This window comes from Malus domestica, chromosome 12 (assembly GCF_042453785.1).
Source record: "Malus domestica chromosome 12, GDT2T_hap1".
Taxonomy (NCBI): domain Eukaryota; kingdom Viridiplantae; phylum Streptophyta; class Magnoliopsida; order Rosales; family Rosaceae; genus Malus; species Malus domestica.
This window is the reverse complement of record NC_091672.1, coordinates 18,101,236-18,245,055: the sequence shown is the minus strand read 5'-3', so window position 1 is coordinate 18,245,055 and position 143,820 is coordinate 18,101,236. Positions and strand designations below refer to the sequence as shown.

The following is a 143,820-nucleotide window of genomic DNA, read 5'->3' as shown; positions in this document are numbered from 1 at the left end:
AAGTAGATTTGATGTCAGTAAGTCGTATTACGAGTGGCTTACATTGTTCAGTAATTTTTTTTCCTTCCTGGTGTATTATGCAGGACCTAACGACGAGGACGGTGATTGGTTTGGGTAAGCAAAGAGGCGGGCTATACTACTTGGTGGCCTTGGCTCCTGATCAGTCTAAGTTTCCTCGACGGTTCTGCAACCTTGTGCTTTCACCAACGGAGCTCTGGCATCGGCGTTTGGGTCACTTGTCATCCTCTCGTCTAGATTTCATGTCCAAACAGTTGTTACATTTCCCTTTTGCATCTAATAATGCTTGTGATATTTGCCCTTTAGCCAAGCAACATCGATTACCTTTTACCGTTAGTTCAATTTCATCTAATCAACCCTTTGTTTTGATTCATTGTGACATCTGGGGACCTTTTAAAGTTGCATCTACTTCTCGAGCCAAATATTTTTTAACCATTGTCGACGATTATTCTCGCTTTACATGGATTTTTCTTATGCAACACAAACATGACACACAATCTCTTCTCAAGGATTTTTTTTCTTTTGTTAAAACCCAATTTAATACTTCTATTCGTAATATCCGTGTTGACAATGGTGGGGAATTTCTTTCCCTTCGTGATTTCTTTAAAGATCATGGAGTGATTTACCAACACTCTTGCGTTTATACGCCTCAACAAAATGGGGTCGTCGAACGCAAGCATCGTCATATACTTGAAACTGCTCGTGCCTTACGTTTTCAAGCTAATCTTCCCCTCCATTTTTGGGGTGAATGTGTGCTCACAGCCGTTCATCTCATTAACCGTCTTCCTACACCCATTCTTTCCAAGCAAACACCGTTTGAACGTTTGTATTCTAAACCTCCTACCTTTTCACACCTTAGGGTCTTTGGTTGCCTCGCTTATGCCACTGATGTCAATGTCACTCACAAATTTTCTCCTCGTGCCCACAAATGTATTTTTTTGGGATATCCCAGTGGTCAGAAAGCCTACAAATTATATAACCTCACCACTCGCCAAATTTTTACCAGTCGTGATGTTGTCTTCCATGAAAATATTTTTCCTTTTCACACATCCCCTTCTTCATCTTCCCCTCAACCTATGTCTTTCTCCAACCCACTTCTTGAACCTTCTTCACCTGATCCCGTGTTACCCTCGGTCATCCACCCCTCTGACCCTATGCTCTTTGTTGAGCCGACCTCTTTCACTGATGCCGAGTCTCCCGCGCCTCCTTCTCCTGCCTCGCTACCTGCATCTGCTGTTCCTGACCTCACGCTGTCCGTGTCTGAGCCTGCACCTGCTCCGGCCCCGGTGCTCCGTCGTTCCAGCCGCCATTCTTCTCCGCCACCCAAGTTACGAGATTATGATTGTCCTACTCTCAAGCTTACCCAACCCCATCCTCCATTGTCTTCGTCGTCTGGTCGCACTCCAGGTACACGGTATCCACTCGCTAATTACCTTACTTACCATCGTTTCTCACCCACACAACAATCTTTCCTTGCACATATTACTCGACAGGTTGAACCTCGGAGTTATGAGGAAGCAGCTCGTTTTCCTCATTGGCAAGCTGCCATGGCTTCCGAATTAGCGGCATTGGAAGCCAACTGCACTTGGTCTCTTACTCCCCTTCCCCGTGGCAAAACTCCCATTGGTTGTCGTTGGGTTTACAAGATTAAGCATCGTTCTGATGGCTCCATTGAGCGTTATAAGGCACGTTTAGTTGCCAAGGGCTATACCCAGCTTGAGGGTGTTGATTTCCATGACACGTTTTCTCCCACTGCCAAAATGGTCACTGTTCGCTGTTTGTTGGCTCTTGCTGCTTCTCGGCAGTGGTCTCTTCATCAGTTAGACGTTCACAACGCTTTTCTTCATGGTGACCTTCATGAAGAAATTTATATGACTCTTCCTCCCGGTCTTCGGCGACAGGGGGAGAACTTGGTTTGTCGCCTTAGTAAGTCTTTATATGGTTTGAAACAAGCCTCTCGACAATGGTTTGCGAAGTTTTCTGAGGCTATTCAATCCGCTGGTTATGTGCAATCCAAGTCCGACTACTCTTTATTTACTCGGAAACAAGGCAAGTCCTTTACAGCTCTCTTGATTTATGTTGATGACATTTTGATTACGGGAAATGATTCGAGTACTATTGATGCCCTTAAACAATTCCTTAATGGTCGTTTTAAAATCAAGGATCTTGGTGATTTGAAGTACTTTCTTGGGATTGAAGTATCACGTTCTAAGAAAGGGATCTTTATTTCCCAACGGAAATATGCTTTAGAAATATTGAAAGATGGAGGTCTTTTGGGAGCTCGCCCCGTCGACTTTCCCATGGAACAGAATCTTAAATTATCAGACAATGGTGCAATCCTTAAAGACCCGGCAAAATATAGAAGATTAGTGGGGCGTCTGATATACCTAACAATCACTAGGCCGGATATAACCTATTCCGTGCATGTGTTGAGTAGGTTTATGCATGAGCCTCGCACACCACACATGGAAGCCGCTCTTCGGATTTTGAAATATATCAAAAATACACCTGGACAAGGTTTGTTCTTCTCTGCGGAAAATGATTTAGTCTTAAATGCATATTGTGACTCGGACTGGGCAGGTTGTCCAACAACATGAAGATCAACTACGGGGTATTGTATTTTTCTGGGCGCTTCATTGGTTTCTTGGAAGTCAAAGAGACAAAAGACTGTGTCTTTGTCATCAGCAGAGGCCGAGTATCGAGCCATGGCTGGAGCTTGTTGTGAATTATCATGGCTACGATGTTTGCTAAAGGACCTAGGTATACTACATCAAAGACCGGCTCTGCTCCATTGCGACAATAAAGCAGCTCTTCACATTGCTGCTAACCCAGTTTTTCATGAGCGAACCAGGCATATAGAAATGGACTGTCACTTCATCCGGGACAAGATACAAGATGGTTCAGTTGTCACGAGATTTGTTCCTTCCTCCAATCAACTTGCAGATGTACTCACGAAGCCATTAGGAAAGGATACTTTCTCAAGGATCATTCACAAGTTGGGAGTTCTCAATATCCACTCTCCAACTTGAGGGGGAGTGTTGAGAAGTCAATGATATCATCCCTGATATCTTGGCTTAGTTTTAGGAAACTATTTTGTAAATTGTTTATAATTGATTTGAGAATATCTGTAAAACCTAGAATGTAGGATAGGTTACCTATTTGGTTAGATCTCTCTTTGTATAAAGACTCTAAGAAGCAATAGAAGAAATTAATCTTCTGCAAAATATTTGTGGTACGATTTTACATTTACTGCATATCATATTGCTTGGTGTGAAAAAACTCTTGTACTCAATTCTTTTGGTGAGAATGTGAAGGTAAAAGATTCACACATCGATGAATGGAGAAACCTTTGCAAGGACTTATAAGAGATTGAGCTACTCCCCATATTGCCAATTGGTTTATGGTGGAACCTCAATTTTTCATGGTATCAGAGCAAGTTGGCCCACATGTGAAGCTCAACGGCCATGGCTTGAAATTCGCCACATGTGAGTGAGGAGGCGTGTGAGGATGTGAAGGTAAAAAGAGTCACACATTGGTGAAAGAATAAACCTTGCAATGGTTTATAAGAGGTTAGACTACTCTTCATATTGCTAATTGGTTTTATGGTGGAACCTCAATTTCTTCACCTTGTAGGTTTTCTATTCAAAGGGTTAATAAACTATAAGGGAAGAAACTAAAAGCTGCTCGTTGGTTTTGTTTGAATTATTCTCGTGAATTGAAGTATTGCAAATTTTCGTGTTTCCAATGTTGGAAATATTGGCGATGTGGATGCTACTTCTACAACAAATCACATTAGATAAATATTAGTATATGATAACTTTCATTGCCACAATTTATTAATTACATAAAAATGAACAAAATAAGATAAAATATTTATCTTTGGTAGGTAGAGAACGCTCTTCGTCGATTCTTGATTAGAACAATATTTTAGGTTGAGTCGTGTAATTTCACTATCCTTAAGAGTAGATTTCGTCTCTCTAAGACAATGTCTCATTATAGTAGGTTATGACACCCTACTCTCCAGGATACAACAATCTATGATCATTGTAAGCGTACACTCGCAATACTTGGATCGAATGAACAACTCGATTCTTCCATTGGTATGAATACAGGAAATAAATATAACACTTGAAGAACGATGGATTAAGAGAGAACTGAGTTTTAAAAATCGATATAAAAAAAAGGGTAGTCAAGGGAAAAATAATAGCGATACATATAAGCAATTGTTAGTCTTATTTTTTCCATGTACCTCACGGATTGAAGAGTGTTTATAAAGGTCATGAAAAAGGTACAAAATGACGATTTGCAGATTAAGGACGATATAAAAAACGTCAGTCTCTATAATAGCCCAATTAATGGGTTAATCAAGATGACATATTCAAAGTGAAAAATGTAATTCAAAGAGTATTATTGCACAATCAAATGCCAACATTATGAACCCCTTTAATGCGTCAGTTTTGGTTTGCAAAATAAAACTAGAATTAAGATTAAAAGAAATCATTAAGAATGATATTAATATGATCAATGAGGAGTTGTATTTGGAAAATACCCAATAAAATTTTCAACAATCCCCCATGACACGCCCCGATCCCGATGTCCAAGGGACAGCAGGATGGCCACGTGCTGGCCGACACCTAAGGGTGACGCAAGTCATGTAATGAATGCATATGCCAAGAACATATGAAACATGCATATAAATTTCACGCGAACTACACAATATAATATTCAAATACAAACCTTACCAAAATAATATAATAATATTCGGCCGTCAATAAAATGATAGTGATAATGCATGATATGTTCAGAGCATACATCTAATTCAGAATACAAGCGGAAGGTGTGACAGAAAGTGCTATTACAAGTGATGTAAAAAACAGAGAGGATGGCACAATATCACTGGTAGTGGAATGGCTCGTAACTCGGATCGTATGCCTTGTTCCTATGTCCTAAGGCGGTGCAAAACAAACATGAGTGGACCAAGTTGATATATAAATAGTACTAAAATAATTATTCAACAACGTGGTAACCCCCAAGGCTTAGGAAAACTTGTATAGCATAATAAGTAGTAGGTTTTCCGAAAACCCTAGCATGCCATAAAACCTTTCAAAAACATATATCATATATAGTGTGCTAAATAGTGGTATCAGTATCACCCAAAGGCATATAGAACTCTTCCTTCGCCCGAAGGCATATAGAACACTTCATTTGCCCGAAGGCCTTCATTCACCCGTAGGCTCCTACAACACCCACTCGAAGGCATATAAGTATCGATTGCCCGTAGGCTCCTACAACACCCACCCGAAGGCATATATAGATATCAATCGCTTGTAGGCTCCTACAACACCCACCCTACAACACCCACCCGAAGACATATAGTGACCACTAGATAAGCACAAAAACATTGAATATAATCTTTCCAACATAAGTACATATAACTCAACGGAGCTCACTAGCTCAAACATCATATCTCAAAACATCTTCATAATATATAGTCATCCATCATATATACTACAAAGAACATGAAATCGATAAAGCATGGTATTCCAAAATATTCTCAGTAAAGCATGATATCTCATAAAAAGTAAAATCTAATTTTCTCATAAAACGTAATCATTAAATCATGCTTTTTATGTATGCATTTCTAATAGTAAAATATGCATTTTAGAAGGGGTCCACTCACAAATACTCAGTTGTCGAAGAGTCGTGTGAAATAGGAGGGACGAAAACTCCACTAATACTTGCACCTAAGCACATAAAGGGTCTAATTAATAAAACTCTACCATAACAATTGAATTTCAGAAAACGGATGTCGTAAACGGATTCAGGATGTTGAAAAACATAAGGGGGGACCTCGAGTACCCCTACCCGCCGCCACACGTGCCGAGATGGGTCGTTGGAAAGTTGGTCGAAAAAGTTGTCGACACCACTGTGCACGGCGGAGGTGCATGTGCTTCACATGTCGGCACAGGTGATCCTTCACGCACGCCCACGCACAACCCTACGTGCCATTCACCTACGGCCTAGGTTCTGGGGTCCAATTGGGCCTGGGTCGGATCCTGGACTTGGGCTCTCTAAGGTTTGGGCTTGGGGTTCATTGGGCCAAAGGCCCGAGTTGTATGGCCTAAAGGCTTGGTTTGGGTCTCATGTTTAATGGGTTCAAAAAGGGTCTTGGGCTTGGGCTTTGAGTTTTGGGCTTAAGGCTGGGCCAAAAGGTTTCAGGTTTGAGCTTGACAATTGGGATGGGTTCCATGACCCAAATCTTTGGGCCAACTAAGATTGTGGGTTTAGGTTTAACCTGTTTTAAGGCCAAGGTTTGGTCGGTTTCTGGGCACACCTTCAAACGCCTATAACTTCTCCGATATTTAACCAAATCGAGTGATTCAAAAATCAAAGTTGTAGTACTTAATGAGATGAGGAGAATTGTACCTTGCACGACTGCTAACTCACTGTGGTTTGGTCGAAAAAAGCATTGAAAGTGGCAGTGCTCGCCGGAAAACTAGGAAAAGCTATTGCGAGCTATTTTCTGCATTTAACACGTATGTACAACTTAAAACAAGCTTTGATCTACTCTTAAAACACATTCCCAAGGGTTTTTAGAGGCTTACCAATGTCGGGAAATTTACGAAACACGTTAGAGTCCGTTGGGGGAGTAAGCATCGTGACTGTCACGGTGGAGTTCCAAGTTTGCTTGTGGTTTCGAGGTCCAACGTCCAGTGTGTGGTGCTTTGGGATGGTTGATGTGTCTGATTTTCAAAGAGGGGAGGGGGTTCTTGCAGAGAGCATTCGAGAGAGAGAGGAGAAAGTTGGAGAAAAGAGAGAGAAAATGAGAAGTGAGGGGGGAGAGAGAGATGTAAAGAAAATATCCAAAAAGTATGGGGCAATCCAGATGGGGTAAGGGATAGGGGACAAAAATCTCCATGTGGGTCCCCTTGGTTCGTAATTTAAGAACGTAATAAACGAAGCTCAATTTATCCAAAAACGTTCGACGTTCGAACATAGAATCTTTGTTATAAATTTGAATTCGAATCCATTCACGCCTACATGTTCATGGCGATAAGTATATTAAGAATCATTCAATAAAATTAAAACTACGCGTTTCGACGAGATGGTCAAACAAGGTCAACTCAAGGGTAATTTCATAAGTCCGTTAATATGAAAATACACTAAATTTGGGACGGGGTTTCACACCCACATATTTCAAAATACAATTCGAATCTCCAAAAGTGAATTTGAGTAACACAAGTTTAAAGAGGACAAGGAAGTACCAACGGAAAGTGAGAATCCAATGCATCAAAACTGTTGTCTTTTGGACTATAAACTAGCCTTAGAACGAGTTAGCCGTAACTCACAAAAATTTGGTAAAAATTAAATTTTCTATGAACCAATATTTCTTTGTGTGAATCATAGGACTAACCATCCACATTGAATCCTTGAAATCGAGCTTGTTCGAGTGGGTTAGTGCAAATAGGCCATGTGCCCACCTAGATATTCATGCTCTAGAGAACTTGCCTAAGCTCTCATAGGAAGTAACCCCACTCCTACACTCAAATAGGTGAATCCATCAAGTGTGCACTACTGATGTAGAACGGAAGCAAAAAACTAGAAGTATATCTTCGTATTCTACTAGGAAGCCTTGAATCCACAAGGAAAATAGTACTCTTCAATGAAAGAACTTAAGATGGTATGTAAATTGATTATTGGAATACCAATAAGTTAAGGGAACAAGCTTCCCTTATATGGCTAGGTGCTAGGTGATGCATAAATGCAAAATAAAGACTACATAATTGTAATGCATGAACCTAAGATAAATGTACTAGCGGTTACAATAGGGATGATTAATGAGATGAATGAATGATGACATTTAATCATCAAAGTGATCATAAACCCTTTCATTAATGTGTTGCATCAACTGCAATCAAGCACACCACCCATATACAAGATATGGTATTCATTAAGAACATAAGTTCAACCTTGTACGCTGCAGCAGTTGCACTATTCACACCATAGGGATAAACTCACAACAACAACAAAGCCTTTTCCCACTAAGTGGGGTTGGCTATATGAATCCTAGAACGCCATTGTGCTCGGTTCTGTGTCATGTCCTCCGTTAGATTCAAGTACTCTAAGTCTTTTCTTAGGGTCTCTTCCAAAGTTTTCTTAGGTCTTCCTTTACCCCTTCGGCCCTAAACCTCTGTCCCATAGTCACATCTTTGAACCAGAGCGTCAGTAGGCCTTCTTTGCACATGTCCAAACCATCGTAACCAATTTTCTCTCATCTTTCCTTCAATTTCAGCTACTCCTACTTTACCTCGGATATCCTCATTCCTAATCTTATCATTTCTCGTGTGCCCATACATCCAACGAAGCATCTTCATCTGTTACACTCATTTTATGTACGTGTTGATGCTTCATCGCCTAACATTCTGTGCCATACAGCATCGCCGACCTTATTGTCATCCTATAAAATTTTCCCTTGAGCTTCAGTGGCATACGACGGTCGCACAACATGCTGGATACACTCTTCCACTTCATCCATCCAGCTTGTATTCTATGGTTGAGGTCTCTATCTAATTCTCTGTTCTTTTGCAAGATAGATCCTAGGTAGCGAAAACGGTCGCTCTTTGATATTTCCTGATCTCCAATTCTCACCCCTAACTCATTTTGGCCTCCATTTGCACTGAACTTGCACTCCATATATTCTGTCTTTGATCGGCTTAGGCGAAGACCTTTAGATTCTCACACTTCTCTCCAAGGGTTAAGCTTCGCATTTACCCCTTTCCGAGTTTCATCTATCAACATTGTATCGTCTACGAAAAGCATACACCAAGGAATGTCATCTTGAATATGTCTTGTTAACTCATCTATTACCAATGCAAAAAGGTAAGGACTTAAGGATGAGCCTTGATGTAACCTTACAGTTATGGGGAAGCTTTTGGTTTGTCCTTCATAAGTTCTTACGGCAGTCCTTGCTCTATCATACATATCCCTTATAGCTTGGATATATGCTACTCGTACTCTTTTCTTCTCTAAAATCCTCCAAAGAATGTCCATAGGGATAAACTCACAATATCATAAATTTGATAGTGCATGCCCAATCAACAAGTGACTTGTTTTTACCCATATAAACCTACTTCATGGGATCTCCATGCACATAGGTTGGGTTACCATCATTCTTGATCGATGTTATAGGCATACGTCTCATCCCCCTCGATGTAATAATCATCACTAGCATTTAGTTTTGTGGATTTATCAGAAGATTAGCTAGATCCATTTCTGACCTCAAACATATTATGTCAAATGCATATATGCAAGATAAACTTATATTTAGCTCAAGCTCTCATAGTTAGGCTATCACCACACATATACACAGATAAATCTGGTCTTTTCCATAAAGGGATGTTTGAATAATAGACAAATTTAAGAATGGTCTCTTCCATAAATAGTGGGATATCTCAGGACATACATAATCATAATTAGTCTCTTCAACGAACCTCCGCAAATCTATTTTGTAACTACTTGCTCTTCGACTGGGGTCTTCTCTAAGACTTACTAACCGGAGTTTCGTTCTGTACTTGCATATCTAGTTAAAATATCTCTAGAACATCGCATCTCGACATATCATGGTAAGTATAAAAGTTAAAATAAGCATCGCTATACCTTTCATGTATAACGGAACACTCACTACTCATCAGTTATCAATTAAGAAGTATCTTTCAAAAGTTTTAGCACTTACAACATGACTTCTTCAGTCCATGAAACTTTTAAGTGTATCTGCTCAAGATCTCAACTGCAAGCTACTGCGAGCTATTTTCTGCGTTTAACACGTATGTACAACTTAAAACAAGCTTTGATCTACTCTTAAAACACATTCCTAAGGGTTTTTAGAGGCTTTCCAATGTCGGGAAATTTACGAAACACGTCGAAGTTCGTTGGGGGAGTGAGCATCGTGACTATCAAGGTGGAGTTCCAAGTTTGCTTGTGGTTTCGAGGTCCAACGTCTAATGTGTGGTGTTTTGGGATGGTTGATGTGTGTGATTTTCAGAGAGGGGAGGGGGTTCTTGCAGAGAGCATTCAGGGGAGAGAGGAGAAAGTTGGAGAAAAGAGAGAGAGAAAGTGAGAAGTGAGGGGGGGGAGAGATGTAAAGAAAATATCCAAAAAGTAAGGGGGAATCCGGATGGGGTAAGGGATAGGGGACAAAAATCTCCATGTAGGTCCCCTTGGTTCATAATTTAAGAACGTAATAAACGAAGCACAATGTATCTGAAAACGTTGACGTTCGAATGTAGAATCTTCGTTATAAATTTTAATTCGAATTTGTTCGCGCCTACGCCTTTGTGGCGATAAGTATATTAAGAATCATTCAATAAAATTAAAACTACGTGTTTCGATGAGATGGTCAAACAAGGTCAACTCAAGGGCAAAATGGTAATTTCATAAGCTCGTTAATACGAAAATACACTAAATTTGGGAAGGGGTTTCACACCCCACATATTTCAAAATACAATTTGAATCTCCAAAAGTGAATTTGAGTAACACAAGTTTAAGGAGGACAAGGAAGTACCAACGGAAAGTGAGAATCCAATGCATCAAAACTGTTGTCTTTTGGACTATAAACTAGCCTTAGAACGAGTTAGCCGTAACTCACAAAAATTTGGTAAAAATTAAATTTTCTATGAACCAATATTTCTTTGCGTGAATCATAGGACTAACCATCCACATTGAATCCTCGAAATCGAGCTTGTTCGAGCGGGTTAGTGCAAATAGGCCATGCGCCCACCTAGATATTCATGCTCTAGAGAACCTGCCTAAGCTCTCATAGGAAGTGACCTCACTCCTACACTCAAGTAGGTGAATCCATCAAGTGTGCACTACTAATGTAGAACGGAAGCAAAAAACTAGAAGAATATCTTCGTATTCTACTAGGAAGCCTTGAATCCACAAGGAAATTAGTGCTCTTCAATGAAAGAACTTAAGATGGTAGGTAAATTGATTATTGGAATACCAATAAGTTAAGGGAACAAGCTTCCCTTATATGGCTAGGTGCTAGGTGATGCATAAATGCAAAATAAAGACTACATAATTGTAATGCATGAACCTAAGATAAATGTACTAGCGGTTACAATAGGGATGATTAATGAGATGAATGAACAATGACATTTAATCATCAAAGTGATATAAACCCTTTCATTAATGTGCTACATCAACTGCAGTCAAGCACACCACCCATGTACACATATAAATCATCACTAGCATACGTCTCATCCCCCTCGATGTAATAATCATCTCTAGCATTTAGTTTTGTGGATTTGTCAGAAGATTAACTAGATCCATTTTTGACCTCAAACATATTATGTCAAATGCATATATGCAAGATAAACTTATATTTAGCTCAAGCTCTCATAGCAAGGCTATCACCACACATATACACAAATAAATATGGTCTCTTCCATAAAGGGATGTTTGAATAATAGACACATTTGAGAATGGTCTCTTCCATAAATAGTGGGATATCTTAGGACATACATAATCATAATTAGTCTCTTCAACGAACCTCCGCAAATCTATTTTGTAACCACTTGCTCTCCGACTGGGGTCTTCTTTAAGACTTACTAACTGGAGTTTCGTTCTGTACTTGCATATCTAGTTAAAATATCTCTAGAACATCGCATCTCAACATATCATGGTAAGTATAAAAGTTAAAATAAGCATCGTTGTACCTTTCATGTATAACGGAACACTCACTACTCATCAGTTATCAATTAAGAAGTATCTTTCAAAAGTTTTAGCACTTACAACATGACTTCTTCAGTCCATGAAACTTTTGAGCGTATCTGCTCAAGATCTCAACTGCATAATAAGTTAGATAAATTAATGTAATACATACATGATGAATTTATACTCTTACTTCCAGATGAACCCATGATATACATGCAGTGGTTTTAGTATACTCCACAAAGGTGTTTCATCACATATGAAATGACGACCACGTATCGTTGTTGTCTAGGTATCTTTTTAGCTTTACCCCTGCATTTCCATGTAAGTCCTTATCTGCAAAAAGACTTTTCCATACAAGGGATCTTCACCCCCACAATTTGAAATGATATTCTGAAAATTGTTAACTGTTACCAATCTCACCCAGCTTTGCATCCAAACTACTGACAAGATAGAATATTAGCCTCAAAGACTAATTCAAGAAAAGCGTTTAGTACAAACAAATTTTGTTCTTATGCTAAATCATTATATGAAGATAAGAACCCCCACAATTTCAACTAAGTGATACTACTTTTCAACCATGCTCAAAATGCATGAGTAGTTAAGCAATATTGTTAATTACAATTACCTGGAGTATACCGCAACCAGACCTGCAAGTATTGTATTAAAATTGTCCCACCGCACTGATAATAAGTTAAATATATTATGCTTTAAAATATACGACTATAAATGAAATACTAAAATATGTTTTTGTAAGACAATTTCTTCCATAGGAATTAAGAATCTAAGCCCTTAGCCGGAATTAGTGACTTTAACTCCATATGCAATGGCACTCCTCGATCTGTAAGATGGATTAGAAACTTCTTTAACTCTAGTTTCATCACAACAATTGTACCACCGTTCCTTTGTAATAGCTCTGATTATAGTATCATTATAGCTCAACCACAAAAACATTAGATCCATACGAATTTGAGATCAAAAATTAGTTTAAGTATCAAATAATACATGATGTAGCTATAGTTAGAAAAGAAAAGAAAGTAACTCCATGAATAAAGTTAAAGGTTGAAAAACGTTTGTATAAATAGATTATTAACAATAATGTCACTTAATAAATTGAATGGCTTAACAAAAACAAACTGAAAACTCCATTAATGGACAAACTTTTTCCCGAAGCGTAAATCCAATCGAGAGCAGTTTTCCTTTTGTTATCAATCGTGATTAGAAATTAAAATCATCAACAAATGAAATATATATGATAGTTTTGTACATAAACAACAATATCAACATGGAAAATGACATTAGAAGTTAATTACAAAGGTGGAAGAGAGAAACGATGAATATCGTTAGACAAACATAGGGTTCAGATATTATGTATTGACACCAATCCTCATGCTAGCCTCTTCTCTCAATAGCTAGCAATGACTAATATTGTTAGACAAATATTTACGGTCATTAATATTTCGTTTTAATTTTTGTGTTACAAATTGAGGGAAAATACATGGGATAAATGAGAGATATATAAGAGTAGAGGAAGGATGATGTGAAAAATATATATAAGAAATGCGTAATAAAAAGAACACAAAATATAAATAAAATAAAAAAGTGTTGCAGTCCTATTAGATTAGGAATGTGATTGTGTAAATCCAAGTATATCTTAGAATATCTCTTATATTCCTATTAGGAGTTGATTACCTATTAAATGTTGTAATCCTAAAGGGAAAGGTTTTTACTTATCCTCCTACTATAAATAAAGGCACAATGGGGTGGAATAACACACACCCACAATCACATATTTCTCTTCTTCTCTCTTTATGCTGCACTTTCTCCCTCTCTATGGCATCCATAATCGTTCAGTAAATTATGCCTACAATACGTTATTAGCATGCTCTTGACGTTGCGCTAAAGAGAGTTTATTCTTCAATCAGGGGAGTATTACGTTTTAATCATTCTTTTTATGATTAATTTATTAATTTATTGAATTGATCTACATTCTATTGATTTAATTAATTTTTTTTTGTGTTGAACGTGATACAACGCATTGGAGATGCAATTCCGGTTTTCCGAGAAAGATCTTCTACAAATTCAAAGGCTTTTGCTATTTTCTGCCAATCAGATACGCTTAAAATAAAGTAAGATATTTGAAACAACCTTGAAGCATGAAAACATTCCTCATGATGCATGAACCCCCCTATGCTTATATTTTCCTTCCGATATATATATTGTATAAGTTCATATATTTGTCAATATATATATATATATATATATATATATATATATATTTGTTTCATGCATCGCACAATTAAATTGTTATGTGGAATATGTGAGTCAAAATATCAAATTAAATTAGAAGCAATTCTAGGGTTTCTTAAACCCTACCTATGTCGAAAAATTTTAGGAATTTGGATATGGTATGGCACCACCCCTTGCGGCACAAACTAGGTAGCAGCCCTCAGGGCTTTGCTGCATTCACATGGACCTTGACAGCAGCCTTGCTGCGAGCAGTGGTCACCCCAGGCATTCGGCTTGGTTGGGATGACTCGGGCCTGTAGCCCATATTCACCTAGGAAGCCTACAGCTTTCCTTTTTGGACCTTCATATGCTCTCGGCCCATGGCAGCAAGCTGTCATGCTTGCTGGACCCTTATCCCGCTCGCCACTAGACTGCCAGCAGCAAGTCCATGCTGCTTACCAAGTCATTCCTATGACCCAATTTGATGCCAGCCATTCGGTTGGGCTTCCCGTGCATTATCAAGCCAACAAACTTGCTAGGCCTTGCTCTCGTGCCTACCCCCTTGGTCCAAAACGCTAGCCTTAATGGATGGATCTATACCCCTTGACTTGTGGCATGCAGCTCACATCTGAGGCCCTTTTTGGGCTATGCCTTTTACTCAAGGCACCCAACCCGTGCCCATTTTTTTTTTTTTTTTGGCAATTTTTCGACCCAATGCTATTATTTTAGCATTCTAAATAATTTTAACCCGTCTGTTAATATTATTTTGCTTCTACAATCGACCATTTATGGCCCGATTTATTGAATTAATTAAAAGTGACCTACAATCTATTAATCTGATAATGAATCCAAAATTATTGACCTGAAGATCACTTTGGGACATTAACGATTCAATAATTTATTTTTATACTTTGAACCGTTGACATACTTTCGTAGTCCCGAAGCACTCACACTCGAGTTCCTAAAGCAACCTAAATCCACTACACTTAGTTGTGTATTGCATTATGTGTTCTTGCAGGAACCTCTCTTTTATGAACTAAACGTTTATAAACTAAATTGAACATGTAGTTTCAAATTTAGTGCCTTTGAAACCTAAAGTTTTCATAAAACAATACACCTATGAAAACCCGATGTTTTTCATGGAAACCATGTCTTAGAACTCGAATGTTCTAACTTTGATGCTTATGGATGATTCATTCCCATAGCACCAATCACAATCTTGTTCCATCCAATTCAGTGGATTGGTGAACTGCCACAAATTTGATTTCCCTGATTTGGACATTTCAAATAGAAACCACTTTATGTGGGGTACAAGACGTGAATCTCCACTTGACTATCAAGAAGTTAAAAAACCATTGAAGCCAACAATGGCATGAAAGAGCTGAATAAGCCTCCGCCATGATCTTCATTCGAAGACTTATGCTCAAAGCATTACAAATAGAAATACCTCCCGATCGAGAATTCCATGGCTCTTTGGCTCGCTCCTACAGATTGTCTAATCATGAAAGACATTGCCTGAAGCACACCATGATTACGTCCATGAATAAGTACAATTCTGAAGTTTATAAATTTGATTGAATTTTGACTGGAGAATACTTTTCTCGTCCTTCCTTGTTTCTAACTCGCCCCTGAAGTAGCAATGTAGATAGTGGAAGTTTACCAAATTCTCGGATCCGATTACTACCACAAATATATGGTAGAATCAAGGTTTGCCAAGGTGTGGCATCATGCCCGAAGCATGATCCTTGGTACCTAAGACCTAAAACTTCAAGAATAAGGGAAAGTATTCCGAAACCTTAACCCTACAAAATCTACTTTTGTCTCGATGGAATAGATCATTGGTTATGCACCTGTTCGTGCCCATACTAATGTTGTTGAGGAGTACTATTATAGTAGTCAATATGTGAGACTAATTTTGCCTCACCAAACATCGTTGGAAAAGCAGAATTTTGACATGGATGACTTTGTTGGCCGAATCCCCTTAGTAAACCATTTACTTTGTGAACATTTTTCCATGTTCTTGGATTCAAGTTGGGTGTATGTTTTACTTATGGATAATCTTATTGATATTGCCCTCGAATATAAGTTAATTGAATCATATTTCTTAATACATGTGACTGATTCAATTAAACACGTGATTAGGCAGTAATGCGGGAAAGTTAGTTGTCTGGATGAATGCGTACTACGCACACTAACTTTACACCTAAATCACATCTCTAACAACGACTTCAGGTCTATCCAACTTGATTAAGAGTATTGGCACGATCCTCGTTGTATGAATGGTACCGAATCACCATTTAAGGGACTTTAAATTCTCCCTAACGTTGAGTTTTTAAGGATATTCAAGATGACAATGATAAAAAATGAAACTACTGAAGAAAATAGAGTGAAATATCTTTGCACCAACTCCAAAAATGAGCTTGAAGCTTTGATTTGGGGCCAATGGGTTGTTTCCCAACTGGAAACACACCACATGTGGCCGGCCTGAAGCTGGATGATTGAGCAGTTTACTTGTTTTGGCATGACCATTTGGGACACTTAGGTCGAACAATAATACTACAACGTATCTCCTTATCTGAAGTAAGGATATTATGCTTACAAGCATACTTTGCCAAGCATGCTCATTAGGGAAATTGATTTTATCATTCCTTGCAAAGATACGAAATGACTCTCTTTTCATCGTGGATTCAAGGGAATATATGTGGACTAATCCAACCAAAATGCGGACCATATAAATACTTATGGTTTTGGTTGATAAATCGACAAATTGGTCACATGTTTGTCCACAAACATTACTGCTAAACCTCATGGCCGATTAAGGGCTGACCACCCTACTTATCCCTCAAGGTCCGGGAGACTGAATGATGCCGGAGAGTTTATATTGACGATTTTCGATAAAGTATTGCATGTATTTTGGGTTTATAATTGAACATTGAATTCCATGTTCACCCCAAAAAGCCTCGCCTAGTGATCATAAAGCGCAATTAAATGATCGCTTTTGGTAAACGTACCAAGTTTTCGGTTTCTGCCTAGGGCTATGCAATCCTTGTACGCAGTTATATTGGTCCACCTTGAGGCCCATTGCCACTCAACCTATATGACGTTACAGTTGGTTACTAGGTACAAACCTAACGATTTTCATATTTACGCATTTGGGTATGCATTCCATACACCAAGTTACGTCGCCGCAATGTACCAACATGGGTCCTCAAAGAAGGATGGGAATCTTTGTCGATTATAATTTTCCTTCACACTAGCTTTCTTAGAACCCTTGCACGCGATCTATTTACTGATCATTTGCGGGTTATCACTTTAATGAGACAGTATTCCCGTCGTTAGGAGGAGATAAAAATGTCAACGTTCCTGGAGAACGACACAAATTTGCATGGACGTTGCCCACTATGTCTCAACTCGATCCCTATACCGCACAAGTGTGATAAACAAGTGCGATGAATTCTAGTTTTCAGAATGTTGCTCCAGAGGCATTCCTCTGATCTAGCTAAAGTGACAAGATCATATACCAATTGCAAACATGCTTACAAGGATAGACGTACTTAAAAGACGTTGAGTCAACATCCCTGGAGGATGTGCCGCCTCTGTTGGATGGTCTGGTAGACCGGCGAATAGCCAATCAATCTATCTTGGCCTAGAGCACGACAGATCACTCGGTTCGTAAGATTCACTTCCTTAGAAGAAGAAGGTAAGGCACAAAATGAATCTACACTTGATCACTGTCTCAAATCATTTCCATCTCATGAGATTAATCCAGATTTCTCCCGAGACTTAAAGTTCTTGGTCCAGTATACTAGTTTGGGTGAGCTAAATGGAATTGAAATGAGATTACCATCGATGATGTTTTCACTTATATGGTAGCTACTGACATAAATGAAAAGCGACGATATCAAATCTTGCTCTGTTGATTAAGTGACAACGTAGAACTGATTAGACAACTGAAATTACAATCCAGGTCAAATTCCTTACCAAAGTGTGTATTAAACTTGTCGTTCTTACACTACCCAAGGTAACCTTGTTGTGTTACAAGTGGGAAATGAAGCGTTATGAGATGAATGAAATAGTGTGATATGATGCATACCTTACGGCGTAAAGTTTCTCTCAAAACGTCATGTGATTGATAACAGCATTATGAAATGTGGTTAGTGTTTCTCTATAGGGATATAGATACGGAGAGTTACATGTAAGTTCTCGAAGAATTACATGGACTATTTCAAATAGTTCCAAAACCACGAAACACCCTTTTAACTCATTTTGAGGTGTTCACTTATGGATTGAAAAATCTGACTGATGTGGTATACCCATCTAAGTGATTGTTTGATCAGTTAGGGATATGAATTATGCCCTTACGTGTTAAACTATGAAGTCATATTCCAAATTGTTAGAGTTATAGTTTATGTCGTTGACACAAATCTCACTAAGACTCCGGAAGAGCTTGAGAAAACTGCCTCGCACCTGAAGATGGAATTTGAGATAAAGGATCTTAGGAAAACTCATTTATGCCTTGATTCGAAGTTGAAGCATTGTTCTGATGGTATTTTGGTCTACCAGTCGAACTACACCCCGAATGTGTTATCTTTAAGTATACCTATGATTGTCCATACATTATATGTAAATGAAACCCTTGAAGAGGTTATGAAATCCGAAATTCCATATCTAAAGTTCAACTTTGTGCTTCGTTGTACTTAGCTCATTGTATTTAGATAGGATATCTCATTCGCTATTGATCTTGGTAAAGATGCAATACCACACTTACACGTAACCACTGAATTGGTATTAAAGACGTACCCTAAAGGTACTACGAGGGAAAATCCCAATGCATCTCACGGATACAACCCCCTTGATCCTCAAAATGATGCTTGCCTTATTTGTTATGCTGACGCAAGTCACTTATCAAACCCGCACAAGGCGAAATCCCAAAATGGTTATGTCTTTACCGTTAGGGATATCGCAATATCCTGGAGGTCAATGATACGACCTTAGTTGCGAAATCTTCAAATCATTCCAAGACTCACCTTACTTCATTATGCCACAAGTGAGACATGGTTAGGAGTTCTTGTTGAGCATATTCGAAGTACTTGTTGTGTTTTCATCCATCGTTGAGTCCTAACGACGATCCATGAAGATTATGTTGCATGTATCAACCGACCAAGCCATGATACATCAACGAAGTCAACACCAAGACATATTGCGTCCACATCTACATCAGCAAAGCATCAGGAGATTGAAGTCATGCAAGCCGATCCCATACAACCTTGCCAACCTATACATGATGTCACTACCGAAGTCAACCTTCTAGAAGCTTGTCCGAGGAATTGGTATGCCTAACTATTCATATGCAATGCTTGTAGTTCTCATTTGGAAGTTATGTCAAACTCAGGGGGAGTATCCAAAAGTATACTCACTTGATCTTAATGTACTCTTTTTCCCTACGATTAGGAGTATTTTTCCCACTGGATCTTTGCTACCTAACTAGGTTTTAACAAGGCACCCATCCTGGGCTGATCATATCCTTGTGAGCTATTCTACTTACGTCCAAAAGACGTATAGTTTTGACTTAATGGAACTTCTCACTTTTCTCCTTAGTCTATGGGTGTTTCTCTCGCCTTGGGTTTTACCATAGTGAAGTTTTCTGAGTTTTACTTTTTATGCATTCTTCCGTTGATCTGAGACTCGCATTCGCTCATTGTGCCGACGACTTCATCAACTATACTTGCTTCATCATTGAAGACCTGATGCGCCATTTACTTAAGTATTTACACACTCAAGGGGGAGTGTTGCAGTCCTATTAGATTAGGAATGTGATTGTGTAAATCCTAGTATATCTTCGAATATCTCTTATATTCCTATTAGGGGTTGATTACCTATTAAATGTTGTAATCCTAAAGGGAAAGGTTTTTACCTATCCTACTACTAAATAAAGGCACAATGGGGTGGAATAACACACACCCACAATCACACATGTCTCTTCTTCTCTCTCTATGCCGCACTTTCTCCCTCTCTCTATGGCTTCTATAATTGTTCAGTAAATTATGCCTACAACAAAAAGAACTATTTTAGTTGTTTTCTTTTGAAGATTTGGTTTTCATTTATTATTCTTTATCTCTTTCCTTCTCTTCCATCACCCTTCTTCATCCCTCCTTTCTCCATATGTTTTTCTCATATTTCAAGTACAACAAATAAAAACTATAAACTAAAACAAAATAGTTATCAAATGGACCCATATATTGTTAGATTCTTAATTAAGATTTGATAATGATTCAAATTTACAGTATGAAAACATAAGCATTTTATATTGTCTTAGAAGATTTTCCATTCTTTTAATCCAACTGTTATATACAGACATAGAGAGAGAGAGAGAGAGAGAGTTTTATGATATATTATGCAAATGAGAATGAGGAGTGTGACATTCAATTAAGAAAAATAAGGCTTCGATAAAAAATAAAAAAAAAATTAAGGAAAATATAGATCAACCACATATACTTAACTTCGCAATATCTCTGTTTTAAGTCTTGTGTTGAGACTTCTTTTATGTGTACATGTAGACTATAATAAAGTTATCAATTGTGATTTTTGTTTCATAGTGATACATTAATCGCCAAAAACCCCCCTCAAAGGAGGTGACTTAATTGTACATATAGTCAAGGTATACACTCATATTTACACCAGAAACTGAAGTTTCATGACAAAACTCCAAGAAATAGAACACAATTATAGAAAAAAAGGAGAGACAGAATAAGGCCAACTTGATCTCCAAGATTCGATTGCATGTCTTTTCCTCTTTGGAATCACTTAGTCACCATTTTTCTCTGTCCACATTTTGGAGTCTCTTTCAATACTTCTCATCCTGTCTTTTATTTTTCTTTGAAATTTCAGAGATTGCATGCGCAATTATTTCTCCATTGAATTTTCATGCAATTGAATAATGAGACTACCTTCTACATATAGCCGTACCTGTACTACATGACAACACAAACCCTAACCCCTAGTCCAAAACTAATCATATATACATCCATAACAATTTAAAGTACTTGCGCAATTGAAGGACAAGAAATTAACATTCTTTTCAAATTATCAGTCTAATTACTGAACCGAGGTTTCTAGTTCGTCGTTTATTTTGATCAGCTTTCAGAACGTTAACTTTGAGGTGCTTATTGGTTTTCAGGCTTCAAACCATTCCTGCTGGCCAAATATTTCCAAAAATAATTAATGGAGAAAAACATGGCCAACATCACTCTCAGAGGACAAAGATTGTAGAATTATCAAATAGACGGGCCATATGATCCACTTCCAACAACATCAATATTGTCCCCAACTTAGTAATTACCACCTGCACAATCCGTCAGGTGTGAGGTTTTATTACAAAAGGCCTCAGTAATAGTTGGAGTGGGGTTAGGATATTTAAACTCTTATTTTCTTATTGATACGGTCGATGTGGGACATATCAACACACCCCCTCACGTGGGACCTAATTAGTGGGTCACACGTGAAAGATCCACATATCAACAATCACAACCACGTAGAGCCAAGAGGACTCACCCCACACGCAGGGCCAAGGGACCCACCATCATCGTGCAGGACCAAGGGGACCCACTCATCATCGTGAGTGTACAATACAAGCCCGCTCCCTGGCTCTGATAACATGTAGAATTATCAGAGAAACGGGTCATACGGCCCACTTCCAACAACACCGATATTGTCCCCAACTTAGTAATTACCACCTGCACAATCCGTCATGTGTGAGGTTTTATTACAAAAGACCTCGGTAATAGTTGGAATAGAGTTAGGATATTTAAACTCTTATTTTCTCATTAATACGATCGAGGGACATATTAACAAAGATCTCAATTACTTGCACTCAACTGTCACTCCATTCAATCCATGTGTGCAACAAATATATATTAAGTTAATTAATTTACTGTCACTATGCATATTAGAGTCACATCTTGAAAGCAGGTCACTTTAATTGAGAAGGTAGATTGAGAGAGATTGAGAACGCATATACATCTTAAACTATGGTTTGTTCTCATGTTAAGAGATTCAGATAACTATATTAAATGATGATCAAGGTGTGAACTTGACTTACTAGAATCGTTTTCACAGGGTTCGGATGATGGTTCCTGTACAGAGATTAAACTATGGCTTCCATTCATTATTCTTGTTTGGCATGTCGACCTTACTCTCCTATTTCTTTTCTCGTTGTCTGATATATATGCTGTTTTTTTTTTTTTTTTTGGGTAGAAGAGAAAAGATTTGGAGTTCTCATCGGTAGTTTTTGCTTAGGTTCAAGTTATGGATTCTTCTTTTCTCGATTGTCTTCATAGTTACATGTTTCGATGGAGTTCTCAAGCTCTTGCTGTAAAAGAAGAAAAGAAAAATAACAGGTTGATGCTAGAGAGATCATTATTTTAGACCATATTTTATGGGCAACATGAGTTTATGATTGAATTTCTTCTTTAAATCATTAAAAATTGAATATCCAACTATCAACATTCAACCACCACATCATGTGCGTTATAGGGCTGGTTTGGTATTGTTGTGCTTTGAAAAAAAGGTGTTTCTGCTGTGTTGTGAGAATAAACGGTTATGAAATAAAGCTGTAGAGTGTTTGGTAAACTTTTTTGTAAAAATGCTTTTGAAAAAAAAAAACAGTATTATAGTGTTTGGTAAACTTTTATGTAAAACAGATGTGAAAAAAAAAGCCGGTTTTTCAAAGCTGGGTTTTGCAGCTTTTTGTTTTTGGCTTTTTTTTCACCCAAAACTGTGAAAAAAAACTGAAGCAAAATGTTTATCAAACACAAAAAAATTCTTAGTTTTTTTTCAGAATCACCTCAATACCAAACCAGGCCATAGAATATAGAATAAAAAGATAGTCTCCCCAGTATTTTTTTCAAATAATATTGGTCTAGACAAATATTGGTAGCCCATGCTTGGTCTTTGATGGTTGTTGTTGGTGTAACTGAAGATGGTGCTTATTTAGAACAAACATTGACCACTTATGCTTGATCTAGGATAAATTTCGACATTGGTATTAGCATTGGCTTATTGGAATTTGAATTGAAATTGGTATTGAAATTGACGTTAGAATTTTGCTTTGGCATTGACATCGACATAAATTTTTTATCCGCATCAGTAACGACGTAAATACTGGTTTTCTTACAAACTTATGAAATTCAACAACAAATTAATAGAATAGCAGTTAACTTGTCGGTTTAATGGACACATGGTTCAATTGTGTAACAGTTTGTAACTATTTAAGGGTTGTTTTACCACTTTTCATATAATTGAGACATAAATGTTATCAGATGTCCTGAACCACAAAAGTGCAAATTATAATGACTCAAAGTTACAATTCAAATTTTTAAAGGGTTAGTCACTATGTTCTACAAATTGTCAAGGCTAAATTGGATTAATGGTCCCCGTGGTGATAGATTAGTAGGAAGAGAACCCCGTGATGAAAAAATTCGGATTTAAACCCTCGTGGTGAAGTTCCGTTAGGATTTAAGCCCAAAATTAACATTTCCGTTAGAATTTTCAATTTTGAGAGCTACTTTTCCTCTCTCTGTTTTTTTTTTCCAAGATATTTTTGTTAGAAGAAGGAATGCGGGTAAAATTCTAACACTAGTCACCACCATCACCAACTCTTGTTAGAAACCAATCAAATGTCTAGTATATAATATATAATAATTTGCACAGTTTATTTTTCAAATGAAAAAATTAAACAACAAATACAATATATCAAAGTATAATGACTTGCTTATAGAATCACAAATCACTGACTTGTTCGTTGAGGATAGAGGCTTGCAGAAGCAATCTCCTAAGACAGAAATTCGTCTCTACACCAGTGCAGGAGTTCAGTGGACGTCTATCTTGCAGGATACAACTATCTAATCCAAGTTCTTGCACACGAACTTGGATTCTTGGCGAATTGGTTGTGATGTTTCTCTGTGAAAATATGAAAAAAAAATAGAAGTGATGGAATTGTTTCTTGTTTCTACTGCCATATTTATAATGGCGTTTTTTGAAACATATGTAACTGTTCATCCTTATCATTGTAAACGGACGTAACTGTTTTAATCAGTCTCATCCCTTCGGAAAAAACTGAATCAAAAAATTCAAAAACGTAACTTGTGTATTTCGTCAATCCAAGCCCAAGAGCCCCAAGGCCCAAGCCAATCTTTGACATTTAATATATGCACCCAAACCCCCATTAGTAAGGCCCAAGGTCCATAGCTTTGGCCCAATTTGTTTTAAACCAGAAGTGTGTGAACACACTTATAAAGTGGACATGTCAAAAAAGTATGGGCGATGTGGGACTTGAAAAGTCCCTTTACAGTCACAAGTTCCAACAATACCCCACATTTTCTATTCAAACTCGAGTAATACCCCACATTTGAATAGAAAATAAGATACTAACTAAATTAGTAACGTCTTTCCAGAGAACCTAGAGATGATATGCATCGAGATAGGTGTCTTTTGGACTTGAACCTTCTCTGGTGATTACATATCAAATTGACCTAATGAAGCAGTGAATTTAATATCTTGAACTGATCATTCTTAGTAGTAAATCGAAACAATAAGTATCACACATATCACATCTTAACACTATGTTTGGATGAGAGAAATAAACTTAGAATTTTGACAAAAGTCAGAATTTATAAATTGACTTGCACTAATTCCTTTGTTTTGATTTATAAACATAGAAATTTAGAATTTCCATCAGGAAAAAAAACTTGGAATTTGGGACCTCCAATTCCCAAGTTTAAATTCTATGTAAATATGTGTCACTTCCAAATTTTTATGAGTGAAAGTTTAAAAATAACAAATTTTGTATTCAAATTCCATTGTTCTTTTAGGTTAACCAAACAATAAAAATCACAAATTCTAGAAAATAAAGTTCCGTCATTTTAAAATTCCTTTGTAATATTAAATTTCTTCATCCAAACATAGTGTAAAAGATCTTTCTCATCAAACTCTATATTCTTGGGAACCAAATTTTTCTCTTGTGTACGTTTACAATAAATATAAACACTAGACATTATAAATAGAGAAATTTTATATGGACCCAGTTAACTTATCTTTACACTCATTATTTTTTTTAATTTTATATTCCAATTATGCCCTAATGAAAAATGGGTGTAGAAAGATATTATCAACTAGCGAATGGGTGGGTCGAAGTGGCCCTGAAAGCCCCAGTTGGTGTTTGGGTGGGTTGCCGGAAATCGAAAAGAGGGATTAACGGAAGGTGGAGAAGAACGGTAAAATGATAGTGGATGAGGGTTGTGGCCTTCAACGAAATTGGGAGATTGTGTTGCCTGAGCTAAGTTTGGTACGTTAGAGAAATATAGGGCTCCTGATGTTGATATCGATCACTCTCTCTTTCTCTCTCTCTCTCTCTCTCTCTCTCTCTCTCTCTCTCTCTCTCTCTCTCTCTCTCTCTCTCTCTCTCTCTCTCTCTCTCTCTCTCTCTCTCTCAAATTTTGGTCTCTCATCAATTCCCTCTTCACGCAATTTCAAATGACTACCAGCTTTTTCATCCTGGAAAGCATATATAGCTTTTTAACTTGTCCACGTTTTTGCATCCTTATTCCACAAATTTCAAGATTACACCGGTCTTTTGAGCTGCAATTTGCTAGTTTTTTTATTTATTTTTTAATTGGTTCATTAAGTTTTAAGGAAACTACAAAAAATGTGTGGAGGTCTCGTGTTTGAAACCCGCTGCTGGTGTGGAAGCCAGACTTGTGGTTAAGGGGGGCTGAAATGCCTTTATGAGTCTTCCCGACCTCCAGAAGAGGTGAACAACCGTGACTTGCCACTCGTTCTCCTCCTTTTTAAAATTTAAAAAAAAAAAGTTTTAAGGAAATAGTAGTTGGACCAAAATCTAGCCCCATAGAGATGAGCACGAAGAATTGAACAATGACGAGATAAAGAGTAGGTCGGTGACGACAATTTTTGTAATGACAATCAGAATCAAGTCCGATTACTACCATAGTAGGTGGTTGGACGGGGTTACGTGTTTGTGTTCTTTTTTTTTTTTTTTTCAAGTTTGTCAATTTTGTATTTGAAGGTAAAAAGGTAAGTTTGAGGGACAAAATTTTCAAATTAGGTGTGAAAAGAAAATTATTGAGTGTAAATAAAATTACCCTTATAAATATCATAATTTTTCAAGCCCTTCTCCTTCTCTCTCGCGATTTCCCTCCCCACTTTATCTCTCTTAATTTTAGGTCTAGAACATATCTATTTTTATGGGAATATATTTAATTATCTCGGTGGCCCTCTGCCCTCTTCCACGTTTAATTTAAATCTGGAGGAACACAAGTGGGTCAGGTGGGGAATACCCTAATTTTTTTTTCTTAAAAAACCCTGGAACTGATTTTCAAGAGTTATTAATTTCGCTCTACAACCTGAACCTTTTTATTTCAATATAGACCTAATGGACCACTTAGTACTATGGTTTAGTGATATTCTTCTTCCTTTGCAAGTAAGAGGTCTTATATTCGATTCTCGCCAAATATGAGTTTGAACCATATTATTGCTAGTTCATTGTGAGGCTACGTCCGCTCATTCCCCTTAATGTAGATAATATATATTTTTTGTTAAAAAAAAATGTAAACCGAAGTGTACTGCATGATTATTACCTAGCCCTAAAAAATAATTGAAATATTATCTTCTGTTTTCTAGAGACAACCCCATGTGTTGCTGGCTACTCCCAAAGAAGGGAGGGTTGTCTTCGATGAGATGTTTTGCCATGGGTAGTAAGCAAATACACATTAATTGTCTAACTTTTTGGTTCAGAGGAATGGGAATTAGCAAAAAACACACATCTTGATGTTGGATTAATTTGTTTAAATTGACTTGGAAGGAAAAGTAAACAACTAATTATTCAGTCTTGCTTTGTGGTTACTGTGTTTTTTTTCACAATTGTGGTTATAGGGTATATGGTATAGGTTGGAGATCATACTCGAGGCATCAATGTTTAATGTTACTCCAAGACAGATTTTTATCTCATTTTTGTATACAACATGTGTATATATATGATATCATCAAATTAAGGGTGCATATCCATCGATAACATCTATAAAAAGTTATTTCATACTAAGGGTACCCACATGCATATATAAGGTGTTGATATGGCCCATATGGATATCATAAACTTCTTTTTTTCTTTCTTTCTTTTGAATATATACATGATCGAAGAAGAAGACTCTAATCACCAAGATATTTCACCACTTGCCTTATAAAGATCTTTTCAAAAATAAAATTTAAATACTTGAATTCTGAATATAGAGTTTCATAGTTTTAATAAATATTTTATAAATTAATTTAACAACATAACATATCATATACATCAACGAATAATAGGTGTAAAGGTTAAGGATGTCAGAAGACATATACATATATATGTGTGATAACCTCGTCCTCTTCGTCACCTCATCTACCACAGTTCATCCTCCCTTAAAATAATTCCTATCTCTCCCTCCGGAAATTTAGGGTATTGATCTGTTAGAAATAACACATTGGGTTTTGCGTATTTGTTTATTTATATGCGTGTGCATGCAGTATTTGAAAGAGATCGAGAAAATTAAAACATTGGGTACCGAATGGGGATGAATCATGAGATAGCATCAAATGTCTGGGAGGAAGCTCCAAATGCTTGGAGCCAAAAGCAGTTGTGTATTTTATTTATTTCTTATGTATTTTTGTGATTTCCTATAACTATATTTACCTTTAGTTTCATGTGCATATTAGTTTAATTAATCAAGAAAAAACCGTGTTAAGCATTGAGCTAATCTGAGTTTAGTAAAATAAGCCTTGTATTTAGTCATGTATCCACTTTGATTATTTTCACCAAGTGTAGGGCTCATATTGTAATTTTGTCTAAGTGACATGTGGAAGGATCCTTGAACTTAGCTATATGTGTGGCTGAGATCATTTCCTGATGTAATGGTGAGATTCTAGATGCATAACTAACCATTATGCAGTGCAATGCAAGACCGTTAATCAGCATACTCTTGATCAAACTTTAACATGGCCTTAGAGCCAGGTTCGATCAATTGAGATTTTGACGTGAACTGTGAAGCTGACGTTAGCGACGTTGAAGCAATCGAGCTACATTCAAGCTCACTCTGGTTCAGGTGAAGTTGCCGGAACTTCATAGAAATCGAATTCGATTTGTTTTCGTATCATCTAAGCTAAGAGATGGCTAGATCTAAAAGTTCTGAGGTGAGAACTCTGATCTTCTCCAGTAAGAACTGCGAGTTCTAGAGAATCACGATGGTGAGGATCTTCAAATCTCATGGGTTATGGAAATTAGTTGAAAAAGGGGTCATGACCTCAGATTCAAAGAAGAAGAAAAAGGTTGAAGAGAGCTCAGAAGATGAAGACGATGAGAAAACAGTGGTTGTGTATATGCAAGATGCAAAAGCTTTGGGTATTATACAGAGTGCAATCTCTAATCAAATATTTCCTCGAATTGCCAATGCCAATTCAGCAAAAATGGCATGGGATCTGCTACATGAAGAATACCATGGTGGTAATCAAGTACAGTCGGTTAAACTCCAAAATCTTCAATGTGAATTTGAGTATACTAGAATGTGTGATGATGAATCATTATATGGGTATCTTACACATTTGAATGAACAGATTAACCAAATGAAGACGTTTGGTGAAATGTTATCGAATGAAAGACTTGTGCAAAAGGTTTTAATTAGTCTTAGCAAACCCTATGATCCCATTTGTCTTGTGATTGAGAACACAAAATGTATAGAGACTGTTGAATTGCATGAGGTTCTGGCAATTCTAAAAAACCAGGAGCAACGTTTTGATATGCACAATGTTGATGCTATTGAAAAGGCATTTGCTCTTTCTCTGTGATTTCAAAAGGGCAATAGAATAGGGGTAACTCTCAATCCAGTGGATTTAAGTCTCAGAAGAACTGGAATGCAAAGGGTAAGAAGTGAGACTGAAAGCCTAAGTTTTAGCAAAAATCATTTATAGGTCCTACACAGAATGCAAATTCTTCATCCTCCATGAATCAAGAAGTGACAAAACCTCAGTGCAAAGTATGCTCGAAGTTTCACTTTGGTAAGTGCAGAAATAAGGAAAAATCCAAATGTCACAACTGTGATAAATTTGGACATTGGGCTAGGGAGTGCATTGTGGGTAAGGCTATTCAAAAGGCTAACTAAGCAAATCAAATGGAGGTGTTTGGTAATCTATTCTATGCTAACTGTGCAACTACTAAAGCAAAGATGAATGGAAATTGGTATATTAATAGTGGATGTAGCAACCACATGATAGGAAATGTCAATCTTCTTGTTGATGTAAAGACCAATGTGGCAGGAAAAGTGCAAACGCCAACTGGTGAACTAGTTAATGTGGCAGGAATGGGATCTTTTGTGATTGATACAACCAAAGAAAGGAAATATATCAGAAAAGTGATGTATTTACCAGGGTTGAAAGAGAACTGGCTAAGTGTTGGCCAGATGGATGAGCATGGATATTACTTGCTATTTGGGGGGAAAATGTGCAATGTTTTTTTATAGACCATCACTTGATAGTTTGGTTATAAAAGTAAGAATGAAAGAGAACAGATGCTACCCTCTGTCCTTGATGCACAATGATCATATTGTGTTAAGGACAAGTATCATTCCTTGTACCTGGACTTGGCATAAGAGGCTAGGTCATCTTAATCTCTAGAGTCTCAAGCAGCTTAGGGAAAATGATATGGTGCATGGTCTTCCACATCTAGAAGATATTGATGGTGTATGTGAAGGATGTCTTGGGAAAACAACATCGAGATTGGTTCCCAAAAAAGCAAGCTTGGAGAGCAAGTAGTCTACTAGAGCTAATTCACACTAACTTGTGTGGTCCCATGCAAAATGAATCAATTGCTAGGAACAAATACTTTATGCTTCTTATTAATGATCACACAGGGATGTCATGGGTTTATTTCCTAAGACACAAATCTGAGGCCCTAAATTGCTTCAGAAAGTTCAAGGCAATGGTGGAATTACAATGTAGTTTCAAAGTGAAGTGTCTAAGGAGTGACAGAGAGGGTGAGTTTGTGTCAACTGAGTTCGACGGGTTCTTAGAGAATGAAGGAATTCAAAGGTAGCTATATATGGCATATACTCCATAGCAAAATAGAGTAGTGGAGAGGAAAAATAGAACAATTATAGAGATGGCTAAGGCAATGCTTCATGATAAAAGCATGCCATATTTCTTATAGGCAGAAGCTGTACATATAGCTATTTACATTCTAAACAAGTCACCTACAAAAGCTCTTGGCAATCTAACTCCATTTGAGGCCTACAGTGGTAGAAAACCAGGTATTGGTCATCTAAAAATGTTTGGATCGCTCTATTATGTGCATGTACAAACTGAGATTAGACAAAAGCTTGATGTAAAGAGTGTCTATTTGTGGGATATGCAACATGTGAGAAAGGGTACAGGGTATTTGATCCATATACTAAGAAGTTGATTTTGTCAAAAGATGTAGTTTTTTATGAAACTATGTCCTAGAATTGGAAGGAAAACTCAAAGAATTCTATTGCTGTGACTTATATTCAAAATCAACATGAGAATGTGATTGGTGTGAGTTCATATAGACTGAGTGAGGTTGAAGAGAGTGCCTCTAGTTCTAGTATCCTTCCAAGCATTGAGGAACAAGAAAGGGTCATTCATGAATCTGAAAAGATTGCTCAACCCTATGATCATACCGTAGTGAAGTGGAGAAATATAAATGATATACTAGCTCAGTGCAATCTCTGCATTGTGAAGCCTGAGAAATATGAAGAAGCTGCACAAGATAAGTCCTAGATAAAAGCAATGGAACTTGGGAAGAATAGAACTTGGGAGCTTGTAGATAGACTAATTGATAAACAAGTCATTAGAGTTAAATGGGTGTTCACAACCAAGCTGAATTTGGATGGTTCAGTGCAAAAGAACAAGGCAATATTAGCTGTTAAAGGGTATGTGCAGAAACCAAGAACAAGGCAATATTGGCTGCTAACTGGATACAATTAGAACCTTAATTTCCCTTGCTGCACAAAGAACCTGGAAGTTGTATAACTAGATGTTAAATCTGCATTTTTGAATGGAAATTTGTAGGAAGAGGTGTATGTTGACCAACCTGAGGGATTTGTGATTAATGAAAACAAGGTATATAGATTGCACAAGGCTCTTTATGGATTCAAATAAGCACCTAGAGCCTAGTATGGGGAGATTGACAACTATTTTGCTCAGTGTGGACTTGAGAAAAGCTTAAGTGAAGCAACTCTCTATACTAAGACAAAGGGAGAGAAAGATATATTAATTATGTCTATCTATGTGGATGACATAGTATATACATGAAGCAATGCAGAGATGTCGGATGAATTCAAAGAAGACATGAAGGTGAAATATGAAATGACAGATTTAGGACTTCTCCATCATTTCCTGGGAATGGGAGTAATTCAAATTGATTCGAGCATTTTCATTCATCAAATGAAGTATGCTTCTTCTTTGTTGAATAAATTTGGCTTAAGTGAGTGCAAATCTGTCTCTATCCCACTTGTTGCTACTAAAAAATTAAGCAAGGATGATGGAAATGGTGCATCAAATGACAAGCAATATAGGAAGATTGTGGGAAGTTTGTTATATCTCACTGCTACAAGGCCAGATGTGATGTATGCAGCTAGCTTATTAGCTAGATATATGCAGTCCCTCAAATAAGCACTATGTGATAGCCAAGGGAGTTCTCAGAAATGTCAAAAGGACACTGGATTATGGACTGAAGTATGAAAAAGGAAGGAATGCAATGCTAATTGGATACTGTGACAGTGACTGGGGAGGTTCCATTGATGACAGTAAAAGCACATCAGGCTATGCATTCTCTTTTAGAAGTGGAGTCTTTTCATGGGCATTTGTTAAGAAAAATTGTGTTGCACTCTCAACTGCAGAGGCAGAGTATATCAGTGCATCAAAAGACATAGCTCATGCTATGTGGCTCAGATTTGTTCTGGAGGATTTTGGGGAGCTGCAAACTGAAGCAACTCCTTCACAATGTGACAACACATCTGCAATTTCAATAACTAAGAATCTAGTGTTTCATCAACAAACAAAACACATTGACAAAAGGTATCACTTTATCAAAGATGCCTTGCAGCAAGGAATTATCGATTTAGTCTATTGTCCTACCAAAGAGCAAGTAGCAGACATTTTTACCAAAGCTTTACCAAGGGAAGGTTCAACTATCTCAGAGATAAACTTGGAGTCATATCAGCTCAAAACTTAAAGGGAAGTGTTAGTGTTTAAGCATTGATCTAATATGAGTTTAGTAAAATAAGCCCTGTATTTAATTGTGTATCCTGTTTGGTTATTTTCACCAAGTGTAGGTAGGCCTGGCAAACGGGTCGTGTCTGTCGTGTTCGTGTCGTTTTTTTGTAACACCTGTTATCTTAACGGGTCATGTCGTGTCACACCCGTTATCTTAACGGGTCCTTAACAGGACCCAACGGGTAAAGTGACCCGACCCATTATGACCCGTTAAGAAAAATATATATTTTTTCTTAAATTTGCACATACCAGACATTGCCACATAAATATTACTTCAAAATATTAAAACACATTTGTCATTTAAGTACTACATCTACACTAAAAAATAAGAGCCTAATAAACAAACATTCATACATTACTAGTTTATCACAAAATATTAAATGTGCAAGGATATGCAAAATGAAGGAATTTTTGTTTTCAAGGTTGTGAAGCCTTTCTCAAAAGTTTAAACCTTGCCAATGGAACGCAAAGCTTGAATGTTATTCCTTTTACAAAATCCTTAATTTTCATCGATCATCATGACATAAGATTTTGTGGTATCCACTAGTGTAAATATTTAAATTGAAGATCGAATTCATTCATTGTATTCATATAGGGTCAAGGAGTGTAACTGTAAAAAATCATCAAAATCGAACTTAAAATAGCCGTTAAATCGTGATTTTTCGTTGATAACCGTCAAAAAGTTTTGTCTCGTTACTTAATCTCTGAATGTTTGTTTTTTGCAATTTTTGGCATATGCGATCTTGAAGTATATACAAATATGTTTGACGGTTGGATCGTTGAAACTAGTTTCTTAGAATGCGTATCGCATCAAAACAATGGATTTACTAACACTTAAGAGTTTATTCATACTTTCATTAAGTATAACATAAGATTTTGTGGTATCCACTAGTGTAAATATTTTAAATTGAAGATCGAATTCGTTCATTGTATTCATATAGGGTCAAAGAGTATAGCTGTAAAAAATCATCAAAATCAAAGTTAAAATAACCGTTAAATCATGATTTTTCGTTTATAACCGTCAAATTTTTTTGTCTTGTTACTTGATCTCTGAATGTTTGTTTTCTGCAATTTTTGGCGTATGCGATTTTGAAGCATATACAAACAAGTTTGATTGTTGGATCACTGAAATTAGTTTCGTAGAATGCGTATCACATCAAAACGATAGATTCACTAACTGAGTTTATTTATACTTTCATTAAGTATAACATAAGATTTTATAGTATCCACTAGTGTAAATATTTTAAATTGAAGATCGAATTCATTCATTGTATTCATATAGGGTCAAAAAGTATAGCTATAAAAAAATCATCAAAATCGGAGTTAAAATAACCATTAAATCGTGATTTTTCGTTGATAACCGTCAAAAAGTTTTGTCTCGTTACTTGATCTCTGAATATTTGTTTTTTACAATTTTTAGTGTATGCAATCTCGAAGCATATGAAACATGTTTGACGGTTGGATCGTTGAAACTAGTTTCATAGAATGCGTATCCTATCAAAACAATAGATTCACTAACACTTAAGAGTTTATTCATACTTTTATCAAGTATAAAATAAGATTTTGTGGTATCCACTAGTGTAAATATTTTAAATTGAAAATTGAGTTCATTCATTGTATTCATATAGGGTCAATGAGTGTAGCTGTAAAAAATCATCAAAATCGGAGTTAAAATAACCGTTAAATCGTGATTTTTCGTTGATAACCGTCTAAAAGTTTTGTCCCGTTACTTGATCTCTAAATGTTTGATTTTTGCGATTTTTAGCATATGCGATCTCGAAGCATATACAAACAAGTTTGACGGTTGGATCGTTGAAGTTAGCTTCGTAGAATGTGTATCCCATCAAAATGATAGATTCATTAACACTTAAGAGTTTATTCATACTTTCATTAATAATAACATAAGATTTTGTGGTATCCACTAATGTAAATATTTTAAATTGAAGATCAAGTTCATTCATTGTATTCATATAGTGTCAAGGAGTGTAGCTATAAAAAATCATCAAAATCGAAGTTAAAATAACCGTTAAATCGTGATTTTTCGTTTATAACCATCGAAACGTTTTATCCCATTACTTGATCTCTAAATGTTTGTTTTTTGCAATATTTGGCGTATGCGATCTTGAAGTATATACAAATATGTTTGACGGTTGAATCGTTGAAACTAGTTTCATAGAATGCGTATCGCATCAAAATAATGGATTCACTAACACTTACGAGTTTATTCATACTTTTATTAAGTATAACATAATATTTTGTGGTATGCACTAGTGTAAATATTTTAAATTGAAGATCGAGTTCATTCATTGTATTCATATAGGGTCAAGGAGTGTAGCTATAAAAAATCATCAAAATCGGAGTTAAAATAACCGTTAAATCATGATTTTTCGTTTATAACCGTCGAAAAATTTTGTCATGTTACTTGATCTCTGAATGTTTGTTTTCTGCAATTTTTTGGCGTAAGCAATCTTGAAGTATATACAAACATGTTTGATGGTTGGATCGTTGAAACTAGTTTTGTAGAATGCGTATTGCATCAAAACAATAGATTCACTAAGTCTTAAGAGTTTATTCATACTTTCATCAAGTATAACATAAGATTTTGTAGTATCCACTAGTGTAAATATTTTAAATTGAAGATTGAGTTCATTCATTGTATTCATATAGGGTCAATGAGTGTAGCTGTAAAAAATCATTAAAATCGAAGTTAAAATAACCGTTAAATCATGATTTTTCGTTGATAACTGTAAAAAAGTTTTGTCCCGTTACTTGATATCTGAATGTTTGTTTTTTGCAATTTTTGGCGTATGCGATCTTGAAGTATATACAAACATGTTTGACGGTTGGATCGTTGAAACTAGTTTCGTAGAATGCATATCCCATCAAAACAATAGATTCACTAACACTTAAGAGTTTATGCATATTTTCATTAAGTATAACATAAGATTTTTTGGTATCCACTAGTGTAAATATTTTAAATTGAAGATCGAGTTTATTCATTGTATTCATATAGGGTCAAGGAGTGTAACTGTAAAAAATCATCAAAATCGGAGTTAAAATAACCGTTAAATTGTGATTTTTCGTTGATAACTGTTGAAAAGTTTTGTCTCATTACTTAATCTCTGAATGTTTTTTTTTTTTATGATTTTTTGCTAATGCGATCTTGAAGCGTATACAAACAAGTTTGATGGTTGGATTGTTGAAATTAGTTTCGTAGAATTCGTATCTCATCAAGTTCAATGGTGTGTGTATATATATATATTTATTAAGTAGATTTAAATTTATTTATTTTGTATGTATAACACTTAGAAATTGAATGATGTGTATACTTAAGCCAATCCAATGGTCACCAATTTTTAATATTTAATTTAATATATATATAATTATTATAGTTTTTGTTAAATTAATATATATAATTATTATAGTATTTTTTTAGGGTTATAAAATTATAAAATTAATATTTTGCTTATCGTGTATCGTGTTACCCACGTGTATACCCGAACCAACCCGTTATCTTAACAGGTGCTTATCGGGTTACCCGATAACGACCCGATTCGTTATCGTGTCGACCCAAACACTTGTTAATTTCGTGTCATGTTGTGTCGGGTTATCGGGTCGTGTTAGGAATTGCCAGGCTAAGTGTAGGGCTCATGTTGTAATTTTGTCTAAGTGACATGTGGAAGGATTCTTGAACTTAGCTAGATGTGTGGTTGAGATCATTTCTTGATGTAATGGTGAGATTCCAGATGCATATATAACTAACCGTTATGCAATGCAATGTGAGTAAAAATGAGAATATAGAAAGAAGAACATTCTCTATGATTTTGCAGAGAGAGAAGCACTCATATTCATCTCCATTTTCTGTGATTTCCTTTCTTCTCTTGAATCAGCATACTCTAAATCAAACTTTAACAAACCGTTGCTCTGCTCAAAGTCAGTTCAGACGACGTCAACATAAACTTGTTTAGCTCCTCTGACGCATTCAGGATGTATTTGCCTGTTTTGTGATGTTCCAAACTACTATTTAGGTTATGTAGAAATGTTCTCAAGACCCAGCTGGTCGGTTTATGTACTATAGAGCAAGAAATTCGTGGTACTCTAAAGCTATAACTAAATAACTGTATATATTATCATAGGTGACAATTGAAAAGTCATACCATAAAGCATGGATCTAGAGTATCAAAGCTTTGTAGTGAAAGAAATTGGAGTTCTCTGCAAACTGCTGAAGTCAACTTTGCCCACTAACTAGGGTGTAACTTGGGCGGCTTAAAGGAAACTTGATCGTGTAATTAAGTAGGCCTATCTCAAAATTTGAGTGATACTACTAACATGGTCCTAGAGGGTTGCATGCAATCTAATTAATTAACTCCTTAATTACACACACACACACAAAGAATCGTCAAGTGTTAACTAGTTATTAACTTAATACAATGCTAATTACTTACCTAGAGATATCCTACAAAGTAATTTCATGATGCAAATAGTATTGTTTAGGTCACCACTCATAGATTATCTCATAATTGTGAGCATTTCATATTGATTATACACTATGTTCATCTATTTGTCAAACCATAGTTCAAAAACTACAAATAACTTTTGATTTCAGTGAATTTTAGAAATTTGTAATAACGTAGAAAATGATCGGTTAAAATTATTAGAAATTTGTGAAATGTATTCAAAGTCTCAAACGAGTGGCTAACACCATTTTAGGTGACTAATTAACTAGTTAGCCCTTGAGTGTTCTGAATATACACATGAAATGATTGGATCATTAAGAAGGTACATAATATTGGACTACAGTTGCTATATTTCGTACAAATACTAAGATTTAATTACATTAATCAGAACCTCAAGAGCTTAATTAAATTGACAATGACTGCATTATCATATGTCTCACCCGCTATGCGGTTCCGATCTGATCTTGTGATTCGAATGGTTTATTTTTTCACTCATGCATCTTTCAAAGTTATTATTTTAAAATTGATACTCTTACCACATATTTGTATCATTTCTCTTATAGAGACTGGACTCACATGTGTTGGTGAGTCTTACCTCTAGTAAAGAGATTGTACAATATGTGGTAAGTGTAGTATTACTCTTATTTATTTAACATTTTGAAATTTAAAAACTACATTAATGAAGGAGTGTCTGGTGTGTTCAAGTTAAGACCAATTGTAATTCATTGATCCTCTCTCCCGATCTCTATACATATGAAAGAAACCTTCTATTTATTGAACATTAGGTGGGAATCATATATCATATATAACATTACTATCTAATAGCTTAAGTATTAGATTATTTACCAAGCATGTGAGGAAACTAATTTATGTGAGGAAAGTAATTTAGTGAGTTCATTACTATTTGTGTCCATAATCAATTAGATATAACAAAAGAATTTAATTTAAAAATAGACAAATATTTAGTTAGTGAGTTACAATCATAAGATATTAAGAGAAGAATTTGGAGAAGTAGTAGGATTAATCGCGGCCACACCCACATGCTCGTGGGATGATCCCAGCATTTCCCAAGATTTTCTAATTCATTTAAATAGATGGCCTGCACTCTCCAGTAGTGACCTGGTACCATACCTAAAAATACAGTAAGTCTGGAAGATGATCAGTAATATCAGCATGACAGCTTATACGATCGTATATGTGTAAGAAATATCATGATGATGATGATGATGGACAGTGCAGCATGCATGCATCGATCATGCATCACAGTCCTCAGCTTTCTGAGTCCCCTCTTTTTCCCACAGAGAAAACTCATCGAGAGACACAGAGATATCACGGACGGTCCTTTCAAACGCCTCGGGAACCACATGCATATTCACGCACAAATTTACACACTCATGTCTGATATATCTCTGCTTAAGTATTAATTTATTTGAGCCCAACTTTAATTATGGCAATAATCATTTTAAGCCGATCAAATTCGAAAGGCTGGTAAAAAGGCAAGTAACATTCTGAGAATTACCTTTTTGATTTGATCGCTAGCTTCAAAAACCTTTAACCTTTTTTAACTAATTATATATATGTAAACATAATTGGGGTTTGAGCTCAGAAAACAACAAAATGCACACTACCCTACACATTCTGCTTTCGCTTGCAGCCCCTAGCTAAAGCTAGCTCATGACTCTGCCTCTCACACACTTCCACTTTTGCGTACGTGTGTGTAGAGAAGGACTGGCTGAGTTTATCGTTATCACATTCTAGGATAATAATACATTGTTAAGTTTTTCAGTTTACAACAAAGTATTATCAAACTAAAACAATATAATAATAGCGAAGTCATTTCATATAATTTGCTCTCATGTGTGTGACTCTACTGTCTGATGAGATAGCGAGGGTGGTGGTCCATCAAAATATACGGCTGACCGACTTTGAGGATAAAGGAGAGAGAGACTTAAACGCGTGAGACTATATGACTGCAGAGAAGAAAAATAGAGAAAGAGAGAGAGCTTAGCCAGAAAAATATACAAGATGATATATTCTCTTTTAGGCGTCATGGTTTTTGGTTTTTTTCTCTTAGAAAATCAAACAGACAGAGGCGAAAACCAGATCATCATCAACCTCTAGCGTCCTATATTTTTGTGAAAGGGTTTTTGTAATTTAAAGTACTACTCAATGAAACAACACTTGACTTGGGTTTTGGCAGAATCGATTGGAGTGCAAGTCTAAACACAAAACACTTGTTTTTTTTTTTCTTCTTTTAGTCTCCTTAAAGCCTTTCTTTTATCTTTTATCTTTTTGTGAGCGACTAAACTACAAGGAGAGAGATGCAAATGATGTCCGGTGATGGGTTTTCCATTAATATGCCATCCGCCATTGATGGGTTTGCTCAAGAGCATCAACTAAATGCAAACCCTAGCGTCCTTAAACCCAATCCTCCTAACCCCGTCGCGAAGAAGAAGAGAAATCTCCCAGGAACACCAGGCAAGCAACCTACCGCTACTTCATTTATAATATTATACTTTAATTTCCAACTTATGCTTTTCATTCTCAGGCGGGCACAGAAGCCACGCTAATCTTCTCTGAATCTCCTCGAACATACAATACATATATTCAATTTACTAGTACATATTTTGGTGGGTTTGTTCTCTATTTGTTGTTTCATACTTTGGCTCAACAGATCCAGATGCTGAGGTTCTGGCCCTATCTCCGACGACCCTAATGGCAAAAAACCGTTTCGTCTGCGAAATATGCAACAAGGGTTTCCAGAGAGATCAGAATTTGCAACTTCACCGAAGGGGTCACAACCTTCCTTGGAAGCTCAAGTCGAGACTGAACAAAGAGGTGAAGAAGAAGGTTTATATTTGCCCCGAGAAGACCTGCGTCCACCACGACCCATCGAGAGCTCTCGGAGACCTCACCGGAATAAAGAAGCATTTCAGCAGAAAACATGGAGAGAAGAAGTGGAAGTGCGAAAAGTGTTCGAAGAAATACGCAGTCCAATCGGATTGGAAAGCTCACTCCAAGACCTGTGGGACTAGAGAGTATAAGTGTGACTGTGGAACCCTTTTTTCCAGGTAACATATCTTCATAAATACAGAGGTTTTTTTTTCTTCTATTTTTGAGTAATTTTAATGTTTGCTTACTTGAAGAAGAATTGAATGCTCATAATGTGTATAGAGTTTGATGAGTTTTAGGGTTTTTAAATTAATGCAACCATATATATATATATATGATTGGGTAATAAATGGGGTTTCATTTTTTACTTATTATTTTGTTTTTTTACATGAAATTTCCCTTAATTACAGGAAAGATAGCTTCATAACACATAGAGCATTTTGTGACGCCCTAACTGAAGAGAGCGCTAGGCTCGCTACTTCATCAGTTGCTGGAGCTCCTACAAATCTCAATTTTGGAAATGATGCAATGTTAAACAATCCAATGATGAACAATAGTCAAACAGTAGTTCAAGATGTGTCTCAAATTTCCATGCAGTATGAGCAAGGTTTGATGAGGCAAGATTTTAACGTCTTAGATCAGCTTCATCAACATGAGAAGTCAAGATTGTCACTTTGGTTGAATCAGCAGGCAAATAGTAATTCTAATCAGATTAATCTGATGGATGATATGCAAGCAAATCCTAATCATCCGCTTTATGTAACATCATCAAGCTCTAATACTTTTCCTGAAATGGTGCAAATGCCATCATCTTCCAACAATGTCAATCTTTTTGGCTCATCTGATTCCATGTCAACTTTTGGAGCTTCAACAAGGGGTACGAATCTGTCATTGTCACCAGTTCAAGAAAGCGGGACTAAGAAACTCATCGGAAACAATAGTAATCTGGTCGGCAGCAGCGTTTCTAAGCCACCGGCAGCCCCAATGTCCGCCACAGCACTTTTACAAAAAGCAGCTCAATCGGGTTCGACTAGAAGCAGCAACAATCAAGGCAGCAGCTTGGGTGTAAATGTAATGTCCTCGTCATCTTTTTCCAACACTTTGATGGGCTTCTCGAATTTGAACCAGGATCGATCGAACGAGCTTCATGAATTTGTTCAAAATGCACATCAATTAGGTGGTTATAGTGCAAATTTGAGTTCATTAACAAGTTCATCATCACATACCAGTTCTACTACACTTGAGCAGCTGATGAATACTATTCAAAGGGGTTCAAAGAATATCGGAACTATCGATCGTCAAAACAGTCCAACTAGAGACTTTTTGGGCATGGGAGGAGGAGCAGTAGATCATGCTGATCAGTTATCCCATAACAATAGGCAAATGTTTTTTCCACAAGATCTAGCCAAGTTTGCATCTTCAATGAGCCAATTCACTAGCAATCACTAGAGCCCTAATCAGAACACTCGGGGAAGTACTAACATATACAACTCCTAGACAACACAGTAGTTCCCGTGACGAATAATATAATGTTGTATGTAAGTCTTTCTCCATATTTCGTAGTGTTATTAGTTTGGAATACTGGATACGCCATGTAGTAAGTAAGTCATTCTCGAAAACTCGAGGTTAATGTTGACATATATTTAAACTCAGTCTGAGTCAGGATACCGAGTTGACAAATTCAAACAGCTGGGGACCGCGTACTTGCTGAAGGATCAATCAAAGAGAGAGAGAGGGAGATAGAGAGGGAGAGGGAGAGGGGGGGAGAATGTCTCTGTGGCTCTGTCTCTGGATGCAGCAGGCAAATGTGGTCACAACTAGCTTAGCTAGAGAGTTATGTATATTTGCATCTTTTCGTTGCTGTTTCGGTTGTTTTATCCTGTGTGCGTTTTTTCATTTTTTTTTTTTTTTTTTTTTTGGTAAATGAATGAATATATTAAAAGAGAACCAACAGAAGCAACAAATTACAGCACAATAACAGCAACAAAGACCGAGATAAAAACAAAAAATGCAGGAAGCCTGTAAACAGCGGCAACAACCCAACCTAACAACCAGCATCAAAGGAAGAACAACTAAATAGTGATTCTCCATTCTTGAGAAATAGGCATACTTTGTGAAATCCCGTCCCCGGATTTAATTATTAATTACGCATTTCGTATTTAGACGATTTCATTTTTTATTTTATTTTCGTTAATTGAGTGTTAATTATTTAGTTACAAAAACTTGAATTTTCGTGAATAGTCATTTAAAATGCGGGGTCACACTTAGTGTTGCACATACCCAATAATACTGAAAGTGAGAGGCGCTTTGGCATCTTTAAGAAGAAATGGCATCTTTAAGAAGAAATATGAGGCCGTCGATAATTTCAACAGTCAGGAAGAAGGGAGAAACTCGTTGAGGAAGGGCATAAACAAGTTTTCTGATATGACAGGCAGAGAATTCTCTGCAATGTATTTTGAAGGTTAGACTTACGCACCTTCAGTCTCTACCTCGTCATCACTAGGAAATTCTATGCCTTGGGAGCATCTTGTTGTGCATGTTCCTGACAACATTGACTGGAGGCTTGATGGATTATCACTCCAGTGAGAGATTAAAGTCTTTAAGGTAAGATTTATTTACTTTTAGTTAGTTCAATTTTCTTCACCTCGACGATTGTGTGAGAGCGCATTGAGGGAACCACCAAAACGGCCTGGTCAACAGCTTGTCATCCTTTCTCAGGTCCTAATGGACGATATCAATGCAGGATATGAACGTCTTGCAGAGTTACAGGTTAAGAAGGTTAACGGAGTTGAAGTTGACAATTTGAAACATTTATGCCTACTTGTCGAAAACTGCAGCGAAGAGAGCGTGCGCTTTGATTTGGATGATGATAGGGTTATTGTGTTGAATCGTCGCTTAGCAAAAGTTGCAACTTCAAAGATTTTGAAGTGCCACCGAATACCCTCAGTAATGTCTGATGATCTTACCATCTCTTAGCAAGAGTTGACTTTCTGAAGGTGCGACTTGCCTAGTACATTTTTGAGAAATAGAATGACATGAAGATTAAGCTGTTATGCTCAAGCCAAATCGTCACTTATGGTAGCTTGTTAACAAAGTGTGGGAAATGGGTCAATTTTTGTCATTCTTTTTGTTATCCATTAATGTATATTTTGAGGTAAAAGAATGTGTTTATTGGTTTTTGTATTCATTCAACACTCTTTTGGCAATGTAATTTGTAGTTAAAAAAAAAAAAAAAAAAAAAAAAAATTATTCTTTATTTTGTACTTGTATCTTTTTATTTTGGCTTTTATACATGGTTGGTCCTTGCGTTTAATAAACAACACACACACACACATATAGTTTCTTCTTGTTGAGAAGTAAGCTTGTTTCAGATCAAACCAAGCTCAAGCTTCTGCAATCTGTTCTTCATTTTCTTCTTTTTTATTTTTAAAGGTTTAGTTCTAGTTGCGATATACGGCTAGGATTAGAAAATCTCAATGGCTTGCATTATGCCAGTTGTCATATTAGATGTGTGTGTTTAAGTGAAAGCGTGTTGTGCATGTGAGATCACTTCGGATGCTTGACTCGTGTGGGGCATGTGTAGCTCCAATGGTTATGTTATTCCTTTCCTTTTGTTTTGGATCTCAGTGTGAATGCTTAAAGTGTGTGAATGAATAAATAGGAGCTACGAACTCCATCTACTTCTTCCTTAAGCACAAATAGCAACTTCAATTTTCTTTCATTTAATTTGCACAAAACATAGAGATACAATTCAATTTAGTTAACAAACACTAACATGGCCTCAAAGCTTGGTTCGATTTGAATCAAGGGGTGTGAACTGTGAATAAATCCTTTGGGTTTTCAACGAAGAACTCAATTGAATCAAAGAACGAGATGGTTGGATCTGGAGCTGAGCTTCGAGCTCCGATCTTCAGTGGAGTTAACTATGACTTCTGGTGTAATAGAATGAGGGCGATTTTCAAGTCTCAAAACTTCTAAAAGTTCATGGATTAAGGTTATGAACTTCCATCAAATTTAGAGGATGAACTCTTTGTTGAGTTGCCACTTGATTGGTATCAGAGCACTGGTTGCTCTTGGGTACTGTCTAGTTGCCAAAGATGTCAGACGGATAAGATGAGAATCCTTTTGGAAGCAGCTCCGGGTTTGCAAGAACTACGGTGCAAAATGCAAAGTTCGAAGTGGAAAAATTTGATGGCACAAACAACTTCGGGATGTGGCAATGTGAGGTCAAAGATGTGTTGGCTCAACAAGATCTACTTGCCGCTTTGGGAGAGAAGCCGGAAGCTATGTCGAAGCCGGAATGGGAGAAATTAAATTTGTGGGCTTGCTCTTCAATTCGGTTATGCCTTGCAAAAACTCAGAAATATTTTGTGATGCAGGAGACAGTAGCAAGTGTGTTGTGGCAAAAATTGGAAGACAAGTATATGACGAAGAGTGCAGAGAACCGGCTACACTTGAAGAAAAAGCTCTACCGCTTCCAATACAAAGAAGGTACAAAAATGATTAGACACCTTGATGCTTTTAATAAGTTGATTGTCGACTTGTTAAATTTAGATTATGATATTAAGGATGAAGATAAGGCCTTAATATTGTTGAATTCCTTGCCAGACTCTTATGAGCATTTTGTTACCACTATTATGCATAGTAAAGAAACTGTGAAATTTGAAGATGTGTCAAATGCCTTGATGAATTATGAAATGAGGCATAGAGAAAAATCATGATAGTACATCTGAAGCTTTATTTGTTAGAGGTAGATCATCAGAGAGAATATCATCTTCTAGTAGGAAAAAATCACAGTCTCGACCTAGAGGAAACTCTAAAGGTAGAAAACCTTTGGAAAGGGATGAATGTGCCTTTTGTCGTAATAAGAGCCATTGGAAGAAAGATTGTCCTAGATTGAAGACCAAAGGAAAAGAAAGTTCTGAAGCTAATGTTGTTGAGGTTGAAACAGATTTTTCTGATTTTGCTTTAACCACTTCTTCATCATTTGATTGTGCTACTAAGTGGGTGTTGGATATGGGTTGTACTCATCATATGACTCCTCACAAGGATTGGTTTTCAAGCTTGAAAGAGTTTGATGGTGGCGTTGTGTTCATGGGAGATGACAATCCTTGCACAACAAAAGGGATTGGTACAGTTCGTTTGAAGTTGCATGATGGCATGGTTAAAGAGTTGACAGGTGTTCGGTATGTACCGAATTTGAAGAAAAATCTTATTTCTTTAGGTACTTTGGAATCCAAGGGCTTTAAGTTTCATTCAGATAGACAGACATTGAAAGTTACTTATGGTGCACTTGTTGTGATGAAAGCTCCTCGATGTGACCATTTGTATTTATTGCAGGGAAGCACTGTGACAGGTGAAGCATTTGTAGTCTCTGAAAATATGGGCACATCTGATTCAGATACTACTAGACTGTGGCATATGAGATTAGGACATGCCGGTGAGAAAGCTCTACAAGGGCTTGTGAAACAAGGTCTTCTAAAAGGTGCCACGACTTGCAAGCTTGATTTCTGCGAGCATTGTGTCTTGGGAAAGAAAACTATAGTGAAGTTTGGTACTGCAGTACATCAGACGAAGGGCATTCTTGATTATGTGCATTCGGATGTTTGGGGTCCTACAAAGACTCCCTCTTTGAGTGGTAAACATTGGTTTGTGACATTTGTTAATGATTATTCAAGAAGGTCTTGGGTCTACACTATGAAGAACAAGAGTGAGGTGTTAAGCATTTTCTTGGGTTGGAAGAAAATAGTTGAGAACCAGACTGGAAGAAAGATTAAGATTTTGAGATCGGATAATGGTGGTGAATACACATCCGACCCTTTCTTTAAAGTTTGCAAATAGGAAGGGATTGTGAGACATTTTAGTGTCCGGGGAACTCCACAACAAAATGGAGTTGCAGAAAGATTGAATCGAACCTTGCTTGAAAAGGTTAGATGTATGTTGTCTCAGTCGGGTTTAAGCAAGTCATTTTGGGCAGAGGCAGTTAATTATGCATGTCACATCATCAACCGGTTACCCTCAGCTGCTGTTCAGGGTAAGACACCGATGGAGGTATGGACTGGGAAACCTTCTACTGATTATGATTATATTCGTATTTTTGGTTCACCTGCTTATTTTCATGTGACTGAAAATAAACTTGATCCTAGAGCCAAAAAGGCTATCTTTCTTGGTTTTAGTAGCGGTGTCAAAGGTTACAGGTTGTGGTGCCCAGAGATGAAAAAACTTGTAATCAGCAGAGATGTGACATTTAATGAAGAAAGTATGTTCAAAGACTCTGAGAAGAATGTGAAGGATGTCCAACAGGTGGAGCTTGAGAAAGTTGCCTCTGGTACTTCAAATCTTATTTCCGCTGATGTCGAAGCCACTACAAGTGAAGAAGTTGGAGACCATGAGGATGTTGAAGAAGTTGAACTTGAAGATTCTATTCAAGTTGAAGAGCAAGTTTCACCTCAAGAGTCTATTGCCAAGAACAGAGGAAAAAGACAAATTACCAAGCCAGCTCAGTATAGTGACTATGTTTCTTTTGCTCTTCCTATTATCACTGATGAGATTCCATCCAATTTTGAGGAAGCTATTGAGAGTGAAGAAAATGAGAGGTGGTGCAATGTCATGGGTGATGAGATGAATTCTCTCTTGAAGAACAAGACTTGGGAGTTAGCTAAATTGCCTAAGGGCAAGAAAGCTATCGGTTGCAAATGGGTGTATGCCAAGAAGGAAAATGCTGATGAGAAAAGCAATGTGAGATTCAAAGCAAGATTAGTTGCTAAAGGGTATGCACAAAATGAGGGCATTGACTACAATGAAATCTTTTCTCCGGTTGTGAAGCACTCCTCAATTCGCATTATGTTAGCTCTTGTTGCACAGTATGATCTTGAACTTGTGCAACTTGATGTGAAGACAGCTTTCCTACATGGTGATTTGAATGAAGAGATCTATATGTGTCAACCGGATGGGTATATAGTGAAAGGGAAGGAAAATTTGTTTTGCAAATTGAAGAAATCACTTTATGGCTTGAAGCAATCTCCAAGGCGATGGTATTTGAGGTTTGATAAATTTATGAGAGACCAAAATTATTATAGAAGTCAATATGATCATTGTGTGTACTTTAAGAAGTTGCAAGATGGGTCTTTCATTTATTTATTGATATATGTTGATGACATGTTGATTGCCTCAAAGAATGTTGAAGAGATTGAGAAATTGAAGAAACAAATGAAGAACGAGTTCGAGATGAAGGATCTTGGTGAAGCGAAGAAGATCCTTGGCATGGAGATCACTAGAGATAGAGCAAAGGGTTTCGTCAGTTTGAATCAAAGACAATGCCTTGAGAAGTTGATTCGGAAGTTTGGAGTTCATGATTCAACCAAACCGGTTAGTACCCCTTTGGCTCCTCATTTTAAATTGAGTTCTCTACAGTGTCCTAAAACTGATAAAGAGAACCTGCAAATGAAAAATATACCATATGCAAATTTGGTTGGTAGTTTGATGTATGCAATGGTATGCTCTAGACCGGATATTGCTCATGCAGTTGGCATGGTGAGTCGATATATGCATAATCCAGGTAAAAAGCATTGGCAAGCAGCTAAGTGGATATTGAGGTATCTCCATGGTACTCGAGACGTTGGTTTATGCTTTGAGAGAGATGACTCTGGTATTGGTCATTTTGCAGTTGGTTATGTTGATTCAGATTATGCAGGTGATCTGGATGGAAGGAAGTCTACTACAGGCTATGTGTTTACTATGGCTAAAGGACCAGTTTGTTGGAGGTCCATTTTGCAGTCGTCTGTTGCCTTGTCTACTACAGAGGCTGAATATATGGCAGTTGCTGAAGCTATAAAGGAGGCCATTTGGATACATGGGCTGATTAAAGATTTGGGGGTTGATCAGAAGCAGGTGGAGGTACATTGTGATAGTCAAAGTGCCATTTATTTGGCTAAGTATCAGGTTCATCATGCGAGGACCAAGCACATAGATGTGCGTTATCACTTTGTTCGTGAAATTGTTGGTGAAGGGGAAATCATTCTCTAGAAGATTCCAACTAAAGACAACCCCGCTGATATGTTGACTAAGGTTGTTAGTGTAGCCAAGTTTGTTCATTGCTTGAACTTGGCTCACATTTTGCCTATATAAAGAAGGCGTTGAGCAGTAGGAGTTTTGGAGCATTTGGCTCAGCATGAGTTGTTCTCTTGCTAGTGTTTGAGAGTGATGTTGTGTGTTAATTGTGTTGGTTGGCTTATCATGGCGTTTTTCGGAACTTGGCCAAGGTGGTGATTGTTGAATTGTGGCCAAGTGGCAACTCAACATCACCTTTTAGCTAATAAACAAATCAAAAGAAAAAAAAAGAACAACATGATTATGTTTCTTCCTTGTTTTGGGGAAAAGAAAATGATGATGTCTCTTTGGTTTTTTTTTTAAAGAAAAGAATAAGGGGGTTTCGGTTGGAGCACTAAGTGTGAGAAATAAAGCTCATTTGTTTTAGAGAAGAGAGAGAAGAGAGCTGCTGAGAAAAAGAGTGCAAGCTGCAGAGCATCAGAAAAATTGAAAGGGTGCAACAACCCTTCGTTGAAGAGAAGAAGAAAGTGCTCTTCTTTTTTGTTAGCAATCATCCATCATAATTGTTGTTGTAATAGCTTTGAGCTATATGTATAGAGAAGAAATTATACATTATATTTCTTTCTCTATTTGTTTCTGTGGTGTGTGAGAGCTATTGGGTGTATTGGGTTATTTGGGTTGTGAGATTGCCAACACTTTGTAAACTCCCATTTGGTTGATAGTGGATTATTGGGTGAGCTCCTACTGCTCCGAGGATGTACTCCAGTTACACTGACTGTTGAGGAACCTCGTTAAAATCTTGGTGTCTTTAATATTTTGTTCTTGCATTTCATTTGATATATTTCATGTGGGTTAAAAAGAGTTGGTTCTAAAAGGTTTGGTGCTATCCTAGCACAACACTCTTTGAGAAGCAACAAATCGTTACTTAGGATCTGATTGCTCGCAATGCAAGGGCTTTGGAGGCAGTTTCCGACAAGATCTTCCCTCAAATTACAAATTAAGAGACGACCAAAGTAGCTTGGGGTGTCTTGAAGCAATAGTATATGGGTGACTTACAAGTTATGACAGTGAAACTTCAAGGTATTCATCGTGAATTTGAATATGCTAGAATGAGAAATTGTGAAGCATTGTCTGATCACTTGACTTTTAGATTATTTAGATTGATTAATCAAATAAAAATGTACAGTGAAAATTTTCCAAACAAGAGAATTTAGAAATTATTGATTAGTCTTACTCCAACATACGATTGCATCGTATATGTGAATGAGGGAACTAAGAAGTTAGGTGAGATTAGTCCAATTAGGTGGTTGCTACACTCAAGGGATGTGAACAAAAACTTATTAGGCATGTTGAGGATGAAGATGTGACTGAGAAAGTAGTATGCAACCTAGAAATAGTTCACATGTTAGTAATTTCAAGAATAAGAAGTTTTGAAAGCATGAGAGAAATTTGGGACAATTTTGAAATGTAATGGCAACAAGGAAATACAAAGGAATGTTGTAAAACTTGTGGAAACTTAAACTATGATGAATGCTGGTTCAACGGAAAACAAAAGTGCCACCAGTGAGACAAATTTGGTCACATTGCCACAGATTGCAGACGTAAAATGGTTCAACAAGTTCATTATGCCAAGCAAGTTGAGGAGGAAACTTCAATGTTCTTTGCATGCAATTCTGCAACTATGGTTAAGAATGAGCATGTATGTTTCATTGATAGTGGCTGTAGTAACCACTTGATTTCACATTAGTCATTACTCATAAATGTGAACATAACTATGAATACTATGATCAAAATGGGTAATGGTCAGATTGTACAAGCCACATGGAAATGTACTTTACTAATTAAGACTAAGAATGGAATAAGATACATAAAGGAAGTGATGTTGGTTCCTAATTTATATGAAAATTTACCTAGTGTGGGTCAAATGATCCTAACAGATATTTATTGTTGTTTGGAGATAAGATGGTGGCAATCTTTGAAGATAGGCAATTTGAATATCATGTGACAACTATGGAAATGATAGAGAATAGATGTTTTCTTTTACTCATGGAAGACATGAATTCAGTGGTTAGAAAAGATGTGATAGAATAAAATGTATGGGATTGGCACATGCAAATGGGACATTTGAAATTTCAACATCTGCAACTACTTAAATAGAAAGAAATAGTGAATAGGCTACCAAGACTAAAAGGAAATGGTGGAGTGTGTGCAGGATATGCTGCAGGAAAACGGCACAGAGAGGCTTTCAGTAAAGAACAACACTACTACAATACTAGCTTTAGGTGTCGGACGATCCTGACGGTTAATAAGTCATTCTGACGAATAAAAGATATCCGACACATAATTTATTTACTGTCGGATTAAAGTTACTTTCTGTCAAATATATCCGACATAAATTCCTGGCGGATTTAACCGCCATAAAATTATTATAACCCTCAGTATTTTTGAATTCTTTTTTTTTAATATTTTTAACATATTCTAGCGGTTTCTAAGTTAGTGGTGGTGGTTATAACCAACATAAATTGACTATTTTATTATTTTAAAATGTTACAATGATTATAAATAAATAAACAAATGGTTTAATTTTTTTTTCACTCACGGTCCTGTTACCTAATCTCTAAATGTTTTTTTTTTTTTTTTGCGATTTTTTACACATGCTATCTCGGAGGATATACAAACATATTTGACGGTTGGATCGTTGAAACTAATTTCGTAGAATGCATATCCTATCAAATTGATAGATTTAACAAACACTTAAGAGTTAATGTTATACTTCCATTAAGTATAAAAAATTATCCACTAGTGTAAATATTTTAAATTGAACATCGAATTCGTTCAATGCATTCGTATAGGGTCGAGGAGTGTAGCTGTAAAAAATCATCAAAATTGGAGCTAAAATAACCGTTAAATTGTGATTTTTTGTTTATAACCATCGAAAATTTTGTTTCGTTATCTAATCTCTGAATGTTTGTTTTTTACGATTTTTTACGTATACAATCTCGGAGTGTGTAAAAATAAGTTTGACGATTGGATTGTTGAAAAACGTTTAATAGAATGCATATTGCATCAAAACTATAGATTAAACAAACACTTCGAGTTAATATTATACTTCTATTAAGTATAAAATAAGATTTTGTGGTATCCACTAGTGTAAATATTTTAAATTGAAGATCAAATTTATTCATTACATTCTTATAGGGTTGAGGAATGTAGCTGTAAAAAAAATCATCGAAATCGGAGCTGAAATAACCGTTAAATTGTGATTTTTCTTTTATAACCGTCGAAAACTTTTGTTCCGTTACCTAATCTCTGAATGTTTGTTTTTTACGATCTTTTACGTATTCAATCTCGGAGTGTGTACAAATAATTTTGATGGTTGGATCGTTGAAAAAAGTTTCGTAGAATGCATATTGCGTCAAAACGGTAGATTAAACAAACACTTAAGAGTTAATATTGTATTTCTATTAAGTATAAAATCAGATTTTGTGGTATCCACTAATGTAAATATTTTAAATTAAAGATCAAATTTATTCATTACATTCTTATAGAGTCGAGGAGTGTAGCTGTAAAAAATCATCAAAATCGGAGCTAAAATAACCGTTAAATTGTGATTTTTCGTTTATAATCGTCGAAAACTTTGTTCCATTACGTAATATCTGAATGTTTATTTTTTACGTATGCAATCTCAAAGTGTATACAACTAATTTTGATGGTTGGATCATTGAAAAAAGTTTCGTAGAATGCATGTTGCGTCAAAACGGTAGATTAAACAGACACTTGAGTTAATATTATGCTTCAATTAAGTATAAAATAAAATTTTGTGGTATCCACTAGTGTAAATATTTTAAATTGAAAATCAAATTTATTCATTACATTCTTATAGGGTTGAGGAGTGTAGCTGTAAAAAATCATCAAAATCGGAGCTGAAATAACCGTTAAATTGTGATTTTTCTTTTATAACTGTCGAAATTTTTTGTTCCGTTACTTAATCTTTGAATGTTTGTTTTTTATGATTTTTTACATATGCAATCTCGGAGTGTGTACAAATAATTTTGACGGTTGGATCGTTGAAAAAAGTTTCGTAGAATGCATATTGTGTCAAAATGGTAGATTAAATAAACACTTAAGAGTTAATATTATACTTCTATTAAGTATAAAATAATATTTTGTGGTATCCACTAGTGTAAATATTTTAAATTAAAGATTGAATTTATTCATTACATTCTTATAGGGTCGAGGAGTGTAACTGTAAAAAACCATCAAAATCAGAGCTAAAATAACCGTTAAATTGTGATTTTTCGTTTACAATCGTCGAAAACTTGTGTTCCGTTACGTAATATCTGAATGTTTATGTTTTACGATTTTTTACATATGCAATCTCGGAGTGTGTACAATAATTTTGACAGTTGGATCGTTGAAAAAAGTTTCGTAGAATGCATGTTGCGTCAAAACGGGAGATTAAACAAACACTTGAGTTAATATTATGCTTCAATTAAGTATAAAATAAGATTTTGTGGTATCCACTAGTGTAAATATTTTAAATTGAAGATCAAATTTATTCATTACATTCTTATAGGGTTGAGGAGTGTAGCTGTAAAAAATCATCAAATCGAAGCTAAAATAATCGTTAAATTGTGATTTTTCTTTTATAACCGTCGAAAACTTTTGTTCCATTACCTAATCTCTGAATGTTTGTTTTTTACGATTTTTTACGTATGCAATCTCGGAGTGTGTACAAATAAGTTTGACGGTTTGATCGTTGAAAAAAGTTTCGTAGAATGCATATTGCGTCAAAACAGTAGATTAAACAAACACTTAGAATTAATATTATACTTCTATTAAGTATAAAATAAGATTTTGTGGTATCCACTAATATAAAAATTTTAAAATAGTTTCGTAGAATGCATAAATTTGCCAAAATTTTGAAGTGGGTAAAGTAATTTGTGCTAAAGTTTTATTTATGTTTTTCAAGTATTGATTAGACAATATTTAGTTTGTGTGAAGACATTTTCATTGTACAATTCTCTTTTTGTTTCTTTATCGCATATTTTACATGAATTATTATCTATTAAACCAAAAATGTAAAAATTATCTATTAAACCATACAATTATTTATTTAATTTTTAGACCATACAATTATCTATTAAACCATACAATTATTTATTTAATTTTTAAAAACACATTCTATTTAAATACATATTATTTATTAAACCAAACAATTATTATTTTATTTTTTTAAATCGTAACAAAATTTTTGGGGGGGGGGAATTTTAAAATTTGGGGGAAAGTTTAAAATTTTCAGAGGGAATTTTGGGGGGATTTTTGCCGCCATTTTGTTTATGTCGGTTATAACCGACATTAATGAGAAGTTTCTGTTGGTTTTTATTTTTAAAAAATATTTCTATCGTTTTAACCGACAGTAATAAAACATTTCCACAATATCAACCCTCCATCTCTTCCTTGCGCCGATGCTTCTCCCTTCCCCCTTTTCTCCTCTCTTCATTTCCTTCTCCTTCTCTTCTCTCCTCATTTCCTTCTCCTTCTCTTCTCTCCTCATTTACCTCAAATACGGGGCAGTCGGTGTACGTGCCCAAGACGAAAAACCTCATCACGCTCGTGGGTATGGCTTTGGAGCTCATTGTGCTCACCTGGAACAACACCGCCACCAAAGCAGGTTTCATAACTACCCAAAGTAGGAAATCTTCCCAGGAGACAACATGATATGTATTCTTAAGGTATGTTAGTTCACTAACCTTTCACCCATCTTGGTTGAAGTTGCTTGTGGTTTACACAAGCAATTGATTTGTAACTATGTTTTGTTATATCTTTGCTTGGAGAAGTAACTATCTCATAAAACGAAAACAGCGAGGAAATGAAAGAATAATGATACTTATGCTATAATATTTGAATGAACTCTTGCGGTGATACTCTCTTGACTCTTTAGACTTTCCGGTTTCCCTGTGTCTTTCTGATACAAGTTAGAATTCCATACTTTCTAAGACAACATTTTATAACTTATCTGGTTGACTCAAGATAGGATGATTGTGAATGATTAGAGGAGTTTGTCTAGGTTTTGCTTTTCCATTGATTAATTTTCTAGAAGTCACTTGGTTTTGTTTTCGTGTACTTCATTGATGATCAATTGGTGAATTGTTTTCTTTTAATTAAAAAACCAATCATGTTTTCTTGAATTGTTGCAGATGTGTAATCACTGGAAATAGAATGACTTCATATGCATATGTGGGATGACCGTGGGGACCTTTTGGAAGAGTCGTTTTTGCGTATACATTTATGGATGGATGCATCAGACATGTAGGATGGAATAATTGGGGTAAAATAGAGAATGAACGAACTACTTGCTTTTATGAATACAGGTATACATATTTAGTCCATCTGCATTGTACTTCAATTCTACAGTGCCTCCGTTCGGCAAATTTGTAATTGTTGTTGAATACCCAAATATGCGATAGAAAATTTAGGTAACTAAAGAAAGTGTGGACTTCATTATGGAAAACAATATCTCAAAGATTGTTATGTTGAAGGAAGTGTGGACTTTATTTTTGGCAATAGCACGGCGCTTTTGGAGCATTGTCATATCCACTGCAAGTCAGCAAGTTTCATATATAACTGCCCAAAGCAGGAAATCTCCCCAGGAGACAATAGGATATGGAAAATGCAGAAATTTTTTTTTATTATTATTATATTTGCTTTCGGTTTTATCCGACAAGAATGATTTTATTTATTTTTATAATAAATTATCTGTCAGCTATAACCGACAGAAATCCTGGCGGTTTTAGTATTTTATGTCGGGTTTATCCGACAGAAATTCTCTTATTTATTTATTATAAATATATATCCTGTCGGATATAACCGACAGTATTTCTGTCAGTTTTAGAGTATTTTCTATCGGAAAATTCATTTCCTGACGCAGGTAATTCTGTCTCTTATTATATCCGTCACTGCGTCCATTTTCTGTCGGATTGTGCTTAAAATTTGACAGTAATATACTTTTTTTGTCGGTTTTTGAACCACCAGTTATAGATAATTTTGTAGTAGTGCAAGTATGAAGGGTTTCATAACCAATGGAATTGATATACTTTGATGTGTGTGGACCAATGCATGTGACTATAATGGAGGCAATAGATATTTTCTCGCATTCATAGATGATTCTACTAGAATAAGTTGGTTCTTAACCTTTAAGTCAGAATTGTTTGGAGTATTCAAGAGGTTCAAAAGTATGGTAGAATGACAGTCTGGTTATCCAATCAAGAAAGTGAGAAGTGATAGAGAAAGAGAGTACACTTCAACTAAATTTCTCACTTTCTGTGAAAACACTAGTCTTGTACTATTGTCTACTCTCTACATCAAAATGGGGTTGCAGAGAGGAACAACATAACTATGGTTGAGATGACAAATAACATGTAACATGAGTAGAAGTTGCCCTTCTACCTTTGGGGTAAAGTTGTCAACACAACAATTTGTTTGCTTAATAAATGTTCTGCCAAGGTAATGAAAGATAAAACTCAGTTTGAAGCATTCAATGGAATGAAGCATGAAGTCCCAAAGTCTTTGGATATGTGTGTTACAGTCACATTTCTATTTTTGGACAATTGAGATACAAGTTAGATGAAGCTTCAATCAAGGGGATTTTTATTGGATATGGAAAGACAAAAAATGGCTATAGGGTGTTCATTCCTGGGACAAAGAAGATTATACTTTCTAGAAGTGTATTATTTGATGAAAATGCAATATGAAGCTGGATAGCTGAGAATGAAGTGTCAAGGGAACTTACAGTTAAATGAGAATTTCAATGAATTTGAAAATATTAAGGTGAATGTGATTGCAGGATCTGCACAGTTAGAAGATAGTAACTCTTAGAGAATAATGTTTCAAGTTTCTATGACTGAGATTAGAGAATCAAGTTCTGCAAGTACCATTCTTGTGAAGTTAAAATCACAGAGTGATGTGTACGCTGAATGCATCTCAGCATCTAAGAGATATGAAAAAGTTACTGCTGACGAAGATTGGAAAAAAGTCATGAATGCAGAAATTGAAATGATTGAGAACAATCAGATATAGGAGTTTGTTGATAGACCAACAGGTAAACCAATTGTTGGGGTCAAATGGGTGTTGAAGACAAAATTAAGCTTAGATGGCACTATACAAAATCACACAACTAAATTGGTTGCTAATGAATATCCTCAGAAGCCTGAAGTAGACTACAATGAGACATTTGCTCTAATTGCAAGACTGGACACTATAAGGACTCTCATTGCACTTATAGCCTAAAAAAAGTTGGAAATTATATCAACTTGATGTAAAATCAGATTTCTTGAATAGAGTGCTAAATAAAAAAGCATATGTGGATCAAAGTATATAAGCTCATAAGGGTCTTTATGTACTGAAACAAGCTCCAAGAGTTTGGTATGAGGAAATTAACTCTTATCTACTTGAATGTGGCTTTCAGAGAAGTCATTGTGAAGATACTTTGTATATCAAGAACAAATAAGGAGGATAATTACTTATTGTCTTCGTTTATGTTGATGACATAGTGTACACTGGTAGCAGTATGAAGTTGATCATTGAATTTAAATATGACATGATGGTGAAATATGAAATAATAGACCTTGGACTTCTATATCTACTTTATGGGACTTGGATACTATAATCTAAGAATAAGATTTTCATTAATCAGAAGAAATATGCTCCAGCTCTACTAAAGAAGTTTGGCTTGAAAGATTGTGAGCATGTGAGCATTCCTCTTGTGGTGAATGACAAGCTAAAGAATGATGATGGTAGTGAGCCTGCATATAAAGTTATTTATAGCCAAATTGTGGGAAACTGACTATATTTGACAACAGCAAGGCATGATATTATATTTGTTACCAGGTTATTATCAAGATTCATGCACAATCCAATCAAGAAGCACTTTGAAACTGCAAAGAGAGTACTCAAATACATCCAATGAACTCTTGATTTTGAAATTGAGTATGTGAATGGAAAATCTACAATTTTTTTAGTTGGCTATTGTGATAGTGATTGGGAGGTGATTAAAATGACGTGATAGTGACATCTTTTCATGGGCATCAATGAAGCAACACATTGTTGCATTGTCAACTGCTGAAGTTGAGTATGTCAATGCTTCAGAGGCTACAAGTTATGTAGTTTAGCTTAGATTTGTGCTTGAAGATTTTGGTCAAATACAAATTGATGCATGATAAAATCTCTGCAATCACGATGACAAGAAATCTAGTCTTTCACTAAAGATCAAAACATATCAACCACATATATCACTACATCAAAAATGCATTGCATGAGACCATAATTGAGTTGATTTACTACAAATCAGATGAGCAATTAGCTGATATTTTTACCAAGGTTTGTTGCCTAAAGATAATTTTTATTACTTGAGAAGCTTATTGGGGGGGGGGGGGAATCTATAGCAAACTTAGAATGGAGTGTTGAAATGTAAGCTTGTTTCAGATTAACCAAGCTCAAGTTTCTGCAATATGCTCTTCATTTTCTTTTCTTTTCTTTTTTGTTTTAAAGATTTAGTTCTAATTGCATTGTAAGACTAAGATAATGGCTTGTATTTTTTTCAATTATCATATTAACTGTGTTTGTTTAAGTGAAAGTGTGATGTGCACATGAGATCACTTTGGATGCTTGACTCGTGTGGAGCCTGTGTAGCTCCAACGGTCATGTTATTCCTTTTGTTTTGTTTCAGATCTCAGTATCTCAGTATGAATGCTTAAAGTTGTGAACGAATAGAATATGAGCTATAAACTCCATCTTCTTCTTCCTCAAGCACATATAGCAAACTCAATTTTCTTTCATTTAATTTGCACAAAACACAGAGTAATACAGTTCAATTCAGTTAACAAATACTAACAATTCTTGGGCATTTGCTGTTGTGGACGCAATAAAAGCGTTTCATAGTAGTCGAACAGACTTCCACTACAACCTGTCCGAGCAACAAGTTTTAGACTACAGCAAAAATCCTACTAGGTGCAAAGGTGGTTCGATAGGCAATGTCTAGGATGGATAACTGGCTAGAAGTAGTTGCCTCACGATGAAATGTGTATGACCATGGTTGTGGCCCAAAACCCCATCGTAGTTGTTCTTTCAATTGGCAATGGATCATCAATGATTACAAGGATGGCATAATTAAAGGTGGTTGTGAGTTTGATAAGCCAATATATAAGGACCAGCATACTGCTTAAGTGGTTGGTTATGGGATAGATGAGTTTTCATGAGGATTATTGGGTATTAAAGAATTCATGGGTGGAAAATTGGGGGGATGACAGCTATTCCAAAATTTACAGAGATGTGAATTGGAAGGGATGAGTTTTCCTCATACACCTATGTATTTGTGTAGATGTTTGAATAAATACATATGTATTATAGAGTTTTTTAGTGAATGTTAATCTAAATAGTTTTTTGAATTTTTAGCCGTTGGATTTAATTTTGGGTCATTAGATCTTTTTTTTTTATCGTTAGATTTGATCATATTCAAGTCCAACTGTTGGATTTAATGTATTTTTAAATTAAAATTTAAAAAATAAGTTTGAATATGGACCTTTGAATCAACCAACAATCCAATCATGTGGGCCGTCGGATGAAAAACTAGTCATTGGGCTCAGTTTGGTGGCCAACAAAACTATTAGCTTTGGTTCCAACTCGCTGCAGTATTGTCACGTGCATGAATGTGAGGCGCGTTAGTGTGCTGACTTGATTTTTTTCCTAGCGCATGCAAGCGCAATGGTGGGCCAGGTTCTTAATACGATATGGTATATTTTTTTAGCCCAATGATTGAAAAAACTTTGAGAGGGTTTTAAAACTCAATTTAACCCAACCATTGCAAATAGTCAAAGGTGGATTCTGTTCAAATTCAAAGTTTTTCCATTGGAAGAAGAGTTCAAATCTTTTGCAGTCATTTTGTATGTGGATCGAGCTTGCAATTCTTTAGAGCATTCCCAATGAGAGGCTCTATATAGGGCAGTGGATATAGCCTAGTTTAGAGCTCTGAGGAATCTTTGGAGCTCTAAAAAAAAAATTCTCACAATGATGGGCTATATACCTTTTGGGCTCTATGTAGGGCTATATATTTATTTATGTAGTAATTTGATTACACGGTAGATTTATTTTTGTCTTAACTTTCCTTAAATTGATTTTTAGACGTGTTATCTTAAATTTTTCTTATGAATTTTTAAACTTAAAAAATTTTGAATTCTGACAAAGTTATCACTTATGAATCGTTGGATTAGGTTCTCTTACCTCAATCTTATGCACGGAGAGGCTAAGTCTTATGTTTGTAGTATTTAAGTAACTACATAGTAATGATTTTATAATTGAGGTTCATTTGCTTGTAAGCTTTCAAATAACAAAATTGTAATGCCCCTACAATTAGGTATGTTTTTTGCTTATGTTTTCGTTTTAGGTCTCTAGACTACCTATGTTAAATTTCATCACATTTTTTTATGAACTTTTCAATCAAAAAAATTAAACACAAAGTACAACATTTTTTTCTTAATCATAACACACAAAAGATAACAAATTTTTTTCTTAATCATTAATACACAAAAGATAACCGTTGTTTGTTTATGTTTTCTTAATCAAACAAACGACTGAAAGATAAATCCTTAAAACAATCAACGTTTGAAAAAGAAACCCTTAGTATTATGCTTTGGAATTAGAAATGAGGCCCACTCATTTTTAAACTAAAAAACGGAAGGGAAAAGAAAAACAAAAAACAAGCTTGGGCCCTCAATTTGGTGTGGATTCCACTGTTTTTTTGGACTAAATATAGTCTAATTTTTTGCTATCAAGAAATGAAATTGCTAACCCATATAGTGGATATAGCATCACTTTTTGGCCTATTAGGAATGAAATTTTTCCCTAGAGCTATAAATTTAGTAGCCCTATTTACGCTTATGACTTGGCAGTCAGGTATTGGTGCCAACAAAACTCTAGGCCAACGTCTGTTCAAAATACACGTGGAGCTATCTGATAGGTCATCGTAACGTGGAACGAATACACCCGTCTTCCTCTAGCTTCCTATTAAACGCAAAGTTCTGCAATTTCTATGTTTTTGTATTAAGCATTTTTTTCACAAAAAATACGCTTAGCAGACATTTACGCTCAAAACTCTGCTCGAGAATTGAGCGATAGAAATTTTAGTGAGAGAAAGGGAGGGGAAAGAGAGAGGGTGATGGTTTGGAGTTGCTCATCCGCCATGGATATAGTGGCTTGGAGAGGGCTGATATATGCTGGGTTCTTACTGCATTTCGTGTTCGTCTGCCAGCTCCTCCTTCTTCAACCTCTGGTTTCAGCTCTGGGTATGTTGTTTCTCTCACTCTTTGATCTATTTCTTCGTGCGTTGATCTATTGATTTTTGTTGAATTTCATGTTTTTCTTCTCAGTTGGGTTGTCTTAACTTTTGCGCCAAATTTGAAAGATTCTTGCTTTTGGGCTGTTTTTAAGTTATTGGTGTTCTGGGCTTTAGCGGACATCAAACTATTCTGCTGTATTTATTGTGTTTGGATTCTTCAACGGCTCTGTCGGTTGTCACTTTCCATTGTACTAGGAAAAGTGCGAGGCGGCTTTGTGTTTGACAATGTTGTATTCTGGGCTTTAATTAGATTGCAGCACTCATAGGACTATGTCAATCAAAGAATCATCTTAATACATGGGATGGGACCTAACCTTGTACTATTTGCATTAATTAAGTGTATAAAGGTTGAAACTTGAACGAGTGATACAGCTACATGTTCAACATTAGGAATGTTTAGGTTTTAGATGAATTCTTTTTGGCATTTTGAAGATTGTAATCATATTGGTGGAAAAAGGCAATAACTTTACGATTCTACTCATGAATTTTACATCCATTCGACTCTTGTATAATGGGAAAGTTGACTGAATGCTCTATAGTTTTAGTATGAAACTGGGAGATGGAGATTCTAGAGTAAACTCTTGTCTTTATACATACACAATGTTGAGTCGTATGGAGTTGGCATGGTAGTTTGGATTTACTGTAGTGACAGAGATGTTATGCCTGTTAGCCTGCTGTGTTGTGAATTTGTTGAGTTCTACCTGTGGCTTGTTGAGGTGTGTTAATAATGGCTTACAGAACATGAACCTTGAATGTACAGATGGAAAACCGGGTAATGCAGCTGAGTTGTTTGAGAGGGTTTCACAGAGTATAAAGGTGAAGCGTTATAGCGAGGCACTTAATGATCTTAATGCTGCTATAGAGGCGGACCCAGCACTTTCAGAAGCATATTATCATCGGGCATCCATTCTTCGTCAGATATGCAGGTACTTTTTATATAATCACCATTCTAACAGAATAATTTTGGTTTCGATGAAGACTGTTTCAGCATGTGTCATTTTCTATTTAAAGTTTTAGAGAAAATTAGAACGTTACTGAGCAGCTATCTTTTGACTGTGTCAAATACATTGATGCATGAATATTTTTGGTTCCCCTACTATGTGTTCCTGTCGGACCTCCCTTCTTGGCATTGTCAATTACTATTTGTGGTACTAGTTTGTTCATAACAAATCCTCCACCTTTTCCCTAACTGCTATTATTCCTTCTTATTACGGAAACCCCTTTTCTTTGATGGTTGCTGTGATCACACACTCTAGCAGCTATCATTTTGTGATCTACTTTGCATAATTAGTTGTCCCAAGGTCCGTTGTCTCAAAGCTTCTAGAATGCAGCACATCAGCTGTGTCTGTGTGTGCTCAAAAGCCAAAAGCAACTGAACCATTGATTATTGTCGATATCCATTCATGCACCATCCAACTGGGCTACCAAGCCTACCACTAGTCAGCCGCTATGATACTGCTGATTAGACCAAAATTGTTGTTTGGCCTTTACTCGGTGGTTTATTCAATAAGTACCCCCTTATTCTTTCAGTAGGTGTATGTTGAGACAGACATTGTGATAAAAGAGAACTTATCATAACTTATATAGCTTGTATTCTTAAGTTTTCTAAAGGTCTCTAGAAATCCCCATCTCCCTTGTCTTTCCAATTAATGATTGGAAACTTATATGATTCAGGCGCTTTTTGGCTGATGTAGATATGAGGAATCTGAGAAGAGCTACAAAAAGTTTTTGGAGCTAAAACCACAAGATTCAGTTGTAGAAAAGGAGCTTTCTCAATTGATTCAGGCTCAGAACGCTCTAGATACGGCTGTGACTCTCTTTGAAACAGGCGACTATGCAAAATCTTTGGAATATGTTGAAAAAGTTGTATTGGTTTTCTCTCCAGCATGCCCAAAGGTAATCACATCCATTTCTTTTTTATATTGGTTGTTAATTATTTAATTGCAATTTCATGTATTTATTGTCATATAACCAAACAGCTCTTTGGTTGATCTTAGAGAGTTAGGATTGAGGATTTTATAAATTCAGTATTCTTGTGACCTCATAATTCTGAGTGCATTGTTTGTTGCAGGCCAAATTATTGAAGGTGAGATTGTTGCTAGCAACTAAAGATTATTCTAGTGTCATTTCTGAGGCTGGTTACATTCTGAAAGATGAGGATAATCTGGATGCATTTTTACTTCGCGGCCGTGCCTACTACTATTTGGCTGATCATGATGTTGCCCAAAGGTTTGATTGGCACCTTTTTATTTTGAGTAATGTCTTTATAATTTGGCTACAGTTGTATAAACAAATATATAATATTTTTTTTAGGCATTACCAAAAGGGTCTCCGTCTAGATCCAGAGCATGGTGAACTGAAGAAAGCGTATTTTGGACTGAAAAACTTACTCAAGAAGACTAAAAGTGTAAGTCCTAACGAACTTCGTCTGAATGATTGTTTGTGCTAACTTTCTTCTTCCTCTTCCCTGAGGGGTGTGGAATGGTGAGAAGTTCAGCAATAATAGCGAATCTATTTTCTTACTCAACCTCTTTTTAGAGTTTATGTGAACCATCACCATATGATGCATTGTGTGGTATTCTCTCTCAGACAATTTTTCTTTATGCAGGCCGAAGATAATGTAAATAAGGGCAAGCTGCGTGTTGCAGTAGAGGACTTTAAGGCAGCCTTAGCGTTGGACCCTAATCATCTTGCACATAATGTACATCTTCATCTTGGCTTGTGTAAAGTTTTGGTCAAGCTTGGCAGGGGAAAGGATGCTTTAAGCAGTTGCAATGAAGCACTTACAATTGATGAGGAACTTCTAGAAGCTTTGGTTCAGGTTAGCTAGTGCTTCTATTGTCCTTTGTTTTCCTCAGTTCCATAGTATTTTTTGTTACTGTATTGTTTAAAAATTACTCGTTTGTTTAGTATTTTGTGAACTGTGATGTATTGAGTATGACTGTGCTCAAGTTTGTTTACTATTTTGTGTTTACAGAGGGGGGAAGCTAAACTTCTGACAGAGGATTGGGAGGGAGCTGTGGAAGATCTCAAATCAGCAGCTCAACAATCGCCTCAGGTTAGCCATTATGTTTTACGTCTATAATATGAAATTTATGTAATATGCCCCTCTCACACTGTTGCAGCTACTGTTTTAATGAGTAATTTCTTGGATTAATTGCTTGCTTATTATGCAGGATATGAATATTCGAGAAGCATTGATGAGAGCCGAGAAAGCCTTAAAGATGAGCAAACGCAAAGACTGGTACAAGATTTTGGGAGTTTCAAAGACCACATCTATATCTGAGATTAAACGTGCCTACAAGAAGCTCGCTTTGCAGTGGCATCCGGATAAAAATGTCGAGAACAGACAAGAAGCAGAGGACAAGTTCAGAGAAATTGCTGCTGCATACGAGGTCTGTAGATCCCACTGAAGCTCATTTTAACCTTCCCTTTCTATTGACTCTCTGCTGTAAAAAAAAAATAATAATAATAATAATCCAAAATGTTGGACTACTCGTACCCATCTGACTCTTGTATAAATCCTTTTTCAGGTTCTTGGTGATGAAGACAAACGTACGAGATATGATAGAGGTGAAGATATTGAAGAAATGGGAATGGGTGGTGGTGGCAGCGGTTTTAACCCTTTTGGTGGTGGTGGTGGTGGTGGTGGACAGCAATTTACTTTCACTTTCGAAGGGGGCTTTCCTGGCGGTGGCGGTGGTGGATTTGACTTCCAGTTTTGATTGCCCCTCAAAAACGCGCTCCTTCTCTTCTCATGCTTGCACAAGAGATAAACGGCTGTGCCATTCCAAAGGAGCCCCCAGAGCAGTTTTACTAATCGCTGACAGCTTTTCAGTGAGATATTTTACGGCCACCCCAAAAGGTTTGATAGGTTTTACATGGATTTTTCGTCCATTGAGCGTTGCTACTCCGAAACATCAGGAGTTTAGAACTTATATTAGTTGATGAAACGAAATTTGATGAGACCATTTCTGTATATTTTGCCATGTACCCTTTCGATAATGGTTTCTCATCAGACTCTGCATGGTTCTTTTTAGGAGGTGAATCCTTCTAGTGATTTTTTTTTAATAACAACAGAAATATGTTCGTTCATTAAACTGTATTATCAGATATGATTAGTAAATTTTTTTAATTATTCTTTTATTTTTGGTCGATTGCAAATCATTTTACTGTATCAATTTTAGCACTTGTATTTTTTATGATATAAAATTACGTTAGTAAATGTATTGTTGCGTGTGTGAAAATTAGCTCCTACGGTAAGACAAATTCTTAGTGTAATTGGCGTCATAAGGATTGATGTGGCATGGATAAATTACAATAAAAATGAGTGAATGATAACGCACGTGACTATTTGATGGTGACGTAAAAATTATTAGAGCAATTTTTGGGAATTAAGTGGCATATATTTCAGTTTTACGCGTTAAGCAAGACTGAGTTTAAGTTTTAAGAAGTGTTACCGTAAATAAGCCTTCTAGTTAAAACAGTTTTACTGCGTAAGTTATACCAGTGTTGAGAGGAAGAGGTTATTCCAAAGAACATTGTCCAATTAATTTCAAATCATAACAAATTACAAAATTTCTTGGCACAGAAGGCATAAAACAAAAACAAAACAAAAGGTACAGATGATCACAGCAGTTCAACTCGAAAATCACAAAAAGAATGCTGCAAGAATTGCTACCACCCCCACTGATGCAGCTGCTGCGATCCCATGTTGTTCTACCCCCATTGCAGATGATGCTTCAGCAGTGCTGCCGCTATCCGAGGATCCCGAAGGCGAATCAGCACCTTTAATTTTTGTTTCGGGCTTCGATGGAGCAGGAGCGGGTGCTGGAGTGCCAAAAATGCTCAAAGGAAGGAGCACCTGGTCGACCTGATACACCGCCAACTGACTATCAGTAAAAATGGTATTAGCCACGGCTGCATTCACCACCCCTGTTGTTATGTTCACTTGGTTCCCAGATGTGGTCACATTTAACGGGAACTGCCCATCATCGGTGTTCCCGGCCTGCGTATGCAGAGGGTTGGACACGGTTTGGAATTGCGCAGCAGAATAGAAAGATGGTAGCACATGGAACTGCACAAGCTGCAGCTTTTGCTGCTCGGAGATGGAGTTTAGCGTGCCGGCCTTGAGGCTGGAGAAGGCGTTGTCAGTTGGTGCAAAGAGGGTCATGCCTTGGTTTGAGGTGCTGAGCTGGGTGTTGATTTGGTCAGCCATCTTGGTGGATTTGAGGAGCTTGATCAAGGTGGTGAATTGGCCTGCCTTCTCGAGGACGGCAGTCACGTTGGTGGCTGATGGCGTGGGGGCTGCTGCCGGAGACTGAGCTGAAATAGTGGATGAGAACGAATGGAGAAACAAGACTAGCAAAATGAAGAAAGATTGGGGTGCCATCTTTTTTCTTCCTCTTTTTTTTTTCCTTGGTGATTTTTTTTTTTTATATATGTTGTGACTTGGTTTTGGTGTATAAGTTAGGGAGATAAGAGGGTATATATTTTGAGGGTGTGATCAAATGAGAGTGGAGAATTAGGTGAAAGGAGGTGGTTTGACAATGCCATCTGAACAGAATGTGCATCTTTTTCTTGGCAACTAAGAGGAATAGTGAAATATGGAGAGAGAGAGAGAGAGAGAGAGAGAGATTTTGCTTGGCAGGGGAGGAAAAATAGCTGGAAATGTGAATGAAGGGAGTGGGGTTACGTATAAGTGAGGGAGAATGATGGGGTTTTTTTTGCTTCTGTTTTGGTCCAACTTCAAAGAAGAAAGCTTGCAGTTAAAGTATTTTCATTGCAAGCAGTTAGGATGGGACCAATTTCTGGCGTTCTTTGATTCTTGGTCACCCTTGAAATTGATATGGCATTCAAAGAAGGAAGGGGAAGTGTCACTACCACAAACAAATCAATGCTAAGACTAACAATAACCCTCGGAAACTATTATTAACGCTTTAAAATAGTCAACAGCCATTTTATTTTTCTTTTTTATTGAGAAAAAATGTATATGATGACTATTTTGAAGTGTCGATAACAACCCCTGAAATCTAGCATTTGATTATGAAATTTTCATGGTAGCATTACATGTGAAACTTTAATTAACAAACTAAAAAAGTGCAAATCTAGAATTTGGAACTCCAACCATGCCTTTTTGAGATTAGTCTTAGCACATCATTATAATTACTACTTTTCATGTTTAACATGGCCCTTTGGAAATTTTAGTGTTCTTCGTTAAGCAAACAAATGAAAAACAGTTGAGCGGGCAATTTCAACCATTTATAATGATTTACATCTTTTTAATTCCAAATTACAGATCCAATAACCACCAATGGGTTATTAATTTTATAAAATAAAAAATTTCTCAAATCCAAATGCAACGTTGTGTAATATGGTATCCACAAGTGGGCTAGAAATCCAACCTTCTTCAAATTTTAGAATAAATTGGGCCAACCTTGTTAATCTTTCATGTGAGCTTGATATATCAAGGCAATGCCCAATATTATCAATCCAAAAAGCCTATCAATCTTCTCTTTGTTGTTTTTTAGGTAATGAAAACTTGCTCTCCCCCGCCCCCCCCTCCCTCCCTCCCTCCCTCCCTCCCTCCCTCCCTCTCTCCCCCCCCCCCCCTCCCTCCCTCCCTCCCTCCCTCCCTCCCTCTCTTGTTAAGCTTCTTGTTTCTTTTGGAAATTGACCCAGATAGACCACAAGATCCATGTGAAGTCTTTTGTTAAAAAGTAGACTAATTCTATTTCGAGGAAAAATTCTTGTGTGCAACATTCGGATCGCATTGGCTGTTTAACTTATCACAAAGTCACAAAGTGCCAAGTCTTTGTATTTAGATGCCACATTAGTCTCATACAAGTACTCTTACTTTTGTGAGTGAATTAGACAATCCACTTGATCTGATTATTGTACACTAAAATCTCTCTACTTGGAGATGGTAGCAAATCTGACGTCCCCATATTTGTGTCTCTTTTCTAGTTATTGACATGTGTCTCTCAACTTAACTCTATATCTAACAGTGTTAAACGTTATATAAAATTAATAAAAAAATTAAAGTTAAAGGAAACAAGCATCAAACAGCCATCCAATAGTTGAATATCAGATAATCGAACATACGAAGAATAACAAACTAATAAATCATTAACTGAAAGAAGATAGTCATAACAGCTACATAACTCAAGAGAGTACATTATGAATAACTTGTTCTTCATACTAAACCATAAGCTATATTTATAGAGAGAAAAAAATCTAGAAACCCTAACTCGGATGGAAAGGAGTTGAGCTTTTACATGACGGTGTGAGTTTGAACCGCACCAGTTACTAATCTAACAAGATCTATCGTTTAACAAAAAAAAAAAAAAACTAAAAACTAAGAGGCGCGTGTCAAAAAATTACAAAAACATAAAGAAGACATAAAAATGACATCAGATCCACAATGTGAACCTCAACTTTGATCTTTATTTATTTCCAAAACCCAAGAGAGACATACCATCCAAGCATGATGCAGGTGCACTTGCATCCACTTCTGCAGCGGTCCTAATACATCCATTTCTTCTGACAATAATTCTAGACTTTAATATTTTCCAAAGTTTTAATCATACAATAATACTAGAATTATCGAAAAAAAATCATCCATAGTTTCCAAAAAATAGATGCAAGTGACGTAAACCTAAAATATATTTTAAAATAGAATGAAAAATATTACACTCTCTTCAAATAATGTGACACTTGCATTTCATGTTTGATATCCTTACTTATTAAAAAGGAATTGTTTTTTACTTCTTTTCATTTTTTGTCAATAATTCCCTCTTCTCATTGAATTCTTTATTAAGAAGTCGGAAATTCGAAGTTGTGACTTCTTTCAAGATTGAGAAGAGAACTAGTTGGTTTTTCCATTGTATTGATTAAATTAAAGATAAATTTAGAACTAATTACAAACTTTTAATAAAGTCTGACGCTTGAATACTAAGATAACAATAAAAAACGTTAAGTTGCAGTTTATATACAACTTAATGTTGATATAGTATTGTAACCAAATTTATTGGTGTATTTCTATACAGAAAAAGAGTTTTTTTTTTTTTTTTTTTTTGTTTGAATGCCATAAAAAATTTACAAACCTCACATTGTGAACGACAATTTTTTTTTAATAAAATATAAAACTCGAATACTAAGATGTCAATAAATATCTCAAAATTATAATTTTACTATGTATGGCACAAGTTAAATTAATTGATTTTATACAAGCGATATCAGAGGACGAGGATTTGAACTCTGGGGTCTCAAGTGAAAAGGAAATTGCCCTTAGCTGACTTAGAAATCTGTTCCATAGATTGTTTGAAGTCCCAATTTTGTTTTTTTCTTTTTTTTCTTTTCACCAAGGAAAGCCCCAAAGTGAACAAAGCCAACCTCTTTCCCCAGTTGAATCATCAAATCCAATCTCCTCCTGTATTTGCTGCTTCATCAAACTCTCACTATCCAGTACTACAGTCTAATGATATTTCTCTTCATTTGTGAGTGAGAGATCTTATGTTTGAATCTCGTCAAAAAAAGAATTTGAACCACATTATTGTTAGCCCATTGTGAGGTTAAGCCCACTCCCTCCCCCTTAGACAATCTCGAACTGAAATGGTTAATTTATAATCTCGTCCAAAATTATAGCCATACAAAAAAATATTTTTAAATAAACAGTGTCAGACCATACTTATATACCATCTTCAACTGAAAGACTAAACATAGCCCTTTCAATAATTTATTAGTTTTAGGTTTGTGCCTTAAATTTATTAGTTAATTTAATCAAACTAATTTGGATATTTTCAAATCTAGTTATTGAATTTGAATAAATTACTGAAACTGAGGAGCTCGGCTAAAAAAAAAAAACATAAGAGGGGGCTACACTTGGCCAGCGTGATACCACAAATCAGGCTATTTTTTTTTTTTTTTAAACATTTACATGCCCTCCAAAATAAAGTTACTAGGATCCTAGCCATTCACTCCATTGACTGGTAGCACAAATCAAATCTTCACCCTAAAAAATTTACCAACAGACACTTCTCCCATAAGCCACAAACCAGACAGTCCAAGCCATTTGATCCGGAAGCCATTGAAGCCCCCGCGAGAGCACGATAACGCAAAAACAAAGCAAAACCCACGTTTCTCCTATCAATTTCGAACCAAGAACAACCAAAATGTTAGAGCATTTCAAACCCTAGGAGGGGTCATGATCGTATGCTCCCAGGGGTACTCTAATCGCGGACGACGAGACCATGATCAACACGGCCAACGGTATGATGCAAACGACTTCGTCTAGCAACGCTCAGTCGCCGGGCCTCAAGACCTATTTCAAAACCCCTGAGGGGAAGTACAAGCTTCACTACGAGAAGACGCACCCTTCGGGCCTCCTTCACTTCGCCCATGGCAAAACCGTCACTCAGGTGCACTGGATTTTCCGCCATTAATTTCCTTCGTTCCCCTTTTTGGGAATCTTGCTTTTTTGGGTAGCCATTTTTGGGGGTTTTTTTGGAAAGCTGTGAGCTTTTCTGTTTTTGGTAATGGAGATTGTTTAGGGTTTTTGCCAGTGGTTAAAGAAGCATGTGGCAGAACATTGAAGATTGGAATTTAATTTTCTGGGTTTTGCTTGTAGTGTGTAATTTTTGAAGTTAATTGTTCAAAGAAATGTTGAATGCTGGATATGTGAGGTGCTTCAAGAGCCAGTATTCGAAATCATTTATCCTACTTCAACATTTAATCTTCAAATGTTTTCGTCATTTCCATATTACGGTATATAAATTAAAAGCCTTCTGGGTTGTTGATTATCAGGCAATACTAGCACAACTTAAGGACAAGCCTGCTCCATCAACCCCGACTGCGCCATCTTCGAGCTTCAGCACTGGCAGTGGCGTACGTTCGGCTGCAGCACGGTTTTTGGGTGGTGCTAATGGGAGCCGGGCGCTTAGTTTTGCTGGAGGGAATGGAGGGAGTAAGAGTGTCAGTGCGAGTAGTAGAGTTGGGTCTTTGGTGGCTTCCAGTTCGAATACTTCAACATCTACTTCGAACTTTGATGGGAAGGGGACTTACTTGATCTTCAATGTGGGGGATGCGATCTTCATCAGTGATTTAAATTCTCAAGACAAGGTATTTTAGGAATGATTTTGTAGGTTTAGGCACTGGTATTGGTTTATGATAGGTTTCTTGTGCATGCAGGATCCAATAAAGTCTATACATTTCAGTAATTCAAACCCTGTCTGCCACGCATTTGATCAAGACGCAAAGGATGGTCATGATTTGATTATTGGGTTGAGTTCCGGTGATGGTACAAATGTTTGCTTGCATTTGAAATCACACTCTTTTTATTTTATTTGGTATGAAGTTCAAATATCTTGAATGGTTGTATGTTTATCTTTGTAGTCTACTCAGTGTCACTGAGACAGCAATTGCAGGATGTTGGAAAGAAGCTTGTAGGTGCTCAGCATTATAATAAAGATGGCTCTGTTAGTAACAGGTAAGATTAACTCTCTCATATTTTAATGATTTGATGAATATTAATACAACTGTAAAAGTTTTACCCATTTTTAGCTTATCTACTTTAAAAGGATTATACATTTCAAAAACTGCATGAAACTAGAAGTAGATTAAATACATTCTTTATAGAAGGTTTGAACGTAATGGTTGTTTCTGTATTGTCGAATTGTTTAGAATAAGCTGCAGAGCTACCTACAATTTGTTCATTGATACAGTGCAGCTTGATATATTTGAATTTTTAAGTTGGCTTCTGTAGAGATTAGAAGGTTGCTTAACTATCCAAAAAGGAAAATAGAGCATATAAGTGGCTGTGGATCTTAGCCTATTTCTGGTTTGGTAGGCTTCACATTGACCAGTATAATTTTCTCTCTACATGCAAGTTGGTGGGTACTCTCTTGTTTCATCACTCTTGCAAGGACTGATTTCTTACTCTCACTTCGGCTAATTTCAGAAGTCCAATGTGGATTCTGGATCTTTTGGTTTCAAGAGTGTTCTAGTAGATGCTTGGCTGAGGCCCTTTTGATGCCTTATTGTACATTTTCGATCTTTTGTTTATAAAACAGTAGCTTACATCCCTGTATCCTATGATCTGGGGTCTAACTGAACTGATGAATCCCTGTAACTTAGAGTATTGTGCATTTGTACTGATTTTTAGCTTGTGTGTCGTTTCCTCGATGGGCATCATTTGAGAGCATTGTGACTCTGACTTTCGTGGAGTAGCTTGATTAATAGCTGTTTTCAACAGCCGTTGTACTAGTATTGCATGGGTTCCTGGTGGTGACGGTGCTTTTGTTGTTGCTCATGCCGATGGGAATCTATATGTATATGAAAAGGCAAGCCTCTATTATTGGAAAATACTTTTCCCTAACTTTGCTTTTATGTTCCATGTGTTTAGGTAATTTGAGTGTATTTTTATTTATCTTTATTTCTTTCTAGAGCAAAGATGGGGCTGGTGATTCTGCATTCCCTATTATTAAAGATCCAGCTCAATTTTCAGTTTCCCATGCACGTTACAATAAGGTATTGAGTTATGTTCCCCATGTTATTTCTTTTGAACGTGGCTCTGCAAGTTTTTCTATAATTTAAATAAGGCATGACATGCAGCTGTTCTGTCACCATGGTGATTTAAGACTTCTGACAGTTAATAGACTGTTTATCTTTCGATATCACAGTTTGTATCATATTCTAGGTGTAAATCTTTTTGGGTGCTGTGTTTTGGTTAATAATCGATAGTGTAGATTCCTATTCTAATATGGGCATTGTTTGAGACTCGTGAAACTTGGCCTTCAATATGCTAGGCTGTTTTAACCTACAATGTTCTCAAATGTAAAGTTGTCCGTGCGCAACCTATCAGATTATTTAAGTTCTGTTTGGTGTCTATACAATCACATGTGTATTTACGTAACAACTCTAGTATGTTCAGATGGGGTATTTGTACCATATATTAGCAGTAGCTACTGAAGTTCATACATTGGGTGGGTTGACAGGAGTTTGCCTGCACATGCAAGTTCTATTCATACATCGGGTCATTGGCTGAAAATATGCTTCTGTTCTCATTATTGTCTGTCGAAGAGACCTATTTCCCTTGTGCAACACCAAGCAGGATAAAATTGGTGGTCCATCGTGTATTATTTATTTCTTCAAAGCCTATTTAGGGGTCTAGCCTCTAGTAAATCCCTATATGTTTGCCGGTTGAGATCTTACAGGCTTATGTGCAGTATACTGGAATATCACTATGGTCACTGAATACTGCATTTGCATCAACATATGTCAGATAGTTACAAGGAAGAGATGTATATCTGAATTTCTTTTTCTGTTTCCGTCACCAACTACCATTTTTTCATTAACTTCCTGTTATGCGTATGCAGAGTAACCCATTTGTCAGATGGCATATCGGCCAAGGTTATGTTAATAGTATTGCTTTCTCGACTGATGGGGCCTATTTAGCAACTGTTGGAAGAGATGGTATAATGTCAATACGATATTGTTTGCGTTGTGCAATTGGTCTTTGCTGTCCTGGTTCTTCAAGGATCCTTTTATTCCTTGTGTTAGATACAAGCTAAATTTAATTACTGAATGCAGGTTATCTACGTGTTTTTGACTACTCAAAAGAGCAACTTATATGCGGTGGAAAAAGTTACTATGGTGCTCTCTTATGTTGCGCTTGGAGGTGTGCCCCATTACTATTGAAGCTCATCGCTGGTTTTTTAATCTGATCTTGTAAATTACCTATAAATTTTAAACTTCTTTTGTATTTGGCTCTTTCTGCATCAATATATTTTTATACTTTTAGGATGATAGTATGACTGATTACAATGCAACAGCATGGATGGAAAATACATACTCACAGGAGGCGAAGATGATTTAGTTCAAGTTTGGAGCATGGAAGATCGGAAAGTTGTAGCTTGGGGAGAGGGTCACAACTCTTGGGTTAGTTTCTTAAATAGCATTGTGCGTATTATAATTACCTGATTGTGGCTGGTTTACTTAGTTCTTACCAGATGACGTTGGCAGGTCAGTGGAGTGGCTTTTGATTCATATTGTTCATCACCAAATTCAGATGGCATGGGGGAAACTGTCATGTACCGGTTTGGTTCAGTCGGTCAGGTATCAGAAACTATAATGTCAAAAATTATGTATTTACATTCATAATCAGATATCTCATGTATAAGAATGCCGTAATACAATTGGTTGTAAATGAATATGTAAGATTGATGATGATCTTTTCTCTATAATTCTTGTTAGTGTTTTTGTTTATACTTTCCGTTTGACTGCAGGACACACAGTTGCTTCTGTGGGACCTGGAGATGGATGAGATTGTGGTGCCATTGCGACGATGCCCTCCTGGTGGCTCCCCCACATATAGTGTTGGAAGCCAGTCATCTCACTGGGACAATGCACTTCCCGTGGGTGCCCTGCAGCCTGCTCCAAGCATGCGAGATGTTCCAAAAATCTCACCGCTGGTTGCTCACCGGGTACACACTGAACCCCTCTCTGGCGTAATGTTTACCCAAGAATCCGTTCTTACTGTCTGCAGAGAGGGGCATATAAAAGTTTGGGGGAGACCCGGTGTTTCAGAAACCCATCAAACAACTCAGCTGAATTAAGTACCAGCTCAAAGGAGAAGCCTTTGTCCTCTGTTAAGGTTGGCAGTTGGAGTTGCAAGCAATGACCAGACTGTCATCAGACGAAGCTAAACAATCTTCTCTTTTTTTCTTTCGATTTTTTCTCCATCGGGTTACAGTTCTAGCTATTTGCCTGTGTAGCATTTTTCTCTTGTTGTCCAGTTGGGTTTTTCCAGAAAAAAGCACTTTTGTGAGCGTAATCTGATTGGCATTGCCATGCAACCAACTGATTCTATTGTATAGACAAAAATGTCATTGAAGGCAGTAAGAGGTTGGGAGGGAGAAGCCCCCATTTGTAATTACGAAACGGCTTTTTGCTAGAATATATTTACTGACCTACAGCAATAATATGATGTTTGATGCGACGAACAGAGGAATACGTTTGGTATTTTTTCACGAAAATTTTGATCACGAAACCGTAAACGAAGGACGAGCCAAACAATGTGGCTCTCAAGCCAAACTATGTATACAAAACAGTTTATGTACAACGCTTAACATGTGCTATATTTTGGGGCAGTTTACAGCCAGACTTTCCCTTAGCATGCAGCGGTGGTATTTGTGCATACAGAAGCAGAGCCATGAGTAAGTTCTGCACCTTGAGGTTCATTTTCCCGCTGTCGGGGATTCGTTTGTGTTTGTTGTGTATTCTGTGGTGATTGATTCGGTTGTGTCACCTCCTGAGAACCATGCTGTTGATTTGACTGCCGAGAACGCCATCTTCCCCTCCATCTCAAAGCCTCAACAATGATAGAGCTTCCACACATTGTAATTCCGAACCCTGAAAAGGTGGCGAGGAGAAGAGCCAGAACTGCCTGCATGTGAATCTGTGGACCGGACAAGAACATACAAACACGAATATTCAACAAGTGCATTCACACGACCATCGGTGTTTTGATCAGTGGTTCTTCTTTCTAAGCATTTGTAACCAAAATTTCGAAAACTTTCTCAAATTAAGTAGGGTCATCACATTCTCAGGTTCACCTGCCAAATCCTACCACTACTTGATTACTAGAGCAACTCTTACCAATGAATAAAGTAGATGTGCTGCAATGACGACCAGTGCAAACTGTGTAGTTGCATAACTCCAGACATATCTTCTTCTCACTGTGCACGAATTTCTACGTCAGTATAACAGAACGATCGTTCTCTTGGTTTTAGTGAAAGGAAAATCGCTGAATTCATGATACGCAAAATATTTGCATGAACAAAGAATTTCAAAGTTATCTTACCCATTGTGGACGATGTCATGGATGCCAGTAGACCCAAGATGCAGGAAAAAGGAAGAGAGAGAGTGATTGCGTGCGATCCCATTTTCCCCACCTGTCTATGTGATTTGATTAAGAATTTGAAAGGCTACAAAAGAAAAGCATAACGAAGTTCCATAACGTACCAGAAGCTGCTCAAGAAAACAGAAGTAAGCAAGCATGCTAACTATGGCAAGGATCGGAACATCCTGCCAAACCCTGACAAATTTGCATAAACTATTAGTTATACCATACTATGAGGTGGTACCGAACACAATAAGAAAATAAACCCGCACAATAAAGACACAGCAAGTGCAGAAATTTCCGCTTCCTGAGCTTTATATCAGTTGAAAATTTTCGACTTGCCTATATTGATTAACCTCAGCCTGCTGTGCTCTACTTGCTCGAAAATTAACAGCCTGAGAATTTTGAATTCGTAAAAGTGTGACTGGCAGGTTCTGAACATCTTCTCCGCACACATCGCATGTTTTATTACCCTTAATGCTGAACCATTTTACAGCACATTTTTGGTGGGCAAGAGCAAGGTCGCCTTTACAGCTGCATTCCATCTTGAGGGTGTCGGCATCTTCACCTAGCTCAACTAAGCAAATTCGACAAACAGCTTCTTCTTCAGCAATATCTTCACCACCATCATCACTTCCATCTGAACCACGAAACTAAGATAAGGCATAGGTTGGTTATCACAAGTTACAAAACTAGGGTCAAAGGTAGCTAGAATCTGAAAATACAGACAATTAGCATAACATGGTACTCAGGTGCATTCGCAAAGGAATAGAAGAGGATATGGACACCAGACAAATAGAAGCAGAACTTACTAGTGACATTTATTGGGGATGTGCTTGACGTAGTCGTGACAGTCCTCTCAGCCACTCGTGGCGTGGTTGGAATTACACGAATGACACTGCCTGCATATATACTTCCATCTTTCTTAATCGCAGGAACAGAACGTGAGCGGCAAATAGGTCGTTGGGCCTCTGCTTTCTACAATGAAAAGAATCACGTGGAACAGCAGACAAAGATATCTGTGAGGTTACTTGAGACAAAAAAAAACTATGCTAGAAACTCATTCCTGACAAAATACGTTCAACAAGTAGACGCACTCCAATGCCATCTCTGGATGCAGAGCTCAAGGCTTAAAGTAATAGTTCTAAGAGAAGTACCTCATGGAAGTAATTTTAAAAGTAACAAACGTCTCAAACATCATAAAATGAAAGGGCAGTACAACCCACTGTAGGATTCAAACTGATAGAGGAGAGAATAGGACGAAATGTTTAGCCTCCGCTTAAAAAATGTGTTGCACTGAAGGACAACTTATGCTGCTAATCAGTCTATAAAACTAAATATTATATTGTATCAACTGTTATTAACACCAACTTCATTTATTCTCTAAGTCATCAAGAACCAAGGCGAAAAGGTTGTCTTTCTGGTCTAATTGATATTTTCAGTAGAAGCAGTACAAGAAGTTAAGGGGGAAAGTCAGGGAACCCATCACAAAGACGGTGCACTACCACCAGACCACGCAACATTGAGGAAACCAAATGACTGTAAACATATACAATAAACTTACACACATTAAAAGCACAAGACTTCAAATTGTATTTAAGATTTTGTTATTATAAGATTCCCGTAAACTATGGTCAACTTGAATTCTTCTCAACAAAACAGTTATTGTTAAACTAACAAGTGATATATACTCACTAGATCAATTGTGTTCCTGCCATGCATGGACTCTAGATTTGAGTGAGCAATTGGAGTTGCAGGCAAGGATGATGCGGTTTTCGTCCTGGGAGTTAAAAGCGTTGCAAAGGACCAGGCCCTTGGAGTTGAAGGCTTCTCATGTGTCCCTGCAGGTAAGCCTCCTAGTGCTCGAGTGGCAGCCTTCTCAATATCCGAAGTAGTGTTCCAATTTTTGAAACTTAGTCTTGGAAGGAGGCTTCTTTTTGTGGTCGATTTAGTTTTTGACAACGAGGGACCTGGGGACGCATTGATTTTGGCTAAACTAGGGCTGGGTAATGGGGAGAAATTTACTCTTTTGGGAGTGGGGCTCGGCGTTGGGGGCATGTTTATTCTCACAAAATTCTCTTTGGCATCCTCAAGAGTTCTTGAAGGTATCTGTAAGACGAGGTTCTGTCGTCTCCACAGATGGCCAGGAGGTGCTTCTTCAATTATCTCAGTGGAAACTCCATCCTGTGGAAAAAGAAAGATCATCCAGGATCAGCAAAACACAAGAAAGCATTCTACAAACATGATCAACTACTACTTATACACCAATATCAGACAAGAACATGTATCATGCACAACAACATAAGATGTGAAAATTGAGGAACTAGAACGAGTCGGTTTCATTTCACTTGCATAAATATGCGACATTGAGGACAAAACCGGCATAAGGAACCAAAGGAGACATATATATCGAACCAAATTTACAAAAGAGCATATGATATGAATTGTCCCATGTTAAGAACATCACGAAAACACAGAATTTCGAAAACAACCTGAAAGGTAAGTTCTTTTTTACCAAAAAATTAAGAAATATAACACGAAAACAATAACAGCATAAACCCTGACTAGTTCGAAGAGGAATTGGATGCTTCAACTTGAATTTCATAGTTATACAGATACCAACTTAGGATTGAAAATATGATTAATGGCAGTTTAAGCATGCATTAACCCAGTTTAGGTAAAAAAGAAGAAGAAATTAAAGGAAAAAAAACTAATACGAAGTCAAAATTTCATAATTCACAAACAAAAATCTGACAAAATCATCAAATGAATTGAATCAACAAGTGAGGAAAATGGAAAGCAGGAAAACGAATATATAAGGACAACCCATGAACGAATTTTCAACAAAAAATGGGATACCATGTAGGTTGAAGGCTCAGCTTCGTTTGTGAAAATGCCGCCACCGTTTTTAGCAAAGGTTCCATCTTCAGTCGCCATAGCTCAAAGGCCACTGCTACAGATTCTGCAAAACCACTAAAACCCAGTAGAGAGAAAAGGTAGAGGAGCTGGAAAAACAGAGGGGTGTGTGTATGTGGACTGTTGAAGTGGCAGCTGAGAGAGAGAAAGAGGAGGCAGCTGAGAGTCTCTCTTCTCAGACTGAGTCTCAAGCAATTCAAGGGCCCCCAGTTACTGCAATGGAGCATGGGAGCGAAGAAATTGTTTAGCATGCCGGTAAGATGCCTTGCCTAGTACATCAAGTCATAATACAAGCGGTCAAAAAAAAAATTTCAACTATTCATTTACTTGTACTAAGAACAAGAATGTCCAAGGTAAAGTAGGAATGATTACAATTGAAGATAAAATGAGAAAAAAGTTGATTAAGATAGTTTGGACACGTGAATCGAAGACTTACAGATTCTCGGGCTAGAAGAAGCAACTATGAGACGGAAGCTCAGAGCAAAAGGGATAAAGTAAAGCTTAGGAATACTTGAAAAGAGGCTTTAAAGAGATATGTAGTACTTGTAGCTAACGGAAGATAGTCGCAAAAATTGAACACAATGGTCTTCTAGAATTCATACAGCAGATCCACTTAGTGGGATAAGGCTTGATTGTTGTCATTATATCCAACCACTTGTTGCTAGATAGTTCGGCATTGGCGACAAAGAGCAATGCTAGATAGATCAACTTTTAAAACCAAATTTATCAATCATATGATATGTCACAAATAAAAAATAAAAACGTTAATCAACATTTAAATAATAAATTTGGTTTGAAAATTGATCACTTAACATTACTCACTAGAAGTAATAAAGGGTTTTGGCTTTTTGGCATATATGTTGGGCTTTGCAAGCTTGCGGCGACAAATTTGGATAATATGACTTAAATGATTTCTTATTTAAATTATTGCTTATAGAGATGATTGTCAAATAGAGATTAAGAAATTAAATAACCTTATTATGGAATTTATATCGTAAAAATACGTTATTTACAAAAAATAGAATATATGTCTTGTTTTAATGGGGATGCAAGTATTATCCGAAAGTCTGAGGAGAGAGACTCTCAGCTTATGCATCAAAGCAAAATGAGAATTATCCAAATGTTTAATCATTTGGCCAAAATGTTGTTATGGTAGGAAGTTTTATTTGAACTATTTAACGTTTTTTAATACAAAACTTATTCTCTGTATCTATATTATGATTAATTAAACGATATCTATCTCTTTAAATCAAAATTTACCACCTAAACTTTGATGTTTTCGGCTTTGTTAGCTATCTGAACGAATAAAACTTACAACCTTCAAGTTCGTTAAGGCCTTGTGAACTTAAAATATTTTATTCAAACATCAAGTAGAAAGAGGGTACACAAATATAATAAACTCCAAAATCACCAAATTCTTGTTCCTAAATCCTAAAAAATTGAAATCAAACGGAACTTACATGAATCGATTCATACCTTAGTTAGAGGATTCAATATCACAATCTATCGGTCAAAGAGAGTTTGTTTTTCTTTTTGGAAGCATCTTAGAGTTTTAGTCAGAACGAACATATGATAAAGATTGCGTGATTGTAGAGTTTGATTATTGGTATAGGTTTATTGATAAATTTTAGTTTTACTATTAATTTCATCTTGTACTTGATAGTAATTGTGCAATAGAATAAAAAAAGATAATTTATATTTAAAGTTGAAATTAAGTGTAGAACAAGGTTATACAAGTTCAAATTTCACAAAAATACTGCCACATATTATTCCACTTAATTATATGCCACATATTATTCCACTTAATTATATGGTAGCGCATGCATAAAGCAATCAAGAAGCTGGCCCTTCATCTTTATGCCAGTATATTTCAACCCCCTTACATTGTACTAATTGGGATTTGACTACTATTAAGTATCAAACCGGCACGCACATATATATATTTGAAAACTCAGTTGCAATTTGCCATAGGATTCGATACTCTTTTTATTTTTTGTCTTTGTTAAAGTCAAAGTACAAAATGATTCTTTCAAGTACTAGTTCAGGTTTATCCTCCAATTTTTTAATATGGCACTTACATACATTATAATACATACATATATATAAGGGGCTAGAGGATTATGACTAGCTTTTCACATATTTTTTAATACGTTTTTTGTGATTTTAATTTTTGAAGAATCTCGTCTATCTTTTAACCTATCAATCAAAAATTATTCCAAGAAAAAAAAGGAGACAATTCAAAATGATTAAGACATTTAGTTATAATGAAGAAAATCAAGACATACATTTTGCTAAATGACTACTATTAAATCTAACAATCATATATGGTTTCGAATTTTGATAATTTTTTGTAGAGCTAAACTTGAAAAAACCGTAATATCGTTGGAATACATTATCAAGTTAGGCACTAAGAAATTGTGTGTTAAAAGACATGGCCCCCATCCTCACGCATATATCCAGCCAGAATGTAATGAAAGCTTAGTTTCCACCTCTCTTTTAGTCAAAGAAAATATTAGAACTTGTTGCTTCTGCTAGAAGTGTTCGATCTGGCTTGAAAAGAACTTGGAAATCTTAATGCATGTGACCACACACCACCCAATTAGGTTACTTAGTCATCGGAATCCAGTAGTCGCTATATTGCACTTTGAGAAATGCAATATATGGAGAACCTTGTCAAAATGTTATGATAATAATTGACAAGTTTGTTTTTTGTGCGTGCTAGCTGAGTGCAACTTGCTCTTGGTTTAGTTTGGGTTGGTTTGGTCCCGTATTTTATTTAGTGGCTGTGACCTGCTTACCTGCCACTTTGTGAGTGCCAAATGATGACTGACTGGCAACATCAACTAGGTAGGTATGTGTAAAAAGTTTGGATAACTCTAGGATGGAAGGTATGTGTAAAAAGGTTGGATAACTCTAGGTTGGTCGTCCACGACTGGGTGAGCGATTGTCCACTGCTAATATATTATATTGTGAAATCTACATGCATCGACGGTATTCACAAACATGGACGTGGAAATTTGTTTCCTACTTCCTAACACTCCCCATTTGAGTTTAACATCACCACCTTGAAGGCTAGGCTTTTCAATTTAGGTTGTTAAGTTCTCACAAAAATTATGGTGAAAACCCGATTCACTCCAAATCCCTCATTAGATATGATAATTTCCTAACGAGCTAATGCCAAGAGATTTCACAAATAAAGCTATTATAGATCCGTATATGCTCTTAATTTCTAGCAATCAAGTACGCTTTTGTGGTTAATGTTATTGTGAACAATACTTGGTACACAAAAAAAAAAATTCTCAAATTTAACGATTAAAAGGAATGACGTATAGGTTTTTTTTTTTTTTTTTTTTGAACAAACGTATTACTATACTAAAGGGAAGGTGGTGGGGTTTAGCCTCACAATGGCTTAGTAATAATGTGGTTCAAATTCGTCTTTGGCGAGAATCAAATCTAAGACCTCTCACTTACAAGTAAAGAAGAATACAACTAAAACGTAGTACTAAGTGACAGATATATAGGTTTTCAGAGTGCAGGATCAACTTCCTAATCTATATCCTACTAATATTATTCCCAATTAATATTAATGGGTTTTGTGATTGGGCTAAGGAAACACGTTTATAAAAACTGTTCTTGAGTCCAAGCCTACTAAGCTTATGAAATCTATCTAGTGAAAGGCCCAATGGCTCATCTTATGGTACCAACTTGAGTCCATTTCTGGTTTAAAAAGGGGAAAATGGTTTTCCCACCAATGGGCAATGGTATATAAAGATCATACAACTTTCATTTACGACTTGGTACTACGGTCTAGGTATTCCTCTTCACTTGTATGTGAGAGGTTTTAGGTTTGATTCTAGCCAAAAGTAAATTTGAATCACATTATTGTTAGCCTATTGTAAGGTTAAGTCCAGTCTTGCCCTCCCCACCCTACCTCGACCCCATAGGGGTTTGTTCAACAAAACAAAAATGGCATGGTACTATTTGTAATCGGGTGAGGCTGATTGAAGTGGAGGTGACTTAAAATGGAGAGGAATTTGATTGGGAAGATTCGTAATTCATATTTTAATTGAAGTTATTTACTAAAATATCTGGAATTAAATATGAATCTTCATAATTTTATATAAGTTGTTCAGTAATTCACCTAACATAAACTAAAAATAAATTTGACCTAAAATGTCTTTGCTCTAAATAAGTTAATATGTATAATAGTTAATGGACGAGCTTGGAAAATAGAAATAGAGAGCATATAATGGGTAGAAAATGGATTCATGTGAGTTGGTTCTCTAGGAATTAAAATACTACCTCTCACCCAAAAAACAAATTTCTCCAAAGGATAATACTGGGGATACCAAAATTTTAAATCAATTTTGCAAATCAAATATGTGTCACCTATTGGAAATAAGCACATTAATCAACACTTAAGTAATAATTCAATCACCAACTTTCACATCATTTGGTTTACAAATTTGATCTTCCTAACATTACCCCCAAAGAAAATATAAAGTTGAATTATTGTGACCCTACTTGTGGTCTCATTCTCATATAATTGATCAACACCATGAGTGCTCCGTAATCATAATCCAACTGTTTACTTAGATTAACGGATAACTAAGCATGAGAAGCTCTGTTTATAGGCTTACATGATAGTGTCGGAAAATATTAATATTTTAGGTTTATTTTAGGGAATTGTTATTAGAACTCCAAAAATCTGATTTGTGGAGTGCCAAATACACTTTCCTTATTTTATTGTTTGAGGTTTTTTGGTATTTTAAATAATAAGGTTTTCTTGTAGGTTAAGTATTTGGATTCTTTGCCTATTAGGGATTATGGTTAATTCAGAAGATGGTCTGTAATTTAGTTGAATAAGTTAATTATAATGTAGTTTTTTGGGTTATGAAGTTATCTTAGAGAATTTATAGTGTTCTCTTTCTTTTCAATTAATTAAGTATTATTCATGATTGTGTAGTCTATTCATTCGTCTATTCGTTCGTTTGTTCATTATGCGTACTTCGATTTTCAACTTGGTATTAGAGTCGATTTGAACATTCAGGGTTTTTTGTTTTCAACTCCCATTGATCATTCACGGTTAAATTTGCTCTCATTTGGTATTCCTCTATTAGTCATTTCTCATTCTTTTTCGCTTCTCGTTTTTCTAGTTTAAATCTGTAGGAATGTGGGTTCTTTATTTGAATTTAGGCATTTATTTGAAAATGAACTTTTAACACAAATAGTCCTTTATGCTTTGACAAATCATCAGTTTGGTTCTTTATGTTTCAAACTCATCAATTTTGTCCTTTATCTATTAAGTTGCTCATCAATCTCGTTCTTATAGTCCAACTCCATTAGAAACTCTGTTAGTTTGCTGATGTGGCAACATGTGGGACTGACAAAGCCAAATATTTAGAGCCACATGGATTTAGTGTTACCAAAAATAAATTTGAAATGAAAAATAAGAAAAACCAGTAGCCCCGTGTTTCAGCTACACCCTCACCATCACCCCAGCCCTACAGCCCCAATACCCTTCATCTGCACATGCCACCCCAATACCCTTCATATTACTCCTGTCGTTTATGGATACCTTTACTAAGATAAAGAAAATCAAGTTCAAAAACAAGCAAAGACAACAGAAATGTACAATACTCATCCATTGTTCTTCAAATTATTGTAGTAAAAGTGTAGATAATGGTGGTTGTGGTGGGTTGAGTGATGCTGGAGTTGGGGATAAGGCAGTCATCTGCAAACACTAGATTTCAATGGGGGAGGCACCATAAGCCTAGGATAGGCATAGGCCTACCCTTAGTTTTTCATCCTTTCTAAATAACTTGTATTATAATTTTAATTTTTTGGCAAATGTAGTATTTTTTTTAGTTTACACAAAATTCTTAAATTCTATTCACCAATAATTAAAATAAGAGGTCTCTTTTTCTTTTCAATTCCAATTGCACTCATCTTAAAACTAAATTTAACATCTTATTTTATAAATAAATCAACTCTTAAAATTAAAATGTAAAATCTGATTTAGTTTGAGTTTTCCTCCTCTCCTTCATGAAATTTCATATATTTGTCCTCCAAATTCCAACCCACAACAATATTAAGGTTTATAAATCTATCTAATTTCAACATGAAAAAAACATTTAGCGTCTCAAAAAATTTAATTAGTTGACAATTCAAGCATTTATTCTACTCTCTTATCAATACTATCCATTTGTTTTATATTTTTTACATTTATGTGAGGCCCCTCCTCACATAAAATCCTGACTCCACCACGGCTAAATTTGAGATTTTAAACCCTCTAGGAGAAGTAAACCCACATTTATCTTGATTAGTGGTTCCACACAAAGAATGAAAATATAAGGAGACAAAGGATCTCCTTATCTGATTCCTCTAGTAGGGTAAAGTAACCATGTGCTTTAACATTTATGAGAATAGAAAAAGAAGTGGAAGTAACGCATTCCAAAACTAACCTTATCCAGTGACTATGAAGCCAGGATTTGGATCATCTCCGAGGCAACTGGTAGGGATCATCTTGACTAGTATTCGTGGACCGTTGGATTTTTATCCAACGGCTACAAACAAGAGGACCCTCTGAAAGTAATAATAATTGTAGTCATTGGATAAAAATCCATCGGTCCACGAACACTAGTCAGGAGGATCTCGACCAGTTGCCTCAGAGAGGATCCAAATTCATGAAATTCAAATTTCTGCAAGACAAGTTTAATATAATCCCAACTAATAAGACCATAAGCTTTTTCGAGGTCTAATTTAAATGCCATTACCCTAGTTCTACCTTTTTTTTTGTTTTAAAAGAGGAAAATATTTCATGAGCAATAAGAATATTATCATTGAGTGATCTTCCAGGAGCAAAAGCACCTTGGTTCCTAGAAATACAACTTTCGAGTAGAGGTTTTAGCATATTAACAATGATTTTAGCTATAATTTTGTAAGTTACATTGCAAGGCTAATAGCTCTAAAGTCATCCACCACTTTAGGGAATTTTACTTAGGGGATTAAAGCAATATTAGTACGATTAATCATCCTTAAGCTTGAACAATTTCCCAATAAATCTCTTGCTAGATCTCTAATGGAAGGACCTACAGTATCCCATCAATTTTGATAGAAGGAAGCATGATACCATGAGGACCCGGGGGGGGGCTCATGGGCACCAATGCTGCAGACAGCTTTCCAAATTTTCTCATCCTCAATAGGACTGATGATATTATCATTTTGTATATCACAGATGCAAGGTTCAATAATATCAACAAACTTGGACATGTTAGTGGAGTTGGGGCAAGACTGAGCAGTAAAACGCAGCTTAAAATCCTGCACAAAAGAATGCTCATGCCCCACACCAAAATCCCACTAGTTACCAAAATTAGCCTTCAAGGGGTCTTTAATTTTTGTAATTCAATGTACTGAATTATATATGAAAGCTACTCATTGAACTTATATATGCAGATTTATCGTGTTTTTCTCCTCAATGTCTGCCAATCAATGGCTAAGTGGCCTTCTTCAATGAAGGCAGCAATAGACTCTTCATTCTTTTCCTCCTTGTCTGCCAAATCAATCTTATAGGTTCCCAACATCCAACAATTCCAGAAGGCTACATCATAAACTTAGATATCTAATTATTTTACAAGATATTGATAGAATTAAGCACTGATTATTTTTTAAACTGAACGCGGGTATTATCATTATTTCTTAAAATGAACACTAATTATTTTTTAAACTGGACACTAATTATTTTTTAAACTGAACACTGGTACTATCATTATTTCTTAAACTGAACACGGGTACTATCACTATATCTTGAAATGAACACTGGTACTATCGATTTCTTAAACTTAATAATGACTATTTCTTAAATTGAACACGGGTATTATCATTATTTCTTAAATTGAACAATGGCCATTTCTTAAACTGAACACGGATACTATCACTGTTTCTTAAACTGAACACTGGTACTACCACTATTTCTTAAAGTGACATGGGTAATATCACTATTTTTTAAACTGAATACTAACTATTTCTTAAATTGAACACGGGTATTATCACTATTTCTTAAATTGAACACGGGTATTATCACTATTTCTTAAACTGAACACTAGTACTACCACAATTTCTTAAACTTAACATTGACTATTTCTTAAACTGACACGAGTACTATTACTATTTCTTAAATTGAACACTAGTACTACCACTATTTCTTAAATTGAACACTAGTACTACCACTATTTCTTAAACATAAAACTGACTATTTCTTAAGCTGACACGAGTACTATCACTATTTCTTAAACCGAAGAAGGGTACTATCCCTATCTCTTAAACCGGACACTGATACTGTCACTATTTCTTGAATTGAACACTAATTATTTCTAGAACTGAACATAAGTACTATCACTATTTTTTAAATACTTCTTACCGTTTTTCTTTTTGGTGAAAAAATTATAATGAGAATCTCGACAACAATTTACATGAAGTTAAAGGGCATCGTTGAATACGATAAATCTAAACCTTCTCACATTACGGAAAATGAAATATTATAAATGTATCGGCAACAAAATTAACTAATTAACTATTCTCTCAACAATGCCTGAGTTTGAATTTGAATAAAAATAAAAAAACCAAAGCCATTACACACCGTAATGCATTGGTTACATTGTGTGCATAACACAAAAGAATTATGTAAAATGTGAAAGTTAAATCAAATAATAAATTGTAAGTAGTAGATTACCCTAATAAATAAGACAATTTCTCTTTTGACAAAAAAAAAAAATGAATAAGACAATTTCTCTTTGACTCACTAAGTTGTTGGTTCAGATCTTTCATTTCTTCTTTAGTGTAATTTAAAAATGTTGTAAATTATAGTTGAAAATTTCGTTGTAATCTCACTGTCTCAAATGGACATACATACGTAGGTACACACATAGTAGCAGTCAGTTCACACACACACACACAAAACTACAAAAACAAATATTAATTCCTACCATATTCTCAATTTACAAATTTAATTAGCAAGCTTAATGTAGAAACTCAGCAAGTGTAGAACTCAACAAGCTCGTCCATGAACCCCAACTGAGTCTCTGCATTCTTAAGCTTCCACAAATGCTCAAACAACACCACCTCACAAGCCACCACAACCTCGCCGGATGACGTGTCCCCCAACTTCTTAATGACAAGGTGGTCAACGACGTTTGAGCTGACCAGGTATTAATTTATGAAACATTGGATTTGAGGCTAAATTTGGTAATTTGTAATTGAAATGTTATTTGGTGCAGATTAAGGATGATGGTGATGTGGCGGTGCTACCGATTGATTTCGAGCAATTTCGAAAAAAATTTGTGATGTTGAGGAGTTTTATGAAGCTTTGGAGGAGAAACCCCAAGTTAGAGCCACCTTGCATTCATCATCTCCATTTGACAAATCAAGCAAAAAAACAAAATTTGAGATGCAAGAAAAAAGCCATTGAAAAGCAAGGTTTTGGTGGTTTTCTTGCTGTGAGGAGAAAAATGCCATGGAGTTGAAAAAAGCAATGGAGTTGAAAAGCAACGGAGCTGAAGCAGTTTGAGGAGACGAGGCAGAAGCAACAGCTAGGGTTTCACGTTAGGGATAAAATCAAAAGCTTAATAAATTATTTTGTTTGGACCAGTTTTATTGGTCTGTTTTGATATTGAATTTTAACTTAACCATTAAATAAAATTATTACATGATTTTTTTTTGTTAAAACTCAAAATATTAAAACCTTTATCATTATTTTTTTTAATTGCCCTGCTCTACTTCACTCTATTCTAATTCCTACAGAATTCAATTATTTTTTAATTTGATTCCACTCGATACGGTTACAAATTAATAAAAGGAGACTCGTGCATAAGTAACTTTGCCAAATGATGGTAAAAGCCTCAACCTTTATTAATGGAAAGGGAGAAGCCTGTAGCATCCACGTCAAAGTCACAAAAATCATCATAGGGCCTGCTACCTAAGGACTACTCCCGGGCCCACTCGAGCTGAATCCCATCATCTTCATCTAAAATCCCAATTGATACAACTGCGTGATACCAACAGTTCGGTCCCACCTAACGGCTGTGAAAATTCTCATCCCTTTTAATTTCTCTTTTATTTCATCTCTTCTTATTTAAAAAGTTGTAATTACCCCAATTTTACATCTTGTTTTAAGTCTTTTATATAGAGAATAAGATAAAAAAAAAAAAAAGAATATGAGAGGAAACGATAGAAATAGATGGTAATAGAAGATGAGATAATTCTACTCCTGTATAAACATCATCAAAATCACATCTTGTTAGTCCCAACACCATTAATTCATTTGTATGCAATTGTCGACAAATTTTTTATTATGATTCAAACACGGATAATATATTACGTGTCTTTATATAAATTATGAGAAATTGTATTTTTTAAGTTATTAACTTTTTAATACACATATTTCATCATTTATATAATGACACGTGGTGTTCCGATTATACTGAAAAATCTCTCGAAACCAACAAATACCTGTGCGGGACCACACGCTTTGCTTTGTCAGATCCATGGTAACGCCAACTCATCATCCTTCCCTACTTATTAGATTCCCAATCGATGGAAATCGAGCCGTCGATCCACCTGGTGGTCCCACACAAACCAACGGTTAAATATCGTCCATCTCTCCCCCTGCGTCACTGGCCTTCCGCACAATTACCAATCATTGGCGTTTTGTACAGTTGGGCTCGCGGTAAAACTGAGTTCAAGCTGAGAAGCTTCTGGTGTCGACACGTGGTACCTACATCGTCGGTGACCTTATCAAATCATAGCCCACAGATACTAGCAGTAGGAGCCTAGGAGTGTTTTATATTATTACTAAAACCAGATCTGCAGTACACACCCACCGCCTGCTGCATCACTTCTCTCAGAAAAAGCTCTGAAAATCCCTAATCCCCGATTTCCAAATTAGGGTTTGTGTTCAGCGGTCCGCCCGGAACGAATCAAGATTGGTGCTGCCCCCGTGCGCCATGTAATGTAGATTCGCAATCGGAGGGTAAATATGGGTCGGGTCGTCTGGTTCGAAGCGAAGCCGGCGAGAATTTGGAAGAGGGTGTTGCTAGTAATCAAAAAATCGATAGTACTCCTCGTGGGTGGGAATCACACCTCCTCCAGGTTTTGCAGTCGCTAATCTACTCTTTCCTTCTCCCTTTGGCTTTTTCCCTCTCTCGAAATCTGTAATTGATTTTACAAAGTTCGCAACTTTTATTTATTTTTTATTAAACAACTCGTATTTGATCGGAAACGAGAAAACCCAATTGCTTGAACGCGATATGATTCGGGCCCGAGTCATCACGAAGAGAATCATGGATTTGAAGGGCGTGAGAATGCAGATCCTTCATGGGCCTTTGGCCCGGCGTGTGTTTTTCCGGGCATTCTTTATCGCCACGGCTATGTCGATCATACCGTTGATCCACATTTTGTCCGGGACCTACATGACAATGTTCACTTTTGTGAACCCCGGCGACTGCGCCGCCGAATTGGGCCACGTCGCCCCTATCGAAGTGACCGCGGGGAAGTTTAATTTCCAGAGTCCGTTCTTCGTGCCCTTCTGGAGATCTAATGGTTCGGAGCAGTGCAAGCGGGATGTGAATTTGACTGTCAGTGTGGTCAGAGAGCTCATGGGTCAGAAGCTATTGAAATACGGTACAAGAGCTCTCTGTGTCGGAGAAGGGTCTGCCTCGGCCGGGCTGGCATTGCAAGATTTGGGATTTCCCGATGCTCGTGCTGTTTACAAACACCGGTTCTTCTCGCTCAAGCACAAACAGTTTGTGTATGAAATTGACTATGAGGACAAGTCCTTTGATTTTGTGCTTTCCAGGGATCTCGATAAGGTTTCTGTCCCTGCGCTTCTTGTGCTTGAGATCGAGCGTGTTCTTAGCCCCGGTGGAATTGGGGCTATGCTTGTGGGTAGCAGTGTTTCCTCCCCGAATAGCTTGATTAGGTCTGCTACCCCAATTTCTTCACTGCTGAAAAGTTCCAGTGTTGTGCACGTTAATTACGTCAATAACTTCACACTGGTTGTGTTCAAGAAAAATTATGACAATGCCGGGGTCTTTGAGCAGTATCACCTTCCGGCTGACTGCCCATCCCTCACAAGCAATCGACCTTTCATTGGGAAAATGGAGCGTCTGGTGAAGGAAAAACCAGTGGAGTATGGAAAGAGGTTTGCATACTTACCTAATTTTGTTGATGTTTCCTCAAAGAGGCGGTTGGTCTATATTGATATTGGGGCAGCAGCGCATCTGAACGCAAATGTTACAAATTGGTTCCTGCCTTCTTATCCCATCGAACGCAAAGATTTCAATGTTTATTTTGTTGACCATAACACTTCTGTTCTGTTATCCTACGTCAAAAAGCCCGGAATCACCTTTGTTTATCATCCAGGGCTGGCCGGAATCAAGCCGCAAGTCAATGTTCCAATTGATGGGATCACAGATCCGTATGTCGGAGATGAAGGGTTTGATTTCCTCGTTTGGTTCAAAGAAACTGTGGGGTTTGCCGATTTCGTGGTGCTCAAGATGAATGCAGGCAATGTAGAACTGAAGTTCCTCACGGAACTGTTTGAAAGTGGAGCCATATGCTTTGTGGACGAGCTGTTTCTTCACTGCTCAGGCCAAGTAGATGCTGGAGGTGAAATGCCGGTGGACTGCATGGACATCTTTGGAAGCCTCCGTAGCAGTGGTGTGTTTGTCCATCAGTGGTGGGGGGACGGCAACCCCGGTGATGTTCTCCTATCTGTCGGTTGATCACGATATGATATCGTGATCATCTGGTTTCTATGATGTTGCTTTTATGGTTGGGCACTTAGGCTAAATAAAACAACCATAATTATCTTGCGTGGTGTGTTTATGTTATGTAGGATGATGATAAACATCCAAGTTGTTGCTTTATGGCTGGTTGGACACCTGAGCTTTCCAGCTTAGTAACTTATTAATCTTATGTTTGATTTGTGTTTATCTGTTTGCTTTCAGTTCCTTTTCTTCGACTCTCGTTAATTAAGCTTGTTAGAGTGGTCCAAGGGACCTTAATCTTTATTAAATTTGATTACGGAAGATTGATGACCCTGCTTTACACGTCGATTTGTTGTGCAGCATCCTTTTAACCCCACGAATGAATGAAGAGTTCATTGTTTCCTCACATTAGAGGTTTGGTGGAGGTTCGCTGGGTGGGTACGAGTCCCGTTTGACATGAGAAGTTTTTGTCTATTACACCGCCAGGTGATGTTATTATTCCGTTCAAGTTTTCGTGAATGACGAGTTTATATTTTAAACTATAGTATGTTAAATATCCGTGTTATATCTATTCAGGATGGGCTTCTTTCTCTTATGCCTCGAAAGGGTCTTTAGCATGAGAAAGGGATGGAACATCAAATGATTTCTCGTTCTCTAAGTTCATTTTCTTGCGAACCAAACGGCACCTATATGTTTATTTTCATCTCACACTTACTGGATGAGAAGTATTTTAAAGTGCTCAGTATTCAAGCGAGTACTCCGCGTGTCATAAAAAAGAGGTGGGATGCAGACAACCGGATGATTCAGAGCTTTTGGAAGCCAATCACAGACAAGTTGAGATGCGCACTTTGAGGCTACCTTGAGAAAAGGTCGACGCCTTTGGTTTAAAAAAAGAGAAGTACCATGTTTTGTGATTGAATAAAATAATGAAAGTGATGGGGGATCTACCGCACTACATTGTGAATCTTGGTCCACGAAGGTGTCACAATCCACTGATCTTTTTGTGTCACAATATTACACAAATGGGTTTTGCCCCCGCATAGTGAACAAGTATAGGGTCAATGCGCATGAATTTTAGTTTAGGGAACATTGCTCCAATATTCTTCTAAAAGGAAGAGTATGTACGTACTTCAATCTCTCTGCCCAAATACCTAAAATTCATCAGAACCGGAACATTCATGGAAAAATACCTGATTATCTACATTATTCTTTCTTGAAACAAATAATTACAACAGGTAGAAGCAACTTGTAGATGACCTACGACGGTACAACCAATTCAAACGCAGAAGATGCATAGTTAAGAATTACCACTGAACACTCAGTAGGCGTGTAAAGAGCATCGTTACATACCACTGGTGCAACATAGCACATCGTACAGCATATAATTTGCCTCTTCAATTCATTGAAAACCGAAGTGAGGGACGGAAAAGCAAGTGCAGAAGGAAAGTGGAGAAAAGAGGCAGGGCCGGGCGGGGTGGGGTGGGGTGGGGTGCCATTAACTTACAGAATGCTAGTGGCAGAACACATCCTCTCATTCCTCAGGGCCATTGTTGACCTTTATCTCCAAAAGCCTCTCAACTGGTTGCCGGCAAATTGGGCATCGGTTTGTTTGGAATCTCAAGACCTTGGCACACCCACTGCACATGCACTGCAGGAAGAAAAGAAATCCAACCAAAAGTCAGTCACAACGAAAATCCAACATAAATTACACTTGGCTTAATTCAAGCACATTAGTATGCAAGTATGATAACTAGATGGACACAAGTTAATGCAATCCTATAGAATCTACAAATGAGTCAAAAGGAATTTTGAACCCAAATAAATCACTTCTCTTTAAAAAAAATTTGCTTTTTCCTTTTGTCAATTACGAAATTTAAGCCCAATGATGTCAATGCTAAATTCGCTTTCAGTTACCATCTTTCTTTTGGCAACAAACTAGCTCTCACCAATCACAAACTTCTCTCAATATTAAGCTCAGCTTTCTCCACTACCAACTACGACAAACTTGAAAAGAAAAAGTGCAATGTATAATTACCATGTGTCTGCATGGAAGAACAGTTGTGTCCCGTGGTTCAGACAGGCAAATTACACATTCTTTTCCTGGGTCATTCCCGTCCACTTCACCTTCAACAGAATTACCAATGCCATATATCTCCTGTAGTTCATACCTCATCCCATTCACCCAGAGAATCTGTTTGACAACCCTAACTTGGAATTCACCTTTCTCCCTCTCAAATATAGCCTGAGTTATCTGGGAGTTTGTTGTTACAGATGCGGGGCTTCCCTCTGATCCATCATGGGCAGGAGGGGATGCCTCGGCCTTCACAGCTATGGGATAGATATCCAAGTCAGCTACTTTCAGTAACTCAGCATCCTCAAACATTGAGAAGTTAATTCCAGTTCCGGAAGGCTGCCTGAACTTCTGGCCCAGACCTTGTTCAAAATGTACCGTCACAGGTGGATGAAGGTTAAACTTCATTGGTGTCAGGTTACAATCCTCACCTTCTTTCGCAAAGAAGATAATGGTGATGCTGTTTCACAAAGCCATAAATTAAAATTTAAAAATAATCTGATGATCATATACAGCCATGCCCACCAACAGTTATTCATGTAAATTATATGAATTCTTTATACCTTGGCCAAGAAAAAGATACAACCACTACAATTCTACATGAAAAATGACATGACAGCATGGTGTTTGCGTATGATATATAATGCAAAAAAGATCAATCCAATTGCGTTGCAGCCGAGGGAAAGACTTTATACTGCAGAATTGAACTACCAAAAGAATATAACAATCTGAATGAACAAATAAATATACTGATACCAAAGAGAACCTATGGTCCTCGGATCATCTTATATTTCCTAAATTATCACTTTTGGGATACACCTCTTCATTGATCAATGTTCACTAGTTAGAAAAAAGTTGAGTAAATCCTTGCAGCTAAACAATAATTTAAGGTGAAAAAAATCAAACAGATTGCTTTTGTGAGGTTCCCCAAGCAGCTTCTACTTTCATCCATTAGAATCCTCTCTAGCGGTAAGAAAATCCTTGTACCACATGAATGATTTTGTATCAAACGGTACATACCACAAACAATGTCAACGAAATCATATTTTAGAACAAACATTTGGCAACATCCTAATGGGTCAAGTTTCTCGGATTTAACAATTCTCCATGAAAAAAAAAACAAAGTTATCAATCATAAACCATAGTTCATCAATCGATCATGTTAACCTATTGCAGTCCCACAATTCCATCCTTCGACGCCATTACCCGTCATCATTATAACCGGATCAACTCTAATGGCAGTCACTTCAGAATGGCAAGTACCTCAGAATACTTTTCAATAAAACTTCGACTCCCGTAAATTGTTTCTCAATCTTTCGGTATCTAACAACCCACCATCCAATTGATTACCAATTTAGCACAAAACGGTTTCTTTTTCAAACACTCCAATTCCATTTAAGCTAATCCCACATAAAAGCAAATAATAATCACAATTAGGAACTTAATACAAAAGCTTTAAGCTTTAAGCTTTAAAAACAAATCAGAAGTTAGTAAAAAAGTTAAACTTCACGTTCAACACAAAAGCTTTAAGCTTGAATTTTACCTCCCTGCAACCGTGGCATCGAAAATAAAAGACACGAGGAAGCTTCCAGGGTTTTCCTCATCGGGCTCGACCTTCAGAGTCTCCTTCTTCAGATTCACATCGTTCCTTATAGTAACCGCCTTCTGGTGCTCCACGTACGGCGCCGGAGCCTGCATTACCGGGCCGCACCGGTACCGCCCGCCAGCCCAATTTGGATGCACCGTGTCCACTTGGGGATGGGGAACGCGGTGGTGGTGATCGTACGGAGCCGGCAGAGGCACGGGCATGGGCGGCGGCGGGTAGTAACCCGGGTACTGGTAGTACTGGGACGGGTTGGGGTTGGGGTACTGGGGCGGGTTGGGGTTGGGGTACTGAGACGGGTACGGAGTCGCCGCTGCGAATACGTAGCGGTTTTGAGAGATTTCGGGCTGAGGTGGGGCCGGAGGAGGCGGAACAGGGTGGTTTTGGCGGGAGGCGTGTCTCCGGCGGCCGCCGTTGTTTCTGCTCCCGCTGTTTCCCATGTTGGGTTAAATTTTCTTGGGAATTTTCTTGGGAAACAAACAGATTGGGGCTGGAAAATCAAGAGCTGTCGTCAGACAGGTTGAGAAGATGTGAAAGATTGGAACTTTGATACTGTATTCTCTTGGTTTTGGGTTCTTCTGTGCGTTGTGAAGTGAAAGGGAACTTTGGATGGTAACATAGAAGTTATAAAATAATAAAATACTTATTTTAATTAATTAATAAAAAATAATATAGGATAAGACTGTAACAAGAAATAATAATAATATAAAATAAATAAATAAAAGAGAAAGAGGAGAAAAATAGTTTCCGGATTACAAGTCATGTGATATAAAATAGATGTACAAAAATATTGATACGTAACCTTCCTAGATAAAATAACAAATTTGAGTGAAGTAGTAATAACATGTTAAAAATGGGATTTTTAATGGATTTTTTGTCCCCTCAAAATTTTACAAAATGTTTTATTACATTGAAATATGAATTGACATTAAACTGTAAAGTGATAAAAAATTCATAAATTTTTATATTTCTAAAGAATTTCTTTAGCATTTTTCATTTACTAAATTTATATATTATAATTTAAATGAAATAATGAGTTCTTGAGCGAAAATTTGATGTGAGAGAGAGAGAGAGAGAGAGAGAGAGAGAGAGAGAGAGAGAGAGAGAGAGAGAGAGAGAGAGAGAGAGAGAGAGAGGAATCTTGATTCGCTTTGTTATTGGATTTTGGAATGGTTGGGTTGGGAAGAGTGGGTGGGTAATGGGATTGCGTAAAGCACCACCCAAAGGCACCGTTCATATTCCATATACCCCATGACATGATGAAAATTGCGACTAGAAAGAAGTGCTTATGCTCGACAGCTAAAGCTAACACCTTTTTTTTCCTTTTTTATTATTTGTTTTTGTTTTTGTTTCTAACGTGTACGTATCAACATTATTAGATTGTATTATTCGCACGAATTAGACCAAGAAAAATGATATGATCATGGATTCATGCCCGTCAAAAGGATGTCCTTTCAGCCTCCCAACAGTCCACTATGCTACTACTTATGCTAATGTCGTCACCATTTGATCTAATGTCATTCAGTTTCAATTTATTTGAGATGTCATACATTTAGTCTTGCGCTGCTCAATCATTAGTGTGTCAATGTCTGAGTTCAAATCTTAACGAAGAAATCTCAATGAATAATAAAGTTGGCTTGGGGCTTGATGATATGCCTTATTTTGCTTGCCAAGTTGCTGTTTATAGGAAGTAGTGAATGATGATGTCATTTTGTTAGCATTGGAGATAAGCCTTACTAAGAAGTAAGACCAACTCTATCTCTCTACCTCTAAACTGAATTGCTTAGTCTATTAGTACTAAAATGTTATTTTTTTAAATAATAAAAGTTAATTTTATATTTAATTTCAAATAGAATTTTTAACCAATTATGTCACGCCATTCGGATGCAATTTTTGCGAATAGATTTTCAAGTAGATTTTTAACCAATTTCATAACGTCATGTGTTTTGATTTTATAGGAATTTTGTGGATAGATTTCCGATAAGATTTTTATCCAATTTTGTCGCGCCATATGTCACTATCTATTTAGAATCCTTGTGGATAAATTTCAATAATTTTTTTAAACAATTACGGCGTGCCATGTGACAAAATCAAAATGTCTAATAATCATTCTTCATAGTTTATAAATCTTGAGTTCTTACAATGTCTTCTTCAAGGATGTTGTTAGAAATTGATGAGTGAGAGAAATAATTGTTCAATCTCAAGGAAGAAGAAAATGAGTTGTTCGAAATGGAAGAGCAAGAGGATGAGGAATATGATGAAGTAAGAAGTGAGAGAGCCTCACACATCGTCGTGTCATGCAAACTATGGGGGTAATCTCCAGACCCAATCGTTTCGCAAACCTCAATAAAAAGAGAGAACAATGAGGTAAGGATCTCTTGAACAATGAGGCTAGGGCAAGTAGCCAAAGGAAAATGAAACATAAAGGGAAACTCAAGTGGTAATATTGTAAAAATTCTACTGTGTTATTGTCATTTGTATACATTGGAGTTTTTTACCATTAAATCTTTACCAACATATCTTTGACCAAGAATATTTAGCATCAAATAAAAAGTTCTTAGCATATTAAAAAATTTCGATTATTGTGTTTGTTTTTTTTTATTGTTGAAATTGTTTAAAACCCATGTAATAATAATTTATTGCTAAAGCAAACGAGGAATAATTGTTTATGTCTATGTGGATGACTCCAATCTATATTCCAAATGTGTGTTTGTTTGCTATCCACTCATAGTGGGTGAGACATCTTATTAACCCGAATAATTTAAAATGTACTTAAAGTGACCTCATAATACCACGTGGTCGTGAACTATATTAAAAACTCAGAGATTACTAAAGACAGCAAATGGAAAATTACAGATATTTCATTATCATCATGCTTTCTTTGTGTAAGAGAAAAGAAAAAAAAACCTCCACGCATGAAGCATATTGTAGTAAATTAGTAGAATTTGAGGTCTTTTTTGGGCAAATGAAGTGTAATTCCCACTTTACAAGCAACTGGGCAGTCCAAGTGTGTCCCCAATATTAGCGTGACTCATACATACATGATCCAGTTGTATATGCATACATAATCTTTGTGTGATATTCTTTTTCTGTCATCCGTTCAAGTTTAATAATTTATTAACATATTTCAACACTCTAATTAAATAAAGTTCAGTCCAAATGGATATCATTGTCAGCCTGCCAAGTTGAAGTTTTAATCTCACAGAGATCATATTAAAATCGATCTTTGCAAGTTACAATTAATCAAAAATATATGTAGTGGTAGAGAGAGAGAGAGAGAGAGAGAGAGAGAGAGAGAGAGAGAGAGAGAGAGAGAGAGAGAGAGAGAGAGAGAGAGAGAGAGAGAGGTTTTTAAGTAGAACATCATTGTCCAGAACAGGGCCGACCTTGAGAATTTGGGGCTCTAGGCGAGCCTTCGAAGTGGGGCCTTAAAATTCTCTAATCTACGGTTCTTTGTATAAAAAAAATTCGTTAAATACATAAAAATTTCTATTTTCACATCAAATATCATTAAAATTAATATCAAAAGAAGATAAATACATGTGGATGCAAATTTCTTCCTCCTCGATCTTGGACGATTTTGCACCTACAAAACAATTAACACCTTAGGTTAAGGCCAAGAGCCTCACGCGCCCACGATGAATGGGGGGGGCTTTGGCCGAAGAACCTCCGATGCCAAAGTTAGAATTTAGAGAGAAAGAGTGTTTAGAGAATTTTGGGATTTTTGCCAAAGTGTTGGAATTGATTTTTTGGTGAGAATAGGTGCCTATTTATAGAGTTAGGAGGTGGCTAGGGTTTTTAGGTTTAATTTAGGTTTAATTAGCCAATTTATTATGATTAATTGGCTAATTTAAACATAAAGGAATGTTTTAATGGTTATGGGTTTAATTGGCTAGCTAATTAGTGTAATTAAAAAGGGAAAATGGTGGAAAAGGTAGAGAATATGATAGGCTCTTTTTGGATGGGAATGGCCGGCCCTTGGTGTGATTTTGGGGTGATTTGGTGATGTAATTAGCCTTTAATATATTGATTATATTAATTGGTTGAGGATGTTATGGAATGTTTGAAATAAATGGCTAATTGAATAAGGAAAAAATGAGGTAAAAACATATATGAAATAGGTTTTGAATTGTTACCCATTTTGGGTACTTCTGACTTGGTTGATGGATGATTCTTCACTGCTCGCGTGTAGGAGACCCGGTATGCCTCGAGGGTATTTTTGTCCTTTTTGTCCAAAAAAACCCACGTGTCGCATTGTGAATATTTTTGGCTCCACAAATGCCCCCACACCTATTGGGCTGCTTGCAGAAAAGGGCGGCAGGTGTAGAGATTTTCTTGCTTTAGGAAACTTAGGACTGCTTCCTATTTTGATGTAGATTCTCTCTTTAATAGGAAATTAGATCCTTCTAGGAAAGGGAAATAAATTTCTCTCAAAGCCTATTTAAGTCCACCTTAAGTGGGTTATTAAATCAACTTTGGAGAGCGATTTATTCTACCATACAAGAGAGAGATAGCTTAGAGGATATTTGTTCCCCCTCCTCTAGCAATCTTCTACATCTTGCCCGTGCAAAGAACCGTCTTTCGTTGCTTTTTTCGTCTTCTTCGTGCTGCACCAATGTAAGAAAAATTTAATTTTTCTTGCCTTATTCTTGGATAGTGCTATTGCGGGGTAGCCGTCGGGGTGGTGCGGCACGTCGGCTGGCAGGGGCCAGGAGCTGGCTCGGCATGAGCTGAGGAGATGTCGTGGCAGGGACCACTGCTTGGGCAGCTTGGCTTGGCCTGAGCCAATGGCAGCTTGTGCAGCTGGGGTCGAGGATTGTGGCGCTAGGGCACAGTGTTAGGCGAGCCGCATAGCTCATGTCCTTTGGGCTCTTGGACCTGACTCGGGCCAGGCTGGTGATTGAGAGAAATAAGGAGATTGCGGGTCTCATGGGCTACTGAAATGTTGGGCATGCATGCCTTCTGCCTGCTGGAATGCTGGGTTGAGCTCCCCTGCTGAGTACCATAAATGTCGTTGGCTACTTAGTCTTCTTTGCTGAAAGAAAGGTGGGCTGCTCCAGAAAGATGAGGTAAAGAGGATCAAGGCAGATGCATTGGCTCGTCTGATCGCTGTCGTGGAGCTTACTATGAATGAAGATGGAAAGAAGAGATCTTCCCCGCCTGCTCATGAGATGCCTAGTTAAGAAAAAACTGAAGACTTCTTCTGCTGCTCATGAGGGTCCGCTTGCTACCGAGAGGTATGTGATTGACATGACTTCTTCTAATGGGAAGAAAAATAAGGCTGCTAGATCTGAGCATGTGGCGTCTTCCATGTTGAGAATGGCTAGTACAATTGTGGATAAGATTGCTCAGCGTAAAGGTTTTATCATGCCCCCAATGCCGAAGTCTGTACCAGGACGTTCTTTGGGAGCCAAGTCCGGTTCACCTTTGTAGAGACTTGCTATTATAAAGAGTGGTAAGGTGGACTCTGCTACTAAAGTGGCGCCAAAGCCTGCTCCCTTTGCTGCTGAGATTGATTCGCTTCAGATTCAAGATCTTAAGCTTGCAATTTCTGAGCTTCGTTTCACTGCTTATGCTAAGAAGGGAGTGGATGAGCTGCAGCGCGTCTGTGTTAATCTGCTTAAGAAGAATGAGCAGCTGAAGGGTGAGAATGATGGGCTTGAGGTTTTAAGACCTTCTCTATTTCTCCGAAAGACTTGCTTGCTTTTACTTTTAAGGCTTCCATTGGTGAAGTAGTTGGAGAAGTTAGTGCCCAGACTGGGGCAGCCGGGGGTGAAGCGCCGGATGATGCCGTTGCTAAGAGTATTACGGCTGTTGAAGGTGTGGCGACCGAGTAGTCGTGGGATGTCCAAACTGCTGTAGTGTAGTATTTTAGGTAGCCTTTAGGATTTTCTTTGTTTTTCCTTGTAGCTTTTGTTTTGCTTGAACTCCTTCGGCCTTTGCTAGTTGTTTATAAACATGTTTTCCTTCGTTTTTCTTTATCTTCACTTCTTTTGTTCATGCCCTAACCTTTAGACTTGATAGACCAGTGGCAGGCATGCTACTTTTTTATAAGCAGACAAACTCGCGTAGCCTATGCAGCCGTAGGTGTTGGTGTAGAACTTTGCAAAGTTGTTAGCCATAGGGTTGGTAGCCGGATGCCTTACTTACAGAAGCAGACAAGTCCGCGTAACCACTAGGCTGTTAACCTTGACTTTTTTTAATTCCGTAGGTTGCGTAGCAAGTATCACAACACTTTAGGACTTGGTGTAGGTTGTTCCGCGCTTGGCAGAGGTGAAGCTTATCGACTACGTAGCATGTCGGCAGTGGATAAAACTTCGTATATGCGCGCTAGCTTGTTTAACCTTTCACAAGAATGTGCGGTTGTATAAGTCTAGTGCGGCTTCACTGCTCGAAGGGCAAGCCGTAGGCAGTCTTCCGGAATCCGTAGGCTACCTTAGTGCACTCGGTAGCAGCTTTAGGATTCCAGGGCAGCCGTCCATCGGATGTACTGCGTAATGTGCCCTCTCCGTCTCTAGGGCCCGGTTCCCTACGGATTAGGCCAAGAGACCCAAAATCCTTCAGTTAGCTAAGCCTTGAAAAAGACCATTGCGACTACTTCTAGGAATCCCGACGCAAGCCATCGTGCATCTAGTTATACTAGGGCAGCCAGGCTCATCCACGTCTGGATATTCGGAGTGTAAAGTTTATCCTCCCGTCTTGGAGAGCTGACCCATATGGGTGTCGGAGAATTGGTTTACCCTCTCGCACTGGAGAGCATGGTTGGTCCCTCGGGGGGCGCAATTCCTGCGATGAGTCCCTAAGAAGGGCGCAGTCTTCTTTTAAAGTGCATGAGTGATTAGTTGTTGTAAGCATGCAGCCAAGCCAAGTTGTGATTACTTCTAAATTCCTCATTGAAAAACGAGTGAAACGAACGAGAACTTTAGCTGTAAGGTAGAAACTGCATAACAACTGGATAATCCTCAGCTTGTGAGGTGGTGCCTGTCGAGCTTATTGAGTCTTCGGGTTTTGATGTAGCGGGAGGTCACACATGGTACTTCTTCAGATTGTAGGCCATCCATTTCTTTTCAATCTTTTTGCCGCTTCATGGTGGTAAGGGTGTAATTACTCTTGCCCCCTACTCTGCTGATCTTGTACGGACCTTCCCAGATGGGATCCATCTTTTTGGAACCTTCTCTGCCGGCAGTGATGAAGGCTTTTCTGCGTCGTCGACATGCAAATGCCAGAAGTCTCCATCGAGTGGAGTAGGCGCAGCTAGAGTGTGCTCGGCTACTTCTGAGGCATCGTTGGGCCGCTCTGTTGCATCACCTAGGCTCGCCGTGAAGACGCAGTAGGGAGCTGTGGAGATGGGGCCATGTCATACGCAACAGAAGATGCTCAACTGCCGGTATTGGGCCACTCTAGAGTTGAATCATTGAGCAAAGGTCGGCTAGGGCCGTGTGATGCGCAACAAGAAATGGTACTCAACTGCCGGTACATGTTGCTCCTATGTAGAATCTTTTAGGGTGACGAGGACAAAACTTGCTTTCGAGTGTGTCCTTCCAGTGTTGCGTTCGTCAGAAAACTTTACATCCACCAGGGTCTACACCTTTATCGTCGCGCGTCTGGATTGGGCAGAATAGTACGTCATTAGGATGATTGCATGCGTTTGAAAGTAAAACTTGTGCTTTTGGGTTGCAACAACTATCGCCAAAGTTAGCTTTTGAATTTTTAATAACATCGAGGAGAGCTTTTGAATTGTAGAATACAGGTAACTGTGGAATACAGGTAGTCGGGCCTCAATCTCTTCTCGCATGATGGTAGAGCTTATTGCTACTTTAGATACCGTCAAACATGTGAATAAGTCCTCCGCTGCTTCTAGGGAGGTGATGTCGGGTACTTCTTCAAGTCCTTGAATGTGCATTGGCGAGCCTCATCCCAAAGTGCATACTTCTCTGCCAAAGCAAAAGAGTCCGCCAGAGTTAGATCTTCTTTCATGATCAATTTTCTGAATAGCGGGTGGTCTGCTGGAAGTCCTTTTTGGAAGGCTGCTCTAGCTATCGAGTCGTTGCATCCGACTATTTTTGCCTTCTCTACTTTGAACCTCCTCACATAGTCGCGAAGTGACTCATTTGGGTTCTTCTTGACGTTGAACAAATGATCAGATTTCTTTTTAATCGAGCGATAGGATGAATATTCTTTGGTGAAAACCAAAGAAAGTTCGTAGAAATTCCGGATGGATTGTGGCGGCAGGGTGTAGAACCAATCTTGCGCCTCGCCTTGTAGAGTGGTGGCGAATATCTTGCACATAAGCTCATCGTTGTTTCGATAAAGGATCATTGCGCTTCGGTAGCGCTTTAAGTGTCTCTTCGGGTCTTCATCCCCTTTGAAAGATGTGAAATGTGGCATATTGAACTCTCGTGGAGGCTCTGCCTGCTCGATCTCGTCCGTGAAGGGTGACCTGCTTATGTTGGTCATGTTCCATCGTAGTGCCTCGTCGGTGACCTCGTTGCGTTGGAAATCATGCAATCGCTTGGTCAAGAGTCTCTCTACTTCTTCCTGAATTTGCCTTTGTTGGGGTAGCGGAGCTCTCGGCTGCCCCCAGCCATGACTTGCTGGTCTAGGCTGCTCTTCCATGTGTTTGGCTCGTCTACGCCGCAGATGCAGTGCATGTGGTGCGTTCATAGCAGGCGAGCGAGTTCTTCGCAGGCTGCTGGTTGAACTTGAGCTGGATTGAGTGACTGCTTCTCTTCGTCCGTCGTGCTGCCTACTCTGATGTGAGGTGGATGATGCTCCTTATGGGCTTAGCCGCGAATGAACACTTTGTCCGGAAGGTTGCTCATGTTGACTATCGGAGTGTGACCCCAACCGTGAATGTATGCTCATCCGTGGGCCTAGTCGAGAGTACACGCTCCTCCGTGCGCTAAGACGGGAGTATACACTATCTCGGGGGCCCAATCGGGAATGTACACTGCCTGAACGTTCGGCTCGTGGCTGGTCGAATGGCTGCTTACCGGGATGCTGCTGGAAAGGTTCGTCTGCCCTTGTCCTACTTCGGGATACCTCGTCCGGGGCACGTTGGATCCCGATGAGTTGCAAAAGTTGATTCACCAAAGTTGTCTGTTGTGCAAGGGCGCTCGTCAACTCTATGACTTGTCGAGACAAGTGTTGTTCACCATTTGGATTGGAAGAGCTTGGAAGGAATGCGCCTTCTTGGGCAGTGGAAATGTGGTAGACTCCGGGCGCGAGATTTGAATTGGGAAATGTCAAATCCGTGAAAAAATATGGTGAGAATGCCCCCGGCTCGATGGTAGGTCCGGATGGTTGAGATAGTCTTGGGTCAACTTGGGCTGCTTGGAAAGCCACTGGAGCATGATGGGCCGTGAGAGTGGGCTGCTCGTCGGGAGCAGGCTGGGTCACGAGAGCAGGCTGCTTGGCAGGAGCAGGTTGGGCCGTGAGAGTGGGCTGCTCGACGGAAGCAGGCTGAACCACGAGAGTGAGCTGCTCGTCGGGAGCAGGCTGGGTCACGAGAGCAGGCTGCTTGGCAGGAGCAGGCTGGGCCACAGGAGTGGGCTGCTCGACGGAATCAAGCTGGACCACAGGAGTGGGTTGCTCGTCGGGAACAGGCTGGGTCACGAGAGCAGGCTGCTTGGCAGGAGCAGGCTGGGCCACGGGAGTGGGCTGCTTGGCAGGAGCAGGCTGGGCCACGGGAGTGGGCTGCTTGGCAGGAGCAGGCTGGGCCACCGGAGTGGGCTGCTCGACGAAAGCAGGCTGGGCCACAGGAGTGGGCTGCTCGTCGGGAGCAGGTTGGGTCACGAGAGCAAGCTGCTCGGCAGGAGCAAGTTGGGCCGTGAGAGTGGGTTGCTTGACGGGAGCAGGCTGGATCACGGGAGCAGGCTGCTCAATGCGCGGTGCATGTGAATGCGAGGCTTGGGCTTGGGTCCACGTAAACTTAGATGGCACGGCTTGGATCGTGGTCTTGGTACCGTGAGCCTTGGATGGCACGGCTCGGGCCGTGGTGAAGGCTCCATGGACCTCGCCACGAGTGGCTACCGAAGTAGCCACCGCGGTGGTTCCCATGGTGGCCGTGGTGAAGGCACCATGGACCTCGCCGCGGGTAGCTACCGAGGTAGCGACCACGGTGGTTCCCATGGTAGAAGCTTGTGGTGATGATGCCGCTCCCCTTATTGTCGCATTTTGCCTCACGGATCTCCGGGCTGTGGTGAAGGCTCCATGGACCTTGCCACGAGTGGCTACCGAAGTAGCCACCGCGGTGGTTCCCAAGGCGGCCGTGGTGAAGACACCATGGACCTCGCCGCGGGTGGCTACCGAGGTAGCCACCACGGTGGTTCCCATGGTGGAAGCTCGTGATGATGATGACGCTCCCCTTATTATCGCATTTAGCCTCACGGATCTTCGCAATCCCATTTCTTGAACATTATAATTTTCACTTGTGGAATTTTCTAAATTTCTAGCCATTATATTTTGCTTATACGTTTTATCAAAGAACCTTTGCAAGTAAAAAATTCTAATAATAAGAACGTATGAAAAATATTCAAATGGACTAGAAAATAAAGAAAAAACCTTTTTGTGCGATAGTCTTCTACGAGTATGGATTTCAGCTCTCAATGAAAGCACCAATTTGTGGATGCAAATTTCTTCCTCCTCGATCTTGGACGATTTTGCACCTACAAAACAATTAACACCTTAGGTTAAGGCCAAGAGCTTCACGCGCCCACGATGAATGGGGGGGGCTTTGGCCGAAGAACCTCCGATGCCAAAGTTAGAATTTAGAGAGAAAGAGTGTTTAGAGAATTTTGGGATTTTTGCCAAAGTGTTGGAATTGATTTTTTGGTGAGAATAGGTGCCTATTTATAGAGTTAGGAGGTGGCTAGGGTTTTTAGGTTTAATTTAGGTTTAATTAGCCAATTTATTATGATTAATTGGCTAATTTAAACATAAAGGAATGTTTTGATGATTATGGGTTTAATTGGCTAGCTAATTAGTGTAATTAAAAAGGGAAAATGGTGGAAAAGGTAGAGAATATGATAGGCTCTTTTTGGATGGGAATGGCCGGCCCTTGGTGTGATTTTGGGGTGATTTGGTGATGTAATTAGCCTTTAATATATTGATTATATTAATTGGTTGAGGATGTTATGGAATGTTTGAAATAAATGGCTAATTGAATAAGGAAAAAATGAGGTAAAAACATATATGAAATAGGTTTTGAATTGTTACCCATTTTGGGTACTTCTGACTTGGTTGATGGATGATTCTCCACTGCTCGCGTGTAGGAGACCCGGTATGCCTCGAGGGTATTTTTGTCCTTTTTGTCCAAAAAACCCACGTGTCGCCTTGTGAATATTTTTGGCTCCACAATACACAAACATTATTTAAACATTACACGATTCACCTTTTTAGATACAAATGTACTAAATGTTTGCAGTCAAGAGTTTAAGATTGAGAGTGAAGAACGATAAAACTTGATGATCAAGAGAGTAAATAACAATAAAACTTGATTGACGAGTATAATAAATTCAACGCCAATTGTTTCTCTTGTGTTTTTTTTCTTCTAAAATCAACATCACACTAACGAATTGAATATTAAAATAATCCATTGAATAAAAAGTTATTAAAAAGAAAAATATAAAATTCAAAGTTTTGATTACCTTAAAATACAATCTTTAAGCCCATATGATAGTTGGTTTAAACATTCAATAGAAATGGAGAGAATGAGAAGTTGGTTTAAACTTTCGATAGAAATGGAGAGAATGAGAAGTTGAAAGAAAAAAGATTGCAAAGAGACTTGAGTTTATAACTTTATATGCATTTGAATAGATGGATTGAGAGTTGGATAGATGGATCGGCAGTAAATTTGAAAAACAAGAAAATCTAGTGACTAAAAGGCAGCTTCGTGTTTCGAACTTTACACCCCAATGAAAAATGAAACCAACATTTCTACTACACTAACAAATGAATTATGATATTTCTTACTTTTTTTTGTATTTATATGTTAATTATAGGATATAAAATTTTTTTGGGGCCCTAGGCGGGCGTCTACTTGAGTTACCCTCAGGGCCAGGCCTAGTCCAGAAGAATGTCCATCCATTAAGCTCCTCCTTCACCCTCTTTTTACCATCATTAAGTAACCCTACCGTCTGCAGACTCAGAGTCAAACAAATCTCCATCGCCATCTTTACAGTCCTAAACTCACAGTCAAGAAGAAGCATTTAACCATTAAATTGGGTACTATGTACCAATTCTTTATCCAAAAAATAGAAGAAAAAACCAGCAAAATTGCAGTTGTTTGAAGTGGCATTCAAAAAAAAAAAAAAAACTATCATGCCATTTACTTAACTAACCATTCGTCTTGCGTATCAATTGGTTCTTAAGAGCATATGTCTAAATTTAAAAAAAAAAAAAATTGACAACCTATATAATATTTTCATTTTTTTAAAAGATTTGCTCTCTACCCCATTTGTCAAATTAAAAGCATCTAATAATCAATAAAAAACAATTTGAAGTTAATGCCAACTTTGGTAGTAAAGGTGATGACTATCAATCGATGTCATACCACATCAGAATTGGTGTTTCGGTTCGAAAACACTGTTGCTCGATTTTGCCCCTTAATGCTGATTTATACCTTTGGTGTCTCCCTTGGAGATGATTCAAGGGGCGTACTTTGTTTGGACTCTAAGGAGTGTGTTGCATATGAAGTTTGATGGACTTTTGTACATTTTCACTTGATTGTTAAATTCATGTGTATTATAGATTTCTAAAGAGTAATAAAAGCCACCTTGTATTGATTGAAGACTTACCATGGCTCTAAAGAGTCTATAAATTTATTTTATGGTATTCGATTATGGCCTTTTAAAAGTCCACATAAATTTCCATGTATTCAAAATTTCATGGATTTTTTTAAAATTTTAAAAAGTCTTGAATTTTGATGGACTTTGAGTTCTTTTATAGTTGCAATAATGCAAATTAATCCTCAGATCTGAGTCACTATTGTCTGTCACGTGGAAAAAGGCCATGACTATTGTAATTTTGCACTACACCTCCAAGCAGGTTATCGAGTGTATCGATTGTGTCATGTACGTAATCGTGGTGATACATAGTGACAATAAGAAATCTTTAACTTTCGACAGCAAAGGTTCGAATACTTTGTTACCAAGATCTAGAATTCTTCGGCTGGAGTGCTAAGTACTTTATTAAGGACTTAAGTTTGGATCGTTGGGTAAAGTTATGTCATTAAGGGCACGTTTGTTTGACAGGATTCGCTGGGACTGGACTGGACTAGACTATAGTCCGGTGTTTGGTGGGCACTGGGATTAGCTTTAATGAGCTTAGGTGGGATTCGCTAGGACTAAGGGGGGGCTTAGCCGTTCTTCACGAGGGATCCCAATTTCGGGCGGACTCGTAAGCTAGAGAAACCATCGACAGATTTTCTGCGTCTTCCCACATCCCACATCCCACATCGTCCTCATCTCTGCGTTTGCCCTCGTCGTCGTCCTTGCCGTGCTCCCACATCGTCCTCACGCTCATCGTCGTCCTTACAACATCTGGTCGCTGTCATCTGCCTCAAGTTGGTAAGCTTCGAATCTTCGATTTTTTTCGTCGATTTGTGTGGATTTGTTTGTGATATTAACTGAGGTTTATTTGATTTTGTTGTTTTGGGTTTGAGAAATTCATAATATACAAGTGGATTTGCAATTGAACAAATTAGGGTTTTGATATTTAGGTGAAATTGAGATTAGAATTTGGGGTTTTCATAAGATGAAATTGAGATTAGTCTCAGGTGTGTGCTCTGTGTGTGTGTGTTTGTGTGTACTGTGTGTAATTTGTCTGTGTGTTTGTGTGTGTGTGAGTGTGTTTGTGTGTGTGTGTGTGTGTGTGTGTATTCTGTGTGTAACCTGTGTAATCTGTGTGTGTGTGTGTGTGAGTTGTGTGTGTAACCTGGGTGTGAGTTGTGTGTGTAAAATGTGTGTGTAATCTATCCGTGTGTGTGTGTGTGTAATCTGTGTGTAACCTGTGTAATCTGTGTGTGTGTGTGTGTGAGTTGTGTGTGTAACCTATGTGTGAGTTGTGTGTGTAAAATGTGTGTGTAATCTGTCCGTGTGTGTGTGTGTGTAATCTGTGTTTGTGTGTATGTGTGTGAGTTGTGTGTGTAACCTGTGTGTGTAAAATATGTGTGTATGAGTTATGTGTGTAAAATGTGTGTGTGAGTGTGTGTGTGTAATCTGTCCGTGTATGTGTGTGTAATCTGTGTTTGTGTGTGTATGTGAGTGTGTGTGTGTGTGTGAGTGTGTTTGTGTGTGTGTAACCTGTGTGGGTGTGAGTGTGTAACCTGTGTGAGTGTGAGTGTGAGTGTATGAGTGTGTTGCACTCTGTCCGTGTGTGTGTGTGTGTGTGTGTGTGACTGTGTTTGTGTGTGAGTGTGTGTGTGTGTGTGTGTGTGTGTGTGTGTGTGTGTGTGTGTGTGTGTGTGTGTGAGTATAAAAACGGAGTGTGTGTGTGAGGGTAAGAGTGTGTTGCACTCTGTCCCCGTGTGTGTGTGTGTGTGACTGTGTTTGTGTGTGAGTGTGTGTGAGTGTGAGTGTGTGTGTTTGTGTGTGAGTGTAAAAACTGAGTGTGTGTGTGTGAGTGTATGAGTGTGTTGCACTCTGTCTCCGTGTGTGTGTGTGTGTGTGACTGTGTTTGTGTGTGTGAGTGTGTGTGTGTGTGTGTGTGTGTGAGTATAAAAACGGAGTGTGTGTGTGAGGGTAAGAGTGTGTTGCATTCTGTCCCCGTGTGTGTGTGTGTGTGACTGTGTTTGTGTGTGAGTGTGAGTGTGTGTGTGTGTGTGACTGTAAAAACGGAGTGTGTGTGTGAGTGTATGAGTGTGTTGCACTCTATCCCCGTGTGTGTGTGTGTGTGACTGTGTTTGTGTGTGACTGTGTTTGTGAGTGTGAGTGTGTGTGTGTGTGTGTGTGTGTGTGTGTGTGAGTGTAAAAACGGAGTGTGTGTGTGAGTGTATGAGTGTGTTGCACTCTGTCCCCGTGTGTGTGTGTGACTGTGTTTGTGTGTGAGTGTGTGTGTGTATGTGTGTGTGTGTGTGTGTGTGTGTGTGTGTGTGTGTGAGTATAAAAACGGAGTGTGTGTGTGAGGATAAGAGTGTGTTGCACTGTCCCCGTGTGTGTGTGTGTGTGTGTGTGACTGTGTTTGTGTGTGAGTGTGAGTGTGAATGTGTGTGTGTGAGTGTAAAAACGGAGTGTGTGTGTGAGTGTATGAGTGTGTTGCACTCTGTCCCCGTGTGTGTGTGTGTGTGAGTGTGAGTGTGAGTGTGTTTGTGTGTGTGTGTGTGTGTGTGTAAACTGTGTGTGTGTGTCTAATTTATGTGTGTGTGTGTGTGTGTGTGTGTGTGTGTATCTTTAGTTGGTGTTTGTGTGTGTGTGTGTGTATTCTGCACTGGAAGTGTGTGTGTGCTCTGTAAGTGTGTGTGTGTATTTAGTTTATAACCATGATATTACAATGTGAATATTTTGTATGCTGAACTGCAATATTCTGTGGTTGTTGGTTGCAGAGAAGATGAGCATAAACGGAAGGATAAGGCTAAGCGGATGAGTATATTATGTGGTGTCTTTTAAGCGACAAAGCAAGCGGATGAGTATATTATGTGGTGTCTTTTGATATGAATGTATTTTATTAATCGTACAATCTTAGGTTATGACTTATAACTTAGCTTTCCACTATGAAGTATTTTGGCTAATGTTAACTAGGAGTTTGTAAATTATGGAGATCTACTTTTGAATGGTATACTATAGTTCACTGGTATTTTGTAAATTATGGAGATCTTCTTATGTACTTGCTCTTGCTTGTTAATCTAGTCAGCTATGAATTATGCCACATGGAAAAAGAGACGGCCCCTTATAGCCTGTTTAATTACTATGCTTTTCTATTTTCTTTTCTTTTGAGCAAGGTTTGTTGGGTACACTTGGAGGATTCTTGAAACCAAAGTATTAGTACTCACGTTTCCCCTTCCTTCAAAACCCTACCACCATTGGATCCTAGTCATCTTCACCCAACAGAAAACCAGAACACCATATATCATGCACGTGAAGAACTTAAGTGACATTTTCCATGGCAATTTTACTTGCTTCAGACAAATATCTAATATGAGTTCTGTTTTCTTAAACTCTATAATCCAAGAAAACTATCATTAGTTAATGTTCGATTTTATTGCATAAAGTTTAGCATTACTCTATTACACAAGTATCTTCTCATGACATTTGTAGCATTACTTTATTACACAATGGCAAAAATTTGTAGTTCTAGTGTAAGCAAACACAAATATGATGAACAGTGCTGTTTTTATTATCCTGCTTCTTAGTTTGACACTGCACCAAACGCTTCACTAAGTTAGTCCAGCTTAGTCTAGTCTAAGCCAGTCCAGCTTAGTCCCTGCAGCTAGTCCAGTCCGAGACAGTCCGGCGCAACAAACGCCCCCTTAGAGTTTGACATTAATATCTCAACTCTGATAATCATACCAATTCTATATTGGCTTAGGGGCTACCATAAGTGATAATGTACTAATTATCATTGAAGTTTAATTAATCTCATTACCTTGTCAGATAAAACCTAATGGACCGCACACTCAATCCTGTGAGTTTGAGACAACACGTTGTGTTGAAATATATTAATAGAATTGTTGATTAATAATATTTTGAATAAAATAACAAAAATATTATTCTTACCATTTATTTGTATTATTTTTCTAATAGAGATGAAATCAACAAGTGTTTGTGGACTCTACGCCTATTAGAAATGGTACAAAATGAATGAATAGTAAGTTTAACACTACTCATAAAATAATTAAAAGAGTTGTGTATTAAAAAAGGACGATTATTCGAAGAAGGGACTTGAAAATGTTTCGGGAATGTTTTGGTTTTGGACCGGGTCCACATTGGACTTTTTCACTTAACACAAGGGTCAAATACGTGACAAGGCCCAAAAAAATGAGCCCAATGGCTCCATGCCCGATTCTCTTTCAAGTGGGCGGAGGCTTGGATTGTTTTAATAAACAAACTTTGTCTACTTAAGCACAAATAATATTAGGGAGAATAAATTTTTAAACTAAATTTTATAAATCAAATAATATGGTTGTTGATTGGATTATTACTTAAATGTTGATTAACGTGCTTATTTCTTATTGATGACACATAATTTGATTTAAAATTTTAATCTCTCTAGCATTATCCTTTAAACACACTCCATCTCTCGCTTACAAAGGGTTGGTTTTCACACAACTTTTGAGAACCTAGAAACCAAGAACACTCAGTGTCCTAGAGAGAAAGAGAGAAAAAGAAAGAGAGAGAGAAGCAAATGATTTTCAAGAGTTGAAAATAATCATTTGCTAATTGCGATTGTGAATACTAAAATCACCATCTCTTCCTCCTCTTCCTTGTCGTCCCCTCCCTTAGAGAGAGAGAGAGAGAGAGAGAGAGAGAGAGAGAGAGAGAGAGAGAGAGAGAGAGAGAGAGAGAGAGAGTGTGTGTGTGTGTGTGTGTGTGTATGTTTGTGCTAGCCTCTCAAACTCTCTCACACCACCACAACCTCAAGCTCTTGGAGGTGTCGAAACTTATGCGATGTCTACTTTGAGATCTCACAAAGTACCATAAGTTGGAAGAGCAGTTAGCAAGGTTCAAAGAAAATCAAACCTACAAGAAGTCTCTCTCATTGGATTCAAAATAAGATCCAAAGGTTACATCTAAACCTTAATCTTGTTATTTCAATGTTACATATAAATGTGTTTATATGCATGTGGTTCAATATTCTAGTGGATATGGTATTGAGTTTTTACCCATACTCCGATGAGAAGCATTGGAAGGTGGCAAGGGTTTCCCTTTGAAGATTTTGATGGATTTCATTTTTTTTCCACTTTCGATGATATACTCCACCACATTTTATGTGATAATTATCGCTAACACCACTTTCACCACGTTGCCACCACCATCTTATCATGATCATTACCATTACTCCAATGGCCACCGCTACCACCATCGCCACCACCAAAATTTCCATGACCATCACCACCACTCCATTGCTACCATTGCCACCACACCACCTCAACTACTGTAACTTGCCATGACTATCACCATGACCCATCACCACCTCTTCTACCACCACCGTACCACAATGTCATACGATCACCTTTATATTGTCGCTGTCACCACCACCATAACTAACACCACCCCCATCTTACAATATTGCCCATTACTACGATCGTCGTCACCACCATTAACGCTAACTCTACTACAACCAACTTATCACGATTATCACTATCGCCTCTACAACCTTGTACGACCACCTAATCGCCGCCACCCCCACCGTGGTGACCATTGACACCACCATCACCACAACTGCCACTTTTGCCATGGTCTTACCTTTCCTATTACCACCACCCCTGCTCCCATTCCCCCACTCCTCCATCATAGCACCACCACGCCACCATTGTTTCCCCTACCACTGTCACAACCCCAGAAGACCATGTTGGGACGATGTCTTGCTAGAGAGTGAGCTATAACACATCAAAGTAGGTATGCACAATGTTATATGTTTGTGTAAATGCTCTGTCAAACTCGAGAAGGAGTATATGACTCTTGGGAAATTGTATGAACAAGGGTAAACTGTAATAGAACTCTATCAGCATAATAGGGGCTACACAATGTCCAAACACTTGAGAGCAACTAGCTTGTCACTTTTGGTAAAGGATATCATGATGCATTCTCTAATTAAGATATGGATCCTAGACAACCTTGTATATCATTCATCAAACGAATACATGATGTTTGTCATATTAGAACATCAACATGCCTAGTAGCTTGGCCCCCCATTTCACGGGTTTGATGCCACAAAATGAGTATTGTTTGTGTGAATCACAGAGTCTTTTGCTAAGATTGATTCGTGGCATTGGCAGCAAAGTCTTTTGCTATAAGATTGATTCGTCGCATTGATTCGTGAGTCGCAAAGTCTTTTGCTCTAGTGATAACCCTGAATCCTTTTCGTGTGGTCAACCGATGCACACTTGTTTGATCTTAACATTTATATGGAAAGTAATAACATTATGAAAATGCTCGTTGATCCATGCTGTCAGTAAAGCAAAATATCCACCAATTTGCCTACATCTCACTCGAGAAGCAAGTCAAAATTGCGGACACAAGAATGCTAACCTTGCTGCATGCCATGCATACCCCACAAACAATATTCAAGTCTCGTAAAAAATTCAAGTATATGCCAGCAAGCTTTAGCCACAAATGAAGGCAAAAAAGCACACTTACAACAAGAACACACTTTCACAAGATATCAAATCGGAATAACCTAACCATGTGCAACTTTTCATTAATCTTCAAGCAAACTTATTCCTCTTATCTTCTTGAAGTGGTATCAATCTTCATGATGCTCATAAGGCACAAATTTCACATGCAAGTGATGACCTCCTTCCTTCCTGGCTAATTCACAAATACAGAATGTATGAGATGATCAAGGTTTAACAAATCAAAAAAGCTACATTTGTCAAGAACAACTCAATCATTTACGAATCTAGATGAACTAAGTCAACATGTGTGTATACAGTATATGCAAAACTAAAGAACTTGTCATCTAAAATGAATCAACAAAGAGAGATGAAGAAATTTCACTTTCGTTATTACAAACGACTAAATCAATTAAGATAGCATGGGCATGACCAAAACCTCAAAGTTCAGTTAGCATATAAAACAAAACCAACAAATAAGACATGATCAATCTCATATTTGACTCCTACCACGAACCAGATGAACTAAGCTAGCATTTATGTGGGAAAGAACTCAAAGTTTAGCATTTTCACCAATTAGCAAAGTTGAGATGGAGCAATCCCTATACAGGCAAGGCAGTAAGGCAGTGTGTGATGGAGATGGGATAGAGGCTAGAGGATGAAAGGAGGTCACTCTACAAGGATAAATAGATATTTTGAGAGCTAATTTACATGCTCGTAAATGACACACCCCGACCCAGAGGATCAAGGCGTGCTGGCCGTCACGTGAGTGTGACGTAACCAAGAGTGCGACACGGAAGCAAGATATAACAGAATACGAAGGAATTTAAACCAATCTCTAGCAGAACAACCTACTAGAATAACAGGACGAGTTAAGATAAACACATAAATTCAGAGCATAGGTTTAAGTGCAGTCAAGTAGGACAGAAATAAAAGTACATCACCCTCAGGTGAGTCCTACATGTCAAGAGTCTGTTAGAAAGCCGGAATAAGACCTCGAGAGCCACCAACCGCTAACTAGAACCTGGAGGGGCGCAAAACAAAATGAGTGGGTCAGTAAAACTAAAGATTTTCCAAAACATTTCGTTAAAAACATTTATAACCCCTCACCGTAAAACCTGTATACTTTCCAAAAAAAAAAAAATAGTATATAAACACACACACACATATATATATATATATACATATCATCAAGAGCTCAAATCACAATCCCTCATAATAACATCTCAGAAATGATATGCCATGCCCAAAATATAATCAGAATGCATCAATGTCAATCAGGTGAAAATAATAAATCAACTCGGAGACCCTACAATGGTCCTGTACGGCTGATTCTAAAGCTCAACATCCCACTCAGCCGGAGTCACCACAGTGACCTATACGGCCCTGCCGAAACCACCAACTGTGACCTGTACGGCACTACACTGCACATCACTCGGAACTACGTATAGTAGTCTGTACGATGATAGGTGTATAAATACGCTCTAGTGCTTCTCTCAACAATCATCAGCGCACATAACTAAGGTCACCCACTAGTCGGAATCACATCTAGTGATCTGTACGACTAGCATGTCGGAACCCTCACATGGTCTGTACGACATCCACCTACTTGGATCCAAGGCGAGCGTGCGGTGTGGTGAATAACAATATAAGCACTAACACCTAAGTGCAGGTTATGAGCTTTCAATGTAATTCATATAAAATAACTCATCTGAAAGATAATAAAACTCACCTGTGCGTCCACCGCGTCAATTCACATATATATGCATTAATTCTCAATTCAAATATCTCAACAATAGCATGCATGGCAATTTAAATCATAATTTTCATATAAACGCATTTTCTGGGAAAAGCAGTTGTATATAGGTAATACGAAATCAAAACTGCCCACTCACTGATAAGTCGATGGGTCGTAACCCTCGTGACGTCCCTGGATGCGCTCGTCCTCGGGATAGGTGTCACCTATATGCGAAACAACTATAAAAACATTAATTTAAACACATAACCAATAATTCGAAATAACTTCTCATACGATGCTCAATTTGGGTATATGAATATACCACATCGACCTACTCGACGTCACGGATGTCGAGAAATTTTTAGAAATTTTTTTGGAGGTCCCACGTGCCCCCACGCGCCGTGGGTGGCACGGGTCCACGCGCCCCCCACGCGCACCTTCTTCCTCAGCCAGTCGCCGGACTGGTTTTTCTGGCGGCCGGTTTCCGGCGAGTTTTAAAACTCTTCGCTATCCTTCGTTTTCACCCATTTTCTTCGTATTTTATATCAAATTGAAGCCCCAAACATGTAGAATCACGATAAACTAGTTTAAGGCTTTAAAAATCAAGAAATCTCACCGGGAAAATTCCAAGAAATTCGGCCAAACTTGAACCACGTGATCCCGACGTCCAAATCCTTCAAACGAAGTACTCCGAGCCTCCTTGGAACCTCACTAAGCTTACTACAAGCTTAGAATTCCCTGAAACACAACATTTTACGTTCGCATGAACAGTGACACAAAATGGAGGTTCGGGTTTCACGTGATTCCGAAGGTTTCACTTCCTAAAACTAGTACCATTCAACTCAGAACGTCAAAAGGATGAAGATGCATACCTTGGATGCCTCGATCCGTCGAGTTTGGAAGGTGTTTGGGTGTCCGTACGTTTGGGTGTGAAGAGAGAGAGGGAGTCGGGACGAGGAGAGAGAGAGAGAGACACGGGGAAGGGAGGAATAACAGGGAGGTGTATGTGTGTGGTCTAAGATCAAATCCACACCATCCATTTACATCCCTAACCAAACAAACAATTCAACCTTTGAAAATTCTATCCAACTTAATTAATATATCCAATAGGTTAGGAAAAATATGAATATCTAAAACATAACACACACACACCTTAGTAACGTCAAGGGTAAATCCGTTAATTCACGTCCCCGATAGAAAATATCGGGACGGGCTGTGACAGTAAAGGCACAACAAAAAAATCTATGAAAAGATGTTGGTTTAACTAGACAAAACACGATCCAGTCACCCAAAATGTACTAACCCCTTGGCATTGTAGAAACTCATGAATCTAAGAGAAATTGAAGAGAGAGAGAGAGAGAGAGAGAGAGAGATTGTAGAGAGAGAAAGTAATTAAAGTTGTATTTTCATATCATTCAATTGATGGGTACACATGTATAAATACATTGTAATATTTGCTGAGTCACCATAAAAACTAACTAACTATCTTAACAATCTTATCTTAATAGCTAAGCTAGGATTTAACCTGGTAGGCCTTCTTTATCCTTAACACACCCCCTCAAGCTAAAGGTAGGTGATCTAACTGCAAGCTTGTAAGTCAAATCCGCAAAACGATCAGCATGCAAAGATTTGGTGAAGATATCTGCAAGTTGGTGTAGAGAAGCAACATGATGCACAGTGACATGCCCAGAGAGAATCTTTTCTCGAATGTAATGATAATCAATCTCTACATGTTTAGTTCTAGCATGAAAAACTGGATTGAATGCTAAGGCAATAACACTCTAATTATCACAGAAGATAGCTGGAGTTTTCAACAAAAGGAAAAGAGATATCTTGTAGAATTCTACACACCCAAGTAAGCTTAGCAGATGTGTTGGTTAGGGATCTATATTTGACCTCTATAGATGACCTAGCAACTATGTTTTGTTTCTTTGCCCTCCAAGATATGAGATTTGGACCAAGAAAAACACAATATCCACTGGTGGACCTTCTATCAATAGGGCATCTTTCCCAATTAGCATCGAACCAAGCAGTTAAGTACTAAGGTCCCTTAGTAAACCATAAGCCTGAATCAATGAAGCCCTTTAAGTATCGAAGGATTCGTTTAACTGCCTATAAATGAATTGTCTGTGGTGCATGCATGTATTGACAGACTTGATTAACAGCAAATGCTAAATCTGGTCGTGTCCATGTCAAATATTGAAGTGTAGAAGGTAGGATCAGAGAGCAAGGTGCCAAAGTGATCAAGTTTTGCAGAACTGACAGGTGTAGAACATGGTTTAACCCCAATCATATTAGTTTTGGAAAGAAGATCTAATGTATACTTAGATTGGTTCAGAAATAATCCCTTGGCAGATCTATGAACTTCGATGCCCAAAAAAATAATGAATGTCACCTAAGTCTTTGATAGGAAACATCATCTGCAGTTGAGAAATAAGAGATTGACAAATTGAACTAGAGTTGCCAGTTATTATGATGTCATCGACATACACCAAGATGAAAGTAATGGAGGAATCTCTCTTGATGAACATGCTAGTGTCCGAGAAAAGGATGAAAAGAAACCCAATGATAAGATGACATAATAGAAAGCATCATACTAGGCCCGAGGTGCTTGCTTATGGCCATAAAGAGACCTCTTAAGTTTACAAACATGAGTTGGCCGAGTAGAATCCACAAAGCTAGGGGGCTGAACCATATAGACTGCCTCTTTCAATGTACAATACAGGAATACGTTGCTCGCATCAAGTTGATGAATGAACCAGTCATAATTGATAGCAATGGATAATAGAATCCGTATAGTGGTATGTTTTGCAACTGGGCTAAAAGCCTCAGAGAAGTCAATACCTTCTTGTTGATGGAATCCCTTAGCTACGAGTCTGGCCTTATATCTTTCAATTGAACCATCAGGTTTGTGCTTGATCTTAAAAACCCACTTGCAGCCGATTAAGTTGTAACTGGGATTGAAAGGAACAAAATCCCAAGTCTTGGTAGTTTGTAGGGCTTGAAACTCATCCTTTATGGCTGCCATCCATTTGGGATTCTTAGAAGCTTGCAAAAAAGTAGTTAGAGTATGAGGAATGCTTGTGAGAGAATCAACAGTAGCTAGAAGTTGATGTTTTGTTGCAGTAAAAACTTTAGGTTTGTGACTTCCTGCTTTTGATCTTGTAATCATAAGATGAACATTGACCGGAATAGAGCATTGCTGATGATCAGAGTTAGAGGAAGGAATCTCTGTATGACAAGGAACTTGCTAATGATCAGAGATTGCTAATGAGAGACTTACTGATGAAGGAGTTGAAATATTTGTTGTTGAAGTAGGTGGAACAATGGGTGATGAAGTAACTAGAATTTTAAGTGGAATTGGAACACTTGTAGAATAAGGACTTGTGGATGAATGCTCTGTAGATGAATTAGAAACTGAAAAGAAACCAGTCTTGAATGGGAATAACTGCTCATCAAAATTTACATGTCGTGAAATATAGACCTTGTTAGTCACATGATCAAGGCACCTATAACCGCTGTGATTAAAACTGTAGCCTAAGAAAACACAATGTTTGCTTTTAACATCCAGTTTGTTGGAGGAATAAGGTTGTAACCAGCGATAGCATGCACATCCAAAAGCCTTCAGAGTATGATACTTGGGAGTGACATGGAAAAGCAGTTCCCAAGGACTAATGGTTGAATTCTGTGGTGGCAACCGATTGATAAGATAAACTGAAGTTTGAAAAGCCTCTATCTAGAATTTAGAAGGTAAACCACTTTGAGAAAGTAAAGTTCTGCCCATCTCAACAACGTGTCTATGTTTCTTCTCTGTGCACCCATTCTACTCAGGGGTATGAGGTTAACTTAGTTGATGAATGATACCTTGATCATTAAGAAAAAGTTGAAATTGTTTACTTAAGAATTCACCTATTGAATTGGATTTGAGACATTGAATCTTGCATTCAAACAAAGTTTGGACTTTGGAAACAAAAATCTTGAACACATAGTATACATCAGATTTATAGACCATATGATAAAGCCAACTGTATTTCGTATAGCCATCTACCAAAATAAGGTAGAATCTATATCTAGTACATGAAGGGGTGGGAGAAGGACCCCATACATCCGCATGTAGTAAATGAAATGGCCTAGTGGAAGTATAAGGCAAAGATGAAAATGGAAATCTAGAGGCCTTCCCCAATTGACAATTAGAACATATAGACAGGTTACGATCAAAACCAATAACAGCTAACTAATTCTTATTGACAATAGTATGTAAAATAAGACTAGAAGGATGTTCGAGTCTTTTATGCCATGTGTGAACATCAGCTTTAGCAACCATCAAGGCTTGAGGATAGATAGCAATACCAGAAATGCCATTGGATGCTTTCCAGTAGAAAGGGTATAAGCCACCTTAACAGGGGCCCTGGAAAAGCATCCTCCCAGTGCTTAGATCCTTGATATAAAATCCAAATGGATCGAAGGTCAGAGAACACCAGTTATCATTCACAAATTTGTAGATTGACAACAAGTTATGAGATGCTTGAGGAACTAACAAAACATCCTTAAGTTTAAAGATAGCATTGGGTGTGCTAAGTAAAGTAGAGTAGGTGTGGGAGATGCACAAACCTTTACCATTTCCAACAATGAGTTGATCACTTCCAGTGTAGGGAATAACAGAGCTAAGAGAAGCTGGATTGGGAGTGACATGATGAGACACACCACTGTCAGCAAGCCAATAACTCGGATGAGGAGAAATGGTAGCAGTTATGCCCATATGATGTCCATGTTGAGATTGCTGAGAGACAATTTGAGGAAGCCTATTACAAGTGAGAGCTTCATAACCAAATTGAAGGCATAATTGACATTGAAGATGTCAGCCAGATAGAAGAGAGGATTGACTAGAACTGTAATTAATGGTATTGGCACCAGATTGTCCAAAGCTGTGAACATTGTTGGTTGCACCAGGTCCAGGTCTTAGAATGCTCATTGAGTTGTTGTGGTTATGATTCTGAATGGCACCAAAATTGCAGTTCTGATTGGCACCAGAATTGCGATTATGAGGGAATCGATTTCGATTCTGAAATCTACCATGAGAATTACCTTTGTAGTAATTAGAACCTCGCTGAGCAGCAAAGACATGAAAAGGTGTAGTGGATAATGATGCTCGTGTCTTGCGTTTTTGAAGAGAAATTTCCTTACTGAGAAGCATTCTATGCAATTCATCAGTATTCACGGATTCAGTCCTCATTTCAATCGAATAGATGAAAGACTCATAATCATCAGAGAGACCAGAAAGAGTATAGGTAACCAGATCGGACTCAAAAATTGGTTCACCAGTAGCAGCTAGCTTATCATAAATTTCTTTGAGAGAATTGAGATAATCAGACATAGAGGAGTCTCCTTTTTAAATGGTCTGAATCTTTGAACGCAAGCTATGAACATGAGTGCGAGAAGCACTAGCAAAACGGCGTTCAAGTGATTGCCAGAGAGATCGGGAATCATCCATACTAACCGTGAGAGGAAGGAGATCTTCAGAAAGCGTCGAGTTAATCTAAATCATCAAGATTTGATCTCTTTCACACCAAAGATCAAAAGCCGGATTAGGAGCTCGAGAACCAGACGAATTGCATACAAGCTGAGGCGGACAGAGATCAGTGCCATTAACAAGCTCTAAAAGCTTGAATCGCTTCAGAACAGGGATGAACAAACTACGCCAAGTAATGTAATTATGAAGATTGAGCTTTGTTGATACCATGCCTGTTATATTCTGAACTGTGATTGAAGTAATTGAAGCGATTGATGAGTGAGAGACATCGCCAGGAGAATCAGAGGAAGCACCTGGAGAAGAATGTGCAGAATTTGTAGTAGTAGCCATAGAAATTTAGGAGATTTGAACAAAAGATTGGTGAAATTAGAGAGGAGATTGAAGAAATTAAGGGAGATATGACCTGTTTGGGACAAGGGAAAATGGGAGAAAATTTTAGGTCGGTGGAAGCAAAGGATCGAAGTCGGTGGACAAAGACTCTGATACCATGTAGAAACTCATGAATATGAGAGAAATTGAAGATAGATAGATAGATAGAGAGAGAGAGAGAGAGAGAGAGAGAGAGAGAGAGAGAGAGAGAGAGAGAGAGAGAGAGAGAGAGAGAGAGAAAGTAATTAAAGTTGTATTTTCATATCATTCAATGGATGGGTACACATGTATAAATACATTTTAATATTTGCTGAGTCACCATAACAACTAACTGACTATCCTAACAATCTTATCTTAATAGCTAAGATAGGATTTAACTGGTGGACCTTCTTTATCCTAAACAGGCATCACGGTAGAAATAATATTGGAGTTTTTTTTTCTTTTTTTTTCTCTTTTGTCCAAATCAACCAGTTGTCCAAAAGGTACGACTGGGCACACGTATCATGAAGTGCAATTGAAACTTCAAAAGGGGTTATGTTTTTACTGTGATGAAAATTGAGGGTCCTAAAAACCAACTGCTATGTGTACGATGAATTAAGTAATTTTGATTTTGAAAATTAAGTAATTTTATCATGTTATTTAAATCGGCAAGCTCTCACAACTTTATTGATTATTCATTAGTTAGTATCTCATTCGTCTATTAAGACCGTGAAGTTTCTTCAAATGATTAAACATATTGTTTTATCGTGTTCTTTAATTTGGCAAGTTGTCACAACTTTATTGATTATTCATTAGTTAGTACCTCCTTCGTCTATTAAGACCATGAAGGTCCTTTGAATGATTAAACATGTTTTATCGTGTTTTTTAATTTGGCAAGCTCTCACAACTTTATTGATTATTCATTAGTTAGTGCCTCCTTTGTCTATTAAGACCATGCATGAAGGTTCTTCGAATGATTCAACATGTTGTTTTATCGTGTTGTTTTATTCGGCAAGCTCTCACAACTTTATTGATTATTCATTAGTAGCCAAGGTCAAGGATAAGGACAATGTAACAGAAAAAATGGCAAACTAATACAAAGCCAGACAAACTAATAATCCAAATGCTGATTTGTGTCTTCTATATATAATCCTGTGACCATGATTGAAGAATTTTTTTTTTTGGGTCAAAATAAGGAATTGCTCTATTCATACACAATCTATATCGTGCATGATAATTCATTTTCTTTTAAAATGATTGAAAACGCTTTTTAAAAAAATATTTACCGAAAAACAAGACTAAGCCAAATATATGAACAAGACATGATCAGGATCACCATTTCACCAAACTACCCATACTTTTTAGTGTTAGTTTAACTTGTATAATACTCTAATGCAAAAAGAGAAAAGAAAAAAGAAGAAGATAAATCATATAATTAAGAATCCAGTCCAACTCCGAGCCAACATGTTAGATATACGCACCTAATTCACCTAAAAACACATAATGTAACTTTAAATATATTAAAAGGGATATATATCCACGTCCAATATCCTTTTATGTATCGACATATAATTTCTTAAAAAACTTTCCTTCGTATTTTTATATGGGAATAGTTGGAGTCTTGACACGGTAAACTTGCTTATGATATATTTAGCTTGCAACTGGCCCCAAACCCAATTTTATTAAATTGCTTGCTCGACTTTTGCCCCACTAAATTTAACAAGTTTGAGAGTAAGATACTTTGTTAATTGCTTTGACCTGCCACAACAAGCCATACACATATTCTTCTACGGTTGACGTCTTCGTCAAGTGGATCAGTAAATTAAAGGAGTTTAAATATAGATTAAGTATCTAATTAGTTTTAGAGTAAAACTCGAAGGATTCGTGTTAGTTGGCACGTTTGCAAATCAAAATTTTACTGCATGTTTATCTCTACCTCAGCTGAGGACTGTAATTTGATGTTAGTGTGTTTTTGTTCTATTGCCCTCTACGTTAAAAAAAAAAAAAAAAACTGCCTAATGTTAGGAAATCCTTGCTAGGAGCATGACCAACAATAGTAAGTGACTATTTTTGACACACCCCGATCTCGATATTCCTCAAATACCAGGATAGGCATGTGCTGGCCGACACCCGAGGGTGACGAAAGCTATTTATTGAGTGCAAATGCTGAAAATAAGGGATATATAAGACTTAAAAATATAAAAGAATAATGAATATGCATTTAAGGAACGTGTTCAGAGCATACTACTAACTAGAACACTAAAAGAAATAATATAAAATTGAATGAACAAAGAAGTGGGTCCTACACCGAGAGGACTTGAAGATGCTGATGCAGAAGTGTCTGGATGCTGGGATTGTATGCCTTGATTCTAAGTCCTGAAGGGGGCACAAAACAAACGTGAGTGGACCAATTTGATATAAATATAATAAAACAGTTATCAACATACTAACCCCCAGGTTTATGAAAACATATATATAATGTAAAACATAGGTTTTCCGAAACCTAGCATGATGTGCAGTATCTCAAATTCATAACTTGTATAAGTAATAAACACTAGTGAATTGTCCGATAACCCCCAGGCCCCATGTCGGCTCCCTGTCTCTGAGCAGACAGTCAGAGGAAAATACACTACAGTCCCCTTGCCGGCTCCCTGTCCTTGGTCTTAAATGCCAGATGAAACACCCTCCAGGCCCTATGCCAACACCAAACCATCGCTCGGGACGGACCGGAATCTATACTTACGTCCCGTAGCGGAAAGGACCACTAGGTAAGTACAAAACCATTGAATATATCAATATTGAAAAACAACTTCATAGTATAAAGTCATCCATCATTTATACTATAAAGAGGTGTTCTAAACATGTTCTAAATATCATATCATCATCCATAAGATATTCTATAAGAACATGGGTTATAGGAAAAATAGTAATAATTCAATCTAGCCTCAGTAAGCATTTTATCTCATAAAGTACTTCATAAAACATAAGTATTAAATCATGCTTTTCATGTATGCATTTCTACTATCAAAACATGCATTTTTAAAAGGGGTCCACTCACCATACACCGATGGTGCAAAGCTGTACCAAAAAGGTATAACGGAATCACCGTTAATAATTGCACCTATTCACATAAAGAAGTACTTTTAGTCAAACTCTATTCAAACGATTGAATTTGGGAAAATAGACTTCAAAAACGGGTCCAGGACGTCAAAATTAACCTAAGAGAGGCCCTTAACGAAACCCTGAAAAGGCAACTCAAAAAGTCAACGTTGACCGTTGACTGGCCAAAGTCAACTCTGACAGTTGACCGAGTCAACAGTCAAAGTCAACTGGTCAAAGGTCAAAGTTAGACATGGGCTTGGATTGGGTTGGGCTGAAAGGCCTTAAGGGTTTTGGGCTTAACTAAGGTTAAAGGGTTTTGGGAAAAGGGCTGAAAGCCCACTTTCTAATTGGTCCTAAGGCCTTCTTACTTCCTAGAACATAAAATAAATTAAATAAAAACCTTAAAAAAGGTTTTTGGGTTGGATTATTGGGCTACGGGCCCTAATTCTAATGGCCTGAAGGCCTTTTGGTCTTAAACAACTAACAATTAAATAAAAACAACTAAAAAGGAAATTGGGTTAGGATTTGGGCTTGACTCCCCAAACGGGCCTAAGGCCCGCTTGCTTGGAACCGGCCAGGAAGGCCTGGTCTCGCCGGAGAACAAACACCGGAGCTTCAACAGCTCCGGCCGACCATCACACACAACCCTAGACCCTGATTTAGGTATCAAAGCGAAGAGCAAGACGAGGGGAGTATTTCTATACCTTCCTTTCATCGTGGAACGGCCGAAAATGGCCGGAGAGTCCCCCGATACCCACGGTTCGCCGGAAATGAGTGTTCCTACACCCGAGCTCGATTCATCCTAAAACCTCCAAATTTATGAAGTAAAACACAATTAAACCACAACCCACAAGATTCAAGGATGAAAGAGGGAAGATTTAAGGCTTACCTCACCGGGAAATTAGAAAAATCTCGCCGGAGTTCCTTTTCGTTTTCTGGGTTCGCAGCACGAGAGGGAGAGAGAGCAGGACGATAATGATGATGGTGATGGTCTTCTTCGCGTATGCGTGCGTGATTATCTGAAGAGAGGGAGAGAAATGAGAGAGATCCGAGAGGGAGAGAGACAGGACAGACAGAAACGAAGAAGAAGAATGAAGGGGGTTCACGAGGGGAACAGAGAGAGAAGTGAGGGAATAATTGGGGTGCTACCACGTGGCAAAGTGAGAAAGAAAGGAATCCTATGCTTTAATTTCTGATTGGGTAGTCCAAAAAGGACCAAAATGCTAGATTTAAAATGTTAAGGGGATAATTACATAAATATGTTTTTATAAATGGGGGTGGGTGTTACAATTTTAATATTGTTGGTGCTATCCGTTTATCATTTTTTTTTACTATTTACACACTTTTTGTTAATTTTTGTCATTTAATTTTCTTCAATTCATTTAATCTGACGATCGAAAATTGAAAGGAGCATGTGAAAAAAAAAATGTGTGTTGATAACACCAACCTTTCAATAGCGACATCATTGAAGTTCTGATTATCTTGAAACTAATAAAATACTTAAAAGTTGTTAACCAAATAAATACTTATAAACAAGATGAATTTTTTTCACTCTAATTAGGGTTACCCTTTGTGTATACAACGGTATATTTACATTAAGAAGTGGGAGATAAACAATTATCAAACTTGTTATCCACAAAATTTGAACATAAAATTTCTCACTTATAGAGTTTAGTCAAATTGATTAGAGCAACATGTTTCACCCTCTACACCCACATTCGAAACTTCCCGATAGTTTAGATAAATTTAGTGTAACTACCACTAGGGTTGGCCCAAGAGGGTCTCTTAACGCCTTCTTTTTTCTTCTCATCGGAGTTATTTCACAAAAACTTGCCATGGTAAGAAAGAAGGGAGGAACAAGCATACTTGGAGAGTACATTGGATCTCTGTCTCAGTTAAGAGGAGTCATGGAAACAACAAGTTCAAAATCACGATCAATTCATTTTTCAAATCCTGCTGCAGTTGCACGAGCTCTTCCCACGTGCCATAAATAATGTACGAGTAGGAAGAATCCTAGAACAAAATGAGAAGTAGCTAACCAACTTCTAGGAGAAGCGTAATTAACTGCGTTGATCTCGATAGCTACACCACCCACGAAATTTAAAGAACCTAAAGGAGCATGAGTCATATATTCCGCATAATGTCGTTCTTGCTAAGGCTGTATGTCTTTTTTTCAACCTACTTAAGTCCAAACATTATAAAAAAAGGAAAGCTAATGAAAATGACTTGAAAACTTTGAATTTTAACGATAAGGACAAAATAAAGGGTAAAATGAATAGTATCAGAATTGACCTTTTAATATAAAAATATGATTTTTTGTTAAAATAAACAGTACTAGAAGTTTTTCATTAACTTTCCCTTATAAAAAAGGTAATAATTAGGATTCCCTTATATTCTTGAAACATATACGAAAAAGATTCTTGGGCTAAGTTAATAAAGCTGTTTTTAACAGGATCTTTGACCTCCCAACCCTCAATTCCTAATGGAGTTGAATTGATTGGAAATGTAGACTAGTTAATTATATATTCCTCTGTCCCACGATAGACTTGTTCAATTCAAAAATTAAAGAACACTAACACTAACTGTGGAGTAAAAAATATTCACAAGGCGACACGTGGATTTTTTGACAAAAGAAGACAAAACTACCCTTGGGGCATACTGAGATTCCTACGCGCAACCATCATGCAATTATCCCTCAATCAAGTCAAAAGTGCCCAAAATAGGTATCAACTTAAAACCTAATTTATTCATATATTTCCTATTTCATTATTTAGCTAATCAATTAGCTAAATACTATACTTATTCTATAATTCCTAAAACATTCCTTCTAAAATAATGATAAATAGTTAATGAATGGGTTAATTAGCTAATTATTCCCTTAATTAGCATTTAGACCATTCCCTTTACCTTAACTCCCACAAAAAGGCCGGCCATCTTTCATCCCCAAAAGAAATCAGCATTTCCTTCTACCTTTTTTCCTTTGTATGACAAATAATTAGCCAAGTTAATTAGGGAGTTATTGGCTAATTATTTTGTAACTCCTAATTAAACCTAAATTAAACCAAAAAAACCCTGGCTAGGCCGGCCACCTCCTATCCCTATAAATATACTCCCATTCTCACCAAAAAGCCAATTCCAACACACTTGCAAAATTCTCAATACTCTCCAAACACTTTTTCTCTCTAAATTCTAACTTTGGCATCGGAGGTTCTTCGGACAAAGCCCCCCCATTCATCGTGGTTGCGTGAGGCTCTTGGCCTTGACCCTAAAGTGTTAATTGTTTTGTAGATGCAATTTTGTCCAAGATCAAGGAGGAAGAAAATTGCATCCACAAATTGGTGCTTTCATTGAGAGTTGAAATCCATACTCGTAGAAGACTCTCGCACAAAAAGGTTTTTTTCTTTATTTTCTAGTCTATTTGAATATTTTTCATACGTTCTTATTATTAAAATTTTTTACTTGCAAGGGTTCTTTGATAAAACGTATAAGAAAAATACAATGGCTAGAAATTTAGAAAATTCCACAAGTGAAAATTCTAATATTCAAGAAATGGGATTGCCGAGATCTGTGAAGCTAAATGCGACAATAAGTGGAGCGGCACTACCGCCACGAGTTTCCACCACGGGAGCCACTGCGGTGGCTACCTCGGTAGCTACCCCTGGCGAGGTTCATGGTGCCTTCACCACGGCTCGACCCGTGCCATCCAAGGCTTATGGCACCAAGGCCACAACCCAAGTCATGTCACTCCAAGCCCAACGCGAAGTTAATGCGTTGCCAAGCCAAGCCCAAGCCTCATACCCATATGCATCACACTCCGAGCAGCCTGCTCCAACCTAGCAGCCCATTCCTATGGCCTAGCCTGCTCCCGCCGAGCAGCCTACTCATGTGGCCCAACCTGCTTCCGTCGAGCAGCCCACTCCCGTGGCCCAGCCTACTCCCACCGAGCAGCCTATTCTCACAGCCCAGCTTGCTCTCATGGCCTAGCCTGCTTCTGCTGCCCAGTTTGCTCCAGTGGCTTTCCAAGCAGCCCAAGTCGGCCCAAGACTATCTCAACCATCCGGACCTACTATCGAGCCAGGGGTATTCTCACCATATTTTTTCGCGGATTTGACATTTCCTAACTCAAATCTCGCGCCTGAAGTCTACCACCCTTCCATTGCCTAAGGAGGCACAGTCCTTCCAAGCGTTTCCAATCCAAGTGGCGAACAACACTTGTCTCGACAAGTCATTGAGTTGACGAGTGCCCTTGCACAGCAGACGACCTTAGTGCACTAACTCTTACAGCACACTGAGATGCAACGTGCCCCAGACGAGGTGTCCCGAAGTAGGACAAGGGCAGACAAAGAACCTCTCCAGCAACGTCCCGGTAAGCAATCACTCGACCAGCCACAAACTGAGCATTTAGGTAGTGTACACTCCCGATTGGGCCTCCGAGATAGCGTATACTCCCGTCTTAAAGCGCGGAGAAGCGTGCACTCTCGATTAGGCCCACAGGTGAACATACATTCACGGTTAGGGTCACACTCCGATAGTCAACTTGAGCAACCTTCCAAGCGAAGTGTTTATTTGCAGCTAAGCCCGCGATAAGCATCCTTCACCTCACATCGGAGTAGGCAGCACGATGGACGGAGAGAAGAAGTCACTCAATCCGGCTCAAGTTCAACAGGCAGCCTGCGAAGAACTCGTTCGCCTGCTAGGAACACACCACACGCATTATATCCACGGTATAGACGAGCCAAACACATGGAAGAGCAGCCTAGACCAGCAAGTCACGGCTGAAGGCAACCGAGAGCTCCGTTACCCGAACAAAGGCAAATTCAGGAAGAAGTAGAGAGACTTTTGACTAAGCGATTGCGCAATTTCCAACGCAATGAGGTCACTGATAAGGCACTATGATGGAACATGACCAATATAAGCAGGTCACCCTTCACGGACAAGATCGAGCAGGCAGAGCCTCCACGCGAGTTCAGCATGCCACATTTCACATCTTTCAAAAGGGATGAAGACCTGGAGAGACACTTAAAGCACTACTGAAGCACAATGATCCTCTATCGAAACAACGATGATCTTATGAGCAAGATATTCGCCACCACTCTACAAGGTGAGCTGTAAGATTGGTTCTACACTCTGCCTTCATAATCCATCCAGAATTTTGATGAACTTTCTTTGGTTTTCACCAAAGAATATTCATCCTATCGCTTAATCAAAAAGAAGTCTAACCATTTGTTCGACATTAAGAAGAACCCAAAGGAGTCGCTTCGCGATTATGTGAGGAGGTTCAAAGCAGAGAAGGCAAAAATAGTCGGATGCAACGACTCGATAGCTAGAGCAGCCTTCTAAAAAGGACTTCCAGCAGACCACCCATTGTTCAGAAAACTGATAATGAAAGAAGATCTAACTCTAGTAGACTCTTTCACTGTGGCAGCAAAGCATGCACTTTGGGACGAAGTTCGCCGATGCCCATTTAAGGCAAATCCAAGCGATCTTGAATATGAAGTTCCCCACTACTCTGAAGGAGATTCAAAGTCTGACTGGACGAGTAGTCGCATCTGAAGCAGAAATAAGCTCTACCATCATATGAGAAGAGCTGGGGGCCCGACTACCTATATTCCACAGTTTAAAAGCTCTCATCGATGCTATCAGTTGTATTCCACAGTTTAAAAGCTCTTATTGATGTTATCAGAAATTTAAAAACTAACTTTGGCGATAGTTGTTGCAACCCGGAAACACAAGTTTTACTTTCAAATGCATGCAGTCATTCTCATGACATACTATTCTGCCTAATCTAGACGCGCAACAATAAAGGCGTAGACCCTGGCGGATTTAAAGTTTTCTGACGAATGCAACAACTAGGCCCAAAAGACACGCCAAGGGTAGACGAACACTGGAAGGACACATTCGGAAGCAAGTTTTATCCTCGTCACCCTAAAAGATTCTACATAGGAGCAACATGTACTGGTAGTTGAGTACCACTTCCTGCTGCGCACCACACGGCCCTAGTTGACCCTTGCTCAATGATTCAACTCTAGAGTGGCCAAATACCAGTAGTTGAGCATCTCCTGTTGCGTGTGACATGGCCCCATCTCCACAGCTCCCTACTACGCCTTCACGCCAAGCCTAGGTGACGTAACAGAGCAGCCCAACGGTACCTCAGAAGTAGCCAAGCACACTCTAGCCGCGCCTACTCGACCCGATGGAGACTTCTAGCATTTACATGTCAACGGCGTATCCAACTACAAAGGCTCGCGATCAGGCATGATCCTTGTCACCCTAGACGGCTCAATGCTTGAGCAGGCGATCACTTTAAGCTTCAAAGTATCCAACAACGAAGCAAAGTACGAGGCCCTACTAGTAGGGGATTAAATCAACTTCGTTTGGACATTCTTATCCGAGGATCCTACACCAGGCCGCATCTCCGCTGCCTAGCGCCTACCGATGTCTTGAAGGTTCTAAGCTTAATCCACAAAGGCATTTGTGGGAATCACTCCGGAGGCCAATCCTCAGCACAGAAGGCTCTTAACGTAGGCTACTACTGGCCTACCATGCACCCAGATACTAAGGAGTTAATATTAAAGTGTGATCGCTGCCAACGTTACAAGCCGGTACCAGTGCTGCCTGCCAGCAAACTACATCCGCAGACAAGTCCTAGGCCATTCATGCAGTGAGCGATCGACCTGGTAGGGCTAATGCCTCCCGCTACTGGGGAAAAAGGCATGATGATCGTGGCAATCGATTACTTCACCAAATAAGTAGAAGCAGAGCCCATGATGATCACAACTCAGAAGGACATAGAGCGCTTCATATGGAGGAACATCAGTTACTGATTTGGCATCCCTCAATCCATTGTCACCGGCAACGGCCCGTAATTTGTGGGCAATGATTTGGTGAAGTTCTTCCAAAAGTATGGCATCAAGGAGCACATGTCCATGCCGAGATATCCTCAAGGCAATGGGCAGGCCGAAGCATCCAACAAGACGATCCTTGACTGCCCCAAGAAATCCCTAACCAACAAGAAGGGAAAATGGCCAGACGAACTTCCCAGATGTCTATGGCTATATCGAACCACTAAAAGACGAGCAATCAGTGAGATTCCTTTCTCTTTGGCATTTGGTTAAGAAGCAATCACTCATCCCAATGTCATCAAGCCAAGTATCATCGCTGTACTACTAAGCATTAAGCATAACAATAAGGAGATGGCAACAAGCTTAGATTTGGCAGAGAAGAAGCGTGAGCAGACCATCACCTGCATTGCAGCTTACTAACATCAGCTCCTCACTAGTTAGAACAAAAGGGCCAAGATCCGGCAGTTCAAGCCCGGAGATCTAGTCTTAAGAAAAGCCTTCATCACTGCCTGCAGAGAAGGCTCCAAAAAGATGGATCTTATCCGGGAAGGTTCGTACAAGATCAGCAGAGTAGGCGACAAGAGTAATTACACATTCGCCAACATGAAGCGACAAAAGGATTGAAAAACAGTGGAACGCCTACAATCTGAGGAACAACAATGTGTGACCTCCCGTTACATCAAAGTCTGAAGACTCGAGCAGCTCGACAAGCAACACCTCACAAGCCGAGAACTAGCTAGTTGTTATGCAGTTCCTACCTTACAGCTAAGTTCTCGTTCGTTTCACTCGTTTTTCAATGAGGAATTCAGAAGTAATCACAACTTGGATCGGCTGCATGCTTACAATAACTGATCACTCCTGCACTTCAGAAGAAGACCGTACCATTCTTAGACACTCATCACAGGAATTGCGCCCTCCGAGAGACCAACCATGCTCTCCAGTGCGAGAGGGTAAACTAATTGCTCTCTAATGCGAGAGGGTAAACCAATTCTCCGACACCCACATGGGTCAGCTCTCCAAGATGGGAGGATAAACTCTACACTCCGAATATCCAGATGTGGATGAGCCTGGTTGCTCTAGTATAATTAGATGCACGATGGTTTGCGCCAGGATTCCTAAAAGTAGCCATAATGGTCTTTTTCAAGGCTTAGCTAACTGAAGGATTTTGGGTCTCTTGGCCTAATCCGTGGGGAACCGGGCCCTAGAGACGGAGGGGGCACATTACGCAGTACATTCGATGGACGGCTGCCCTGGAATCCTAAAGCTACTACCGATTGCACTAAGGTAGCTTACGGATTCTGGAAGACTGCCTACGGCTTGCCCTTTGGGCAGTAAAACTGCGTTAAACTTATACAACCACACATTCTTGTGAAAGGTTAAACAAGCTAGCACGCATATATGAAGTTTTATCCACTGTCGACATGCTATATAGTCGATAAGCTTCACTTCTGCCAATCGTGGAACAACTTACACCAAGTCCTAAAGTGTTGTGATACTTGCTATGCAACCTACAGAATTGGAGAAAGTCAAGTTAATAGCCTAGTGGTTACGCGGACTTGTCTGCTTCGGTAAGTAAGGCATCCGGCTACCAACCCTATGGCTAACAACTTTGCAATGTTCTACACCAACACCTACAGCTGCATAGGCTACACGGACTTGTCTGCTTATAAAAAAAGTAGCATGCTTGCCACTGGTCTATCAAGTTTAAAGGTTAGGGCATGAACAAAAGAAGTGAAGATGAAGAAAAGAGAAGGAAAACATGTTTATAAACAACTAGCAAAGGCCGAAGGAGTTCAAGCAAAACAAGAGCTACAAGGAAAAACAAATAAAATCCTAAAGGCTACCTAGAAGACTATAGCAGCTTGGATATCCCACGACTACTCAGTCGCCACACCTTCAGCAGCCGCGACGCTCTTAGCAGCGGTATCATTCGGCGCTTCACCCCCGGCTACCCCAGCCTGGGCACTAACTTCTCCAACTACTTCACTAATGGAAGCCTCAAAAGTAAAATCAAGCAAGTCTTCAGGATAAATAGAGAAGGTTCGAAACCTCGAGCCCAGCCTTTTCACCTTTCAAGTGCTCATCCTCCCCAAGCAAACTAACATGAATGCTCTGCAGCTCATCCACTTCCTTCTTCAGACTTTTGTTAATCTTCAGTACACCTTGAAGTTCTAACACTTGGGGTTCAAGCATATCGATGATTTTCTTGAAGTGGATCACTTGGTTATAAGCAACAATCAACTCTTCATCATTTGCAGCAGAATAAAGCTCAGAAACGACATGCTTAAGATCTTGAATCTAAGGTATGTGACATCCGATCTCATTCTTTGCACTTTCATGCTTAACTTGGATTGCGTTAAGCCTAGTCTTCAAGTTAACGATCTATTGGCGAGCGGTCTCAAGCTGCAAAGAAGTGGGGGCAGAAATATTAGACCCCTTCAAAGCAACGAGCTCAGAATCTGCCATAGTATTTGCCATCTCCTTAGCAGCCTTGCTATATCTGCATCATAGCAAGCAGAGCAGTCCTTCTATATTGGGTCGTATGCTTCGCAAACGAGCTTGGGCAAACACCTTTCTGACACCATTAACAAAATTGGCACAAGCGTTCATGTTTTCAAGAGATCTGGTTTTAAAAGCACATAGATCTCAGCAGCCTCCCCAGAAGCAGGCTTAGTCGATTTCTCACAGCTGCTTACGCGAGCAGTTTCCTCATTCCCAGCAGGCGAATCAGTCTCAGCAGCATAAGGAATGAGCCTTGACGCCACTTTACCAGCAGAGTCCACCTTATCGCTCTTCATAATAGCAAGCATCTCCAAATGTGAACCGGACTTAGCTCCTAACACACGTCTTGGTACAAAATTCGGCACTAGGGGCATGACAGGACCTTTATGCCGAACAATCCTATCAGCAATCGTACTAGCCATTCTTGACATGGCAGGTCCCACATGCTCAGATCTAGTAGCCTCATTTTTTGTCCCCTTGGAAAAAGTCAAGTTAATCACAAGCCTGGAGGTAGTCGGCAAACCCGCGCGAGCAGCAAAATAAGTATTTGGTTTTTTCTCAACCGGCATCTCTTAAGCAGGCAGTGAAGATCCCTTTTCCCACCTTCACTTGCAGCAGGATCCACAATAGTGATTGGGCGAGCCAATGCATCCGCCTTGATCCTATTCACCTCATCTTTTGGGAGTAGCCCACGTTTCTCCTGATGAAGAGAGTTAAAGTAGCCAACGCCATTCGTGGTACCTAGCAGGGGAGTTCAACCCAACATTCCAGCAGCTCATGAGGCCTGCAACCTCTTCATTTCTCTCAATCACCGGCCTAGCTCGGGTTATGTCCAAAAGCCTAAAAGGACATGAGCCATGTGACTCACTTAGTACTGCGCCCCAGTGCCACAATCCGCGACCCCAGCCACACAAGCTGCCCTTGGTTCTAGCCAAGTTGAGTAGCTTAAAGCAGTGGTCCCTGCCACAATACCTCATCGGCCTATGCTAAGCTGACTCGTGGCCCATGCCAGCCGACGTGCCGCACCACCCCGACGGCTGGCCCGCGGTAGCACCATCTAAGAAGAAGACAAGGAAAATTAATTTTTTCTTACCTCAGTGCGGCACGAAGAAGACGAAGAAAGCAACGAAAGACGATCATTTGCATGGGCAAGATGTAGAAGATTGCTAGATGAGGGGGAACAAATATCCTCTAAGCTATCTCTCTCTTGTAGGGTAGAATAAATCGCTCTCCAAAGTTGATTTAATAACCCACTTAAGGTGGACTTAAATAGGCTTTGAGAGAAATTTATTTCCCTTTCCTAGAATGATCTAATTTCCTATTAAAGAGAGAATCTATATTAAAATAGGAAGCAATCCTAAGTTTCCTAAAGCAAGAAGATCTCTACATCTGCTGCCATTTTCTGCGAGCAGCCCAACAGGTGTAGGGGCATTTGTGGAGCCAAAAATATTCACAAGGCGACACGTGGATTTTTGACAAAAAAAGACAAAACTACCCTTGGGGCATACCGGGATTCCTACGCGCAAGCAGCAGACAATTATCCCTCAACCAATTCAAAAGTGCCCAAAATAGGTATCAATTTAAAACCTAATTTATTCATATATTTCCTATTTCATTATTTAGCTAATCAATTAGCTAAATACTATCCTTATTCCATAATTCCTAAAACATTCCTTCTAAAATAATGATAAATGGCTAATTAATGGGTTAATTAGCTAATTATTCCCTTAATTAGCATTTAGACCATTCACTTTAGCCTAACTCCCACAAAAAGGCCGGCCATCTTTCATCCCCAAAAGAAATCAGCATTTCCTTCTACCTTTTTTCCTTTGTATGACAAATAATTAGCCAAGTTAATTAGGGAGTTATTGGCTAATTATTTTGTAACTCCTAATTAAACCTAAATTAAACCCAAAAAACCCTAGCTAGGCCGACCACCTCTTATCCCTATAAATATACTCCCATTCTCACCAAAAAGCCAATTCCAACACACTTGCAAAATTCTCAATACTCTCCAAACACTTTTCTCTCTAAATTCTAACTTTGGCATCGGAAGTTCTTCGGCTGAAGCCCCCCATTCATCGTGGGCGCGTGAGGCTTTTGGCCTTGACCCTAAGGTGTTAATTGTTTTGTAGGTGCAATTTTGTCCAAGTTCAAGGAGGAAGAAATTTGCATCCACACCAACAGTTGAACTAATATTAAAACAAAATTCCATGAGATTAAAATCAATTAATCCACCGTGTATTATACACAGGAATTAGGGTTTTGTCTACACCAGGACACCATACACGTACGTTAGAATATATATAGGATGTGGTAAACACCATAGACTAGACTACAAGACTGGTCACAATTCCCAGACATAAATCTTCTGGATATAGAAGGAAGGAACCATCTGTTAGACTGCTCATGAGTGCTTGCTGACTATGCGCATCCCCCAAACTCCAATCCTCGCGTTCAAACTTTGATCCATTCAAATGTCTGAACAAACCAACAAGGGTGTTTTTGTCACGTTGGATTGGATTGATAGAATCACCACATGGCACCATGACCTTCCATTGACGTGGCAATAAGCCAATTCTACGCATGAGTGCAACCTATTTTTTAATTTTCTTAACTAATCACAAACTCACATGAAGTGAAAGTTGAACTGTTAATTAACGGTTGATTATTTGTTGTGAGTATTGATCGCCAAGCGGCCCAGGCCGTATCATCTAACATAGCACGTTCATGTATGAGCATAGCTTGGCTCCCTAATTGTGACCAACATTCTTCTTTATCTGCAATGTAAGTTTCAATTGACACATGAACATATACAAATCGTTAAAACATACCTAAAAACAAAAAACTTGCGCATACGCGTCAACAAGACGGAGGAATATTCTGTGGAAAGAATGGTCAATTGCTAGTAGGCATAAAGGGTCAAAGGCTATGGCCAATAAAAGCCTTTTCTCCAAAGACCTTCCAAAGAAAACTCTGTAATATTCAACTGGTCTCCAAGCAGTCATAGGGGGATGTGGTGCTCGTGTCTCATTCTTTGCACGTTTGAGTCTTTGATGACTGCCTTTTTGCTTCTTTTAGGCGTGTTGAATCGTTAAATTGCTAGTTAGGCACTTTTGCTAACTTATTTAGTTATAACGTGTTTACTTTTGCACCTACATAACCACATACATTTGAAACGGCATCCATATGATATTATTTTAAATTGAATGAAAAGGAAATTTTTGTTTGATCAAACTAATTATGCTTTTTATTTTCTAAGCCACCATAAATGCTAGACTCGACAAAAGTATACAAAATAATATGATACGAACACGTATGAATATTTAAGCGTTAGATTCGAGCCATGTTTAGACGGGTTTATAATGGTTTGTCATGATTACTAATGTGCTTGTTCACAAAACACAACACTAACACGTTATCTTTGTGAAATATGTATTTGTTTACTTTGTAAATAATAATTTTAAATTTATAACGTATTTATTTTTTAGTATGACTTTTGTTTTGTTTTTTTTTTTTCATATCTGTTATCTATGTGTTTGGCCTAATTTATTTTGCGGTCAATGTCATAAGGTACATTTGATATTATTAAGTAATTATATTCGTAATTTGTTGACGTGTGAAAAAAACAATTTGACATGTAATATTCCGACACTATAGTTAACAAGTCGAGTTCTAATTTAAAAAATATATTTTTTTTTGGTCGATAATTTAGAATATTCAAATGGAAAATATTTAAGTTGAAACTCAAACTATGGAATTTTGCAGAATTGAGGTCAAAACCCGCGGGCAATATTATATTGCTGAGTCTCCATTTCTGTTTCTTAGGTTGCTCTCCTTAATCCAATTTTAATTAGTCCCAAACTTCAAGATTTCACTATTCAAGCAAACCCAAGATTCAGCAGCAAAAACCCAAGAAAAAAAGTGCATCCAGCTGCTGGAACATGAAGTTCCCACTTCCTTGCACAGATTGCTTCTCCTCCTCACCTAAAAAGGCCATTGAAAGAAGTATGCAAGGTATTATTAGGGTTTGGTTGTTCTTGGTTTTTGCCGCAGTTTACTGTGGTCTTAATTGCTTTATGGTACTTTTTTTTATACAACCCAGATGGTCAAAATCCAGAAAACTTCAGAATTTTCTCTTGCAAGGAGTTGAAGTCTGCCACCAATGGCTTCCATTCCTCTAGCAAGCTTGGAGAAGGCGGATTTGGCTCTGTTTATAAGGTTTTTCTCTCACCTGCAACATCAAATTCTGCATATATTGAAACCAGTTACATTTATGATTTATGTGTGTGTTTATATACATAAAAGTAAACTGCTGTGTGACCGCCAAACTATTACAAATTGATCCTGAATTTTTTTTTTCTTGTAAATTAATCCTTGAATTATTTGAAATTAGCGAAATAATCCCTTACTGTCAAATTCGATGAAATTTCTTTCACTTTGCCGTCTAATACTGGTACTTGACCACCTCATTCTTGAGGGGGTAAAGTCATGCCAGTATTTGACTGCAAAATGAATGAAAGTTCATTCAATCTGACGGTAAAGGTTGAATTGGCTTATTTCAAATAGTTCAAGGGGTTAATTTAGCAAAAGAATAGTTTGGGTGGTTAATTTCAATTGGAGTAATAGTTTAGGGGGTCAAACCTGCAGTTTACCCTATATATGTATGTAATATAGATTATGTTTGCTGATATGGGGTTGATTTTGATTGAGTTATAAAGGGTCAGCTTAGAAATGGGAGCCTTGTGGCTGTGAAAGTTCTTTCCGTTGAACTCGAATCGATGAGAGGAGAGAGAGAGTTCATAGCAGAATTGGCTGCTCTGTCTGTAATCAGACATGAGAATCTTGTTAGGCTTCAAGGGTGTTGTGTTGATGGAGCTGCAAGATATCTGGTCTACGATTACATGGAAAACAATAGCCTCACACACACTTTACTTGGTAAATAATCATTCATCCGCTTCTAAATTCTCAATTTCTACCTGAATAATCCACATTTTAACTGGTTTTATTAGGCAAATTGTGAAGGCATTAACGATTTGATATTGATCAATAGGTGGAGAGAAAAACAGGATGAGGTTTAGTTGGGAGGCAAGACGGGGTATTTCGATTGGAGTAGCTCGAGGACTCGCCTATCTACACGAGGAAGTTGATCCTCACATTCTGCATAGAGACATTAAATCCAGCAACATTCTTCTTGATAAGAATTTCATACCGAAAGTAGGCGATTTTGGGTTATCGAAGTTGTTAAGGGACAACCATTCTCACGTTAGCACTCGTGTAGCCGGGACAATGTAAGTTGTTTGAATCAGTAAATCTTCTTGCGTTGTGATTGGATTACTCTTTGAAATGCTACTGCGTTGCTAATGGGGTGTCTCACAATAATCCAAAAGAGGTTATCTTGCTCCAGAATATGCAATTAGCGGGCGTTTGACTCGAAAATCAGATGTCTATAGCTTCGGAGTGCTGTTGTTGGAAATTGTCAGCGGCCAAGCAGTTGTGGATTTTGACATGCAACTTGGGGAGCAGTACCTGGTTCAGAAGGTAAACAAATTAAATTAGAGCATCTAATTACTACTTGCATAGTGCCTTTGGATGCATTTTTGGTATAAACATAAGAGGATTTGGCGAGATTAGCTCCTCAAATAACAGTCAATATTAGACTGAAGCAAAGTGGCCTTGAACACGCTTTCGATTGTAACTTCAAAACTGAAGCAATGTTGTTTGTGAACTTGCAGGTATGGGAAGCACACATGGCCGGAACCCATGTACAACTAGTTGATCCTACGCTTCAGATGAACTTTCCTTCGGACGAAGCCATCAGATTCTTGAAGGTAGGCCTACTTTGTGTGCAAGAAAGGGCCAACCACCGGCCGCGAATGTCAAGGGTGGTTGAGATGTTGTCCGACAAGGAAGACATCAAGGACTCTCATATTTCGCAACCCGGACTTGTTTCGGATTTCATGGATATCAAAACGAGGCAAGAGAACTCATATGATCATAGCACTTTCTCCAAGGCCTCTACATCTAGCAGCACACAAAATCAGTATAAATCTGAGGATTATGTGTTGTCCTTGTAGCCATTCTGCAAGGCTTATTTTTTCTCAACTTGTTGATAGCACTTTTGCAAAGTACATGTGTACAAAGTTAGCTCCCAGTAAATTAATGCGAAAACCAGCATGTATGTTGAGCTTTTCTCGACCTGTTTCTGTTAATTAATTACTGTGCCAAAAGTTCATAAACAAGAAGTAAAAGGCAAAAATTACATTACCGAATGGCTATGACATCCAAACCAGTTCTAACAAGAACCAGACATGCATTATACGTATGCTACATGCAAAATTCTCTTATCCGAATGTTAATGTACAAGATTTAATATAAATCTAAACGAAAAACAGAAAATTGCAAATGTTATAAGAGTAAATTGTAGCTATGGTCCTTTAACTTTAACTCAATTGGAGTAATGATCCCTTAACTAAAAATCCATTATCATTGGTCCCTCAACTCATCAAAATGTCCAGCTATGGTCCCTCAACTAAAAATCCATTACCATTGGTCCCTCAACTTTAATTCAACTGGAGAAATGATCCCTTAACTTTAACTCAATTGTAACAATGGTCCTTCCAACATAACTCGTTTTGACAAAAAATTTGACGTAGTTGACGAAAATGATCATAAATACACGAGTTGAGGGACCCTAATTATATGAATGGTTATTCCAACGTAACTTATTTTGACAAAATTTTGATGAAATTGATGAAAAAGACTAGCTACACATTTTGATAAGTTGAGGGACCAATGGTAATGGATTTTTAGTTGAGGGATCATTGCTCCAATTTGATTAAAGTTGAGGGACCATTGTTACAATTTAGTCAATGTTATAATGCTGGTCGACCAAAAATGAAGCGGGCGACAGGCGGTCCAACCCGGCTCTAACTTCCAAGCCTCACTTGTCGACCACCCAATTTCCAAGCCAAGACAGTGCCTCAAGTCACTAGGACATGTACCTTTTGAGTGCGAGAAATGTGAAGAACGACTTGACTGGTAGTGGAGGGGCCTTTTGGCGAAAGGGACTATATGCCACATATATGTCCCTCAACTTTTTGCCCACTATTTACTCGGATCACCTCAGAAACCAATCAATTGACAAGCTTTTGAGTTGTCAAATTGCACAAAACATGCTCAACCAATCAACAAAGCACTGAAAGGCCACTTACCTTTTCAAGTTTTTGTCTTCAACTTGGTTATGGTATGCACGGCCACTGTGGGGCGATGAGAGAAGCTGCAATGCAAAAGTCACAGAGATAAGGTTATTTCCCTCTTCCAAAACCGACTCGTCGTAAGAGTGCTTGGATGAGTTGGATTTCCATTTCTCCGTTGATTCAGTTCACAAGATGCTGCTGTAGTTTTCACACTTCTGAGTTCTATAGTGTGTTTTTGTAAAAACTGCAAGCAGATATCAAATGACCGAAAAATCGCGGTTCAAAGAGATTATATCTAATGCAGTGAATGATTCAATACTCCTCAAATCATAAGTAGAACTGGTCAATGAATAATATGAACAAAATCATCGAAGTATGATGATGATAGTTCAGAAATTTAAATTGTTACCGTCATGACTAAACACAAGAAAGAAATGGAAGATTCTGCTAATACAAAACGCAACCACAGAAAATGTGGTAGTAAGTAAAGAATTTGTTAAATTGATAATGAATCATATGCTCGAAACCATCGTATAAAATGAAATGTTCAGGGCATAATCATGCATTAAATCTAAAATAGTGGCTCCCAAATTCAAGTAGGGATGGCTCTCCAATGCTTTACATGAGAAGGGAAATTATTGGATGAGTATCAAGTGGAAAACTAGTGTGGAATGGTACAAAAATCATGTTCCCTTCGCTTTGTGAGGATTAAGGGAAATTATCCGAGACAAGCAGATTAATCACTTCATTTACAAGCAGCTCATAAATAGATGTACAGTTGAGGAAGATTAGAGCAGTACTTACTGAAACAGTTGTAACAAATATTTGTTCAATTAATCTTTGATGAATAGCCGGCGACCTGGTTCAGAAACTACAAGGTCAATCCATCTTTCACAATGTGCTCCAACCAAGATGCAATATCCGACATTGTAGGACGCTCGGTTGGATTTTCCTTTATCGCCAGTCCTGCTATATCAGCAAGCTTGAGCAAAGGCTCAACATTTCTCGGGAGAGCTATATAACGGTCGATTATGGCAGCTGCCTTGTTCTGTTTGATTAAAGGCAGTGCCCATTCGACTACACTTGGCGGAGTGTAATCTCTGTCATAAGCTTTCCTTCCACTGAGAATCTCTAGCAGTACTACTCCAAAGTTGTAAACATCACTTGCTAAATCTCCATTGAGATCCCTGTCATTAGATGTAAGGAGTCCGAAATCTGCAATCCGCGCACTCCATTCAGCGTCTAAAAGAATGTTCGAGGTCTTGACATTGCGATGAACAATGGGAGGCATGAATTCCTTGTGAAGGTACTCAAGCCCCTTAGCAGCCTGCATTGCAATTTTCAACCGAAGGCTCCAATTCAGGGCTGAAAGCCCACCATGGAGATGATCATAAAGCGTCCCGTGGGCCATATACTCGTATACAAGCAGCCTTTCCCCCATCTCTGAGCAGTAACCCAATAAGTTTACAATGTTACAGTGGCGGATTTTGCTAAGGACCTCTAATTCCATTTCAAAGTCTCGACTGTTTGTGTGAATTATAGTGGCAGCATTTGCTCTCTTGACTGCAACTTGCTGTCCATCTGCTAGCACAGCTTTGTAAACAAAGCCAAAACTTCCCCTGCCAAGCTCGTTAAACTCCTTGAATCCGTTGGTGGCGTCTTTTAGTTCTGAGAGACGGAACACTTGAGCAATCCCAGGACAGGGAATCACGGATGGAGGAGGGTTTGGATCCTCATTATTGTCAGCTTCCAACTCTGCTTTCCCAATGCAAGATTTAAACTGCTTTTTGCTCCCTTCTTTTTTTCGAGAAGTTAAACGGGGAAGAAGGCACCAACAAATTAATATCAACAAAAAACCCAAAGCAGAAGACCCGAATATGATCACCAACCTACGCACATGATTCCAGAGCTTTTTCCTCATTTCTGGAGGTGTTTGAAGCCCACAAATATCCCAACAAGAGCTGTTCTGGCAAAGAGAGCAAGCTGTGCACACTCTATCAGCATGTTGAGTACATGAACTAGACAAGAAGAATCCTTCGGAGCAATTTGACCCGCACGAGGAACAAATCGTAAGATCTTTTCGAACACACAAGCTTGTCAAATCAACCTCATTGAGTGCGCTAGCATTGAAAGCAAACTCACCTTGCCCACAAGAACCAGGAGTGCAAAGACCTGGACTGCACAATTGCAATGGAGGATCATAATCGGTTGGGGAGGAAGTTGCATTGGCAGCCCAACAATCAATCACCAAATCATCTTCCCTGATCCCACAAGTGGTATAATCCGACGAGGCAATCGCCATAAATCCGGAAGCCTTTGGAATCAAAGAGGAGTTAAACATCCCCCAACACTCCACTCTGTGATTATCTAGTCGAATCCCGCAATAATGATGATCACCAGCAGCCAAAGACGCATACTGAGTTCCATTTGGATGACCATCCAACAAATCAGCATCACCCCAACAATTCAACTCACCAAAATCTGAAATTCCACAGACTGAGGCCCTCCCTGAAGCTAAAGCTGTGAAATTCTGTAGTACCGGACCCGAAACACCTAAATTCGAAGAATTTGGCCCCCAACAAATCAGCCCTCCATCTCTAACAGCTCCACAGCTAAACCCTTCACCAGAAACAACCCCTTTGAAGACAAGGTTAGCAATTGCCTGGTCAGAAAACAGAGTGCTCTGTTTCGAACTTAAACTTCTATTCGAAGTTTCAAAAATTTCCCAGCAATCTACAGTTCCATATTCATGGTCAGAGTAATACGACCCTCTAATAGCACACACATGGCTCTTCCCAGCAGCAATATGAGAGTAACCGGTGGACTTGAATGGTAGAGGAACAAGATCTATACCTGGGGAAACGGAGATCCAACAATACGCCTGCGAGGTGTTCGCTAAAATACCACAAAGAAAATTTTCACCACCGGAGAGAGCAGCCATCGACGGAATGTTGCTGA

The 143,820-nt window shown here is 38.0% G+C and overlaps 9 protein-coding genes and 3 long non-coding RNA genes across 16 annotated transcripts in view; 6 read left to right on the top strand and 6 right to left on the bottom strand.

Annotated features, from left to right (window-relative positions):
* Positions 1-38,607: 38,607 nt before the first annotated feature.
* LOC103450063 (zinc finger protein JACKDAW-like) lies at positions 38,608-41,290 on the top strand. Its single transcript, XM_008389384.4, has 3 exons — positions 38,608-39,224; positions 39,421-39,817; positions 40,049-41,290. Exons 1-3 carry the CDS (start codon positions 39,068-39,070, stop codon positions 41,085-41,087), a joined length of 1,593 nt encoding a protein of 530 aa, XP_008387606.3. The 5' UTR covers positions 38,608-39,067; the 3' UTR covers positions 41,088-41,290.
* Positions 41,291-59,464: 18,174 nt separating this feature from the next.
* On the top strand, positions 59,465-64,224 carry LOC103413703 (dnaJ protein P58IPK homolog). Its single transcript, XM_008352145.4, has 9 exons — positions 59,465-60,025; positions 60,839-61,004; positions 61,773-61,974; positions 62,150-62,307; positions 62,392-62,485; positions 62,687-62,899; positions 63,056-63,136; positions 63,255-63,473; positions 63,612-64,224. Exons 1-9 carry the CDS (start codon positions 59,899-59,901, stop codon positions 63,801-63,803), a joined length of 1,452 nt encoding a protein of 483 aa, XP_008350367.2. The 5' UTR covers positions 59,465-59,898; the 3' UTR covers positions 63,804-64,224.
* A 380-nt stretch (positions 64,225-64,604) lies between these two features.
* On the bottom strand, positions 64,605-65,709 carry LOC103413702 (fasciclin-like arabinogalactan protein 11). The gene has a single exon (XM_008352144.4). It carries the CDS (start codon positions 65,468-65,470, stop codon positions 64,730-64,732), a length of 741 nt encoding a protein of 246 aa, XP_008350366.2. The 5' UTR covers positions 65,471-65,709; the 3' UTR covers positions 64,605-64,729.
* A 3,351-nt stretch (positions 65,710-69,060) lies between these two features.
* Positions 69,061-74,074, top strand: LOC103450062 (uncharacterized). Of its 2 annotated transcripts, none has more exons than XR_003767717.2 (11): positions 69,061-69,497; positions 69,883-70,197; positions 70,267-70,375; positions 70,471-70,564; positions 71,330-71,417; positions 71,521-71,604; positions 72,453-72,549; positions 72,667-72,754; positions 72,909-73,014; positions 73,104-73,191; positions 73,362-74,074. XR_003767717.2 is itself a non-coding variant. In XM_008389383.4 (11 exons), the coding sequence occupies exons 1-11, from the start codon at positions 69,330-69,332 to the stop codon at positions 73,689-73,691; spliced, it is 1,572 nt and encodes a 523-aa protein (XP_008387605.3). In that variant the 5' UTR covers positions 69,061-69,329; the 3' UTR covers positions 73,692-74,074. The 2 variants fall into 2 exon arrangements, 1 of the variants encoding a protein (XP_008387605.3); XM_008389383.4 differs by having other exon boundaries at positions 73,099-73,191.
* Positions 74,075-74,128: 54 nt separating this feature from the next.
* On the bottom strand, positions 74,129-78,159 carry LOC103450061 (uncharacterized). 2 transcript variants are annotated; one of them, XM_029090832.2, is made up of 8 exons: positions 77,837-78,159; positions 76,673-77,161; positions 75,790-75,955; positions 75,320-75,617; positions 75,100-75,172; positions 74,939-75,029; positions 74,734-74,813; positions 74,129-74,533 (listed from the first exon to the last, which is right to left on the bottom strand). In XM_029090832.2, exons 1-8 carry the CDS (start codon positions 77,912-77,914, stop codon positions 74,246-74,248), a joined length of 1,563 nt encoding a protein of 520 aa, XP_028946665.1. In that variant the 5' UTR covers positions 77,915-78,159; the 3' UTR covers positions 74,129-74,245. The 2 variants fall into 2 exon arrangements, with proteins under 2 accessions (XP_028946665.1, XP_028946666.1); XM_029090833.2 differs by having other exon boundaries at positions 74,939-75,033; positions 77,837-78,137.
* An 8,727-nt stretch (positions 78,160-86,886) lies between these two features.
* Positions 86,887-87,616, top strand: LOC139190167 (uncharacterized). Its single transcript, XR_011574223.1, has 2 exons — positions 86,887-87,097; positions 87,169-87,616. It is a non-coding gene; the product is annotated as an uncharacterized lncRNA (long non-coding RNA).
* Positions 87,617-88,571: 955 nt separating this feature from the next.
* On the top strand, positions 88,572-90,882 carry LOC103423371 (uncharacterized). The gene has a single exon (XM_008361439.3). The coding sequence runs from the start codon at positions 89,197-89,199 to the stop codon at positions 90,670-90,672; it is 1,476 nt and encodes a 491-aa protein (XP_008359661.2). The 5' UTR covers positions 88,572-89,196; the 3' UTR covers positions 90,673-90,882.
* A 932-nt stretch (positions 90,883-91,814) lies between these two features.
* LOC103450060 (probable E3 ubiquitin-protein ligase LOG2) lies at positions 91,815-95,443 on the bottom strand. The gene is made up of 3 exons (XM_008389381.4): positions 94,272-95,443; positions 92,693-93,188; positions 91,815-92,305 (listed from the first exon to the last, which is right to left on the bottom strand). The coding sequence occupies exons 1-3, from the start codon at positions 94,769-94,771 to the stop codon at positions 92,189-92,191; spliced, it is 1,113 nt and encodes a 370-aa protein (XP_008387603.1). The 5' UTR covers positions 94,772-95,443; the 3' UTR covers positions 91,815-92,188.
* A 17,964-nt stretch (positions 95,444-113,407) lies between these two features.
* LOC114820729 (uncharacterized) lies at positions 113,408-116,281 on the bottom strand. Of its 3 annotated transcripts, XR_011574287.1 has the most exons (5): positions 116,212-116,281; positions 115,956-116,077; positions 115,497-115,563; positions 114,563-114,625; positions 113,408-113,793 (listed from the first exon to the last, which is right to left on the bottom strand). It is a non-coding gene; the product is annotated as an uncharacterized lncRNA (long non-coding RNA). The 3 variants fall into 3 exon arrangements; XR_011574286.1 differs by lacking the exon at positions 116,212-116,281 and having other exon boundaries at positions 113,408-113,797; positions 115,956-116,155; XR_003768180.2 differs by lacking the exon at positions 116,212-116,281 and having other exon boundaries at positions 115,956-116,155.
* A 7,133-nt stretch (positions 116,282-123,414) lies between these two features.
* LOC139190066 (uncharacterized) lies at positions 123,415-125,472 on the bottom strand. Its single transcript, XR_011574053.1, has 4 exons — positions 125,209-125,472; positions 125,024-125,121; positions 124,276-124,338; positions 123,415-123,593 (listed from the first exon to the last, which is right to left on the bottom strand). It is a non-coding gene; the product is annotated as an uncharacterized lncRNA (long non-coding RNA).
* An 11,378-nt stretch (positions 125,473-136,850) lies between these two features.
* Positions 136,851-139,861, top strand: LOC103450059 (putative serine/threonine-protein kinase). The gene is made up of 6 exons (XM_008389378.4): positions 136,851-137,680; positions 137,769-137,884; positions 138,385-138,601; positions 138,717-138,954; positions 139,054-139,204; positions 139,399-139,861. The coding sequence occupies exons 1-6, from the start codon at positions 137,608-137,610 to the stop codon at positions 139,738-139,740; spliced, it is 1,137 nt and encodes a 378-aa protein (XP_008387600.2). The 5' UTR covers positions 136,851-137,607; the 3' UTR covers positions 139,741-139,861.
* LOC103450058 (serine/threonine-protein kinase-like protein CCR1) overlaps positions 139,194-143,820 on the bottom strand; it is a 5,393-nt gene continuing 766 nt past the window's right edge. Inside the window, exons 1-2 of the mRNA XM_008389377.4 lie at positions 141,667-143,820; positions 139,194-140,942 (exon numbers count right to left, since the gene is read on the bottom strand). The exon at positions 141,667-143,820 is cut by the window's right edge and continues 766 nt beyond it. Coding sequence (XP_008387599.2) covers positions 141,734-143,820 — 2,087 coding nt within the window. The 3' untranslated portion in view covers positions 139,194-140,942; positions 141,667-141,733. The remainder of the gene's footprint in view (positions 140,943-141,666) is intronic.

What these genes read in the sequence shown, in the direction of transcription:
- LOC103450063 (XM_008389384.4), top strand. Translation starts at nt 39,068, where the DNA reads ATGCAAATGATGTCCGGTGATGGGTTTTCCATTAATATGCCATCCGCC. An exon ending in AAATCTCCCAGGAACACCAG is followed by an intron (nt 39,225 to 39,420) that starts GCAAGCAACCTA and finishes TTGGCTCAACAG; the next exon opens with ATCCAGATGCTGAGGTTCTG. An exon ending in TGTGGAACCCTTTTTTCCAG is followed by an intron (nt 39,818 to 40,048) that starts GTAACATATCTT and finishes CCTTAATTACAG; the next exon opens with GAAAGATAGCTTCATAACAC.
- LOC103413703 (XM_008352145.4), top strand. Translation starts at nt 59,899, where the DNA reads ATGGTTTGGAGTTGCTCATCCGCCATGGATATAGTGGCTTGGAGAGGG. An exon ending in ATTCTTCGTCAGATATGCAG is followed by an intron (nt 61,005 to 61,772) that starts GTACTTTTTATA and finishes TGGCTGATGTAG; the next exon opens with ATATGAGGAATCTGAGAAGA. An exon ending in CAGCTCAACAATCGCCTCAG is followed by an intron (nt 63,137 to 63,254) that starts GTTAGCCATTAT and finishes CTTATTATGCAG; the next exon opens with GATATGAATATTCGAGAAGC.
- LOC103413702 (XM_008352144.4), bottom strand. Translation starts at nt 65,470, where the DNA reads ATGGCACCCCAATCTTTCTTCATTTTGCTAGTCTTGTTTCTCCATTCG.
- LOC103450062 (XM_008389383.4), top strand. Translation starts at nt 69,330, where the DNA reads ATGATCAACACGGCCAACGGTATGATGCAAACGACTTCGTCTAGCAAC. An exon ending in CTCTTATGTTGCGCTTGGAG is followed by an intron (nt 72,755 to 72,908) that starts GTGTGCCCCATT and finishes ACAATGCAACAG; the next exon opens with CATGGATGGAAAATACATAC. An exon ending in GGTTTGGTTCAGTCGGTCAG is followed by an intron (nt 73,192 to 73,361) that starts GTATCAGAAACT and finishes GTTTGACTGCAG; the next exon opens with GACACACAGTTGCTTCTGTG.
- LOC103450061 (XM_029090832.2), bottom strand. Translation starts at nt 77,914, where the DNA reads ATGGCGACTGAAGATGGAACCTTTGCTAAAAACGGTGGCGGCATTTTC. An exon ending in ATCCCCAATAAATGTCACTA is followed by an intron (nt 75,618 to 75,789) that starts GTAAGTTCTGCT and finishes TTCGTGGTTCAG; the next exon opens with ATGGAAGTGATGATGGTGGT. An exon ending in CACATCTACTTTATTCATTG is followed by an intron (nt 74,534 to 74,733) that starts GTAAGAGTTGCT and finishes TCCGGTCCACAG; the next exon opens with ATTCACATGCAGGCAGTTCT.
- LOC103423371 (XM_008361439.3), top strand. Translation starts at nt 89,197, where the DNA reads ATGATTCGGGCCCGAGTCATCACGAAGAGAATCATGGATTTGAAGGGC.
- LOC103450060 (XM_008389381.4), bottom strand. Translation starts at nt 94,771, where the DNA reads ATGGGAAACAGCGGGAGCAGAAACAACGGCGGCCGCCGGAGACACGCC. An exon ending in GATGCCACGGTTGCAGGGAG is followed by an intron (nt 93,189 to 94,271) that starts GTAAAATTCAAG and finishes TTTGTGAAACAG; the next exon opens with CATCACCATTATCTTCTTTG. An exon ending in TTCTTCCATGCAGACACATG is followed by an intron (nt 92,306 to 92,692) that starts GTAATTATACAT and finishes TTCTTCCTGCAG; the next exon opens with TGCATGTGCAGTGGGTGTGC.
- LOC103450059 (XM_008389378.4), top strand. Translation starts at nt 137,608, where the DNA reads ATGAAGTTCCCACTTCCTTGCACAGATTGCTTCTCCTCCTCACCTAAA. An exon ending in CCTCACACACACTTTACTTG is followed by an intron (nt 138,602 to 138,716) that starts GTAAATAATCAT and finishes ATTGATCAATAG; the next exon opens with GTGGAGAGAAAAACAGGATG. An exon ending in ACTCGTGTAGCCGGGACAAT is followed by an intron (nt 138,955 to 139,053) that starts GTAAGTTGTTTG and finishes ATAATCCAAAAG; the next exon opens with AGGTTATCTTGCTCCAGAAT.